This window comes from Pelobates fuscus, chromosome 11 (genome assembly GCF_036172605.1).
Source record: "Pelobates fuscus isolate aPelFus1 chromosome 11, aPelFus1.pri, whole genome shotgun sequence".
Taxonomy (NCBI): domain Eukaryota; kingdom Metazoa; phylum Chordata; class Amphibia; order Anura; family Pelobatidae; genus Pelobates; species Pelobates fuscus.
The window spans coordinates 25,963,899-26,108,077 of record NC_086327.1 but is presented as its reverse complement, the minus strand read 5'-3'; the positions used below and the strand labels follow the sequence as shown (position 1 = coordinate 26,108,077).

Here is a 144,179-nt window from a genome sequence, read left to right as displayed (position 1 = left end):
TTTCACCTAAATTGGAAAAGGCACGAACAGACTGTTATATCCCTGGGTGGCCGCCATTCAGCATGGAAACACGTGGCAGCGGCCATCTTAGCATTCGAACGCTCAGCGGTGTTTGGTCATTTAGTGTCTGGAACTCAAATCGGACACTCGACTATGCGAACACCGCTAAGACCTCCAGAGTTTCATAACTGCCGAACGAAACATCCGAACAACCCGCCGTTTGGCTAAATGAATCTCCCTGGATGGCAAGGATTTTTGTGTCTTTTAACTCATGAATGAAGACTGACCGCAAGGCCAAAATGTATGGAACTGATTTCGGCTATTGCCTCGTGTGCGATCGGTCACATGAACACTTCCACCTAACTCCCGAACCCCTGGTCCGATCTGGGTGATTTTTGAATATGTCGCTCACCCAGATCAGGGCTATCTGGGGTGTATCTGGTATATTTGGGGTACATCCAAAAACAGGGGAAAAGTATGTACTGTATAAGTGAATTATCTGTTAAGCTGAGGGGAGGAGATGTGTTGGAGGTAACGTGTAAATGATTGGTTACTGTACTAATTACTGTGGGTGTCTCCCTTGCATGGGAGAGATGCATAAAAGCAGGGTATGTGGAATAAAAGATCAGTTCTGCTCCTGATACTGTGTGTTGTCCAGTCATTGGGAAAGGTGATGGGATATTCCTGGATTATTTTATTTATTACGTTCTGATTAATTGGTGTGAATGTTCTAATGGGGCACTGGGGAAGTCCTCGTTTGGGAAACGAACGAGTCGGGAAACAATACACCAATGCTCCCCCTGGTTGGCGTTCGTCTGCACGAATAACAGCCAGCCAGCAGAGTGCTCATTAATTGTTTCCCTTGCAGTTTGTGGTTTGCCACCATGTTGCGAGGTGTGAAGGTTCTAAACTAACATTCTAAATGGGGTGTCGGAGTGGTCCCCATTCGGAAGGCGAATTAATTCCCTTCATGGAAGCACTCCCAAACGAGGAGCGGGCAGAAGACACGAAAAGATGGGGAAACACACATTATATCAGACAAGCAATTCACGGACAGGCAGCGGTCCCACCACACAGCTCCCCCTTAACAGGGGATTCACAGTCTGATCCTAGCAGATTGGATTGGGGATGTCCGGGGGAGTGCTCACGGATCACTTTTCGAGAGCTGTCTGTCTGGACAACCCGTTGGCATTCACGTTTTGCTTACCGGCTCTGTAATGGATAGTGAAGTCGAAGGGCTGTAGCCTGGCATTGTCTCCAGAGACCCAGTGAAGCCACACCAATGGGTTGTGATCCATGAGCAAGGTGCATTGCTGTTCATAGAGGTAGGGCTGCAGCTTCCTGAGTGCCCACACCACCACCAGGCACTACTTCTCAATGGCGGTGTAGCTCACCTCCCGGGGTAATAGCTTCCAGCTGAGGTAAGCCACGGGGTGTTCAACACCATCGTCCCCACCTGGCAAAGCACTACTCCTAATCCAAACATGGAGGCATCTGTGTGAACAAGAAAGCGTTTTTTTGGACTAGGAGCAGCCAGGACAGGGGCATTTACCAAGGCATCCTTAAGGGCTTGGAACGCCTGCTCCCACTCTGGGGTCCAGGCTACCTGTCTGGGCAAGTTTTTCTGGGTCAGGTCTGTGAGGGGCTTGGCTAGGGGACAAACTTTCTGTAGTAGCCAGCGGTCCATAGGAAGGCCATTATCTGGGTCTTAGTGCAGGGACAGTGCCAACTAGCTACTGCCTCAACCTTGGCTGTCTCAGGCCTCTGCTTCCCACTCCCTAGGTGGCACTTGCTGGGCTTTAGGGTTAATCCTGCCTCCCTAATCCTATGTACATGTACCAGATGCTCCTCCCAAGTGTCGCTGTATATGGCGATGTTGTCCATGTAGCACAGGCATAGTCCTAGAGGCTATCCAACAGACGATCCACCATTCTTTGAAAAGTGCCTGGGGCATTCTTCATCCCAAATGGCATTACCTTAAATTGGTACAGGCCAAATGGGGTGACGAAGACCGACTTGGGAACAGCATCTGTCGCTAGGATAATCTGCCAGTATCCCTTGCACAGATCTATGGTAATGAGGTACTGGCACCTAGACATCTGATCTAGCAGCTCCTCTATGCGGGGTATGGGGTAAGCATTGGATACTGTCTTGTCATTAAGCCTCCGGTAGTTCACACCGGATCTCGTGGCTCCATCTCGTTTTGGGACTGGTACTACCGGGAAGGCCCAAGGACTCTTGGACGGCTGGATGACCCCCAGTCGGAGCATCTCTTGAATCTCCCGACTCATACTCTCCTGAACTGCCCCTGGAACCCTGTATGGGGTTTGCCTCAGAGGTTGTTGGTCGGGGGTATCCACCCGGTGTGTCGCTATGGAGGTATACCCGGGCAGGTTGGAGAACTTGGCAGACAGAACTAGGCAGACAGTATCTGCTGTGCCTGTTGGCGTTCCTCCTCAGTTAGTCGGTCCCCTAAGGGAACCTCATCTATAGACCCGGCCTGAGCTCCATCCTCCAGGAGGTCAAGCAGGGGAAGATTATCAAAATCTTCAGAGGCTGGAGCACATATAGCTGCTACATCCTCTCTCCGCTCGTGGTAGGGCCTCAGCATGTTAACATGCAACAGGCGTCTAACCCCGGAACCCGAGCAAGGACCGATCACATAGGTAGTGTCACACTTCCGTTCCACTACCCGGTATGGGCCCTGCCAGGCAGCCTGTAGCCTATCGTGTCGGACGGGTTTTCAAACCAAAACTTTCAAACCAACTTGAAAGCTATGGTTCCTGGCTCCCCTATCATACCATGTGTGCTGGTGCCTCTGAGCCACCTGGAGGTTCCCACACACCAGGTGAGTGAGCTCCTCCAGTCGGTTCCTAAACTCCAGCACATATGGAATGATGGGGTTCCTTCCTGTTCCCCAGCATCCTCTCAGTGCTCCTGGACAAGGTCTAGGGGCCCTCTAACCATTAGTTCAAATGGGGAGAATCCTGTGAATTCCTGGGGCACCTCCCGATAGGCGAACAGGAGATGCGGCAGTAACCTCTACCAGTCTTTGTGAGTCTCTGCAAAGGTACAGAGCATTTGCTTCAACTTGCCATTGAAGCGCTCGCACAGACCGTTAGTTTGGGGTGATATGGGAATCTTAAGATTGGTTTAATGCCGCATAACTTCCACAGCTGGTTGGTCATCTCAGCAGTAAACTGGGTGCCCTGGTCCTAGATGATCTCCCGCGGAAAACCCATCCGGGAGAACACTGGCATCAGGACTTTGGCTACAGTCTCCGCCTGAATGTTACTCAGGGCGACTGCCTCAGGGTATCAAGTCATATAGTCCATGATGTTCAGAATGAACTTCTTCCCAGAGGGACTAGGCTTAGCCAGGTGACCTATGATATCGACAGCTACTCTGCCGAAGGGGTCTTCGAGATGCTGGAGCTTGGCCTTGTGCTGATCACCCCGCTTCCCTACTCTCTGGCAGACATCACAGGTTTGGCAGTACTGCCTCAGATCCTTCGAGATGCCGAGCCAGAAAAAGCTGTCGATCACTGTCGCGATCGCTGTCATGGGATCTCCGGCAAGCGGGTAAGTAAATAGGACAGCCACCCACCAGCGTTTAGAGCCGGGTCCCCAAGGACAGCATAGCACACCTGCCATCCTTAAGGGGTTAATGAATTGATATTTATATCATGAAACGCGTTGGGTGAATAGTGTTAATTAAATGAACTGTCACTTCAGAAGCAATGGCACATTTTAATTGCTAATTAAAATATAGCTGTTAGCCAAGGCATAGCCTGGCATCCGATGCAAATTATTTTTTTTACAGAAGATGCTGTATGAGCATGTGTGCATGTGCAAACCTTCATGAGAAGATGTGCCTGCCAATTATCAGAAAGTGTTTAATGCTTACGTCCCCTGCACACCCAACTCCAATAAAACATCCAGTGGTGTTTACTGGATTGAAGTAAAATGTCATTGTCCCTTACCTAGAGGTCATAGTTACTCTTCGAAGTCTTCCAACCAATTAAAGCTGTATTGTAGATATTTGACGGTTTTTCATCTTAATTTTTTTTTCTTTATTACTTTTAGCTGTACTTTTGCCTTCAAAAATTACCTTTCAGAACAACTTTAACTAACAGACAGTGTAAGTAAATAGAAATGGACTTACATTAGAATTGCTGGAATTGCTACATTGGCTTAAATCAAATAGGTCATTTGCAAAGGTTGTAGTTGGGATTACATCTTGGCAGAGATTGTAGAACCTCAGCATAACTGCTTGTCCTTATATACCAAGTTCTAGCTATTTATACTTTGACCCTTAGCTATGTCTTAGGGGTGTAGAGTAGGAAAGTGAACACTTTGCAGTTTCTCAATGGCTTGGTTAAAAAAGGCCTAAGTGCTCATTATTCATTGACTACAGTGCTATAACAAACAATTTCAGCATTTTTCAAATTGCTCATTTCTTAAAGGATTATTCCAAGTACCATAACCACTTCAGCATTGGAATTTGTATGTGCAGTGTTTACTATGAAATGTACAGAGTTAAACCCCTTTGCAGCCAGAGCTGTACTTCCACCTCCGGGAGCGTCATTGAGACATCATCAGCCAGCCCTGAATAACACTTCCAGGATGGTTAATGTCAATTACGTGCATATTTTGTTTTGCACAGAGCGCTCAGCTAACACTCTCGGCCAATAAAAAGCCAAATAGGGCCTCAATGAATTTTTTTTGGCTTGTTCTGTTTTTTGGTAGCCTTTTAAAATTCACAAGTTTTATGGTAAAATTGCATATAAAGTATTTAGGTGAAGACTGGTTGATAGCGATAGAAATTACTTATGTTGACATTTTAAGAGTTAAAAATTCTGCAGCGTCTTCTACTTCTTAAGATGCAAAGAGTAATTGGGATTAAGAAACTGCTTGGTGTTTTTGAAACTTGTTAGTAAACTTTCTAAAAAAAAAAGATTAAAAAAAAAGATGAAAATTAGGAGAGTTGGGAATAAAAAATAAAATTTTCAGACACCATTTAATAATAAGGGTGTTCATGTGATAATATCCCAAGTTAGATATACAGGTCAGGTTATTTACAGAGATTCCTTTTCCATTAAAATTATGTTATTTGAATAATTACTTCCTCCACTTTGCAGCCATAAGCATTTAACATGTGACATAGACAGCCTGGGAGAATCTGCCTGGGTTTTTCAGCTTGAATCTTTGCTAATATATGGGACACATCTTGAGCAGTCAGCTGCTGAAAAGTGACATCTGACCTACTTTGCCAGCTTTATATCACTAAATCCTCTTTCAAGAATCGTTCCAGCTGTGAGATGTACAAAATCCCTAATATGGAAACAGGATGGTTTTAGGACCAAAGCACAGAGGGCTTGGAGTGAAGGAACGTGCTTAGAGGTGGATGGGAACCGTAAACCCATTTACAAATATATAAATAAATGGAGCTGTTTTTTTTCCATGTTTGTGCACAACAAGGTTAAACATAGGAATTATGGGATCAGGAGATATTACCAAACAGGTACACCCTCACAGCCGGTTTAGAGCCTGCACCTAAACCCCATGTATTGCCGAAAAAAAACACTAAATAGTTGAGTGCATGCTTTTTGCTTGCAAAATGGTACTTGTGTCACAGAATATCCACAAAAAAATATGACTACAATTCACTCCATTCTAAAACGGAGTGTTCCTTTAATTATCTTGTCTACATAAAATAAAGACAGACAAACAGAGGATACACAGACAGACACACGACAGTCAGACAGATAGATTGATTGATGTATACATAAAGAGAGGAGAAACAGAAATACAGGAAGTTGGATAGATATATTCCTCTACATGCCTGATAATTATTCTGTGGTCTAGGGAAAGGACAGGCAACCTTCAGCACTTTAGATGTTGTGGACTATGTCTCCCATAATGCTCTCACAGGCAGGATCGGCCTTAGATCTTTACGTGCGGAAATTCTTCACAGCGCCCACCCTTCATCCATGTATAGTGTGTGAATGGGGGTGTACAGCTTTCTTAGATTAATAATTATTAAAACAAATATTAATTCAGTCTTCCCTGTTGTTACCTTGCAGTGAGGGTGGCAAGCGGACTTCCGGTGTGCTGTGAACCTGGTCTGCACCTCTGTGTGTGATATTTCTTATAGGTGTATTGACTGTGTGTGAAATATGTGTATATTGACTGTTTGTGATATTTGTGATGGGTATTTAATTCAGCATTTAAATAATGCATGTAGGCCAATGTGTGAATGCAGGTGTGTTTTTTTGAAGTGTTACGTTCACAAAGTCACACAATCAGACACACAGCCATATGCACACAGTTATACACATATATTGTCAAATACAGTCACATGCACAAAGTCCCAGGCACATAATCACTCACACACAGTTACAGTCAGATAGTCACACACAAACAGTTACAGGCAGTCACACACAGGGCCGGCGCTAACATAATGTCAGGGTACCTGAAGTCTCTACCTCTGAGAGAGGTAGAGACTTAGAAGTTTATCCGTCCAGAAGGGCTGTTTCCTCCGTCCCTCGCGGTCCTTCCGGTCATTTACACGCCGGCCGCGAGGGATCCACTTCCTTTTGTAACACGACGCTCAACAGTCGACGTCATGACGCCAACCCGGACGACCTGTCACACAGTTGTCTGGAAACTAATCAGGACTCGTCGGAGGCGTGTCTACTCTCCTGAGCCAGGGTATTTAACAGTGCTTCTTCCATTTGCTCATTGCCCTGTCGTGGTTCTAGCCTGTCTAGTCACTCAGTGCTCTTGTATTCCAGTTATCCTTTTGGTTCCGACCCGGCTTGTTTGTATTCCTCTGCTTATCTCTGTTACCCTTTGACTCGGCTTGTTCCTCGCTTACCTGTCTTCTCGTTCCCTCGACCTCGGCTTGCCTTTGACCATTCTCTCTATCTCCGTACGTTAGTCCGGCCATTCTAAGGTCCGGTATACGTACCTCTCTACTGTCTGTACTCTGCGTGTTGGATCCCTGTCCCGATCCTGACATTACGACAGGGCCAATGGATCCTGCAAGTACAAACAGTCAGCTTGGTCCTTCCGATCCTAGGTTTGAAGCCATGGAACACAGAATGGATCAGATGGCCCTAGCACTACAGGCGTTATTATCTCGTGCTAATAACCCACCAGAGGAGACGCGTACTACTTCTATTTCCCCTGTGAGTCCAGGCCTAGAGGTAGCCACTGTAGGTGCCTCTTCCCGTATTACCCCACCAGTACGTTATGGTGGTTCACCTGAGAAGTGTCGTGGTTTTTTAAACCAGATCAGTATCCACTTTGAATTACAACCTCGCTCCTATCCTACAGATAGGGCGAAGGTTGGATTTATTATCACCTTACTCATTGAGAGAGCTCTGAGATGGGCCAACCCATTATGGGAGAATGATAACCCGTTAGTATATAATTATAATGCCTTTGTAGCTGCCTTTAGAAGAACTTTCGACCCTCCTGGTAGAAGGGTTAATGCAGCTAGATTACTTTTGCGCCTGAGACAAGAGAACCGAACACTTGTGGATTATGCACTAGAGTTCAGGTCTTTGGCGGCAGAAGTTAAATGGAATGAGCAGGCTTATATAGATGTCTTTTTGAACGGGCTATCAGATGTAATCCTTGACGAGGTTGCTACTAGAGAGCTTCCTGAAAGTTTGGAGGATTTAATTTCGTTCATTTCTCGTATTGATGAGCGTCTAAGAGAGAGACAGAACACTCGAGAGAGGAACTTTAGACCTTCCTTTAAATTAGCTCCCGCATTTCAAAGTCCTGATTCCACTAACTCACTGTTTCCTGAACCTATGCAGATAGGCAATACTCGCCTCTCAGAAGAGGAAAGACAGTACAGGAGAAGGGAGGGATTGTGTATGTATTGTGGAGTCAGAGGTCACTTACGCCTGAATTGTCCTAATCGCTCGGGAAACGCCCGCACCTAAGTTTCTTTAGAGGACAGGCCTTGGGTGTTTCTATTTTGTCCTCTACTCATAATTATAAAGATCACAGGCTTCTGCTACCAGTTTCTTTAACTTGGGAGAAGGGAGTACTAAAGACCATGGCTTTGATAGATTCCGGAGCTGCTGAGAATATTATCGACCAGGCCTTTGCTACTAAACACACTATCCCATCCCAGTTAAGGGACACACCCTTGGCCGTTGAGGCCATAGATGGTAGACCTTTACTTGAGCCTGTTATCTTTCGTGAAACCATACCCGTTAACTTAACTGTTGGTATCTTACATGAGGAAAACTTATCGCTTATGCTTATTTCGTCCCCTTCTGTTCCCATAGTCCTGGGTTACCCATGGTTAAAGAGATATAACCCTATTATTGATTGGGAGTTAGGGGAGATACTCTCATGGGGCCAGGGTTGCCAGGAGAAGTGTTTACGGAGGGTTTCTCCATTGGGTGTAATTAACACACCAGGTAGTTCTACCCAGTCTACAGATATACGGATACCGCCTCTGTACCTGGATTTAAAAGCAGTATTCGACAAAAGGAATGCTGATACTCTACCTCCACACAGGACTTTTGATTGTAAAATTAATCTACTACCTGGTACCATGCCTCCGAGGGGCAATGTATATCCTCTATCCACCAAAGAGAATTCAGTTCTAGAGGAATATATTCGGGAGAATCTAGACAAAGGATTCATTAGGAGATCTTCTTCTCCTGCTGGGGCTGGTTTTTTTTTTGTTAAAAAGAAGGATGGTTCCCTAAGACCTTGCATTGATTACCGAGGTTTGAATAAAATAACCATCAGAAATGCCTATCCTATCCCCTTGATTACCGAGCTGTTTGATCGCCTAAAGGGCTCTAAAATTTTCACCAAGTTGGATCTCAGAGGGGCATATAACTTGGTGAGAATCCAGCAAGGACACGAGTGGATGACAGCGTTCAATACCCGTTATGGGCATTATGAATACACGGTCATGCCTTTTGGTCTTTGTAACGCACCGGCAGTATTTCAGGATTTGATTAATGAAGTTCTTAGGGAATTTCAACATGATTGTGTTATTGTGTACCTGGACGACATACTTATACACTCTAGAGAGATTGAGACCCACCACAGACAAGTCAGAAAGGTATTACACAAACTTCGTCAACATGGCTTATACTGCAAATTGGAAAAATGTAGTTTTGACCAGTCTCAGATAGACTTTCTTGGTTACGTGATTTCTGGGGAAGGCTTTAAGATGGACCCTGACAAACTCCAGTCTATTTTAGATTGGCCATTGCCTAAGGGACTCAAGGCTATTCAGAGGTTTATTGGTTTCTCCAATTATTATAGGCGCTTCATTAAGGGATACTCTTCTATTATTGCGCCTATTACCAATATGACCAGACAGGGGGCTGACACTAAGACTTGGTCTACTGAAGCTCTCCTTGCTTTCAAGACTCTCAAAGAACTTTTTGCTTCTGCTCCAATTTTAGTCCATCCTGATACGACTCTGCCGTTCCTACTCGAGGTCGATGCCTCTGAGACAGGCGTAGGTGCTATTCTGTCACAAAGGTTAGGGGTGGACAAACCACTACACCCTTGTGGTTTTTTTTCCAAGAAACTGTCTGGACCTGAGAGCAGATATGACATCGGTGACAGGGAATTATTAGCGGTCATTATGGCTTTAAAGGAGTGGAGACATTTATTGGAAGGGACCTTACATCCTGTTACCATTTTAACGGATCACAAGAACTTGTCCTATATTGGGGAGGCTAAGCGACTTGTCCTATATTGTGGAGACAAGCTCGTTGGTCCTTGTTCCTGACCCACTTCAATTATGTGCTTACTTATAGACCTGGTTCTAAGAACTCTAAAGCCGATGCTTTGTCTCGCCAATATGAACCTTCTACTATATCTGAACCTGTTCTTTCCTCTATAGTTCCGAAATGCAATATTATCGCTAACACGAATCTCAGGATTCACTCTCCGTTACTTGCCGAGATCTTAAAGCTGCAACATCTAGCCCCTAAACAGACTCCCGGGGGTCGACATTTCGTTCCTCCTGCTCTTCAACTGGAACTGTTACGATGTTTCCACAACAGCAAGGTGGCTGGACATCCTGGCATTCGCAAGACGTGTGCTTTGATCTCTAAAGACTTCTGGTGGCCTGCTTTACGTAGGGATATTAAAGTCACAGTTACAGGCAGACAGTCACACACAGTTAAAAGCAGACAGTTATAGGCAGTCACACACATGCAGTTACTGTAACGTTTATACCAAGCACACAGAATGAAAATCCACCAAAAGAATAGAGACAGAAAAAAGGTCTCTAAACCGGTCAGTACGTCAGAACAAGCCAAGGTCCGAGAAAGTTAATATACAGTTTAGTCCCATGGGACTCTAACTGGACCCATTGAAGAGCATGCATGGATAAATGCATCTAAACTAACCTAACCTAATAGTTTTTGGTAAAAATAAGATTTATTACCAAACTCTATAAGTAAATACAGAAAATGGAAATAAAACAGTGGCATAGTCACAATGCGTTTCACCAATAAGGCTTTTTCAAGTGACAAAGTAAACAGTACAGACCTGCATATGGCCCTATTTTTACGGTATCTACATACAAACAATGAAAAGGACTTATTAGTGAAACGCGTTGTGACTATACCACTGTTTAATTCTCACTTTATGTATTTACTGTTAGAGTTTGGTAATAAATTTTATTTTTACCAACAACTATTAGACCCGCTTTTATTAAAACATTTTTATCCATTTTCATCCTGGCTACCCTGTTTATATAGAGGAGCTACAGCAGCATTGCAACACATCATATATCCCAGGTGGGGATTGTACCACCCACACTGTCTTCATTGAGCATTCTGGTGCTCCAAAGAATGTAAGTGCATTTCTTTAAATCTACCTTAATATATACTACTGCATTTACTGAGAGCAATATTTTCCTTTTGCTGTATTTGCATATACTACAACAGATACCCATAAAGAAAAAAAGCAGGTATATCCCTTGAGCGGGGATTGTAACTAGGAGCCGGTTTGAAGGCTCTTTATTTGTGAGTGTGTTTCTTATATTTTTATACACTACCAGTTTGATCTATTTGATTGCACTATAAGTGCTTCCTGTTTATTCCTTTTATATCATCACTGAGAATACCTGCATCAAGTCACCATCTGTGCTGGTTCTATCAATTACTATCCTCCATATATCCCAGACAAGGATTATATTGTCAGAGGCTGTTATAAGTGAGCTTATTGGTAGCTCTACCCTTGTGAGTGTATTTCTTGTTTTTTATCAACATTTTTCTGGTTATACAATATCACACCATTTGGTCTTTTTGTGTGTTTTGTGTGGATTTGAAGGAAAACTGGACTTTGTTTCTGAATGTTCTGCTGTTAACAAGACTTTTTTTGCACATCCCAAAAAATTTTTACAGTAACATATTGCCCTTTCTGTGATTTCTTAAAACTGAATCGTGTGGGTCTTGAACATAAATCTGTTTTATATCTATGTATAATACATTTAATTATTTTTATTTTTGCTGTGCAAAGGATACATACAAGAAGGCATTGCCATGATAGCAAATGTGAGCACATCAAAATATACGATGTCATGGGATACAATTAAACTGCACATTTTTCGTTTATTTTTTTCTGTGCATTTGTTACATTGTAGGAAACCAACTAGGTCGACATAAGCAAAGGGTACAATAAAAATAAGGCCTTTATCAACATTATATAAGATTAGGTGCTGCACAGTTTAATTTGAGAGAAGACAGGGTTTTTTGTTGATTTTATGATCTCACCTTACATTGTTTGTGGGTTGTTGATTTTCATTCTTTTTTTTGTATATGATTTTTTATTTCTTGCCCTTGTGTCATGCTGCCGAGCAGTCAGGGCCGGATTAAGAGCACACTGGGCCTGGTGCTGACAATTATGATGGTCCTAATTACGGAATCTTATTGACCAAAAACACTAAAACAGTCATACCTCCCAAGCGTCATGTATCTGATAGAGATGGTGCTGGAGGGAAACTCATAGGATGCGGCTATAAGAAAACACATACTCTATTCTAATCTCTCTCTAATTTTTGCTTTCATCTTTCAAGTAAATCCATAACCCCTAACAGCAGTGTCCAGTGAAGCAGGAAGTCAATGGGCGGGGTAAAAGGTGGGCCACTGGTGCGAATCACGTGACCAGACCTGCCAAAAGGGGAGAACATGCCCAAAAAGGGGGCATGTCTGTCCAAAGAATTTGAAGGACAGCCTGGCATGAATGCATGTCAGGCTGCCCGCCAATCCTGCAGGCTGTCCAACTAAGGGCATACTATGCAGGCAGCACCCTAAGCTTGACATAAATCCGTCTAATGTTGCGCTCACTCCATGCTTTCTAAGGACTGTCCCCTAGCACTCACATGTCCACTTGTCTCCTTACCTTCTTACTAGCAGGCAGAAGTTCCTGGTATATAGTCTGAAACAGAGAAAAGGTGTATGTAGTGAGTGTAGAAGAAAGGGGACATGCCACAGTGTTAGAGAGACCAGCGTCTGCATTACCTAAACTAATTTTATTGTCAGCCAGTCCACACAAGTTTTGTTCCCATACATCCCTCTTAAGCTTTCAAACTTAAAGGAACACTATAGTCACCATAACAACTACAGCTTATTGTATTTGTTCTGGTAAGTAGAATAATTCCATTCGGGCCTTTTGCAGTAAACACTGTCTTTTCAGAGAAAATAACTCCACTGGCCACTCCTTAGATGGCTGCTAGAGGTGCTTCCTGGGGCAGTACTGCCTAGTGTGCAGCACTGCCATTCAGTGTCTCCATCCTCTGCATGCAGACACTGAACTTTCCTCATACAGATGCATTGATTCAATTTATCTTTATGAGGAGATGCTGATTGGAATTGTGCTGGCTCTGCCCCTGATCTTCCTAGTTGACAGTCTCAGCCAATCCTATGGGGAAGTATTGTAATTTGCTCAGACCATCACTTCTGATGATGTCAGCAGACAGTCAGTTCAGAGGCAGAGCCAGCAGCTGCAGACTTGAATACAAGTTATATTTTACTATACTTAGGCAGGCAAGAAGGGGCCAAGGTGGTGGTTTTAACATAATAGGGTCAGAAATACATGATTGTGTTCCTAACCCTATAGTGCTCCTTTAAGCAAGAGTATGTGAAGAGTAGTTAGGGTTGCCACCTTTCTTGGAAAAAAATACCAGTCTTAATCATTTGTTTAATCACAAGGAGTGACATCAGAGAAAATTCTGTAAAATCACCAACAAACTACTCACAGTTTGATTCTGCTGTATAGATGGATTGCTCCCAGTGTCTCAGTCTCGCAAGTCACCCAGTGTCTCAGTGTCCCTATGTATAACAGTGTCAGTGTCCCCATGTCGCCCAGTCCCCTAGTCTCTGTGTCCCCATTTCTCCCAGTGTCCCAATGTCTCAGTGTGTCCCCATGTCACTAGGATACTGGGGACACTGAGAGACATGGGGACACCGAGAGACATGGGGACACTGAGAGACCCAGGGACATAGAGACATGGGGACACTGGGAGACATGGGGACACTGGGAGACATGGGGACACTGAAACATTTAGGGAAACTGGGAGAAATGGGGACACTGAGACACTAGGGACACAGACACTGGGAGACATGGGGACACTGAAACATTTGGGGACACTAAGACACTAGGGACACAGAGACATGGGAACAGACACTGGGAGACTAGGGGACACTGGGAGACTAGGGGACACTGGGACACTGGCTGGGAGACAGACACTTGGGGACACTGGGAGACATGGGGACAGTTGTGGACATAGACATGGGGACACTGGGACATATAGGGACACTGGGAGACATGGGGACACTAGGCACACTGAGACACTAGGGACACAGACACTGGGAGACATGGGGACACCGAAACATTTAGGGACACTAAGACACTAGGGACACAGACATAGGGACACTGGGAGACATAGGGACACTGGGAGACATAGGGGGACACTGGCTGGGAGACAGACACTTGGAGACACTGGGAGACATGGGGACAGTTCTGGACATAGACATGGGGACACTGGGACATATAGGGACATTGGGACACATGGGGACACTAGGAACACTGAGAGACATGGGACACTGGATGGGGGACATGGGGACACAGGGAGAAATGGGGACATATTGTCTCCGTGTCCCAATGTCTCAGTGTCTCCCAATGTCCCTATGTCTCACAGCATCCCCATGTGTCCCCTAGTGTCTCAGTGTCCCCATGTCTTCCAGTGTCCCCAAGTGTCTCAGTGTTTCCAGGTCTCCCAGTGTCTGTGTCCCCATGTGTCCTAGTGTCTCAGTGTCCCCTAGTGTCTGTGTCCCCATTTGTCCCCTAGTGTCTGTGTCCCCTAGTGTCTCAGTGTCCATATATGTCCCCTAGTGTCTCAGTGTCCCATAGTGTCTCAGTGTCCCCATGTGTCCCTGCTGCCTTTCCCCCCCATCCCTCTCTTACCTGAGCTGTAGAGCTGCTGTCTGGACTCTGTGCTGTGTTGCTGCTCCCCCACGGATCAGTGAGTAGTAGAGAGAGGCAGGAATATGCTGTAACTTCCTATCCCTGCCTCTCTCCACATACAGTGACCCCTACTGGCCGCTGCTGGTATTGCAGAGTAATCTCCATTTATTCTGAGAAAAATATATTTATACCTGTAATTTGTATTGCCAGTATTACTGCAATACTGGCACGGCCAGGCAGCCTCAAATACCAGTCAGATGGCAAACCTAAGAGTAGTGTGTGTAAAAAAAAAAAAAAAAAAAAGTTTTTTTTTTTTTTTTTAAATGGGCCTATTCCATGGGCCTGGGCCTGGAGCTGCAGCTCCATCAGCCCCTATGTTAATCCGGCCCTGCGAGCAGTACTTACCTGTCCCCAGGCAAGTACTATGTACATTGTGGCCATGGCCTCCACTGCATCCTCTCACTGCACCACTGTTATTCCGGTGAGGCTCGCTGGCAGGGGTCGGCTGCCACAACCACAGATAGTTCCAAGATGGTGGCTGCCATGCAGGCCCCAGAACAGCAGTGCACACGATTGAGGATCAGAGCAGGGACATCCAAGATGGCATTCAGAAACTGGGCTTTATGTGACATCACTTATACGCCACCTACATGTAAGAATTAGTCACTTGACCCTACTTGCCTAGAAAGCCCCAGTGCACACCTCAGCAGTTGCGTGGTTGTTTTACAGTTTGCTGTGAATCCTGGCTTTACTTGCTAGTGTCCTGCTCTCATTTTATCATTTTGTTCTGACTTATGGACCTCCTGGCCATGCCTTTGTCACGCCCCTTGTCGGATACCTTGCTCTACAATAAAACCCCTGTACCACCCCGGACCTATCAGAACCGTGTCTCCACCTCCAGGCCTCTCCTAAAGGTCCTGCTAGTAATCATGTGCTATTCCCTACATCTGATTTCCACCACTCCAACCAGACCTGGACGAGTCTCCACACCTGGTGCCTCGTGTGTGTATCACGAATATTGGTTCCCTTACTTTTAATAATTTGAGCCCTTGCCTTCGGGCATGCATTCGTGTATAATGTATATTGCTAACTTAGTAGAAAAAAACAAATCTGTGGAGGCAGGATAAGCCTGACCCCACAGTCTCGTGGGACAAAATGGGTAATATGGGCTTAACCCAGAGAGAACATATATTAGGAAAAAGAAAACTAATTTTGAGAAAGGATCCCAGGTTAGAAGGACCTGGAGTCAAATCTCAAAAAAGATTACCCATATATGGGATTCATACAAAACGATATTAAACACCAAAAAATACATCTTTATTTAGAAAAATATATATACAGAAAAAATAGTACATAAATGAACAATAGATAGTGAAACATTCAGTGACTGTGTAAAGTGCATTTAACCCCTTAAGGATCAAACTTCTGGAATAAAAGGGAATCATGACATGTCACACATGTCATGTGTTCTTAAGGGGTTAAAAGGGGAAAATCTCCTAAGTAACCTGCCAGCTTCCTTTTATGAGTGTAAATGCAACCTAATATATTGTTAAAGGATTACTATAGTGTCAGGAAAACTAAGCGGTTTTCCTGACACTATAGTGCCCTGAGGGTGCCCCCACCCTCAGGGTCCCCCTCCCGTGGGGTTAAAACCCCTTCAGCAGCTTACCTTTTTCCAGCACCGGGCTCCCTCGGCGCTGGTGACCTCTCCTCCCCCGCCGACGTCAGCTCCCTCTGCCGACGTCAGCGGAGCCAAATGCGCATGCGCTGCAAGTGCCGCGCGCGCATTCAAGCTATCAATAGGAAAGCATTTTTTAATGCTTTCCTATGGACGCTCTGCGTGATGGAGGCATAATATGCCTCCAGCGTCGCAGATGCGCGTCTAGTGGCTGTAGTGGCTGCTATGTTTGCATCTGCAGGGTTAAAACCTGAGGGACATTGCACCCAGACCACTTCATTGAGCTGAAGTGGTCTGGGTGACTATAGTGTCCCTTTAACTTGTCAATCCCTAACCTGACCAAAGCATGATAATGCACACTGCTTTCTGGTGGAATTGCTGAAAAATGTGGAAGACGTAACAATATATCATAGTTCTTTTTTGCAGTACCCCCTGATTGTGGCTCTGAGAGAGCTCTGTTCTCTCTAATACTATAGCATCAGGAAACCATTCACAAAGTGCATACAAACATAAACTGATCAGCCACAACATTAAAACCACTGACAGGTGAAGTGAATAACAATATATTGTTACAATGGCACCTGTCAAGGGGTGGGTTATATTAGGCAGTAAGTGAACAGTCAGTTCTTGAATTTCCTGTGTTTGGAGCAGAAACAATGGGCAAGTGAAAAGATCTGAGGGACTTTGACAAGGCCAAATAGTGACCGCTAGATGACCAGGTCAGAGCATCTCCATAACAGCAAGTCTTACAGGGTGTTCCTGGTATCAGATGGTTAGTGCCTACCAAGACTGGTACAAAGAAGGACCACCGGTGAACTGGTGTCATGGTTCAGGGTACCCAAGGCTCATTGATGAATGTGGGAGCAAAGGCTTGTCCATCTGGTTCAATCACACCAAAGAGCTACTGTAGCTCAAATTGTTGAAAAACGTAAAAGGACACTGTAAGCATCCAGACCACTTCATCTCATTGAGGTGGTCTGTGTGCAGTGTCCCCTTAACCCAGCAATGTAAAACATTGCAGTTTTAAGAGAACCCCTGCAGTTTAACCACTCTTTGGTTGGGGACATTAAGTGTCTTCAAAATTTCCACACGAAAGCATTGAGTCATTGCTTTCCTAGGGGGAAGGCCTAATGCGCTCACCGTGCATGAGCATTAGGTTACCATCGCGATGACGTCGGTGGAGGCGCAGAGGGAGCTAGCACCGAGGGATCACAGTGGTGTAATGAGGTAAGTAAAAATACCCTTTAATCATTGCTGGGGGGAACTGGGGGCAGAGGAACCCTTTAGTGTTAGCAATACAGTTTTGTATGCCTGACACTATAGTGTTCCTTTAATGCTGGCCATGGTAGAAATGGATTCAGAGTTCTTGTGGAGTCGACGCCTCGAAACATCACAGCTGTTTTGACGGCACAAGGGGGACCTATATGATTTTAGGCAGGTGGGTTTAATGTTGTGTCTGATCAGTGAGTATACTTCCTCTTTTAAAAGTGGTCTCATAAAATGCATACTGCAGAACAATTCTGTTGTACATGCAGCTCTGCAGTATTGATGTTGTTGTAAAGAGAGGCAACAGAATAATCCGACATATACACAGCTAACAAGCATGCTATTCTGCAAAGAAAGCAACATGGGTCATTTGGAATGCTACCAGTTAGCCATCCAAGAAAGTAAAATAAAAGAAAACGAGATTGGTTTTCCAAAAGCAGGTGTTAAAAATCTCCTGCCTTATTCTATAAAAAAATCCATCTTCTATTTTGTTCCTTTCTGGCACTTAGTGAGTTAATATTGCTGCAGACCTGTAACTGTTTCTTTGTTAGCCATCGCTAAAGCTCCTGTGCTTTGTACACGCAGATCTGCATTCCCACCCACCCCCCTCGCCGCTCTGCGCACCTCTTGTTAACATTCTGACACGTGTTTGCCTTGTAGTCCTAATGCCAATTTTTTTTATTATTTTTTCCCAGTGCTGATATTTTTTTTATTTATTTGTTTATTTGTGGAGAGTCTTCGTTGGAGAGACAAACAATTCATTTTTTTGGTACTTTGTTTTTTCCTTCTCGCAGCTGCATGAGAAGACCGTAATTGTGACATACACTAAACAAATAGTATATTTATGTGTACATTCAAATCTGGATGAGATATGATTGTCCTATTTTTATTTATTTATTTAATATTATTTTTTTTAGGTTTAAAAAAATGAAAGAGTCCTTAAGGACCAAACTTCTGGAATAAAAGGGAATCATGACATGTCACACATGTCATGTGTAGGGGTTAAAAAATGCGACAGAGATGTTTGGCTTTTAAGGAGTTATTCCTAAAACCTTCCACCGCAAATTATAGCAGTTAATGCAAAATTCAGGCAAAAATAGCTGAATTGGGAAAATTATCGGTCTCGGCTGTAATAACATGGAATATTTTTAGTCAAAATTTGGCATTTTAATGGTCAATTCCTTGTTTAGCGAATAATCCATTTGCATTTGTCTAATTTCTCTTTTTACAAGAAATACTGATCTTCCGTATCACTGTAATCCTGTTTATGTATCCATTGTCCTCACTAGCAAAACTATAATTATAAAGCAAGATTTTATTGGCCTCCCTCTATATAATTTATTCAAAAATAATTGACATTTTTACAGTGAAGTTGTGTAACAATATCTTGCTGTACCACATATTATTTGCTCTGTTTTATACTGCGATTCCTTTTTTCTTTGTCTACTCCTTAGATTGCTAGCTTTTTGGTTCAGGCTGTTCTTTTGTAATGTTTTAATGAACTGTTTTTGATAAGTCGATGATCTGTACCCCTAGTAAACCCCTCTGCAGCACCGTTGCAGTATTTGTCTTACGGTGCCAGAAGGTTGGACAAGGCATTGTTTTTTTTCCCCCCATTTTGCTGCACTGCTTCCTAGGAATTAAGAAATGCTGACTCTCTCTAACGCTATAATCCATGTCTTCTCATTTGGTCCATTACCACCTCCCACCACCCAATGGCCTGCTGCTTTCTTATTGTTCATGCATCACACGATTTGTATTCCAGAGGCTTCCTCTCTGTTCTCTCCCTACCCCTTGGATTTCACTCCCCAGAGCATTTGTAGAATTCCTGTTTATCTGCAGCCTTGCTAGCGCAGAAACCGTACGGTCAGAGCTGCATGCGGAAGAAATGAGAGAGGTACGTTTGCCTGCTTCGCCATGTTTCATAATGCTCAGCTCTCGTACAGAATGATGAATGAACCTGCCCGATCCATAGAGATGAGTGGCAAATTGAATTTTGCAAAGCTTGGAGGGGAGGGAGAGAGGGGAGCGTGAGAGCCAGTGAAAGCCAAGAGGGGAGGGTGCACTAAGGTGCACAGTCTTCACAAAATTCTCTGTAGAAGGGAGATCTGCTCTACAGAATGGTTGCTGTACTGCAATGACCACACTCACGGAATTCTAAACCCGATCACTCTTTTAGAGAAATTAGGCCCCTATACATGGAGGGAACCATTAAATTATTTAATAGTAAAAATATATGAATCGGCGGCTGACTCAGTTATATCAGAGAGCGCCCGCTAAACGTTTTGAGTCTCTTTGGAGGAATCTCTTTTAAACGGCAAGTTAAAAATGTAGAGTGTCATTACTATGACATTGTAACGGCCGGCATTTATTAGAGTGCTGCATTATCGCAGTGTCAACCGTAATGGTATGCATTACTGCAGCAGTGTACAGTGTGCTGCAGCCGTGCAGCCACAGAGTGCAGGCGGGTCCCTAACCTAATGTGTACATTGCAGGTGCCTGAAAATAATGGGAGTAACAGTGAGCTGCATGATTATTGCAGGTGTACAAATAACTATTGTCAGCTGCCACTTTAAAAAAGTTACAAATATTAAAAAACACAAACACAACAAAAAACAATGGGGATGAGGCTTGTTAAATAAAAGGGGAATATAGTCCCCCTCATGCAGTCACCTGAGGGCATCGGAGAAAGACATTAAAAAATGATGATGGGTTCACAGATCACGGTTTACCCCCTGCTCCACCCATGCCCATAGAAGGTGACTATTATAAAGTAATAAACAGCAGTACCCTCTCCAACCCCCTACCCAATAGGACTCGCATGGCGGCCTTGATGATATTAATATGCAAATAACTTAATATCCTTCCCTTCTGCCCCTACCTAATGGGGGTCCTAATTAATACATTCATGTGGAATATTAGTGGAATATCCAACGCTTCCCGCCCCACGATGGCTAGAGGTTTCCAAACCTCTAGCCACATCCTGTTATACCATAATCACACCCACTCACCCAAATAATAGTGAGGGGGGGCAATAAAACTAACATCTTTAAAATGTGTATATATATACTTACTATCTGAAGTCTTGTTTCTTCTCATTCTTATTTTCCTCAGCCCACCAAAAGTGCCAAATTAAAATCCATTATAACGATACAAATAATTAAAATAAAAAAACACAATTGCAAAAAAATTATAAAAACTTATAAATTATAAAATTATAAAAACAACAAAAATATCCTAAAACCCAACACAATAAAATAAATCCATCTTCGCCCCACGAGAGATCGCCACAGACTGAGCTCTCACAGTGGGGAAATCCCATATAGAGGCCACATGTCATCTACTGCACTCCATGAGAACATTTACCACGCTGTGTGATATGAGTAAGACCACTCGTTTCAGTTGACTAGTAAGCCAACCAATCAGAGCACTCCGACTGCCAAGTATCGAGAAATGTGAGGCTTGTGAGCGAAAACCCTGATAATCTTTATGAAATACTTTATGATACAATCTTCATGAAATAGCAATGCTGACTCAATCCAAAGATACCATAAGAGAAAGTAGGGATCACTTTTTTTTATGGGCAAGACTGATGTTGAGCTCAGCCGTCAACATTTGTCCAATCCCAGCATCCTTTGCAAGTGATGGCTGTGGGATTCAAGCATTGATCTATGAACGTTCCAGCAGCCTCGCGGGATCCATCATTGACCTCAGTGTTGTACTCTCGTGCATGTGCAAGAGTACAGCACTGATGCAGCTCCTGATAAAGTTAATGGAGCTGAAGAGGTTCCTATGGAAGGAGATGGTGGCAGCCACGAGGGACAGCTTCAGGTAAGTAACACTACATTCCTATGCACCTTTTGGCCACAGGACCGTAACTTGTCCTCCATAACTGGAAATGTCATCGTCAAGGTTCTCGGCAAAGTATTCAAAGACCCCCAAAAGTAACAGGTCTGTTTTAAATATCTCAGCACTACTTAGTTGTACTGTAAAACATATAAATTGTCTTTTATTTACAATGGTGGATGACATGTGAGTTTAGCATGAATTGAATAGAGTATTAATTTATTAGATAGCATACATAATTAAACACCATACAGTCTTACGCAGTAAAATTAAACTTTGAACAGAAATCCAGGTGAGGGCAAGAATGTAAATTTTTAATACGAGAGAAGATTGGAAAAATTTCAAAAAAATGCTTTATGAAATATTTTACCAAAAAAATACATTAGAAATAAATAATAATTATAGTGTGAAATTCTCAGAAGTGAAGACGGCGTATAAATTCCATTTATTGCTGTGTATAGCATTTCCCTTCTTTATGGATGTAAAAAGATAAAAATAGAACAAGCAGAGCATCTATTGCCAGCAGATTGGTTGGGACGTGACAATGTGTCAGGCTATTTTCTTGTTTATTTTCATCTTGGGTATAAAGATTAAACTGTCAAGTGATACATATCTGTGACAAATGGTTGGAAAACGATAGTCAGTATATCCTCGGACTACTGACAATTTAAAGTTAAGGCTTAAGAAGGTTAGGCTAGCATCAGTGATACAGGATGCTTGGCGAGTGTACAATAAAGTGAATTTGCAGGTTGTGGGGAGTGCAGGACCATCTCTTTAGGTTTGCACCTGTAACTTTATAAAAAAAATATATATATTAAAATGGAGTACTTTTTTGGTCAATATTAAAGCACAAATACGAATTAACATAAGTGTGATTTTCTGTATTTTGTGTGAGCATAAGTAATTCTCTATATCACTCTCAAGACGAGGGTTTCCTCCTGCCCATGGCGGCCATAAATTGCTATTAATGAAATTAGTACGATGAAAACTGGTTTGGGGGCCTTAGGCTTTAGCGGCTCAATTGCAGAAGATAAGCTTTCAAGAATATCCTAATGTGGTGGTTTTGGTGCATGTATTACTGTCCCTTTACTCAAATAACATGACATATCCAGATTGCTGGGATGCATAAAAGTTGAAGAATGGTTGGGCAGTCCACAAGAGTGAGCTAGTTATGCAACTTGTGTCCCCGGCGATAATCAAAATGGGTGGTCGAAAAGTGGGCAGAGAGGCTCAGAGTAGTAGAATGTCAGCTTGATATGTTGGTTTATTCAAATGGTAAAAAAATTCCAATACAATCTATTTTAAACACTACGTAACAAGGAGGAGGATATATGATATATGTAAGATGTTAGTTAAGGATCTAAATAAATAAAATACAATTATTTGATTTTGATATTGTTTGTTCCTGTATTGGGACAAGCTGGACTCAAATCACCCCAGTATTGGAGATTTTACTCACTCGTTCCTATTTCTGTGATTTGTTTGCATATAACGGTAATGACTTAAGGTAGCAGCCCTCATCATTATTCTCTATAACATCCCTATGGGCTACTTACTAATATTTAGTTTAAGTGAGATTTACTGCATTGTAACACACAGGCACACTGGATATTGGCACAAAGTGTAAGGTAATATAGATACCGGATTGAATAGCAGGTACGTTTAAAGACAGAATAACCAATGTATAAAAAAAAAAACACGATAAATAGCTCGAAGGAGAAAGGTGGATCAGCAGAAAGATGGGAGTATGCATTGAACAAGCCAGGCTTGTTTCTCTCCCCAGCATCCTATAACTAATTAATGCAAGGATATTGATCCCCCCCAAAGCCCACGGTGCCTGGATGGGTTTGGGCTGAGAGAGCATTTTTACAGAGCTCTGTGAGCAGGGGCAATGTGCTTAGTGTTCATACTACAACTCCTATTATAGCCACCAAGCCGCTCCAGTGAAGATTCAGCTAAAATAGACCAAAATTAGGATTTTGCAAAACAATGCAGTTTTTTTTTTTTTTAATGCAGTGTCCTGATTGGTGGTGCCTCTTCCTGGTATGGGAGGGGTTTCTGTTTGCAGTATATAATTAGTAGCTGTACAATTAAACATAGGCAGTAGAAAGGGAGGTAACTTTTGGCTATTAGTATAGAAAATGTTCTGCCAAAGGTAGAACTATTAAGTCGTGCTAGAGAGACTTACATAAGGGGGTAACTCATTTGCAAGAACACCCAAATTACAATATTACAAATTACAATAGTGTCTGACAGGTGACAATAGGCATGTCACACACAAATAAGTCCCTCCCAAAAAATATATGAAAAATAATAAATCTTTAATAGGGTAACAGTAGGTAAAACAGCAAAAATCCACCACACCAGTTAAAAAAGGGTGAGCAGCAGAGGGGAACTTAAATGTAGCAAATTGTATAAGCAATTATATACAATATGCAACAGATTGATTGTTTCCTAGTGTGTACTGTTGCCAAGACTCAGATGCAAATTGAATAAATGAGAAAAAAATATATAAGAAAAAAAAAAAAAGAATTGCAAGGAAGCAGCCCTAGACGAAGGTGCATCTTTAGCGCCAGAGTGCGCGTTGGTCAGTTTACTATGTGTGGTTTTTCACTTTTTTATTTGAGCACCTGAACTCCAGTTCTCTATCAGATGTAGCATAGAAGGGGACCAACACCTGGCGAATCCCAAGTGAAAAGTTAAACCCTTCTAAAACAGTTTGACTACTTAAAATGGAAGGGGGGCATTCCTGGCACCATAACCACTACATTGTGCTGCAGTGGCTAAGGTGCTTGGAATGTTCCTTTTATGAAAAGTTAAATGAACCACAGCATCTTTTTTTTTTTGGTGAAACATAAAACTTTTTCTATAACAGATTCAGTTTGTGGTCATTTATTTTCCGACTATCAAATCATCCTGGCTGGATGTTTGAAAAAACCCACAAATTCTGGCTTTATCAGAATTATTTACGAAAAATGTGAATTCTCAGAAATTTCAAAGAGAATTAAAAATTTTGTGTCAAAATGCCTAGTCTGAAAATATATCTGACTTGACTTATTTTCGCAGTCTGGCTATTGTGGCCTATAATTTTCAATTTAATTTGCATTAAAATTTAATATCTGGGAATTCATACATTTTTAAATAACCCCTTATAACCCTGAACCTTACACTTTTAATATTCTCTTTAATTTCGATGAACCTTGATTTTCAGCATCTCGCAGCGAGGTTTAAGGAAACTAAATTCTATATAAGCTGCACCGGCCAATCTTTAATTTTGTAAAGTGGTAAGGATCCATTGGGTGCTGTGTATGAAAGGAACATGTGGGGCAACTCTTTTTAAAAAGTTTCCTATAAGTAGTCACTGAAACATTCTAGTTTCCACTACAGCTATTAGAACATTGTCCCAAAAATGTGTTTCACATATATCCCTGGCATGTGTTTTATGATCTTCATACAGATAGAGTAGTATAAATATGGACGTACTTTGCATTATATCACAAAGATGTTAATACAATGTTCACACAGTCCAACCATACTCCCCTTTACGCCAAGTGCAGAGATGGTCCTGTGGTCACTACCTGCAATACTTACTATGATGTATTTAATTAACTCGTCTCTTGATGTTGGAAGTCGTCTCCTTTTACAGGACATGTGTCATTATTGGTGGCCCTCGTTTCAAATCTACAGCAAGGGTCCTCTAAAACCAACTGCTCTCCTGGTCTTCTACAGAAAAAAAGATAAAACGCTCTTCATCAACAGAAACAACTGTAGTGTCTGAGATTATTGACTTGTCCTGTGCATCATCAATCTTGTTTTACAAACACAGATAAAGTGTTATCACCTCGAACAAGCATAGGAACAATTGGGAAGGGAGCCTGCAGCGTGGCAGAACTCTCATCAGTCATCGTAGGAAGGCAGCTGAAGAATTTGGAAGCCAGAGAAAAGACTAGGCGCACCTGTTTGTTTTTTTGTTTTTTGTTTTAGAATATTCTTCTGTTTCACACAGATGAATAGACAGATAAAAATCAGATGTATTGGCCAGTCTCACCACTGTGAATTTAAAAAGGTACAAACGTTATTCTTATTTTTTATGTTTTTTAAGCAGCCAAGTTTATTTGCCTTTACATGCTCCATACATATTTAGGGTGTAGAAAACGAAAAAGCATATATATCAGGAGACAGCTAGTTAGGTAATTTATATAAACGTTCAGAATCCAGCACACTCACTCAATTACTAAAGATCAGCTTCAAAGCTCACAAAATTAAATTTTCCTTAAAAAGCACCTAAAGTAGGGGAGTTTGATATAGTATATAAACAAACATTCCATAAGCCTGCTCTTGTGAGATTAAAGGGACACTGTAGTCACTATAACCATTTCATCCCTTTGAATTGGTTACAGTGCTTAGAGTAGCCTGACACTTTAGAGCAGTTTAACACTAAATAAGGGTCCTTGGCCACCCACAGTCCGGCCCCTTCTGGAGGTGAAGCTTAGGCAGAGATTATACACTTCCTTGTTGTCATACCCATTCACACCATCAGCTGGAGCTCTGATAGGCTAAAAGCAGTCAGTTGACATTCTCAGCCAATCACAGCTGCCCATTGCTGCTCAGGCTAATACTTCCTCATTAGCCAAAGCAGCACAGAGGGGATGGGCTGGCGGGGACTCTCGTTTAGCATTAAAACATTAACAACTGTTTAATGTTCAATGTAATGATGGCACCAGGGGACTCCAGACATTATAACCAGTTTAATGAGATGAAGCACACACAGTCTCTTTAATCAACTTGGGAAATCCTTCCTTATGGGGCTCTCTGCAGTGCAAGGATAAATAGGCCCTGTAATAAGGCACATGTGACAGGGAGGGATGCAAAGACAGGTGAGTTGGCCTGAACTTTCAAATATGGCTATACATATCTCCAACTTCATCTTCTGGCATTTCAACTCATTCCGTCCTGATCATCTCTCTTCTTTTCGCTATCCTGCGCCCACACTTATATTGTCTGAACAACATTGTTGTTTATCTTAGGTGGGTCAGTGAGTCAATACCCCACTCGCTCTTGGCATACAGCTTGATGTTGTCCATGTAGAGGATGTGGTTGATGGTATATCCACTCTTGAACCTGTACCTGTATCTACATTTCAGTGGGCAGTGTGTTTGTAGTGGTTATGGTGCCACTAGTGCCATAGCACCCTCCCAAATTAAGTAGTAAAACAGTTTTACAACTTACCTGGGATCTGCCAGGATAGGGGCTGTAGAAGGGGATAGAGGCAGTAGTGTGTGAGGGGTGCAGTGTGCGTGTGTGTGTTGGGTGCAGTGTGCAGTGTGCGTGAGGGTGCAGTGTGCGTGTGTGTGGGGCAGCTTGTGCGTGAGGGGTACAGTGTGTGTGTGGGGGGCAGGTTGTTTAAGGTGTACAGTGTGTGGGGGCAGGTTGTGTGAGGGGTACAATGTGTGTGAGGGATACAGGGGTACAGTTTGTGTGTATGGAGGGGCTGTGTGTGTGTATGTATGGGGGGCAGTGTGTGTGTGTGTGTGTGTGTATGGGCGGGCAATTGTGTGTATGTGAAGGTAATTGTATATAGGGGTTTATTGTATGTATGGAGGGGTAATTGAGTTTATGGGAGGGAAATGTGTGTATATGGGGGGTAGTGGGTTGTGTATGGGGAGTAGTGTGTTTGTGTATGGGGGCAGTGTGTGTGTGTGGGGATAACAGTGTGTGTGTGTGTGTGGGGGTAGTGCAGTGTGCGTGTGTATGAGGGTCAGCTTGTGCGTGAGGGGTACAGTGTGTTTGGGGGGCAGGTTGTATGAGGGGTACAGTGTGTGGGGGGAGCAGATTGTGTGATGGGTACACTGTGTGTGGGGCAGTGTGTGAGGGGTACAGTTTGTGTGTATGGAGGGGCAGTGTGTGTGTGGGGGGGCAATTGTGTGTATGGGTGGCAAGTGAGTGTATGGGGGTAATTGGGTGTATGTGGGAATAATTGTAATTATGTAATTATGTATGGGGGAAATTGTATGTATGAGGAGTATAAGTGTGTATGGGGGGGGCAATGTGTGTGTATAAGGTGGAAGTGTGTGTGTATGGGGAGCAGTGTGTGTATGGGGGAGCAGTGTGTGTATGGGGGGAGTTATTGTGTGATGTGTGGGGGTGGGAGGGCAAATTAATGAATACATAATTATTGTTTTTAAATTAAAAATAATAATTTTCATATCCCCCCTCCCTGCTTACCTGTGCCTGTGAGGGGGACATTTCCTGCAAACCCTGGTGGTCCGGTGGGAAAGCCCTTGTGGTCCCAGTGGTGACAGTGAACTTTAGCAGCCTCAGGAGCTGATAGAGTTCACTCTCACGAGATTTGAAGCATTGCCATGGTAACCACGGCAACGCTTTGAGCTTGCGAGAGGAGAACTCGGCGGAGCTGCAGCTTAGAGCTCCCCGGGTCCTCTCTCCCTCCCCTGCCGGCTGCCAGCAGACAGCCTGGAGAGGGAGATCTCTGATCTCCCCTCTGGTCCTGCAGAGCCGGTAAGAGAGAGGGAAGCACAGTTCCTCGTGCTATGATCATAGCACCGGGAAAATATCTTGCGGCTCCCCTGTGGATGCCACGGCACACAGTTTGGGAACCTCTGATTTAGACCATATACAAGTAGATCACAAGCAAAATCCAAGTAGATCACAACACCCTCTAACACCCCGATCTATTTTTCTACTTACTTCTTTGTAGAATGCAATTAGGTTAGTTTGACATTACCTATGTTTCATAAAACCATGCTGATTAATGACTTCCTGAATATTATCCCTTAATAACACTTCAAATACTTTCCCAGTCACAGAAGTTAAGCTCACATGTCTATATTTTCCAGACAAGGATTTTAAACCTTTTTTAAATATAGGTTCACTTATTTTCTCACTGAGCTCCTTAAGTAATCGTGGGTGAATACCGTCAGGCCCCAAAGCTTTATTTACATTAATTTTCCTTAACTGCTGTAGCACCTTGTCTTGAGTCATCCAATGGTGGTTAGGATTGAAGATACTGCTTTTTAACCACTGCTAGCATACTGTCAGGTGGTATATTCTCAGTGATTTTTGGTAGTCTTGTCCTGCGGTCAAGGATTGGTAACATTTATATCTGCAGCTATGCCATTTTGGGGCCCAGGTGCAGGTTGTCAACTCTTTATAAGTATAAGTATAGGAGTGCATATGGGAGTCTCTTCCTCATCATGGCTCATGCATGTCCATCTAATTCCAGTTGTGACCCAAGATTCCTCTTGACTATGTTCAAATTTTGTGTTACTAGCTGTTTTGGTGTCGATGTATTGTAATATGGTGTCAATGTATATGTAATGATAGTCTCTTATTCATCCATAGTTCCCACATCTATTTTATGTATCTCTTCTTATTGGGTCTGCTGTTATAGTAACAGTCAAGCAGATCTAGGTTCTCAGGTCTGGTTTGTTCCAGTCGCACACTTGTCATCAAATTGCCCTGGTTCTTTAGCATCTGAAGTGGACCTTGTTAATACGGGTGATGTCTAAGCATGCATGACTCTCTTGGTTCATGTTATGCTCATATTGTTGAAGTAGGCAGATATATATCACCAGGTATCTTGCCCAGTGACATATACTTGTGAGGTGGTCTGACCAGAATTCAAACCTGGGTGGTTTACAAGTTCCAAAGCAGTGACATATCCAAATGAACGTAAAAGTCCACATGTTTTTAAAAATGTCTGATTTGGAGTTGCCTTTTTACACTTTTTGCATCATAGGAAATAAGAACAATTAAAAAAAATGATACTATCTGATCAGTTATATTCACATCCCCAAAGATACTGCACATGTTTGGCTGTAGAAATACATGCAGAGTCAACCATTTAAAGATTTATTCCACGCACCATGACCACTTCAGTGATTCGAATGGTTATGGTGCCTGGAGTCTGTATGTGCAGCATTTTGCTGTAAAACGCTGCACATCCCGAGTTTAACGAGGTGTAACTCCACATCTGGTAGCATCATGGCCGAAAAAAGCTGGCTAACGTCTGCTCTGTGCCAATTTCTTTGCACAGACACTCATTCATTGGCTGATAGCGGTAATATGACGCTCTCAGCCAATGAGAGTTAGGATCAACATCCAGCATCAGCAGCTCTGTAGAAGCCGGATGTCATAAACCTGCCTACATCAGACACCAGTGCCCAGCAAGACCAGGTAAAAGTCAAACCATTGTAAAACGGCATCAGGAAATGGCATCAGGTTATTCATACCACCATAACCACTACAGAGGGTCTTTCATGCCAGTGATGGCTCCCTTGGAATCTCATATACTTGTAAACTACATTTCCCATGACACTTAGCAGGCTTACATAAAATTAAGTAGTCTTCTATCACCACGTATCAAAATTAGATAACTACAATGTTGCATCTATCACAAGAGTACAGCAATCAAACTGTTTAAACAACAAATAAGAAGGAAAGACAAAACTAAGAAAACAAGAGAAGAATAAACAGGATTACATTTAACAGTGATAAAGCACAAAGTATCTTTACTTACAAACATTCTCTGTGATAATTTTTCATCTTGGCATAATACACAGTGCTCTGGTTTTTAACTGGATCAAAATAAATCACTAAGGTACAAGTGTTGCAATAATCACATTGTAGAATAAAAATCACCCTAAACTCCCTTACTATTTCTATTGTTATTTTTTATCTATTTATATGCACATCTGTGAGGTTCTCAGTACAATGTGGGAGTTGGAAAAAAAACTGTTATATTTTGGGAATCAGGAAACATTCCATTCTAGATACAATCCTATAGTGCTCAAGGGGTGTACAAAGTGTGCCCAAGCACACCCGAATGCAAAATTGTTCTCCCTTCCCCCGATTTAGGTCTGTGACAGTAGTATTCATCAAGTTGGTTTACATTATTAACCCCCTAAGGACACATGACATGTGTGACATGACATGATTCCCTTTTATTCCAGAGGTTTGGTCCTTAAGGGGTTAAGGACACATGACATGTGTGACATGTCATGATTCCCTTTTATTCCAGAAGTTTGGTCCTTAAGCGGTTAAGGACACATGACATGTGTGACATGTCATGATTCCCTTTTATTCCAGAGGTTTGGTCCTTAAGGGGTTAAGGACACATGACATGTGTGACAGGTCATGATTCCCTTTTATTCCAGAGGTTTGGTCCTTAAGGGGTTAAGGACCCATGACATGTGTGACAGGTCATGATTCCCTTTTATTCCAGAAGTTTGGACCTTAAGGGGTTAAGAGGATGAAGATCTTAATAAATGTTCTAGCATAGTCTGATTATGATTAGCACTAGATTGATTCAATGAAAAAGACTCTACAGGTAAATCCAGGGTGAATCGATTAGTTCAGGAGTGGATTAAAGAGATTTTGACTTGGATAAACTTCCTCGAACAAACTTTTGCACAAGTCACAATCACTGTGGAAACCAATTGAACGGTTTTCATCTTTCAGCAACTTTTAGCACCCAGACGAGCAAGTTTTTTCCTTGATAAATTGTACAGACCTATGGAATTTGCTGGCGCTATATAAATAAAATAATACAAATAATAATAATAAATCTGCGCCACGTGTAATTTTGAAAAATGTAAAAAAAAAATTATCATTTTGATTAAAAATATATTTTTATCTTGGCTTAATTAATACGTATAAAAAAAATGAAATATTAAGCTAAAATTGTATTTCCTGTGTGAATACCCTAATGAGGTGTGGTGTGGTGAGGTGAGGTGTGGTGTGTGCATCTGCTCATGGTACTCTATCAGTGATATGGCAATCCAATTTAGCCTGCTCATGATAACTGGAAGACATCCTCACACTTTTCAAGCAGGTTATAAATCCCATATCTTAAACATGTAATCATCTCTCTCTCTCTCTCTCTGCATCATGAGGTTTCCAGAGGCACGTGGTTACAGGCATGTGACACGGAAAAATAAAATGCTGATGCTGAGGATCACTCTAATTAGGCACAAATTTTGAATAAACCTAATTTCAGATAAAAATGGGTGCTTAGACAAAGCACCCATTTCCATGTGATGGAAATACTTCTATACAAGCATCCATGTCAATGTTATGTGGAATGTTACTGTAGAATACTTTATTCCTTTGGTTAAAAAGATAGAATTCTACATTGTCTACCTTGTCTACAGCCTGTCTGCTATTTCTATCTTTTTAACCATAGGTATAAAGTATTCTACAGTAACATTCCACATAGCAATGACTTGTATAGAAGTCTTTCCATCACATGTCCACAACTGGAAGTGAAGGTTTCAAACCATCATCAAACTCGGTAAGGCATTCTCCATACTTTCTTCATTATCTAAGAAGAACTGTACATAGCAATAAAAGCAACTATAATGAACACCAAGATGAAGATGGCACCAGAACGTGTCAATATATTTTCGTCAGATATATAGACTTTTATTTTGATATTTTGTTACGCTGGCCCCAATATTCCTGATTCCAGGATAAATTTCACAATTTCTATTGTCCATGTACCTGACCCCATTTTGCAAATTTCTATAGATTTCACAGGCCTGATTAATTCACTATGACTGCGTGTGATAGAACGGGAAGGAACTGATAGGTTTCAATGGTATATTATAATAGTAGCCAAAAAACATACATTTTACTTACCTCAAATCATTTTTTTCTTAGTAAAAGTGCCATGTACGTTAGAGATATTCAAGATCAATGGGGACAAGTAGCCTCCTAAAAAAACAAAGAGAGATTCCACCCTCTTAAGGTATAAATACCTTTGCCACGAGACCCACATCAGTCATACAGAAGAATACACCACTAACAAAAATCCTGCAAAAATATAAAGATATATTCAAGAAGGGAGGGTATATTTGTACTGTCCCTGATTCTATAGAAAAAATAATTTACGGTAAGTAAAGTTTTCTTTTTTCCCTGCGTACAGCGGCAGTAAGATACCAAGAAAACTCCCTGAAGGGTGGAAATCAGGATACAACTGCTTGCAACACCATGCGCCCAAAAGACACTTCCGCTGAGGCTGTGAATTCTAGCCTGTAGCGTTTGATGAAACTATACTAAGAGGACCAGGCGGCAGCCTTGTAGATATCCTCAGGAGTGGACAATGCTCATAATTGCACAAACTAAAGGCAAAGATTTGAACTTTCAGAGTGAAGGGAGAAGGATCTAACTTGAAACTTTCCTGAAGAAATTAAAAAAATTCTAAGATTACTGGAACAGGAGGATCGAAGGAGTCAATGTTTTGCAGACACCATACCAGAAATCGATTCCGTATACGCAAGTATATTTTTAGAGTAGATCGACTGCTAGTTGATCTTCTGGACCTTTTATGTGGACAGCTAAAATAGCTGAGAGGTACCTTTCGGCCCATTTGAAAATGAAAATACATAAATCTTCCAGGCATTGGCCTCTTGTCTCTTCTTGTTTGTTAGTAAATTACAGTAGTGAGGTTGTCTGATTGAATTTGCAAGGCTCGTTTATTTATGTGTTTGTGGAAATATAGGAGTTGTTTCCAGATACCTTTCATTTCTTAGAAGTAGGATGATTTTCGGATACCTTTTGCCAGGGCCAGATTAAGAGCCCAGTGGGCCTGGTGCTGACAATTATGACGGGCCTAATTACAGAATCATATCGACCAAAAACACTAAAACACTCCCAAGCGTCATGTATCTGATGGAGATGGTGGTGGAGAGAGAAAAAAAGCAGCTATAAGAAAACACATACCCTATGCTAATCTCCCTCTAATTTATGTTTTCATCTTTCAAGTAAATCCAAAACCCTAACAGCAGTGTCCAGTCAAGCAGGAAGTCAATGGGCACGGTAAAATGGCTTAATTGTTTCAATCGCGATATCTTCAAAACCTCCAAAAACCTTAATTGCTTCCAACAATCTTTCAGCATATTCATGGGGGCATATTCATGGGGGCATATTCATGGGGGTTTTCTCCTTTCTTTTGCACTATGCTATGCATTTTGGTCCAGTCAATAGGCTGGGTAAATATAGTTTTTACTTTAATGCTGAGGAATGCATACCAATTCTTAAGGACAATTTCACTCCTCTCATCAGGGCAATTTTCCCATATGTGTGCAACTGCCTGTCCCCCCACCCCTGCAGGCCATGAGAAAGGTGATTCATTATATCCTGCCACCCATTTAGTATGTTCTGTAGGGGTTAATACTGTCTCCATTGGGGCGGAGCCAGCAGCCATACCGAGAGGACGCACATGCACGGAGCTCCGTGCAAATAGGTCCTAAAAACAGCAAAATACAACGGAAAAATCATATTGAGAGCACTCTTGGACACAGCAAAGCCTCCTGAGAGCATGGGGCGACGCAATAAAAAATCCAAGCCGGATAGACCCCCGGCTACCGCTGATATCGGTGATCTCTTGCGGAGGCCCCAGACCACGCAGAGGCCTACAATGGCGTTGCAGATGGAGGACAGGTACAACTCATTCAGCGAGGCATCCGGGTCGGAGGAGGAGGAATATGGAGCCCAGGCACTGACCCCATTGACCCACGTACCTGCTAAGCCACCGGTCACGGAAGAGGCTCTGAGAAACATGCTGGGGGAGCTGCGCCGCAACATTGCAGCTGACATCGGCACGTTCCGCGAGGAAATTAGCGGAGTGTCGGCCCGATTACAAAATACAGAGCTAAACACGGCCGCACATGAGACCAGGCTCACGGCAGTGGAACAACAACTGATAACCCTGCAGAAAGCCCACCAACTACAGCAAGATAAACTAACAGGGCTGGAAGACAAGCGACGTTGGAAAAATGTCAAAGTCCGCGGCCTACCCGACGCGGTGGAAACCACAGAGCTACCACACCTGTTCCGCAGGCTGTTTAACACTCTCTTCACGGCTAAGCAGGCCAAATCTATGCCTCTGGATAGCTGGCATCGGATCCCCAGACCAACGACAAACACCCCAGGGGGTGGAAATTATGTGATCATTCGCTTCCAACAAGGCAGGGATCGCCTTGCCCTCATGGCAGCCACGCGCAACAAATCTCCCCTCCATTTTGAGGGCTATTCTCTGTCCTTCTACCCTGATCTCTCCAAAGCCACCATGGACTGGAGGAGATCCCTGCGCCCTCTTACCAAAGAGCTCTTATCTCACAATATTCCATACCGTTGGGGAATGCCCAAAAGCCTGATAATACCCGGGGACACTGGGGCCATTAAGGTACAAGAGGAAGCAGAGATTCCAGCCACGCTGCAGAAGCTCAAATTGGATAAACGACTACCAGAGCAAGCAGATTCAGCGACACCAACAACCTCTATAACCTGGAATCCAGCGACGGTGCGCCCATTCATCCCGGCGGCACAGCGGAATGAAGCGGCATCCACTTCAGTACCCTGAACTGTATCCACGGGATATTGCCTGTTGCCAAGTTATCCCTCCTGTGTATAGACTTTACAAGTTTTTTTTTTTGCCTTTACAAGTTTTTTGAATTTACAAGTATACCGCTATAACTCTCTATTTGCAATGCTCATCATATACGTTAATGATTTTAAGCCTCTCATTATATCCATCTATGAACCAACCCAGATAGCCTCCCCCCCCCCCCTTTTTTCCCTCATGTCGAACCACTACAGTTCTCACCCTACGAGTTAAGTAAGGGGGATCCTTCCTCTCTAACACGTACCTAGTACGTTAATCCTACTATAGCCTTCTGGTTTCTGAGGCATCTAATGCTCCCTTGTACACACGCAGCCTTGTACACACGCAGATACTTTACATACCCACAGCGGGAGCAGTATTCTCACAAACTACCGGTTTTACTCGTTACCTGTAATAGTTAAGTAATATATATATAAACAGTGCCACATTACCAAAGCCACTAACTGTTAAACTATGCTAACTTACTTATGCTGTCGCGACAATGCAAGCTCTTCTGTATTAATCTAGCACTGTTAAAACGTACCATTTTGTTATGACATAACTTTTCCAGCCTGTTATTATTATTTTAAAAATGTGCTGTCTATCGCATGCCATGTCAAACCTTATGTGTATAATTCACTTGCTAATGCTGTTGTGGCTTCGCAAGAAAATGTTATCCTTATTTACGTGCACAAGAAAAATAAAGAATTTAAAATAAAATACTGTCTCCATTAACTCATTAAGATCTTATGTTGTGGGGAAATAGCTGGCACACATTATTTTTAAATGTTTTACAAACCCATTTGGATCTTTAGAGGGGGCAGGAAATAACACCTGTACAGATGCTATGTCTTGTGGGCTCCAAGGTTGCCAAATCCTCCTTGGTCTCCCATCATTATCTATCTGTCCCACTTCTCTAATGGGTAAAATCATAGCCTCACTCCCATCACTCTCAGGCAACACATTGCTACATCCTGATAAACCTGTAGTTACCACAGCATGATCAACAAATCTTTTAGGCAGTCTAATATCCCTCTCAGGTCTACCACCTCGATGCAGCATGGCCCGGGCCCCAGCTAAATTTTGGGGTACAAGCTGTGGTGCATCAACCATCTGCTGAGGGGGGGTGACCCAAAGAGGGATTCATAATCTCAAGATTAATCAAAAAATCCTCATCATTATAAGGCGGAGGATTTTTAACATTTCTTTTTAAATTGTCCAGTGAGGGAAATAAACAGGCAACACCAGTACCCTCTCCTTTACATGCCCCTCCTGTTGCACCTAACTGGGGGGAACATTCTTGCTTTTTCTTTTCAATTTCCTCATGTCATAACATATATGCAGACCATTCCAGTTTTGAAAGACTTTTTCCATTTAACAACATTGTTCTTATTCTTAACACCCAAGGGTCTAATGACCCCACCACTGGCCATGGATTTACATTATTCTTAGTTAACTATGCCCATTTCTTTGAATACATAATACTTGAAGGGCCATATTTCTGTTTCATTAAATAAACTGGGAAATCACTGGGTATACTATCCCCATGATCAAGCTGCTTGCCATGATTCAACCCCATTTCTGTTACTTGTACTTGGACACACCACTCACTGTATCACCTTTTGAGGGATGGAAAGGTCACAATTTTCAGTCTGTATACTGACTGACAACTGGAGTTTACACAAAAATCTCTTCTCAAATGATGTTACAGTTTATCAAAATTTAAACCATATACACACAGTTATACAATTTTAACACAATACACCTTACTCAAATGCTATATTGAACTTATGAGTTTAAACAATTAATACAAGACAACTTAATTTCACCTTGCTACGTTTAGACTGGGTGAAATTAAGACACTAAAACAAAATAATCTAATCTCATTTTGCTACGTTTAGACTTGGGAGATAAGATGACAAGACAACTTAACTTCACCTTGCTACGTTTAGACTGGGTGAAATTAAGACACTAAAACAAAATAATCTAATCTCGCTTTGCTACGTTTAGATTTGGGAGATTAGATTCACGTGGTTAACCTCAACATTTAGCCACTATCACATGACAGGGATACATCATATCAAAGAGACTCACCAACAGAGCTACGTTTAGACTTCTGAAGGCCCACCAAACCCCTATTGGGTCTGCGAAGTTTAGTCACTTAGTCTTCCTAGGGGACTACCTGTCAGTGCTACCACTGATTCTAGAATCACTCAGACATAGACACTAATACTGCAGTATATTTTACAATATAGACATAAATAGTAACGTTACAAATGGTCAATAAAAGGCTAAGAAATCAGGTCACACAGACTAGCATTTACCTGCACCGTTCTTTGTTTCATGGACACTCAAAAATTACACTAATGCCATGTTTTATAAATGGTATGGCTTACATATGACCGGTCTGTTTGAGTGCCCATGAAATGGTTGGCAGGTGCAGGTGTTCCGCTGGTGTCTGTGGTATTCTGATCCCGGACAAAGAGCCCCCAACTGTGGAAGTAGAAAATAAATATTACCAGGTTCAATAAAAGCGTTTTAATTGACCATTACAATACACAGAGATATCTCATGGAGATTGGCAAGAAGCAATCTAACATCATATTACAATTCCTCATATTTTATACATATGATCCGGAACCGGCCTTTCGTTTAGCTTCAATCAGAACTCAAAATATGGTCTTATTTGCTATTGGCTAAATTCTAGCATAACTGACAAATTTAAGGTTCAAAAGTTTAAGCATCCCATGATCTTTCTAACAGATGACTTGACCACAGTAATGTGTCTTACTTCCCTAAAATATCGCTTGTCTATGATAAAAGTTAACACATATAAGCCTGACTTCCTCTTTCACAACTTAAGTTTCACAACTTAAGCACGCATTTCCCCTCCCCCCCCCCCCCCGGCAACATTTGACAGGACACATTTTCAAAATAACTTTTCCTTTTACAATCCAAAAAACAGTCCAGACATCCAGAAATGAATCTGTAGAAATATTCTGCTTTTGATCATACTTTAAGATGATGGATAAACAGCAAAATGGCTGACAGCATGTCAGTAGCAGGTTACATATGTTCACACTATGTATCAGTGTCTCAGTGCCCCATGTCTCCCAGTGTCCCCTAGTGTCGTGTCCCCAGGTCTCCCAGTGATCCTATGTATCATAGTGTATCAATGCCCCATGTCTCCCTGTGTACCCATGTATCCCAGGGTCCCCATGTCACTAGGACACTAGGAAGACGGGGAGACCTGGGGACACGGGGAGACCTAGGGACACTGGGACACATGGGGACACTGGGAAAATAGGGGACACTTAAAGACATGGGGACACAGACACCAGGGACACAGACACTAGAGACAATGGCTGGGAGACATGGGGACATTGAGACATGGGGCACTGGGAGACATGGGGACACTGAGACCCCAGGGCCACAGACACTAGGGACACTAGCTTGGAGACATGGGGACATTGTGACACTTGAGGCACTAGGAGACATGGGGACAGTGAGACACTGGCAGACTGGGTGCACTGAGACACCAGGGACACTAGCTTGGAGACATTGAGACACTTGAGGCACTGGGAGACATGGAGGCACAAGGAGACATGTGGACAGTGAGACACTGGGAGACTAGGGTCACTGGGAGACTGGGGTCACTGGGAGACTGGGATCACTGGGAGACTAGGGGTCACTGGGAGACTAGGGACACTGTTTCCCCATGTGTCTGTATCATAATGTCTCCCAATGTCCCTTAGCGTCTCAGTGTCTGCCATAATGTCTCCCAGTGTCCCTTATTGCCTCAGTGTATGTCTCATTGCAGCCTTTCCCCCATCCCTTACTTCCCTGAGCTGTAGGCTGTCTCTGCAGGGTGGGAGTTGCTGTCTGGACTGATTAGAGAGAGGCAGGGAGGGATATGCTGGAACTTCCTATCCCTGCCTGTCTCCACATACAGCTACCCCTACTGGCCAGTGCTGGTATTGCAGAGTAATCTCTTGTTTATACTGAGAAAAATACCAGCATTTGTATTGCCAGTTTCACGGCAATATTGGCACCAGCCAGGCAGCCTCAAATACTGGCTGTGCCAATAAAATAAAAAAGGTGGAATCCCTAAGAGTAGTGTGTGTGTGGAAAAAAAAGTGTAAAAAAAAAAAATATATATATATATATATATATTTTTTTTTTTTTTTAAATCAATGGGCCTATTCCATGGGCCTGGGCGTGGGCCTGGAGCTGCAGCTCCATCAGCCCCTATGTTAATCCGGCCCTGCCTTTTGCAGACCAACTTCCTCAAACCATTAAGGAACTCATGTTTGCACCCCATCCAGTTCAAGAGGTGTCTGTAGTTATTCTTACCCAGACTGTTTGTGTGAAAGACAGGCCTTGATGAGTGAATACTAACTTTTTCCACCAATTTAGCTCTTGTGAGGGATGTACTCCTAGACAAAACTCTGTATCTAAATCTGGACTCCTGCTCCAGTGATGTAATATTTCTCCTTGAGAGGCCTGATGTGAGCTTTTGCCGACTTTACTTCTGGAATAGTGGAAGTGAGCAAATCCAACAGACTCATTGCCAAAGAGGGTTCTTTTAAAGGCAGGTAATAACTTTGCTGATCCTGAGCCTATTGTGAGCCAGAAGCAGGGTGTGTAAACTTTTTGAGTCTATGTTTAGAGCAAGAAAGGAAACTGCTTTTAAAGGGTGAAGCGCTGATTGTGCACAGTTTATGAGCTAACCATGCTCTTATAGCGTAGTGTAGTAATGAGAAAATGTTTCTGCCTTAAGGAACCAATCCTCTATATATTGACCTATAAAGATTCCCTTAGGATCTTTGTGAAAATCCTTGGTGTGGTAGTGAGGCCTGTGAGGGTATTTATATCGGCAGACATTTTGTGCTATGATAGAAATTAAAAGTGTATATTGTCAGAGTCACTCTGAACAGAGCCGACTCCATTTTGTTATCTTCAAGCTAACAAAAGACACAAGATTCTATCCTTTCTGTAAAACTAACCACTTTGCCAGAGCTAAAGGAATGCTTAGTATATACAAACTAGTGATGTCGCGAACACGAAATTTTCGGTTCGCGAACGGCGAACGGGAACTTCCGCAAACGTTCGTGAACCGGGCGAACCGCCATTGACTTCAATGGGCAGGCGAATTTTAAAACCCACAGGGACTCTTTCTGGCCACAAAAGTGATGGAAAAGTTGTTTCAAGGGGACTAACACCTGGACTGTGGCATGCCAGAGGGGGATCCATGGCAAAACTCCCATGGAAAATTACACAGTTGATGCAGAGTCTGGTTTTAATCCATAAAGGGCAGAAATCACCTAACATTCCTAAATCACAATGGATATGGATTGACACCTGACATATGACATATTGACACCTTGACATATGGATTGACACCTGTCCTCAGAGCCCCTGATACACACTGACACAGAGCAGAATAGGGACTGTTCCCCCTACATAGGGCCACTTGGCAGATATGGATTGACACCTGTCCTCAGAGCCCCTGATACACACTGACACAGAGCAGAATAGGGACTGTTCCCCCTACATAGGGCCACTTGGCAGATATGGATTGACACCTATCCTAAGGATCCCTGATACACACTGACACAGAGCAGAATAGGGACTGTTCCCCCTACATAGGGTCACTTGGCAGATATGGATTGACACCTATCCTAAGGATCCCTGATACACACTGACACAGAGCAAAATAGAGACTGTTCCCCCTACATAGGGTCACTTGGCAGATATGGATTGACACTTGTCCTCAGAGACCATGATACACACTGACACAGAGCAGAATAGAGACTGTTCCCCCTACATAGGGTCACTTGGCAGATATTGATTGAAACCTGTCCTCAGAGACCATGATACAAACTGACACAGAGCAGAATAGAGACTGTTCCCCCTACATAGGGTCACTTGGCAGATATGGATTGACACCTGTCCTCAGAGACCATGATACACACTGACACAGAGTAGAATAGGGACTGTTCCCCCTACAAAGGGTCACTTGGCAGATATGGATTGACACCTATCCTAAGGATCCCTGATACACACTGACACAGAGAAGAATAGAGACTGTTCCCCCTACATAGGGTCACTTGGCAGATATGGATTGACACCTGTCCTCAGAGACCATGATACACACTGACACAGAGCAGAATAGAGACTGCTCCCCCTACATAGGGTCACTTGGCAGATATGGATTGACACTTGTCCTCAGAGACCCTGATACACACTGACACAGAGCAGAATAGGGACTGTTCCCCCTACATAGGGTCCCTTGGCAGATATGGATTGACACCTGTCCTCAGAGACCATGATACACACTGACACAGAGCAGAATAGAGACTGTTCCCCCTACATAGGGTCACTTGGCAGATATGGATTGACACCTGTCCTCAGAGCCCCTGATACACACTGACACAGAGCAAAATAGAGACTGTTCCCCCTACATAGGTCACTTGGCAGATATGGATTGACACCTGTCCTCAGAGACCATGATACACACTGACACAGAGTAGAATAGAGACTGTTCCCCCTACATAGGGTCACATGGCAGATATGGATTGACACCTATCCTAATGATCCCTGATACACACTGACACAGAGCAGAATAGGGACTGTTCCCCCTACATAGGGTCACTTGGCAGATATGGATTGACACCTGTCCTCAAAAACCTAATTGTGTAATAATGGTAATACTATTACCTATTATATAATATTGGCAGGGGCAAGGAAATTCCCTCTAAATAGATGGGTATAGGCAGAGAGTATGGAGACCGGAGTGATAAAGTGTCAATAAGGTGATATAAACTTAAATGTAAAAGGATGGCGGCTTTGAGTTTGTGTGCTGCTTGTACTCATGTGTTGATCCCATAGGCGTTTGTGATGTGCGATCATGTGCCTACGTAAAGCAGTTGCACCTAGGTGGGTGTCTTCTTGCAACTCAGTTTCTTTTGGCACAGGTTGCAAATGGCATCGCTGTTGTCAGAGGCAGACACACAAAAAAAATTCCACACTGCTGAGCTCTGCAATGACGGCATTCTGGTGGTGGACACAGCATGCGTTGATTGGCGTGCTGTCGGGCTGACCCTGGGTGCCGATGCATGCTGTCTGACTGTGCCACTAGCTCCTTGCGACGACCTCCCCCTGCTTCCAACTCGTCTCCTCCTCCTCCTCTCTGTCTCCCCATCTGAACTTTCGTCCTGTTCTTCTTCTTGCCGAGCGGGCAGCCACGTGACATCCATGGACGCATCGTCATCATCAACCGCTTCACTTGTATCTGACAACTCAGCAAAGGAAGCAGCAGCGGGTACAACATCATCATCATCACACCGTACGTCCATGTGTGTAATGCTGCCTAACTGAGACATATCCCTGTTATCTACATCCTCTGGCAATAATGGTTGCGCATCACTCATTTCTTCAAACGGATGTGTGAATAACTCCTCTGACATACCAAGTGAAGCGGCTGTGGTGCTAGTGTTGGTGGTGGCGGCAGGCGGGTGAGTGGTATCTTGAGAGGTGCCCGAAGCTAAGCTGGAGGAGGATGGTGCGTCAAGGTTCTGAGCGGAAGCTGTACAAGATTGGGTGTCCTGTGTTAGCCAGTCAACTATGTCCTCAGAACTTTTCAAGTTCAGGGTACGTGGCCTCTGAAAACTGGGCATTACTCTAGGGCCAAAGGGAATCACAGCACCACGACCACAATGGCCCCTGCGGAGTGGCCTGCCTCTGCCTGTCATTTTTTTTTGGATTAGTGGTACTATGCGTGCAAGCTACTGTGAGACCAGATATGAGTGGCACTGTGCAGTTGCAGAGGTTGGCAGAGTACATGCTGTAGGCCTGACACACCCGCTTGAAGACAACTAACTGCTATTCAATCTATAACAGTGAAAAAAGTTTTTTGTTTTTAAATACAGTTTTTAAACAAAGTTTAAACAAAGTTTTTGTTGTTAAATACAGTTTTTTGTTTTTAAATACAGTGAAAAACGTTTTTGCTTTTTAAAGGCACGCTATAGTCACACCAGATATGAGTGGCAAAGTGCACTTGCAGAGGTTGGCAGAGTACACGCTGAAGGCCTGACACCCGCTTTAAGGACACTGACTGCTATTAGCTTACAGTGAAAAACGTTTTTTCTTTTTAAAGGCACGCTATTGTCACACTTTATATGAGTGGCAAAGTGGACTGGCAGAGGTTGGCAGAGTACACGCTGAAGGCCTGACACCCAGACGCTTGCAGACAACTAACTGCTATTCAATCTATTACAGTGAAATTTTTTTATTTGTTTTTAAATGCAAGCTTAAGCTATTGTGACACCAGATATGAGTGGTGGCACTGGGCAAGTGGGCACAGTATCCACTGTGAGCCTGACACAGAAGCTGGCAGACAACTAACTGCTATTCAATCTATCACAGTGAAAAAAAAAATGTTGTTTTTAAATGTCAAGCTTAAGCTATTGTGACACCAGATATGAGTGGTGGCACTGGGCAAGTGGGCACAGTATCCACTGTGAGCCTGACACAGAAGCTGGCAGACAACTAACTATGATTCAATCTATTACAGAGAACAAAAATGTTTTGTTTTTAAATGTCAAGATTAAGCTATTGTGACACCAGATATGAGTGGTGGCACTGGGCAAGTGGGCACAGTATCCACTGTGAGCCTGGCACAGAAGCTGGCAGACAACTAACTGTTATTCAATCTATTACAGTGAACAAAAATGTTTTGTTTTTAAATGTCAAGATTAAGCTATTGTGACACCAGATATGAGTGGTGGCACTGGGCAAGTGGGCACAGTATCCACTGTGAGCCTGACACAGAAGCTGACAGGCAGGCAACTGCAATTACATTACACACAAAAAAAAAAAGCAGACTGATGTTCTGTTTTTGGGGTGCTGTCCTTACAGTAGAGATCAGATGAGTCCTTCAGGACTATAGTGGACACTGAATACCCTAGCCTAGCTATCAATTTCCCTATCAAATGAGCAGCAGCTACACTCTCCCTCCTCTATCTAAGAATGCAGCTTCAGAATGAATCTAAAATGGATGCTGTCCTGTAGGTGGGAGGGTCTGGAAGGGAGGGTCTGCTGCTAATTTGCTGGAATGTGTCTGCTGACCATGAGGCACAGGGTCAAAGTTTACTCAATGATGACCAATAGGGGGCGGATCGAACCGCGCATGTGTTTGCCCGCCGTGGCGAACACGCTATGTTCACCGGGAACTATTCGCCAGCGAACCGTTCGGTACATCACTAATACAAACCTGTTGATAAGAAATGAGAACGGGGGACGGACAGACTGTCTAAATGCTAATGGAATATAATTAATTCTAAAACCAGACATTTATGACAGAGAAGATTAAATAATTTAATTTTACTTTCGATATTGTATAACGTCCCATTGTAATCTAGAGGTGAAACTTAGTTTACGAACTGTCATATTAGAAATTACAGCAGGAATTGGAGACACATAGTCTGAAGAAAGCCCAAAGAAACTCTTTGAACTGACAGTAAACTTAAATTATAAATAACCATAAAGATAAGGTAAATAACGTCAGAATAGCCACCAGGAAAAGTTAACTCTTTCCTGGATAGGTATGTTTAGTAGGACGAGACTGCCCTCTATAGACCAAATACTTAAATTGCTATCTGGAAGGTAACCACACCTCCAGTTTTCTATTGGTCTATCACCTAGTGAATTTTCCCTTTAAAAAGTTAAGACAAAGGGAAGAGAGGGGTATGCAGAGGTATGCAAAGGAAGCAAAGAAGCAAAGAGGTGAGCAGTCGGGGGCAATGCAGAGAAATCCATGACAGATACCCACTCCAGGGCACTCAGAAGTTCTTACACACCATCACACATCCATTCAGTTCCTGAGACTACCTACTCATATGATGAGAAAATCTACCTAACTGGTAATTATACTGGTTTCATTTAATTAATCTAAATTAATTCAAATTTTCTATAGCATGATATATGACTGGATAAATCACAATCAGTTTTTGATATTTAGAAATCTTAGTTACTAAAGAATATATAGTTATAATATTCTATTCTGCAGATGGAAAGGAATAATTATATATATTAATGTGACATATCACATGTTAGCATATCGTGATATTTATCCAGGTGTATTGATTTGCTCTAAAATAAGATAAAATATCTATTTAGGGGGGGCGGGGCCGGACCGCCGAGCTGGCTGGTCGCATGCAAGACCAGCTCCTGCAACCTAACATGAAACCATACACTGACCTTAAGATTATCGTCTCGAAACAGACCGGCAACGGCGGCCCCCACCGGGCGGAGTATCCTGGACCCAGGGTGAGGCTGGCCTGATAGGCTTCAGTCCCCTGGGAGAGAAAGCCGATCTGACTCCATTGCGGCCTACCCCGGAGGCAGGCGGGGCGGACGGCCGCCGCCCTGCAGCACGCCGTCCAGCACTCAGAGTCAGACCCATGGGGACACCGGCCCCGTACCCCCCCCCTATGGACCGGGGGGGTGATCCCGGTCTACACATCCTCGAGACCCGATCGTTACAACCGATCAGCAGGGAGCCCAGCATGAGACCGCATGGGACGCAAAATGGCCGCCGCGCCTAACACACACCGGAGAAACAGGGGGCATGACAGGCACGAATGGCGAAACCGGCAATCCAGCCACAGATACCAAGCTGGCGGAGGCCAAGTGGTAAGGAGTCCTGGTCAGAGCCCTCTTGGGCTGCTCACCCACAACGGCAGCGCATAATGGTCCAGGCCGTAATCCCACACCTGCTAGCACCCCTGAAACCAAGCATGCCGCCTGCCCCAGACTTCACCAACCGGCCGGACCCATGTGGCTGCCACATAAATCAAGGACATTGTCCTGAGCTTACCAGCTCTAAGCGCTGCAGAATATGTTTGCGCTACCCTACCTCACCACTCGACCGGAATACAGACCTCGGAGCACAAGTTCAGCACAGTCCTCAATGCGACAGGGCTGCTGCCCGGCGAACTACACCGGCATAGAGCCCATCCACAACCAACGAGGGAAGATACCCTGCAGTGCTCTGGACCCAGCAGCATATCCTCCAGAGCTGGTGTGGGCTGACCGAGGCGGACTGACCCGGAGACCATCTGCGGCCCTGCAGGCCCTACAACAGAGACACTGCAAAATCTCACTGCACAGTATGTCTTACAGTATGGCCCTGGCAATGCGCAGCAGAGACTTTTCGTTCCAAGTAGCAGCAGTGGAGCAAACCATACCATATACTTACCGCAGGCAACTAGCTCGTTAACCACAGATCACATAGCAGTTATTTACCCAATGCAATCGTACTCTCATGCATATCAGCACTGTATTTAACAATGTGTGGACTCTGCTAACTGCTCTCAAATGTTATACCTACTGACCCAATCGAGTTTCTCTAAGCGTCCCACCCTAGATTTTATGCAGGGCATCTTTATGCTTAGAGAGTATAGAACATGACCACACATCTTAGGCTGCCTCTAGCATTGATTACTGCCGTCTGGCGCTCCTTACCTCAGCTTTTTGGTTTAACTTTATATGTATTCTAGTTAGTTACTGCTAACTCAACTGCATAGGCTTCGTTAGGCTGTATACAGTTTTGCATAGTCATAGACATATCCATGTCAGAGAAGCGCCGCCAGCCATAATACTAAATGCATGTTTCGTTACCTGTTGTACCGTTTTCTGCTGTCATACTGCATTTAAGTTTAAAGGTGTTCAAACCTAGACTCCTAATGAAAATGTGCATCGGTATAACCCATAGGCCACCACTGACCAGCTGACAGTTAGACGACAAGTCATGGCTGGGGCTCCCTGCTCCAACACCTATGTCACGACGTGATAGGGCTAGAGTGATGTTAAAACTATGTTTTAAACATGTTTGTTCAACCGTTTCAAAACCAAACGTGAACATAAACTCGTTAACCAACATAAAAAATAAAAAATTAGGCATTGTTTAGCAGGAAATGTAATTAACGCTGTATTAACCCTTATCCGTATATCACTATTGCATTTCCCCTCTTTTTGGTTCTGTACCCTATTGCACGTGCCTTAATAAAAGAAAGATTGACAAAAAAAATATCTATTTAGACAAGTAAAAATTCTGCTTACAGAACATGGTAGATTACTCTTATTGGATGGTTCCAGGAAATGATTAATGAGCTGGTTTAAATGTTATTTTATTCACAAATACATGAGAATAGATCTTAATTACCTACGAGGTCTAGCCAGCATTGAAAGGGTTATTCTAACTGTCAGCTAAAGTTTTATGGCCTTAAGCTGCAAGCTCTGTGTGTGTAAGTTTCACTTTCGTTTCTCTGTGAAGTACCGTCATAAATCTTCTCTTGACAGCTAATGTTGTAGATTCTAAGCTGTGTTAACCATTGGTGTGTATTGCCATTTGTATTGCATACTATGTTATACTGAATATTCATTGATTATTATCACGCATGTTACATATTATTAATTTTTAATTTGTCACAATAAATTGTATCTATTTTAATAACAAATTGTGATTTTATTTATATGGAATACATTTCACTTACACGATAACGATCTTTGGGATCTGAGAGTTGAAATAGTGGGCAATTCTCAACTGTTTGCTATTATTGTCCCATGGGTATCCCCACAGGCCGAAGGGCAGAGCCACAAACTGAAAATGTATGATGGCCTGGGCCATAGGAATATAGAGCCTGGCATCTTTTAGATCCAGTGTTACCATGAAATCTTCTGCTTGTAACAAATGTGTTACTGACAGGCAGAGGCATAACTAGAAACCATAGGGCCACCGGTGCGAAAATTGCCCTGGGGCCACCCCATATATCTCACTAGCCCTCGCCCACACCCCTCAATGTGTCTCATTCATACAAACACACACTGACATTCATGCAGATACACACCATATAACACATACAGATACATACACGGACACACATGCTGATACACAGACACACATACACACACGCAAATGCAGACACATGTATACACACAGACACACAGAATTACACACTTTGAGATTCACAGAATGACACTCCTATAGATACAAACACTGACACAAATACAGATACACAGGGCATGCACTGACATACAGATATGCAGACAAACAGATACACATGCAGACACACAAACACATACAGAGACACACACAAACACAGAGACACACACACACACATAGAGACACACACACATACAGAGACACATACATGCACACACACAAATACATACATACATACAGAGATACACACAAACACACATACAGAGAAACACATAAACAAACACACACACACATGCAAAATAGTTTAGTCACCCTCCTGTTTCCTACCTTTTAGATGCAGAAGGGTGACTTCCCTGGGGTCCAGTGGTGGCTCAAGCTGGTGGGAGTCAGAGTTCTCACTCTCACTCCCTCCTCTCTGCGACCCCTGCGACCACGGTAGTCTCCATTTTGAAGGTTTGGTGCCGAATACAATGTTGAGGTTTTTAAAATCTAGAATGGGTCTGAAAGACTTTTCTGGCTTCTCTACAAGGAATACTCTGGAATATGCACCTTGGAACTTTTGAGCATTTGGGACGTTTTCTATGACCCCTTCCTGAAATAACTTGATCATTTCTGAAAGCAAAGCATCTTCTTTCTTTTAGTCTGCATAATTGGAGCAAAAGAGTTGAGTCCTTTGTCTTGTGACAACAGACAAAATACAAAGAGAAAGGTTGCGTAGTAACAAACTATGTAAATGGTTAATAGAAAAAGATTGCAAATGTATAAAAATATATATGAATAAATATGTATGTAAAGAGTCCAAAACCAGTGATGATAGTCAAATATCACAATAAAATAGCAGAGAAGAAAGAGTCAATGCAAAACTTGCCAGGAAGATAATCAACAGTCTGTGAAGAAGAATGTTCTTAAGAGGAGCCGGATGCAGGTATGTGTCTACCGCGAGGCAAACAAGGCATTTGTCTTGTGCGACAATTTCCAGGGGGCGGCAAAAAATGCTTCCCCCTAAATGCCCAGGCAAAAACCTTGTTTGCCTCGTTTTATGGGAGCCCAAGAGCTGGCCGGCTGGCCACCTTTGGGCTCCCCCGGGGCAGGCGGGCGGCCAGTTGTTTCCCGGGTGGGCAGTAATGCGGCGCGCGAGGGAGCTGAGCAGAGAGCTCAGGGGAAAGTGCTCCCTCGCTGACAACTTAGTGTGGCCGCCCACCTGCACGTCTGGCCACCTACCTGCCCAGCAGCCCCACTGGACCCCAGGTGAAAAATCCACCCAGCTATCCCAAAAGTAGGGAGGCTGGGTGGATTTAAATTTAAAAAAATAATAATAATAATAATTGTGAGTGGGGGAAATGTGTGTGTGTGTGTCATTGAATGTGAGTGTGTGTCAGTGAATGTGAGTGAGTGTGTGTGTTTCAGTGAGTGTGTGCGTCAGTGAATGTGAGTGAGTGTGTGTCAGTGAATTTGAGTGAGTGTGTGTGTTTCAGTGAGTGTGTGTGTCAGTGAATTTGAGTGAGTGTGTGTCTGTCAGTGAATGTGTGTCTGTGTGTCGGTCAGTTAATGTGTTTGTCGGTCAGTGAGTGCGTGGGTCTGTCAATGTGAGGCCTTGACAGGAAGGGGTGGGGAAATTTAAATTAGGGGGGGTGGCCGAGCACCGTCCTGCCTAAGGCAACACAAATTCTAAATACAGCACTGGCCGGATGGGAACAACTTTTCGGGATCCGTATGCGGAAACAGAAAAAGGATACTAGTGCAATAAGTCCTATAAAAATCAGTATATAAAAGTATAGGATCTGATGTGGTCCTACTCACATGTAGTAGAGCTTATAACCAGCTCTAGTATGAATGGCACAATGAAGTGGTACAATCCCCACTTGTAAGATACGTGAAGAGATGTAAATATCACAGCAGTGTACATTAGAGATATGCATGTACGTTAGAGCTATTCATAAAAGGGTTAAAAAAAAGAGACAACAAATAGTGCTCACTGTATTAAAGAAAAATAGGAGGGGGGCGGAGCAAAGCAGCCAAGCAGCCCAGACGTGTCCTGCTTGAGCTCCCACATCTGGGGACAAAAATAAGAGGGTTAAACCCGACAATAGGCAATCATGGACCCCAGGAGCCATCGCTCCCACCAGGAAGAGATGGCTGCTTCTGATGGTACCACTCACAAGCTTCCACGCAGCTGGACTGACACACCGAGGCTTGCGGCCTACACAAGACCGAGTCACGTGGAGGCGCGGCCGCTCTCCAGGCTCTTAAGAAAAACCCTGTGAAGCCAGCTCTCCCCCCTCCAGGAACAGTGGGGGTCATCCCGATCTGCATAAAGCAGCTCTACATACCGTGCTGACAGCGGGCAATAGTTCTTGCAGATAAACGAGACCCGGCACTCCTTATCAAAATGGTGGACGCGCCATCTCCAAGCGACATGCGGCAAAAGTCGGCCGAACACGACAGGTGCACCACGCTGGATCGTATGCTGCAGCACCTAGATGAGGTATTTGCCCAGTTCTGGGAGCAGTTGGAGGTGCGTGCAGCTAAGGCAGCAGGGGGACAGAGGAGCAAACGGAGGCAAACGGGAGATGGGGTGCAGGAGGCCCCATCGGGCACAACCTCCTACCAAGCAACCAGACCACACAGGCCTAGCCCACCTGGGCAGAGAGCCAAAAGGGATTCCCTCCCTAAGCATCCCCCAAAGAGGCAGAAGCAAAGACCCCACAAGAGACGACCGACTACCCAGGACTTCTGTACCCTCCCAGAGAGGAAGGACTTGGACTCAGAGGTGAGACCCCAGGTCCAGGGCACAGAGATGCAGGCCCTCAGCAATGCCCAGGGAAAGCAGGAGAGCAACCCCAGCCCACACTTGTCAGACTTGGACTCAGAGGTGAGACCCCAGGTCCAGGGCACAGAGATGCAGGCCCTCAGCAATGCCCAGGGAAAGCAGAAGAAGTGCAACCCCAGCCCACACTTGTCAGACTTGGACTCAGAGGTGAGACCCCAGGTCCAGGGCACAGAGATGCAGGCCCTCAGCAATGCCCAGGGAAAGCAGGAGAAGTGCAACCCCAGCCCAGACTTGTCACGGGTGAGCCCCCTGGGAACAGAACTCCGCTCCAGACCAGCAACCAAGGCCTCCAGAATAGTCATCGGCTAGGGCATGTGGACTGTCTAACCAAACTGCTTCCAGCCATAGCCCACACCATGAGAACTTTGTATTTGCCCAGATGTTACCTTACCTATGAGCTGAATTCTGGTGCTAGGTAGCACTCTATGCACAGTTGGCAGAATTTCTCACCCATTAAACATGGTCTCAGATATCGATGATACCACAATCCTGAATGTTTAATCATAAATCCTGTTTGTAGGCTTGAAGCAGCAGTTCAGCATAAATTTGTTTTTTTATATAGTTGCAAGCAGACAGCACCAGCGAGTTACATGCTACCTACCTAAGAACGTAATTGTATATCACTAAGAGACTAGTCAGCACAGCCTGTTACCCCTTGTTCCACGTTCTTCACATGATGACATACTTACCTATGCATGATTCCCTTGTGATACATACTTAACATTCTTCCTAATTATACTGAAACATCACCAAGCAGCCTAGCAAGTACTAAAGAGTTTACCCCTTTTTTACACCCTCTGACAGTCGGTCAGCATTGCCAGATACTTATGTTATGCCGCTTTGTCTCTCCACTGATTACTTTTCCTACACTGGTACATTTCATAATATAAAAATTGTGCAAGCCTTATCGTATACTATGCTAAGCCTGAGGATTGCCTTTGGGGTACCTCAGGCCTGACTGTAAAATCCTATTGCACTGCAAAAATATTAAATTAAAAAAAATGTAAATAAGAAAAATAGGAGTATAAATAAGATGTTTACTCACATTTGATTGGGCAGGCAGACTGCTCAATGAATCAGGCGTGAGTGGTATAATCCCCACCTAGGATTTCTTTGGAGTAAATATTCAACTGGAATAGTAAAATCTGGATACCAGGCAGTAAAAGTAATACAAGTATAAAATAATAATAAAGTAAAATGGCACAATCTAATAGTTTAAAAGTACTCAAAATACCGTAATTCAACACAATAATAAAATATCCCCATGCTTTTCGCCTATAAGGCTTTTTCAAGTGGAGATAAAAAAAAAAACATGCCTGGTAGGGTAGGATATATAAAGGGCACTAATAGTAACACAATTTCACATTTTGGCGCCCAAATAACATCACAGCTAGAACTTTAACATATTCTAATTATAAAGAGGGTTATATATAAAGATAGTGTAGATTATGTGGGACTTGTGGTTAATTTTTGACATAAAAAATGGGTTTTAACAGTGTTAAAATTGATGTTGAATTACATCACGTGATTGGCGGCCATATTGGAGATCGGGCTGTGCCGCTGAGAAGTATGGGATATGTAGTTAAAATGATGTGATTTTCGGCCGTTTTATTAATAGTGTATAAGATTATAAGGAATGAAATCCTGAAGGATACTTATATAAGAGATATATAGCTAGCCGACGGGAGCGTGGCCTGTGGGCGAAGTTAAAATGATAGACAGAAGGGGAGAGGAATGAGCATACATGATTATATAGTGAACAGTATAGGGAGGTACAATACATCATAATATCTTTAACAAATGTATAAATATATATCAATGGTGAAACAAGTAAATGCAGATTAAAATGTACATTTAGTTATAGAAAATTAAAAAGTCTGCGTTTATACCTTCTGGGGCAAGGGTTTTTAGTAGGAACATCCAGTACTTTTCTTTTTGACCTAAAGGTGTTTTGATATCTCCACCTCTCCAAGGGAGTTTACATTTTTGGATCCCACTACACTTTTTTAAAAAATGTTTAGATCACGGAGTGATTAGGGTATTCTTTTACAATATTACGTTAGTGCTCCGCCAGTCTACTTTTTAAGCATCTTGAAGTCATGCCTACATACTGTAGGCCGCATGGGCACTCAAAGTAAATATATCACATTTTTAGTGTTACAGCATATGAGGTCTTTTATAGGGTAAGATTTTTCAGTATAGTGACAAACCTGATTTTGTATGGTGTTGAAAATCCAATGCTTGTCTGTAGTCTGACTCCATATTTCTGCAAAATGCCTCAGCTGTCCACCTACTTTGATTATGGCGTCAGAACTTTCTGGCTTGTAAGCATTGGGTTTAAGAAACAATCGTTTTTTTTCCTCTCTGTATTTATATCTCCTTTGGAAGCGAGACTGAAAACATTTATTCCATTTTCTTGAGGGACAGCTTTTTTAGTAACTGAAATGGATTTATTAGATCATCCAGTGCAGAACAAAACCATTTTTAAGTTCACAGCATGCCGACTTGGTGGCAGTATCAGCATACCCATGTTTATTGCCGCTAATTTAAATGATTAATCTGTCACCACGCACTGCTATTCATTAGCCAGTCTTTTAAATATTTTTAAATACGTTTTGGAGGATATTCATTGCTTTGGCCTGTGAGACACCCTTACAGTTCTTGGTAGCATACACTGTGGCAAAAGTTAAGCCTGAAATTGTGGGAAAGGGGAATGATTGACAAATGTGCCTTAAGGACATTTCAACCCTTTTATCCATTGGATCATTTAATCTGGTGACTTCTCCAATGGGTAGAGTGGTCTTTTTAGATAGCTGTGCAACTGAAACATCTACTTTTGGAAGTGTTTTCCAAGCATCAGTTACTTGCAGCTTGAACAGTTGCTTACATTTAATTGGCCTCAAGGTTATGTGGGGGGGGGGGGGGGGCTGGTGTACACTGGTGTACATGACTTTCCGGTTATGACCAGGTCTTCTAGCTCTTTAAATAACCTGGACTTTTAAATTTTGGCATGGGAAGCAGATGTTCCATTTGCGAATGCTGCGTGTCACATTCAGAATGTTATGGAATGCATCACCCCTGACATTAGACAAATGTCTAAAGCGGCAGACATGCTTCAAAGTGTTAAAAAAAAGTGCAGATAACTGTAAAGTGGATTGCTCTTATTCAGCGCCACCTCGGTAGATGCACAGTCATGAATTCAAGGTCAGAATTCTATTGCCATCTTGTGGTAAGATGTGAGCATTCCAGAAACCTATTCAAATTCCATCTCGTCATTAATAAAACAGACAACATTGGTATAGAGTTGTACTAGTTCCAAATCTTGTCTTGGTGACACAGTCTTTAAAGGTTATGCCCCAGGGTTCATTCAACCCCATCAATTATTCATTATAGAGATGAATTAAAATGAATACATTTAAAATAAAGCTATTCTCTATTGAATGTCTGTAGTTTGCAGTATAATTGTTATCAATTGCACCATACTCGGTCAAATGGAAATTCATAGTTATGGTTATTGGCCTGTTATCTGTTTATTGCAAACACTCCAACGCTACATGGAAAACCGATAGACGCAGAATGATGAAGTCAGTGGTTTGGCCAATCTAAAACCGCTTGCCCCAGCTTGGTTGCCCCTTAATGCTTTGCTTTATCCAATAGTGCATCTATAGTTCCAGTGACCCATTTAGTTTTTTTCTTCTGCTTTTTCCTACATTCACACAGTCCTCTGCAATCCCAACATAGGCTTCCATACCTTTACTTTAAATTCCCAATTTAGTGAATAACTTTGTGTGCTTTTAATTTGGTTTTGTGCAGGGGTAGGCAACCTTTCGCGCTCCAGATCAATGCTTTCCTATGGGATTTTAAATGACACTGAATGTTTTCATGCAGAGCGTGAAGACGTCCAACTTCAGGCGTCCAAAATTCGCCTAACCACCCAGATGTGTCTCTAGTGGCTGTCTGGTAGAGAAGAGGTAGAGCTAACCCTGCAATGTAATTATTGCAGTTTATCAATAACTGCAATAATTACAATTGCAGGGTTAAAGGAACACTATAGGGTCAGGAAAACAAACATATATTCCTGCTATAGTGTTAAAACCACCATTTATCTGCCTTGGCCCACCTAAAATCTTGATTCTATTCAAGTCTGCAGCTGCTGTCTCTGCCTCTGACCTGCCTGCTGTCTGCTGACATCATCAGAAGTGGTGGTCTGAGCCAATCACAATGCTTTCCCATAGGAGACTGTCAAGGAGGCAGAACAGGTGCAGAGCCAGCACAAGTCAAACACAGCCCTTGCCAATCAGCATCTCCTCATAGAGATTAATTGAATCAATGCATCTTTATGGGAAAAGTTCAGTGTCTCCATGCAGACAGTGGAGACACTGAATGGCAGTACTGCACAGTGTGCACCAATGTCCCATGAAGCATCTTTAGTAGCCATCTGAGGGGTGGCCAGTGGAGTGATCACTAGGCTGTAATGTAAACACTGCATTTTCTCTGAAAACACAGTGTTGACTGCAAAAAGCCCGAAGGTAATGATTCTACTCGCCAAAACAAATACAATAATCTGTAGTTGTTCTTGTGACTATAGTGTCCCTTTAAGGGGACTGAGACACTGCACGCAGACCACTTCAATGAGCTGAAGTGGTCTGAGTGCCTACAGTGACCCTTTAAAAGCTAAAGTTGTTTTGCTGTCTATAATGTCTCTTTAAATTTAGCATGTATAAACAAACTCATGAATGGTGGTACCATCAGCACGAGACAGACATAACAATTAAAGCTAAAACCTTTAACTATACAATGATTAAATACTCCAACTTTTTTTTTTTTTTTTATTCTTTATGAGCAATAGGTTATTTATTTCGATCTCCTTTTTCTGTGGACAGGAAATACTTACAAATCATATTAAAGTGTTCGGCAAGATCAAAAAGCATTTCTGATATTCTGCATTGAACTCGGAGCTGCAGTAAATGTCCTGTTTGATAGAATCAGGAAATACAATTTAAACTCAAGGGGACAGAAGTTTAATTTCTTCACATTTACCTGCAATGATTACTCAGCAGAATGTCCAAATACCTTGCAGTACTTTGCAGCCTATATTTTAATGCAGGGCAAGGAACCAATGCAGTAATTTTAAATATAAAGCTGAGATTTTAATCAAATTAGTAGTATATTTACACTTATCACATAAACCAAACTTTCACAGATCAAAGAACGAAGAATCTAAACCCAAAGGTTACTTACATGCAACGTGTGTACATGGACATTTTTAAGGATCCATTTTGCTGTTGAGACTGTTGAGCCTTCATGGCGGTACATTGAACACTGGTGTGGTGGGGTTATTGTTGAACTGCAGTTGGGGACAGGAGACCACCATCCCAAGCTAGTGAAATATAATATTATTTATAAAACGACAACAAATTCCGCAGCACTGTACAATGGGTACAATGGGTGGACTAACAGACACGAGTTAGACACACAGGAGAACAGAGGGATTAAGGGCCCTGCTCAATTAGTTTATATGCTAAAGGGAGTGGGGTATAGTGACACAAATGGTAAGGGTAAGGAAAAGGTAGGTTGCTAGGATAGTATTCATTAAGGGCTTAGGGTTTTATTTTGGTGACAGTTGCAGGAGAAGAATCAGTGTGCGGGGAGAGAAAGCTGTTGACAGTTTAATTGATATGCTGCCCTGAAGAAGTACGTTTTCAAATATATTTTAGAAGGAGTGGAGACTGGGTGAAAGTCTAACAGAGAGGGGAAGGGCGTTCAATAGGAACGGTGCAGCCCTAGAGAAGTCTTTAAGGTGAGCCTCAGAGATGGGAGTACAAACAGAGGTTAGACATAGTTCTTCGGCAGAGCGTAGGGGCCTAGACGGGACATTTGTGTATTACTGAGGACAGATAGGTTGGAGCAGCATTGTTTAGATATTTGTAAGCAGGCACCAGGATCTTAAATTGAGCCCTATATCTTACGGGAAGCCAATGTAGGGACTGACAGAAAGAAAAAAGTCCTCTTTGATGAAAAATAATGGCTTTATTTATTCTTTTACAGCTTTCCCACCGTTCTTAAATTTATATAAAAAATGCTAGCAAAATGATGTATTAATTAGCAGCATAATTAGTACCCAAGACTATTTTCACCTATATTTTGTAATTGATTTGTACTTCTTTGCCCTTGAGTCAGTATGAACAACTAAAGGAATAAGACAAACGTCCAGATGGAGCTGTACATCTGGTGGAAGAGAACATTCTATAATTGGAAGATGGAACTTAAATTTAATGGGTGAATCCTTACCTGGCACAATGCGAAAATAACTACTAAATGTTCTAATATGTGTTCTGGGTGACATATTATGGCACAGCCGCAAAACTTCTACTAAATAAAATGTCCCTTAAAAAATACAGGGAAATAACCAAATACTAACAATGCCAGTATGAATAGAAAGATGTTTGATATCTTGACGGGTTTTGTTGTTTGTTTTTAATTTGTTGTGTTCTTTATTGTTAAAGCACAACTGTGCTTCTGTTCGAATGATAATCCTAAATTAAAGTTGTGGTCAAGGTGAAAATGCTCTACATGTGATCAATGCAGCAAAGCACTGTTTTATGTATTTCCCATGTTTAACAAGCTAATACAGAGTTATGGGAATCATTGCACTTTGACTAAACTGCCCAAAGAGAGACAGTGATTGTGCATTCTCAACTCATGGACTAGAGAGGAGCAAAGGTTGAATAGCCTGCCAATGTGTAGGGACAAAAATATATTTTATAATAAACAAAGTGACAAACCACGCACAAAAGAGTGTAAACATGTACAACACCCTTGGGTTAATATAAATACATATATTTACATATACTTCTATGAGATCAATGTATATGGGTATTGAGCAACTTTTGGTAACCTCAAAGAAAGAAAAAAAGACAACAAATAGTGCAAAATGTAACAATATTTGTAATATTTTATATAAAGTGTATAGAGGGCCAACTCACACTTTACTGAGCTACTAAGAGCTCTGCTGTAGATCGCCTGGACGGTACAATCCCCGTCTACAGATATATGGAGCACTGTTGTATGTACTGTATATATATATATATATATAAATAAAATATCCAGAACAATGACTTGCTTTGGTTTGGAGAGCGTTGGTAGTATTATCCCCACTTGTGATATGCAGGATGAACCAGGAAATACTATGACCGGTATGAGATGATAAAATAATAAAAATGAACTCAAATATAAATGAAAAATACTTTATTAATATATAGTAAAAAGGTATAATATGTGTGTGTATATATATAAATATATATATCCAAGAAAAGAGTAGAGCACTCCAGAGGACTTGTTTCAAGCAATTTATTCCGTGAAGAAAATCGACGTTTCGACCCGCAGGTCTTTATCAAGATACAAAACAAAGTACAACCGTGTCCTTATATACCCTAAAAAATTAAAGAGTAATCACTTACCCTGAACAAGCTGTGCGCCCGAAAGCCATGTGTGCTCACTGAACTGTGATTGCCAAACCCGCGATGGCGATCCCGTCGGTGTGTGATGACGTCACCAATAGTGCGACGGGGCGAAAAAAGACGTGATCGTGCGTCTAGGTAACCCAGGGAACCAAGTGTGGGCAAAAACTTCCGTGATATATGTGAATATATAAATATATATATATATAGCAATTGAAATAAGCTGAATTCTTCCAGTACCACACTTAAAGCGTTTCACCTGGCTGGGCTTCCTCAGAACTGTGGATAATCCTGTCCTGTTCTGGTTTATATAGGCTGTATATCGGTAATCAGTACGATCTGGTGTGTTTAAAGGACCACTCTAGGCACCCAGACCACTTCAGCTTAATGAAGTGGTCTGGGTGCCAGGTCCAGCTAGGGTTAACCCATTTTTTATAAATGGGTTAAGCCTTCCCCCAAATCCTCTAGTGGCTGTCTCACTGACAGCCGCTAGAGGCGCTTGCGTGATTCTCACTGTGAAAATCACAGTGAGAGCACGCAAGCGTCCATAGGAAAGCATTGTAAATGCTTTCCTATGCGACCGGCTGAATGCGCGCGCAGCTCTTGCCGCGCGTGCGCATTCAGCCGACGGGGCGGAACGGAGGCAGAGAGGAGGAGGAGAGCTCCCCGCCCAGCGCTGGAAAAAGGTACGTTTTACCCCTTTTCCCCTTTCCAAATCCGGGCGGGAGGGGGACCCTGAGGGTGGGGGCACACTCAGGGCACTCTAGTGCCAGGAAAACGAGTATGTTTTCCTGGCACTAGAGTGGTCCTTTAATGCATTTCCTGGTTGTGCTTCCATCGTGCGTGTCACCCGGAAGTGACGCATCGCAATCATTACCTTGCATGGGTTCATGGTGTATGTAGTCTTGCATCTGCAGGTATACAAAGATAATACGTATTTCATGGGGGTGTAGCGTCTGTCCATCTTTGTGTAGCTCCGTCCTTTGTGTCATGTCAGCATATAGTGACGTATCGGCAGCTAATTACAAAATATATCAAAAAGTCCCAAGAGTTCCATCAGCCATATTGAATGAGGGCAAAGTGTGGGAAACAAGACGGTGCATTAGTATAAATGGACTAATTGATATTAAACAATCCTTAATAAGGTCCATAAAGAGTAACAATCATCAAACATTATGTATGGCAGTGAACATTATTTAAAAAAAGAGAGAGGTAACCTGAACCTATTTTAAAAGGGGAGATAGTCTGAGCATATTTAAAAATATACCAATTGAATAAAACTACTAGTGGAGGTGAATGGGCCAAGGAGAGGTATAGATACATAAGAGAGGGATAATATATATATATATATATATATATATATATATATATATATATATATATGTAAATATATTAAATTAAATAAAAGGTTGAATGCCAAAACCCATAAAAATAGTAAGGATTACAAGAAATTAAACAAATAAAAATCGGCATTCAGACCATACACTTGGTACACAAAGACCATCACAGACCACCCAAACAAAGTGTCACTAATTCAATGCAGAATTATTGGCATGTAAAAGGGAGATGGAGCAAAGAAAGGCAATAAATAACTGTCCATAACCCATTTGTGGCAAATGTGAAAAGTACTGTTGGTTGTGGACCAAATTATTCCACATGAGCAAAGTCAAGATTGAAGGAACAATATAGGGTCAGGAATTTAAACATGTATTCCTGACCCTATAGTGTTAAAAACACAATCTAGCCCCCCTGGCACTCTTATATGCACCAATATCCTACCTTTATTCCAGTCTGCAGGCGCTGGCTCCACCCCTGATCTGTCTCCTTGGCTGACATAATCAGCAGTGGTGATCTCAGCCAATCACAAAGATCACCAAAGAGGTGTGGGGGTGGAGCCAAACGCCACCCTGGCCAGTCAGCATCTCCTCATAGTGATGCATTTAATCAATGCATGTCTATGCAGAAAGCTCAGTGTCTCCATGCAGAGAGTGGAGATGCTGAACATCAGTGTTGCACACTGTACACCACTTCCCCAAGAAGCATCTCCAGGTGCCATCTAAGGAGTGGCCCCTAAGGTGTCCCTCGGCTGTAATGTAAACACTGTCTTTTCTCTAAAAAGACAATGTTTACAGCAAAATGCCTGCAGAGACAAGCTATACTCCCCAAAACAACCACATTATGCTATAGTTATTCTGGTGACTACAGTGTTCCTTTAAGGAAGGAGGAGCCGAGTACCTGCATACCCCCCCCCCCCTTGATAGTACATAGTGACACTAACCTGTGCACCATCAAACTTGGAAATAAATGTTTGTATGCAAAGTTTGTTCAGCCTTCTAATAGTTCCCTTTGAAGCTGTGCTAGTACAACATAAAAATGAAGCTGTTGAATAATGTGTCAAAGTCATATCTAGAATAAAGGACACGCTGGTGAGATAGTTTTGTGGACACTACTGTAGAACCTGTTAAAATCCTCTGGATTGTACGTTCTACCCCCGTCAGAGACAAGGATCACAAAGTATGTTGATGATATATTCTTATCTATCATGATTCAGTTAGGCCAGAAAGCAGGTGCCAATAACTCTAAACCCCTTATGGAGAAAATTGCCTATATGAATAAATGTTATTAGTTTATCAGCCCGGGGGCCTTCACATTAGGCTTTGGAAACTCTGCCCATGCTATCGGCAATGGCTGCTAAATTTGCTGTAGCTTTTAACTTTGTAAAGTGAATCTAAACAAACATCTCTGTCCTTGTCTGGAATCAAGCACAGCAATAATGTTTGTTAAATATTGCTTTTCTTTTCCATGCATTTTAAGAAGGAAAGCCATTATCCAAAGAGGTAGGCACCGTGCCAAATAAAGTGATATATGTCATTACACAAGGGTATTCATAGCTGTAATTTTATTTTGAAATTCACAAGGTTAGGGAACTTGGCATGTAGCGAGGCAGAGAAGCTACACTGAAAATTAAATGTCTGAATCCAGTGCTAGCTTGAATTCCGTTTTTAATATAACAACAAACAAGGGTGGAAAAAGATGTAACTTCCCGGTGATTGGTGAGAAAGCTCCCATCACAGTCATCCGATAATGCCCGATGGCAATTGCAATCCAACCACCCACTGGCAACAGTCTCTAGCGAATCACCCGCTGTCCAAGTGTTATATGGTAAATTACATTAGCGTTAACAAAAATACAGTCTTTTACGCCAACTCTCTTATTGACATTACCCACTCTATGCATATATATATATATTACGTATGCAAAGTATACACAGAATACAAATACAGTTGGATATGATACACATAGAAAGTATATAAAAAGTGCAAGAGTTTAACAAACACACTTTTTAGATTATATTAGCATCGAACAGACAAGTCATTTTGTGTATCCTGTATTATAGGCCTACAATGATAATGGTGATTCCCATTGGAAATCACTGCACTATCTAGCACTTGGTGTATTTATTAAATGTACCAACTTGGAAAAAAATGAATATATTGTAAAATCAACTGTAATTGTTAGGTCCCCAATATAATACTAGAAAAATGCTGTGGCTTTATTTTATTCTTATTTTTTTGCCTGTGTGTCAGTGGTAATATAAATTTCTTATATATATATATATATATATATATATATATATATATATATATATATCTTCATTTTTTGGAGATGAACGGAATTTACTTCTTCTAACAAAGATTGCCTATTGGTATGGGGTGATCCCCTATTAGGATTTTCTATCGGAATAATTTGTCAAATTAATGATCACACCATAAACAGATAACCTACCTAATGATTTTGAGATGCAGTGACCTCATCTTTTGTACGATCTCCTACCAATTACCGTATTTATCGGCGTATAACACGCACCGGCGTATAACACGCACCTCATTTTTAGAAAGAAATTCCCGGAAATTCCCCCCCCTCCCATAGTATTCCCCCCCTCATCCCATAGTGTTCCCCCCTCATCCCATAGTGCCCCCCCCCTTTCCATAGTATTCTCCCCCCCTTTCCATAGTATTCCCCCCCTCCCATAGTATTCTCCCCCTCCCATAGTATTCTCCCCCCCTCCCCTCCCATGGTATTCTCCCCCCCTCCCCTCCCATGGTATTCTCCCCCCTCCCCTCCCATGGTATTCTCCCCCCTCCCCTCCCATGGTATTCTCCCCCCTCCCCTCCCATGGTATTCTCCCCCCTCCCCTCCCATGGTATTCTCCCCCCTCCCCTCCCATGGTATTCTCCCCCCTCCCCTCCCATGGTATTCTCCCCCTTCCCCTCCCATGGTATTCTCCCCCTTCCCCTCCCATGGTATTCTCCCCCCTCCCCTCCCATGGTATTCTCCCCCCTACCCTCCCATGGTATTCTCCCCCCTACCCTCCCATGGTATTCTCCCCCTTCCCCTCCCATGGTATTCTCCCCCCTCCCCTCCCATGGTATTCTCCCCCCTCCCCTCCCATGGTATTCTCCCCCCCTCCCCTCCCATGGTATTCTCCCCCCCTCCCCTCCCATGGTATTCTCCCCCCCTCCCCTCCCATGGTATTCGCCCCCCCTCCCCTCCCATGGTATTCTCCCCCCCTCCCCTCCCATGTATTCTCCCCCCCTCCCCTCCCATGGTATTCTCCCCCCCTCCCCTCCCATGGTATTCTCCCCCCTCCCCTCCCATGGTATTCTCCCCCCCTCCCCTCCCATGGTATTCTCCCCCCCTCCCCTCCCCTGGTATTCTTCCCCCCCTCCCCTCCCCTGGTATTCTTCCCCCCCTCCCCTCCCCTGGTATTCTCCCCCCCCTCCCCTCCCCTCCCATGGTATTCTCCCCACCTCCCCTCCCATGGTATTCTCCCCCCTCCCCTCCCATGGTATTCTCCCCCCTCCCCTCCCATAGTGTACTTTCCCCCCCTCCCCTCCCATAGTGTACTTTCCCCCCCTCCCCTCCCATAGTGTACTTTCCCCCCCTCCCCTCCCATAGTGTACTTCCCCCCCCCCTCCCCTCCCATAGTGTACTTTCCCTTGTCCCATAATTACTTACCTGTCCTGAAGCGTGGGCCGGCTTCTCAGCGCGCACCGCGGTACAGGAACTTTAATTTCAGGTTCCGGTTTCCGGCGGGACTGAAAGGAAGTGTGCACACTATTGTGCACACTTCCTTTCAGTCCCGCCGGAAACCGGAACCTGAAATTAAAGTTCCTGTACCGCGGTACGCGCTGTGAAGCCGGCCCACGCTTCAGGACAGGTAAGTAATTATGGGATATCGGCGTATAACACGCACCCACGATTTTTCCCCTATTTTCAGGGGAAAAAAGTGCGTGTTATACGCCGATAAATACGGTATCAATTACTATTAATAATTTAAGGCAAAGTAATTTTTTCGGTCACCTAAAAATAAAATGTTCTTCCAAGGTGATTTGAAAGGAGATCACCTACTCTAGCTATTACAAGGAGAGCACTAAAAGGTAAAAATCACCCCTTCCTATAAGGTCAGGTCACCTGACGTGATGACGTTTTGTAAAGATCAATTAGTTAAAGAGTCACCATATGTAGCAGAGAGTTGCCTGGCTGTAGGCCACCAGGGATACACATTCAATGTTAACCGAAAACACCAAATGGTTCCAGGGGACTCCAAGTCGCCATAACTAATCATAAGAAGTGGTTATGGTGTCTAGTGTCCCTTTAAGCGCTTTCAACTGGTTAATAAAGATCACCAAGTAAAATGGTTTGAGATGAAGCCACTCATTTTACAGATCCACTAAAGCAATCTGGAGTGAGATCAGCAGAAATGATAGAAAAGATGAAATAACGGAAAAATCACTGCTCAAAGTGCATGTCAATATAAGATTAAAGGGACACTATAGTCACCTGAACAACTTTAGCTTAATGAAGCAGTTTTGGTGTATAGAACATGCCCCTGCAGCCTCACTGCTCAATCCTCTGCCATTTAGGAGTTAAATCCCTTTGTTTATGAACCCTAGTCACACCTCCCTGCATGTGACTTGCACAGCCTTCCATAAACACTTCCTGTAAAGAGAGCCCTCTTTAGGCTTTCTTTATTGCAAGTTCTGTTTAATTAAGATTTTCTTATCCCCTGCTATGTTAATAGCTTGCTAGACCCTGCAAGAGCCTCCTGTATGTGATTAAAGTTCAATTTAGAGATTGAGATACAATTATTTAAGGTAAATTACATCTGTTTGAAAGTGAAACCAGTTGTTTTTTCATGCAGGCTCTGTCAATCATAGCCAGGGGAGGTGTGGCTAGGGCTGCATAAACAGAAACAAAATGATTTAACTCCTAAATGACAGTGAATTGAGCAGTGAAATTGCAGGGGGTGATCTATACACTAAAACTGCTTTATTTAGCTAAAGCAATTTAGATGACTATAGTGTTCCTTTAACCCCTTAAGGACACATGACATGTGTGACATGTCATGATTCCCTTTTATTCCAGAAGTTTGGTCCTTAAGGGGTTAAACTGAAGCCTTTTAAGACTGTCATCTGTCAGGCAGCGGAGTGCTAAGCATAAACAGAAAAAAGCCATAGTTTAAAAGCAGTTTTTTTAGGTATACTTAAAATAATTACTGTACTAAATGAGTTAAGCCCTTTTTTTTACTCTTTAGTACGCCTTTATATGCTTCAATGACTGCATAACGACATACTTCAGTTGCATGTATTGTGGAGTCTTTTCAGTGACACACAAAAGTTGCTAAATCATTTCTATACTTTCAGCTGGAGTCACAAACTAAGCATACTACAAAGGGTTTCACTGTGGCAAATGCAAACAGCCAGTCAATGATATAATTTGCCTCTGTCTAGTAACTTTCTATATGTAACCATAATATATCATAACAGTAGATGTAAAAAGGATAGCATTGATTGGTTTTTCTACGATTTCAATAGCAACAGCAAACGGTGCAGTTAAGTATTTTACTTTCAAATCTCACAGCATTATTCAGTAAAGTTATTTCCACATTTAAGGTCAAAATCTGAATTAAAAATATTCTCCAAGTCAGTTTTAGTTCCAATTTGGCTATTTCGGCCCAAAACATGAAAGTCGCTCAGCAATTCAGTATTTAGTGAATAACATGAGTAGTGTTATTTGCAATGAATATATTCATAATCCAATCAAGCAAACGGGACCTGATTCAACTGTACAGAGCAGGGGTGCCCAAAAGAGAGATCCCAGATGCTGAAAAACTGCATCTTCCATGATGCTTTATCATTCTAAAAGGCATGCAAAGCATCATGGGAGTTGTAGTTCAACATCTGGGGATCTACCTTTCGGACACCCGATATATATAGAGAGACATCTCGTTTATGCATTTCACCAACGAGATTGCAAGCAAATGTATAGATTAAATAATACCTTTATGTCACGTTTTTAACATACATCTATATGACTACTTTAGAGCCGAGTGGAAGCACACCAGCTGAATTAAGAAACGGTAATAAGTGCACGTGAGAATTCTATATAGCGAGTTCATGAGGAAGCTGGAAAACGTCAGGATTTGATTGAGCTATTTATTTAGTTAACAAAAATGTAAGCCAGAAAAAAGACGAACGGAACCAAATACCAGCTTTGCTAGTTTGGCAAACCTTTTGCAAGTAAGTGGTCAGCTCACATAAACATGACGTTTGGTAAATATACATTTGCAAAAAAAAAAAAAAAAAAGGATTAAAATGTCCTAATTAAATCTGACCTTAATCTGCACGTTTGATCTTTTAAAGCCAAAAAACATGAATAATGTTTTTTTAAAATTAACTCTTCATCTGCTGTGTTCTGGAGCGGTACCTGCAACATGCCCTGGTATTCTCACACTAAAAGGTTTGCTGTCAATTCTGAAAGTCAGAACATTTTGCTTTTATATAAAGAAGAGACTGATAATCAATCTTGCTGGCAGATCCTACTGCTGACATTATAGGATTTTTGCTGCTCCCTAATGATTACAATGATGGCCGTAGTAAAAGCTTGCACTTACCGTATAAAGTTTGAAAAATAACTTACCAATACACTCTACTCTACCTTGTGCCATCTTAATTCACATCGAGATTTCAGAATGTATTCTCTAAACAGCAGTATGTAACAGCCTGACATCGGAAAGTGGCAACGTTTAAGGAAAAAATAAAAAGTTGTGGGAGAAACACCCCAACTAAATTTCACAACTCTGCTTATCGTCACAGAAACCCGGAGACTGCGCTGTGACCCTTCGAAAATCATACTGGCTAGGGAACATTTTTTTGTAACTTATTGCGGCGCGGAGACTTTCAGTCAATGAGCATTTTTCGTTGACAAATTTTGTAATGTGCAAAAACCAAGTCAGCGAGGAGATAAAAATGATAGTCCAAACAGTCACACATGAGTTATGATCGTAACGTTATTGCTTCTGCCCGTTCCTAATGAAGAAGAAAAAGGAAAAAATACAGGGCAGTGACTATGTACAAGACAGAGTTAGGAGTGCAGAAGCCTTTGTGCGTTACTTAAGTAACAAGTCTTATAACAGCATCAGTTAATGTAAGTGCACATGGAGCGGATATGTTAAGGTGCCTGGACAAGGGAGTTTGGTGTAAAAGCCAACTGGTCAAGGTGACAGACTTTGCGAGGTTGTAGTATCCTCTGTGGGCAGGATTTCAATACTGCTGTCAGGCTGGCTGGGCGACACGCTGTCAGTGAGATCCAGTTCGTGGACCTGGCTCGGTGAGAGGGGCTGGGGAGGGCTGGCCGTGTCTGTGCTGGGGGCTGGACTCTTGATTTCTACCAGGCCAAGAAGCTCTTTAACATTAAGAGGTAATTCCTGTGAGTGAGAGAAAAAAAAATTATGAAAAATAACAAACACAATGAAAGTATGCATTCGTGACCTCTCGATGTATTTAAAACCCAAATAAGAGGTATAAGAACTAGCGAATGGTCTAGTTTCGGCCAACAGCGATGTTTTGGCCTTTTGGCCCTGTTTATTACTCTGCTGGCAATTAATTACAAGCCACAGAGTTATTCACTAAAGTGTGAACATATGGGGAATACAAAGAGAATCAAACTGCATTTTACATTTTAGAAAACAGCTGAAATGAAACCATGGCAGACTTGTAAAAACTTTCCATTTCCGTTTTTGTGTCCTAAATATAAAAAAAACACCCTATCATGGTTATGTGAAAAACCTTTTGTAGACATTTGTCTCTAGATCTTCATATAAACAAAAGACAGCCAATAACTCAGGAATATTAGGAGAGCGAGAGAATATGCTGCCCTCGGATTGAATAGCTAGCCAAACACTGAGTTCTCAATCTATGTTTAGGACAAATTTCCCTGCACTGCATTTTCCATTGCTGTGCCCTTGAATATCAGAACTAATTCATTATCTTTCTAAGAGGCTTAAAATGTGTCTGCAATTGAGCTGGTGTAGCTAAGCTCAAAACAGAACAGAAATAGCAGAGCAGAAGACTTGGAATTATTGGCAAAAGGAAAGAAAATCATGATTTTCTTTATTTCCCAATATTATTGATTTAGTAAGAAAAGCTATGGATGAACCTGTAGTTTAATAAGGTAGTGGGAGGAACCCTTTACTGAGCATTTTTGGGGGATTCCATCACTGCTCAGTCTGCACTTACTGTCAAACCTGGGGAGAAGAGATGGCAGCCCTTGGCGATCTGGTGGGGATAATGCATTTACTGGGGCCAGCATAAATTCTACTACTTGTTTTCTGCATATACTCACTATTAGAAACCAGCAAAAAAGATAACAATATGAAATCCAGGGAAGGCTCCATATGAACCCTGTCCTTAACAACCAAGAGACAGCAAGGTGTTACAGAGACCCCTGGGCCAAAAACTGAGCTCATCTTTCCTCTTTTGAAAACCAACCCTCCAGTGTTGCGCCATAGTCATTAACCTAACCCTGCAATCTTCCTGCCTTGGTATGGTCTCACTCCCCACATTCAGTCAGTCTTTCACCTCAACCATAAGACTCATAAGCTTCCCTTTCTAACTTTGATTGAACTAAAGTACATGTCCATGCGCTAATTCCCTGTCTCAATAACTGCACATGACTCACTATGGTCTCCCAGAATCCACAATGTCCGATTACAATATACAACGAATGCTGGTACCAGATTTAACTTCCCTTACTGCTGATAATCTCACATCTCTCCGCTTCCTGTACCATTTATTATGCAATTTAATATGCTGCCACTAACCTAAAGCTTCCAGCAACTCTACCCCTCATTACATTTCTTCTCTTACTCACAAGTACTCAGAACTTCTCAATGACTGCATCATTCTATCATGCCTTCCCCTAGTCAATAGTGTTTTAAGAATACCTTCAACATTCTGTCCTCCCCTATTAAAAGCTGTTCTTTGTCTACTGTTCTTATACTTCTCAAATGTTAGAACAAATTCATTAGAGCATGGACCTCTTTATTTGTTTCTCAATTATTTGCTAATTTTATATCGTCATTGTAAAGCACTGTGGGACATATTGGTATTATATCTAATAATAACGATAATAATAATAACACAGTAACCCAAATCCACTCATGATCCTAACCTAAACTAAATTGCAGGAGTCACTCACTGCATTAACTTAATTCCAAACCCAGTAACCAATCATAGCGTTCACACACAATCCTGATGGCTGATCACTGCGTAACTCAAAAGTCATCCCCAATGGTCAGTCACTCCGTTAACTGAGAACCAATTCAAGTGCTCAGTCACTCAATTAACAAAAATGCAAATCTAGAGCTGACTTGCTTTTGCAGAGGTCAAACATGTTATTAACTCATTTACTACAATATCATAGATCAACCTTTACAGTGATGTCACTAATCTAAATTAAATATTTTCCAGATGATCAGTCACTATGCTAACCAAATCCTTCTTACGTAGTCTGTCACCACACTAGCCAAAATTATTTCAATACACAAACACAAATAGTTCCCCGGTGGTCATTTACGCAATACTTTTCAGATTGGCAGCCTTTACACTAACTTAAATCATTTCTAAATAATCAGTAATCCAAATACAACCTCGAGGGTCAAGTGCACACTTTAAATGCCACTGTCACCCACTGAAATCCAGTGCATGTTTAAAATGATATATTTCACGGTATTAAAATCTCTTACTTTAAGCTCTTTATTCAGAATCTATGAATGAAGCAGCAAACAATACCGGCCCAGGGGCAGCTGGCGAAATGTCAGAAGATGGACAGGTCACAGACTCCTAACAGTTCTGCGGCACTAGCAGCAGTAACCTCGGTGCTCACCTGACAGTGTGCCAACTGCTGATGCAGCGCTTCAGCCCGACACAGAATGTCCTCCACGCTCATCTTCATGGTCAGCTCGTTAATGTGCTGAACAGAAACAAAAAGACAGATAAATAAAGGTCTGGAGGATCACGAGGAGGGCAAAAAATGTTGGAGTGAGAAACAAAAAAAAAGAACAAACAAGCAGAAACAATATTAGTATTATGTAAATTTGCATTTGGAATTTAATATATTTTTATGTATATTTTTATATAGAAGAATCCAATTCTTCTGTTCACAAAGGTCTACTGCATTGAACATTACAGCAATATGGTCTAATCTGCACCTGAAGACAGAACTGTAGATATGTGCTATAACAGGAAGTCATGGGCAAGAGACCATGAGAGGCAGTATAATATAAAAAAAATTAAGAATCTCTCGACATTGCTAAAGCAATATCTACAGTGGCAGCAGCCCTCTCAATAGACACTTTAGAATTATTTTTAGAAATAGCTAGACTTCTTACATTTAGATATTTAAGCATTGTGTGCACACAATACAAAACTACATGCATTTTTCTTTTTTTTTCACCATTATTTTGCTGCAAACAACTTTTGCGTCCAATAAAAGGGGTTCTTTCTAAAACTTTTTACATCTTAATTAAATCATCTGATATGATGAGCTTAAAGTCAATAGATCTAAAGTAAAATGGAAATGTCTCTTTAGCTGATGGAGATCTGGACTAACCTAGCACTAGACAACATAAATATTAACCATAAGCTATTGCCGACAGTAAAATGATTGAAGATCGCACAAGACAGCCTAACATACCTTAAGGATCTCATTGAAGCCGTAGTCAGAATGCATGAGTGCTTCCCTTTCTAGATCCAGAATCCCACAGCCAATGAGGAGGTGAAAGTTCGGGCATGGAAGACCAGTCCAAAGAACCTTAATTGTGGAGAAAGAAAAAAATACATCACTGCATGTGCTTACACTACGGGATTCCAATCACACAGACTATTGGCTTCTCCTTTAAGATCTGTGTAGGTTTTCACATAAGAACATCTGATATGTGGGAGTCTGGAATCTTTTCAATACAAAAGAGATATGTAGAGCCCAGGGCGGATTAACTATATCTGTGTTCAGCATTAAACTGCGTGCCATGAGATTATTCTGCATAATACATGCCTTAACAGCACAGCAAAGTAAAATTTTAAAATATGATCATTTTCACTTTGTCGTTAATTTGTTGCTAATTTCTACAATGTCCCGCTCTCAGCTGGTAATATATGTAAAAAAATATCCCTGGGAGAAAATAACAGATAATTCAATGTTTGCAAATACAGGAGGTTACGTGAAGCTAGATTTTCATGATGCCTGTAAGTGTCGAACTTCAGTTCCTATAGTTTCTCATTTGCCCTCAGGCAGCTGAAAACGATGCAACATTGCGTCAGGAAAGAGAGCACGTTACCAGGGAAACACATAAGATTTTTTTGATTTTGTTTTTTTTGGAGTCAACTGATAATGACGTATTGTTATTTTCTGCAGGATTACTTTGCCAAGATGTTATTTAAAGAGGAAGCATCACTTTCTAGGATTTTAAGTAGTATGTTTCTTGTCCCTTACATTTAACAAATGTTTTATGCAATCTGAAAAATGAAAATAAATGCAGAAATACACATTACTGTTTTACATCTATCCTGGAGTTTCCATCTTGGCTCCCTAGTAATCATTGGTATAAGCTATTCACTTTGCTCCTGTTCGGCAACAGAGAGAGCATAGAAAAATTAGAAGGAGACGTTGCCAACTGAGCACCAGCATAGACGCATTTCTGCAGAACTTCGATCTTGCCCCACTGTAAAGTCGACTTTATCTAGTTCACAGGCTCCAAACAGACCGACAATCTATATCGTCCCCCAGAAGACACTATGGGCTACAAGCATAAGAAGTCTCGACACCCAGAGAGCTCCAGATTGCCTGATATCAGGCTTTCCTTCGAGAGGCCCACGCTATAGATACCTCCCAAAATAGCAACCAATGCACACAGAGATGTGGAGGCCTCTGAGTAGTCACAAGAAGACGAGGAGTCACTTGTCTCACCTCGATGGGGGTGAGTTCATCAAAAGTCCGACTCAGGATTCTTCTCTCTCTACAAAGGGTGATATAAAAAAAACTGCTGTTCGATTTAAAGAAGGTCTGGAAGACCGAACTCCTAAAGACCCAGAAAAAAGTGAATGTCATCCACCAGAAAGAGGAGCAGAAACAACTGGAATCATGTATAACCAAAAACGTGAAGGCTGCTTAAATATCACTGAAAACCCCACAACTCAGACAGTGGCAATAAAACTGGTCAGAAAGTATAGTCACGCATTTGTGTCTCTTTTAATACATTATGAGAGTTGGTTGTGGATTCTTTTGTAGCTTGTACAAAAATGTACTTCTGGATCCAGGCCTTTATCCATCAGAATCTGGCATTCAGTAACCAGGCAGTGAGGAAAAATATTTGTGGAGTGTCAACGGGAACCAGGTCATATTCAAGAATATTCCCCATAACTGGTAGAATCCAGATATTCCAGACAGGTTCATGAGAGTTGAGAACTAAGTCCTTGTTGGCCAATAAGGTAGAATTAACATATTCAGTGATTTGTCTTTCTTGATTTTCTGCAAAAATGTTTAAATTAGTGGCAATACTGGAAATATGTAGGCTATATGGAAATTCCAAGACATGGATAGGTCTTGCATTTTCTGTTTTGCCTGATAGCCAGCAGGTCTATTAAAAGAGTTCCAAACCTTATTAGATGAAAAATTCATGGAGAAAGGGACCAATCTGGTCTTAGATCTCTGTTGACTGCATCTGCCAAGGTATTTGTCATTCTTCTGATGAACATTGCTGAATTAGATAATTTTCTGCCTAATGCAATATTTGAGAACATAGAAGAGCAAGGGAGGGGCACGGGTGCAGCAGTTGTTGTTTAGGTAGTCTACTGCGACTATGTTGTCCGATCTTATTAGCAAGTCTTTCTTTCAAATTAGGTTTCCAAAACTCCTGAGAGCCAGAAGAACAGCCTTTAACTCTCTGAAACTTGAGAATTTCCTTCTGTTTTGCGTTTTCCATATACCTCAGCTCGATGATCCATATGGGCGCACCATCTGGACATTGAAGCATCCATCGCAACTATTTTCCATTCTTTTAGTTTAAAAGACAGACCTTCAGACATGAACAGAATCTTGATCCACCAACTGAAAGTCTTGATAGTCAACTCCCAAATGTTATCTAGTGAAGAATCAGGATTCCACTCTGTCAGAATATTGGTTTGCAAGGACCTCATTCTGGCTTTTGCCCACTTGACCGCTGGGATTGTTGATGTCAATAGGCCAAGTGCCCTCATTGCCCCTCTTACACTGCAATTTTTCTTTCTGGACAGTGACTTCAGAATCTGGATCAGTTTTTTATTTTTCCAATGGAAGAATTATCTTCATGAGTGTAGAATCTACGAATAACCCCAGGAATTGGATTCTTTTGACAGGATTCAACTGAGATTTGTCCCAATTTAGGATCTATCCATATTCTTTGAGGCATTCAATTGTAGTGTTGATATCTCGTAGAAACCTGTCTCTGGAGGGTGCTAGTATTATCCAGTCATCTAAATAAGGAATGAGGGTTAGACCTCTTTTCCTTAAGTGTGAAGCAAGTAGACCCAAAATTTTAGTAAATACTCTTGGAGCCAAAGTGACCCCAAATGGCAAAGCTCGTACAATACAAAAGCAGAGAAACTTTATGCATGGAGAAAATTGGTATGTGTAGGTAGCCATCTTATAAATCCAGTGATGTCATTCAATCTCCTGGGTTTAGTATTTGTCCACATGAAAATACTTTTTTTTAAGTATCTAAAAATTGGTCTGAAAGAGTTGTATGTTTTGTTTATTTAACCAGAAAAATTGCTTTGTGCTGCTCCGACAGAAAACACTTTTCTTAGGTTGTTTTTTTTCCTTAAAACTTGCCACATAACATAACGTTAGTGTGATCTTCTTACCTAATTGGGCTATAGGCAGATTCTTTGACAGTGAAGACTGTTTAAAATGGTTCGTTATAAATGGACACTTGGCAGGGGCCAGACATTCCCTGGGCATAAATTTATTGAAATTAGGATGAAATGGAAAAGATCTACTTATGTGCTTCCTTTGAGAATCTCCTTGGTATTACATAATGCTTGAAAATATGAAAGTTTTCTTTTGGGAAAACTAAAGATTCATCCAATGAGTCAAAGGATTCAAAAGAAGAGCTGTGTGAACCATCAGAGATAGACTTTTAAATCTAAAAAGGTCTGTTGAAGATTAGATTAAAACCAGCTAGATAATGATGACAGATGTTTAGTCTTGGCAATGGTCTAGCCTTTTTCCACTGGTTTATCACTTGTTTCAGAATTGGGCATACTGAAATGAAATAAAACCAAGGCAAAATGAACTAAGTAAGTATCATAGAAGGACACTATAGGCACCCAGACTACTTCAACTCATTGTTTTAGAGAAACTGCAATAATTACATTGCAGAACTAAGACTGCCTCTAGTGGCTGTCAATCAGACAGCTAGGCAACTTTTGGTCACCTGACGCTGGACGTCCTCACGTTATGCATGAGAAAATCCAGCACCAGTCGTATTTCCTATGAGGAGGGCCTAATGCGATCACCACGCATGCACATGAGTGCCCCCCACCCCAACCGAGCGCCAGACTAGATCAGCGCTAGAATTGGGTGAGTAGAGTAAGATTTTTTTTTGTAACCATTTCAATGTTTGTATTCTTTACACTATAGAATCCCTTTAGGTAAATAAAAATAGAAAATGTTCCTGCTTAATAAGCCTCATAGTGTCCTGGAGGACACGTGAGAGCACATCAACAACATTCTGAATGAACACCCAGCTGTCAGAAGCTGTAGATGGATTTAGATAGTGGCATTTAAGGTTTCTCAATAAAATTTTTGGTGCCAAGCACTCAGGTCACTTTGCACATTGTGATCTGCAGTGGAACGCAACATCACCCAGATGTACATTCCACTCGGGAATACCTCCCAGCCGCATGTGAACACTAGTGTGCTTTCATAATTTCCTACTCCTGGCTATGATAGATGGTATTATAAAGAGGATGCACTCACCCAGCAAACGTCTTATAAGCAGAGGGATCAACCTCAACAAGTCTGACAAGACGACAAGAAGACCTAAATGGAGCCCTCCAGGAGCTTAAGACCCCCTCTCTCTGTGCTGTTCAGTGATAGGGACTACCTGCTCTGCTGAGCACAGGCAGAAAACTTGGGAACTAGAGGTAATCAGGAGCTTTATGGGCAGATGAGAGGGATTTAATTTTTTATTTCCCTCCAAAATAGATGGTCTGTCCTGGGCAAGATGGCTAAAGATCCCTAAGGTCTATACTGCCTCTAACCACAGGGGGGCGAAAACAGAAATTTTTACTTACCGTAAATTCTTTTTTTCTTAATATGGTGGCAGTCACATATGGGTTTTGCTCCTCCCTGTGGACAAGACTTTTAACAAGCTTATTAAAAAAGGATCCTCCCCCTTTGGGTATAAAGGCTCAGACCGCAAAACCTACCCCAGTACGTGACAAGTAAAGAAACCAGACAAATCCAATATCCAATGCAAAATTACTTTAATAAAGAGGGAGGGTTATAATACTGCCACCATATTAAGAAAAAAAGAATTTACGGTAAGTAAAAATTTCTGTTTTTTCTGTCATATGGTGGCAGTCACATATGGGATATAGCAAGAATCCCTCTGGGCGGGACCTATGCCACGACGGCTTGTAACACCTTACGCCCAAAGGCAGCTTCAGAGGCAGAGAAAATGTCTAACCGGTAGTGCTTGATAAAGGTGTTGTAGGATGACCAGCATGCTGCCTTGCAAATGATTTCTGGAGATGCAAGTGCTCTTTCTGCCCATGAGGTAGCCATAGCTCGAGTAGAATGGGCCTTGATTGCAGCAGGCGACTGAAGACCTGAGGAAGAATATGCCAAATCGATAGCCTGAATAAGCCAACGAGATAAAGTACCACGGGAAGATACCTTACCCTTTAAGTGACCCTGAAAATTAACAAACAGGTGATCCGACACTCTGAATTCCTTTGTTCTGTTTAAATATATACGTAACGCTCTTCTTACGTCCAACTTTTGCCATCTGTGTTCTTGAAGGGATGAGGGCGCACTAAAAAAAGAAGGTAAAATAATAGGTTGATTCACATTCTTTGAAGATAAAACCTTAGGAAGAAAAGATGGTCTCGGGTAAAGAACCACCTTGTCCTCATGGAAAATAGTGAATTCGTCTGAGGAGGATAGGGCGTGAAGTTCTCCCACTCTTTTGGCTGAGGTGATGGCCACCAAAAACAAAACCTTAAGAGATAAAATTTTTAAAGGAACTTCCTCCAAAGGTTCAAACGGGGTAGCACTAAAGGCTTGAAGGACTAGGGCTAAGTCCCATGATGGAAACACTGATCGTTTAGGAGGCCTCCTGAGGCTGATAGACCTAAAAAACCTTCTGACAAAAACATTTGCTGCCAGATCCTTTAGAAGAAAAAAATTCAAAGCTGATATTTGGACCTTGAGAGTTGAGACTCCCAGGCCAGCGTCAAAGCCCTCTTGCAAAAACTGAAGAATGTTATCAATTGATGGTTGTAAGATCGGGAACCGGTGATCCCTACACCAGTGCAGAAACTTGGACCAAATTCTAAAGTATATCCTAGAAGTCGATACTCTAGTGGCGCGGAGTAAGACAGCTATTCTCTCATCCTGCAATCCCTTGTTTCGAAGAATCAGCCTTGCAGTAGCCAAGCCGTCAATCTGAACATCTCTAGTACTTTCAAGGGTAGGTTCCTGTTCACAATGAGATGAGCTGACATGGGAAGTTCCCAAAAGCTGATGGTCATCTCTTTTAGGGCGGCAAACCAGACTCTGTTTGGCCAATAAGGGATTATTGCCAATATCCTTGCCCTGTCCGTTCGTATCTTGAGGAGAACCTTTGGGATCAGGGGCAGAGGTGGGAAGACGTAAGCCAGCTGAAAATCCCACCTTATTGATAGAGCGTCTATCCAACTGGGTTGATCCGTTCTGAATAGGGAGGCGAAGTGGTAAACCTTCTTGTTTGATCTTCTTGCCATCAAATCTACTTCTGGTACGTCGAATTTCCCAGTTAGGATTCTGAATACGTCCGGGTTTAGAGACCATTCCTTTTGGTCCCACTTTCCCCTGCTCAAATCGTCGGCTATAACATTGTCGCTGCCTCTTATGTAGACTGCCGCAATGTCTTCCAGATTTCTCTGCGCCCATTCCATAACGGCTGTACAAAGACTGTAAAGCCTTCTCGCTCTGGTTCCTCCCTGTCGATTGATATAAGAGACTACCGTACGATTGTCTGACTGTATCTTGACCGCTCTTTGAAGTAACCAAGGTCTGAGGTGATGAAGAGCATAAAGAACCGCCAACAATTCTTTGAAATTTGTGGATTCCTCTGCTTCTTTGGAAGACCATTTTCCTTGGAACATGGTGGAGCCCAAGTGGGCTCCCCAACCTGAGTTTGAAGCGTCTGTGGTGACTATCAGCCAGACCCTTGGTAGAAAGGACAAGCCTTTTAACAGGCACTCTGAGGTTATCCACCAATCTAGCTGTGTTTTCACCTGAGGGGACAGTAGGAATCTTTCGTCTAGATCTTCCTTCTTCTTTGACCAAGACGTCAGGATGTTCCACTGTAAAGGTCTGACCTTTGATCTTGCCCATTTGACTGCGGGAAAAGTGGCCGTAAGAAGCCCTAACACACTCATGGCCTCTCTGAATGAACAACTTTTCATTCTCTGGAGGTTGGAAATCGATCTTCGGATCTTTATTCTCTTCCGTCTGGGCAGAAAAATTGACATGGTGGTTGAATCGATCTTGAACCCGAGAAACTATTACTCTTGTTGGAATGCAAACTGATTATTTAGATTCAAAATCCAACCATGGTCCTGAAGACACTTTATAGTGATCCGCAGATCCTCGTGCAGTTGACCTTCGGTATGTGCCACCAGAAGCCAGTCGTCTAAATATGGGACAATTGAAACACCCTTTTCCCTTAAATGAGCAGTTAGAGAAGACAGGATTTTGGTAAAGATCCTTGGAGCGGAGGACAGACCAAAAGGTAGAGCCCTGAACTGGAAATGAACGGTGTGACTTCTTCTTCTTATTGCAAATCTTAGATATTTCCTTGAAGTAGTGGCTATCGGAACATGTAGATAGGCATCCTTTAAGTCGATTTTTACCATAACGTCTCCGTTTTGTAATAGGGGAAAAATTGATGCGATTGATTCCATACGGAATCTGTGATAAGGGATAAACTGATTTATCCTCTTCAGATCCAGAATGGGCCGAAATGAGTGGTCCGGTTTTGGAACGAGAAACAGTCTTGAATAGACTCCTCGAAATTCCTGTTTCTGTGGCACTCTTTCTATTACCCTTTTGTGAAGAAGCAGCCTGGTCTGACAATCTAGAGCTCGAGATTTCTTTCTGGACTGGTAGGATGATAGTAGAAACCTTGATCTTGGCTTTTCCAGAAAAACAATCCTGTGTCCCTTTCGGATAATCTTTAGAACCCAAGGATCCTTTGTGGTCTGTTCCCATGTCGGTAAAAAATATTGGAGTCGTCCTCCTACACCTCTGGCGTCAAAAACGCTTCCCTTTGTCTCTGAAGCTTCTCTTGACTTCGTTACTCTGTTCAAATTTTCGGTTCTTTTCCTTTCTTTGAAAATAGTGTGGTCTTTCCTGAAAGGGTCGTCTACCCCTGGATTGATAATTCCTGTAGCCTGCTCTCCAGGAAAATTTTCGATCCTGAGGAAGTGTCTTCTTGGTTTCAGACATCTGACGTATGATTTCCTCTAAGGGAGCGCCGAACAATTTAGCTTTTTCCAGAGGAAGTTCACAAAGGACTGCCTTGGACGCCGTATCTGCCGACCAAGACCTCAACCATAGGGCACGTCTTGCCACCGAAGTCAAACCCATGATCCTGGAGGCCAATTTCATCACTTCTACTGACATATCCAAAAGGAATTCATTCGCTAAATGCATGTTCTGAAACATGTGACTAAGATCAACAACCTGGCCAGATGAAAAATTTTCTTGTACTAGATTTAGCCAAACTTCATTCGCTCTGGCTGCTGCTGCCCCTGCCAGAAGGGCTTTACATTGGAAACCGGCTGTCTGATAAGCTCGCCTACACGAGGTTTCGGCTCTCTTATCCATGGGATTTTTTAATGCTGCAGTTTCTCCAATAGGGATCGTGGTTCTTTTCCGGGTTTTTCCATTCCCTAAAAATAGAATCAACTAGGCTCTGTTGTACAAAAAAACCTCTCTTAGGATTTTCTGCTCCCTGAGGTAGGATGGTCAGATTCACTTCTTTAACAAATTTACGGATTGCCTCTGATGGAAAACCCACTGGTTCACTGGATGAGGAACCTGAATCCTCTGATTCGACAGAAGAAGAACATTCCCCTGAAGATGATCCAGATGAGGAATCTCTTTTTCTTTTATTGATCTTTCGTTGACTGGGGGCTTCTACCCTCTTAGAATCCTTAATCGTGTCCAAGGTCTGGGACAAACTCTCCTGGAACCAGGATAGGAAAGATTGCATATCCTTTTGCTTCTCTCTTTCCAACGAGTTTGCAGTACACAGACTGCATATTTTCTTCCTAGACCCGTCTGGGAGGGGAGTTGCACATTCGCTGCAAACAATATGTTTGGACTTCACCGTAGCCTTTCTAGGCGTGGGAGTTAGTTTCTCTTTATCCATCTCAGGTGGACTAGACATATCTGTAAAAATTAAACGGATACTCCTTAGAAAGTATTTTCTCCTTCAGCAAGTATTTCAAAGTAAAGATCTATTTTCTGTAAATCTTACCTCAAAATACCTCTGAGCCGTGTGGGGGGGCAGGTGACACGGCGTACCTCTTCTGATCTGCATCATGCTGTCAGTGGGTACTAGCACAGCTTTTAAATTCAAATTTTCGCGTTTTTTTTTTTTTTTTGCAATATCTCTTTAAGCTTCCGTTTGCGCATGTGTCTTTGCGCACCCGGAAGCTTAGGTGGAACGCAAACACCACCCGGGCGTGCGTTCCACCGCTGTGCGCTTGCTCAGAGCGAGCTCCGCCTCCCGGAAGTATTTGCCGGAAACTTTCTCGGCATAAATTACAGACCTCAGTATGCTCCGTAACGATTGAGAAAACGGAGCATGGGCCACTCAGCTTACCACCCGGGCAGCTCTCGGACCGGATCCCCCAGACAGCAACCTGTGTGTCTCACCAAACGACGAAGTCCTGTCCATCCCTATCGGGACAAGAAAGAAGACTGGGGTAGGTTTTGCGGTCTGAGCCTTTATACCCAAAGGGGGAGGATCCTTTTTTAATAAGCTTGTTAAAAGTCTTGTCCACAGGGAGGAGCAAAACCCATATGTGACTGCCACCATATGACAGAAAAAAATATATTTAAAACTAGGATCAGGGGTACAATTATGGTTACTCCAAATATGATTCTAACCTGAAACCAACTCTAGCTCTCACAAATATTTTTTCGACTCTCAACACAAATTACATCCATATTCCTAGCCCTAAATATCATTTAATATTATTTTGCAAAAATACTGTCCCCAAACTTAATGGACAGCCTAAGTCTAACTCTGCTTCTTCTTGGTCTCACAAAAGGACAGGAGGAAGGTCTGTAACATGGGCAGACTCGCAGTGGCTCTGTCATGTTCAACGTCTTGGCATATTTTAGATGTCAAAAGGTGACATTCCCATCTGATGTGTAGAGAAGCTAAAATATATATTTACCTGAAACTCGCCCTCACCGGCACCACCTTCTTTCTTTCGAAGAATTAACCAATTCTTGGTGTTTAATCCGCTAGGAGCTCTGTTACCCTTGAGCTCCTTCACTTTTGTAAGAGTTCAACAGAGATCTACAGAAGATCCCAATAGACTGCCATGTCCTCTATAGAACTTGGTGTGTCTTTTACCATAGCCATCACTAGCAACAGCAAATAGAAATGACAAAGTTGGCGGCGGAAGTTCTGCCTTTTGTCATGTATTGCCAACATTTATATTTTCTAAAGATATGGTGTTTACACTGGTAGCAAAAAAAATAAAATAAAATAAAAATAATGCTCTGACCTCCCAAAGAAGAAGGATGTCTTGGAAAGCAAATTCACGTTTAAACCAGATAAGAAGCCATCGAAAGCAGCAGCTTAAATTCCCTGATTCCTTGGAATCTGATAAGAAAACAAACCAACAAATTAGACTTACAGCCATACCTCAATTCTTTATATAGACTTTTCTCATCATTTTAAAAAAATTGCCAATAAAACACAAGATTATCGTATCCGATTATATTTTCGGATATATTATCATTCTATGTATTAGGATATTATTATTATTATGTGACTTATAGAAGTTGCTTATCACTGTTCACTAAAACAAGAATAAACAAACAATATAATAGTTTTGCTATAATGTGACATTTGTATCTATTTATATGAAAAATAAATGCACATCTTACTTTTCAGAATACCAAAAAAAAATAAAAAAAATACTAGGATTTGGGTGCTGATGTGTACGAATAGTTTGCAGTAGTGAAGGGTTAAATAAATAAAAGAATACACTGTATTGATGCAACCAGTCATATATTTGTCCTTTTTCAAAACAGCAACTCCTGTTAGACAGACCTAAGAGAAGGGATAACAGCTGCATAAAAACAGACAGGTGTCATTTTCTAAACTCCAAATGGCTCCACACTGAACAGGGCAAAAACATTTTGTTATGTATGGGGCCATGCCGACAACAATACACATTGTTCACAGTATTTAACAAAGGATTATGTCTGGATTTCCGCAGGACCGAACACTGCTAAAAATCAAGGTCCAGATTTTAAATTTCCAACTGTTTATCAGCTGAACATGCTAACTGCTATTTGATTGAAAACTTGGGTTTGTCATATATACAAATTAAAATATTTTGATCTGAAATAACCCATATAATGTTTTTTTTCTGTTGCTGATTCGAGTAGTTATGTAGAGATTGGCCCCAGGGCCAGATTAACATAGGGGATGATGGAGCTGCAGCTCCAGGCCCATGGAATAGACCCATTGATTTAAAAAAAAATATATATATATATAGAAGGCGTATGCCTGAAGTTGTGGGAGGGATTTTATGACTATTTAAACCCAGCTAATCCCCTTACTCACCTGTCTGCGACGATTTCGGAAATTCGCCTTCATTTCCGTTTTCACAGACCTCTGACGTCATTCTCCCGCGACGCTCGTACACTGCCCGCCGGTTTGTGAGTAGTTTCGTACGCTTCGGAAGCCATCCGTCGATTCGAACTGTAAGTCCTTAGCGATGATTTTCGTTACATACATCCTCTTCGTACGCTTATTCACTTGTCGGTATTCCATTCTCTGTACAGCCGGTTCGTCTCGGCATGCAATAATGTATAGAGTGTTGGTGTAATTACGTCAGTCTATGCTTCACGCACGCTGGTCCATGCTTGTATTTGGACTTTCGACTTTCACATGCTTGTTTCGCTCTCATGGGGGTCGGCACATTCCGGGTTAATGCGAGCGCACGACTTTTACTCCATGAGCGGAGGGGGATTTCTGGTGGTGGGTGGAGAGGGTTACTTTGAATTCTCCATCCCCCGAGTGCCACAGATCGAGTTTAATTGCCATTCTCCAGCCGTGACTCAGTACATGCTTGCTATATACGTATATCTTAGACGTGACACGCACACAGGTGAGGCAAGTACATGCACTGCATCTTACACACCTATATCTGACATACCTTTCCTAGCACAGCGGACTTCAAATTCCTTTATGTATATAATTGATTTTGGCGGTATTCTGCATTCGAATTATTTTACAGAAGTTAAATGCTTGCCCTAATTATTTATGTAAACCATACAATATTTGCTCCTCATACTGCAGGCAGCGCTTGAAGACTGCCATCTCCAGCTGTTGTTCGACTACATTTCCCAGAGTTCTCTGTCTCATAATTTTGGGATACAGTCCGATAATACATCGAGTTTGAAAGTTTAATGCCCCGTCTTTAAATTCTACTGGCAAAATGCCTGGTTCATTTTTCTCTGTGTCCGTTAACACTGCTCAGGTGCAGAATTCGTCACATGATGGATTGTGCAATTGATCTGCAGTCTTGCCGCTTTTCATTAATTCAACAGTGGTTTAGACAAAGAGGACAAGATGATACCCACTCATGGGCGTTTATTCACTAAATAGTGAGCAGACAACTTCGACATCAGGGGATTCGGTACGTTACGCACTTTAAATCGTTCTAGACGATTAAAGTTCCAAACTGAGTCATTATTGCATTAAAGAGCTCAGTCATCTGCCCTCACATGTGAACTCGAATTCCACTAATACTGAACTGAAGAAAGGCTTAAATTTAACGGACATGTCTGCGTATATGTCATGGTTCGGCACACCTGTTAGATCGCTAACTCTCCAGCCTTAGAATACTATTACGCTCCTCCTGCGCTACCCGCAACGCACAGACTCGGTGCCGCTCACACGCCGCATGCGGATAGTCTTTGTATACAGTGTCTTGTCTACATTACACTGTCTGTATACTGGGTGGGAAGGTGATCCCCCTCTCCTCCCCACTCCCCCCTCTCCCATTGTCTGTGCACGGTTGCACATTCATGACGAGTTACAACGGAGTGAAGGCTTCCTCCGCACGGTTAGTTCCTTCATACGTAAACATAATCCCCACAGAGGGCTTAATTGACATGCTGGTGGCATTGCAGGACGTCATACGGGCATCCGATTAGGAGCACCGATCATGGGTAGTTTGCAGCGAACGCCGCACTGGCTTTCCTTCAACCGCTCACCATTGCGAGGGTCTTTGGTTCACGGCATTTACGCTACAAGCAAAGCATTATCCGTACCAGTCCTCATTCATCCTCAGTCGGTGTAGCATATGCGTTAAGTGACAACCCGGCGTATTCCTACGCAGTCAAGCACATATGTTCCGGGCAAGTGCATCTCATTTCACACCGCAGTTCTAGTGAGCAGGCCTCGGCTACGGCTAGCACGTGTTTTAACTATTCTATGTACAAGGTCTGCATATATTTTTATATATATGTACTTATTACAAAAATAAATAAATAAAAATTTCGCAGTACATTTTCGAATCAAGGCCACGGTCTGGCACCACGAGCCCCGAGGGCCGTACATACGATCATACACGCATTCCAGTTCATACGTCCCAACCATCTGGACCCCACATGCTCGCTGGGCACTCCAGTTTTGCTCAGAACGTACGATCCTACCTCATTGCTACCCACGTTTCGCTCTGTAGCATGTCCTCTCTCACTACCCGACCTTCCATCTTAGTTAGCAACTGCTGGCTGTTAGGTTCCTAGGTGTCCACTAGTTGTTATTCCCCCTGGCTTCTTCGCCATAGGTTAGTGGTCGCGCGAGGCCAACACCCATCCTCATACTCGGAGGTACTATGCCCCTCGGGCCAAATCATAGTTAGTCGCCTCGCATTGTGGCATAGAGAGGGCCTCATCTGTCACTCCCAGTCTATCTTATGTTAACTGTCACCGAGAGGCCGACACCCCGCCACCTCATTCAGTGGCCACGCTGCCCCCTCACGCCAACGCATAGATAGAGCCTCTCAAGCCGCTTGGCAACTAGCAGGGCCTCACCTGTCACCAACCTAGTGTAATCATTTCGCCGCATCGCGGCACTAGCTAGTCGGCCAGCACACACGCACTCACGCTCGCGCTCCTAGTAAGCTGGGGGGGGGGGGGCGGCACACCCCAGACCCGTCAAGCAAAATCGCTCTGTTTTAGATCCCATAACCGCTTCAGGTATCCTAGCGCTTTATTTCCCGCCTTTGTTTCGATCGTGCGTTACATACTCCTACATTGGTGCAAAACAGTATTTCAGAACTATCGTACTCGGCTACTCCGGTGCTTTCAATACGTTGTCTCTTACGGGCAATGGGTCTGCTAGATGCTTAGTTCTAGCAGTACGAGGATACCTATATATATATATATATATATATATATTTATACATATATATATATATATATATTACCCCAACCTGTCGCTCACTGGCGATCCTTAGATACCACGTACACTACGTGCCCAGACCAAGCTAGTAGACACCAGGACCTGCGGTTCCTCCAACAACTTGTTTCAGGCATTTCTTACTTATATTCAGTCATATTGGTATGTTGGGTCTCACGTTGCCCTCCACATTGCACGTTGTACAGTTTTGGCCTCGTTTTGGACCATCGTCGGGTCCTCCGGGCGCTGCAGTGACGCACAGTGACTGCTTCCGGACTCATGTATTACGGATTTACCGTTTATTTCTTCGCGACGTTTTGGGGGCACTTTGGTACATTGAGTTCTAAATTACCGTTTATCGACTCATACTATCACTCAATTTTCACGTCGGCGTCGCTTATACAAGCAATGCAGGATAAGCTTTAGCGATCTGATGGGACCGGGTGAACAGTATTCCCACTTGTTTCATATCGAACATCGAGGCATCACTCCGCCTCCATTTTGGCCAAACAAATACCATTCGAATCCTTAATCTTCTAATTAGGGACTTGTCTGCACGCCTGACATTCACAGGGTCCTCCATGCGCAGTCATTCATTCGTCACGCATTTGTCGTTGTTCACGCTTCTCTTTATGTGAGCTTAAGTAGTCCATCGGGAGTTACTTTCGGTCATGCTGGATGTTTTAATTTAAGGCGTAACACCTTATGCATCCCGTTGTACAATCTTTCACGATCTCATAGGGTACTTGCTATACGAACTACATATCGTCTTCAAATTTTGTCAAAGCTTCTTTTCAGGTTCCTCTCTCGTGCAAACATTTCCCTACGGTGGGTCACGGCTTCGCATTCTGTTCTTCGATTCACATCACGGCAGTTTCATCAGGCGCCTGTTTCAGTCCTTTTTCGCTATGGTTTAATGCAGGTAATCGCACGTGTGCGGTCAGGTTGACGCTCTTCCACAAGAAGTTAATACCCTGCCGCGCATAGATGATACATGTCCACATGACCCAAATCGTAGGTAGGGCTTCTCTCAAACACAGGGCTACTAGCACGGCCTCAACTCTTACGGGATAGTCCTTATCTTCACCTATTGGTACCCATTAGCTAGCAGCTCTACTTCACGAGAAAGCTCTATGGGCTTCTGAATTTTGCATAATTTAAACTTATTTCGTTCCCTTCCTCCTCACAGCATGCTACAAGAACTAGCTCTAGTCCCCTGCAGTATCCTCCGCTTTAGCCACTTCCGAAGTCCTGAAGTAGGACCTTGCTTAAACATAACGGTTGAGATAAAATAACACGCAGTCCAGATTTCCTCTGCAGGTCAAAAAAGGTATCGATCACGCCTGAAATTAGAGTCTACGCAGGTAAGATTTGCCTACTAATACTAAGCAAACGTACTCCACGGCCTACGATATGTGTAAGTATTATAGGTGGTTCAAGATACTAAATGCGTTCCGATTATAACGGTTGCTCGTACAATTTTTGCCACATCTCTCAAACAGTTCATGCTATACATTCGCTCCTTGCTTGTTAGTCTTGGCCTCAATCTGAATTCCTTCTCGGGACATTCATTCCGTGTTAGGGCCGCCACAGCAGCCTCAAGTCGTCCAGTTCCAACTCGTCTTGTAGAGAAGATGGGTCGCTGGAAGTCCTCGGCATACAACCGGTACATTCCAAATCCAGAAAGAAATCAGGCTCGCTTTCTATAATATGTCTAAATGATTTGTTATGTTTAATAAATGTCACACACTTTTTGGCCCTCTTTTGCAGGCCTAACCTCACGTCGGTTTCGGCACACCTCAACCGACTCTCATATATTAAAATTACACACAGTTTAATGTGCGCCCCTTCCATAATCCCGTACACAAATAGAAGGCGTATGCCTGAAGTTGTGGGAGGGATTTTATGACTATTTAAACCCAGCTAATCCCCTTACTCACCTGTCTGCGACGATTTCGGAAATTCCCTCCCACCACACCCTCTTCATATATCATTATACCTGGGTGGGCCCTCTTTTGCAGGCCTAACCTCACGTCGGTTTCGGCACACCTCAACCGACTCTCATATATTAAAATTACACACAGTTTAATGTGCGCCCCTTCCATAATCCCGTACACAAATATATATATATATATATATATATATATATATTATTATTATTTTATTACCACACTACTCTTAGGGTGGCCACCTGGACAGTATTTATTTGAGGCTCCTGGCCAGTGCCGATATTGCAGTAATACCGGCAATACAAACAGAACCGGCCAGTAGGGGTGCTGTGTGTGTGGAGAGAGGCAGGGATAGGAAGTTACAGCATATACCTGCATCTCTCTACTCACTGATCCACGGGGGAGCAGCTAACAGCACAGAGAGTCCAGACAGCAGCTCCCAGCCTGCAGAGACAGCCTACACCTCAGAAAAGTGAGGGATAGGGTAAAGGCTGCAGGGAGACATAGGGACACTGAGACACTAGGGGACACTGTGAGACATGGGGACACAGGGAGACCTCTGGGGACACTGAGACATGGGGACACAGACACACATAGGGACACTTGAGGACACTAAAACATGGGAACGCTGGGAGACATGGGGACACAGACACTTGGGAAAACAGACACACCTGGGAACACTTAGGGACACTGAGATATGGGGACACAGACACTAGGGGACGCTGGGAGAAATGGAGACACAGACACATGGGGCACAGACATGGAGAAACAGACACACATGGGGACACTGAGCCATGGGGACCCAGACACTTGGGTCTCAGAGTCTCAGTGTCCCCATGTCTCCCAGCCAGTGTCCCTGGTGTCTGTGTGCCCATGTCTCCTAGTGTCTCAATGTCCTCATGAATCTCAGAGTCCCCATGACACTCAGTGTCCCCTAGTGACATGGGGACACTGGGAGACATGGGGACACAGACACTAGGGGACACTGGGCAACATGGGGACACAGAGACATGGGGCACTGATTCCCAGTGTCCCCATGACACTGTGATACATAGGGACACTGTGATACATACTCTCAGTGTCCCCAAGTGTCTCAGTGTCCCAATGTCTCACAGTCTTCAGAGTTTACGTTCAAGCAATTGCAGAGAAACAGGAAGAACAAGAACTGAAGAATAAGGAGAAGGAAGGAAAATCAGGAGAGTTCTACACCTCTCCAGCTAGGTCTTTGCAGGGGCTCCTTGTACATTCACCATCAAATGAGAAAGCATAATAACATTAATATTCCAGGCATTAAAGGAAGGGCAGAATTACTGAAATGGTAGAACTTCGAACCACATATGTATAACCTAGACGTTAAATAAATAGTTTAGCATTAGGCCAACCCAACTGGACTCCAAAAAAAACAGTCAAGGGAATTCCCTACAATGAAAATCATCAGGAATTCAATAAAGGTTATTCAATACAGTGAGAATTGTTGGGCATTGAAAGATATTTTAAATTATAGGCCAAAGCTGAACTAGTGGAAAACAGACATGGATATTGTTTCCAGTTCAGCAACTATCAAGTTAAATTTGAAATTCACTTTGAATTCTTGACCATTCTTACTTATGCGAATAACCCTGAACATGAATGCAAAGTAAATTTCAAATTTAAAGGGTACCTATCATGACAAATACAACTTAATATTAAATGATAGAGAAACAAATTCTAGATTTCTCTAAAATCAGAATAAACAGCCCTTTCTCTTTCCTGTCAGTCAGTTCTGCCTGTATCGAACCTGTGCCAATCAGCACAGAGATAAGAAGGCTGAGCTCTTTTATGTCTGTCATCAGGGAAACTTTCCCCTGGGCATCTCTCATTATTAAATTCAGCATAAGTGAAAGCAATGCCTGCTAGTGGAAGTAGAGAGGAGGGGCAAGCACTGTGTGAGCACCCCCCCCCCCCCTTAGTGACCCCCCCCCCCCCTCCACCGCCCTCCCCCCCTCAGTGGTCTCTTCCCCCCCCCCAGTGCTCTCTCCTCCCGTTCTCCTCACCCGCCTCCCCCCTGTTCTCCTCACCCCCCTCCCCTAGCTCTGTTGTAGCGTGGCCGAGCTCCGGTCCGGTACGCAGTACAGGAGCTTCTGTTTCCTGTACCCGGCCGGACTGACAGGAGGGGTGCTCACACTGTGACTGCCTAAGTCGCCTATAGGAAACGCCGGCCCTGTATGTGAAAGCAGCAGGAAGAGAGGAGAGAAACCACCAGAACGATTTATTGCAGCAGCTTTGGACAGGCAATCGACAAATGGATAAGTTTTATTTACACAAAGCCAACAAAGTGTTGAGGACTTTTAAGGGAAGCAAGTTTGTGTTTCCCAAACTGGGTTATGCAGGAGAGGTGTATCTCACAGCATGTACAACACCAACTGAAAACATGATTGTTGGGCTCTGCAGGAGACAAGGTGAATGGAAAGAAAACAAAATATCAGTTTTTAATAGTATTAAGGAAAGAAACACTTAATTGTTGCCAAACTAGAAAATTTCTCCAAGTCAGCTACGCATCAAGTTTTGGCTAATTTGTCTTCCGATTTTAGTTTTTTTTTGAGTTCACTTTGAAAACCCAACAATTCCCACTTCGGTGAATAACCCTTATTATGTTTCTGATTAGTGTGATTTAAGCTAAATCCCTTTCGGAACATGATAAAGATATGCTTTACCCAGGAAATCACAGAGTGCGGGATCCAGAACACGCAAAAGGAGGTTCAGCTGGGCTAACTGCTTCTTCATACTCTCCTGGCTTTCCTCAAAGTTGTGGTGCTGAAATGAAAATGAAATGCTTCTATGTACTTATATTTCTTATTGTTATTACTAACAGACATTTGAAATACAGCTTCAAGGATAATACATTAATTATATATATTTTTGCAACAATCTTAAAGGATCACTATAGTGTCAGGAAAACAAAGCGGTTTTCCTGACACTACAGTGCCCTGAGGGTGCCCCACCCTCATGGTCCCCCTACCGTGGTGCTGAAGGGGTTAAAACCCCTTCAGCAGCTTACCTTATTCCAGTGCTGGGCTCCCTCAGTGCTGCCGACCTCTCCTCCCACGCCGACGTCAGCTCCCCCACCAGACTTCAGCGGAGCCGAATGCACACGCGAGGCAAGACATTCAAAGTGTCCATAGGAAAGCATTTCTCAATGCTTTCCTATGGACGCTCTGCGATATGGAGGCGAAATGTGCCTCCAGTGTCGCAGATGCGCCTCTAGTGGCTGTCCGGAAGACATCCACTAGAGGCTGGATTAACCCCAAAGGTAAACATAACAGTTTCTCTGAAACTGCTATGTTTACATCTGAAGGGTTAAAACCTGAGGGACCTGGCACCCAGACCACTTCATTGAGCTGAAGTGGTCTGGGTGACTATAGTGTCCCTTTAAGCTATTACAATTATTAGTTACAGATTATATTATTTTAGAACTTGGGTTCAGTACACTCACCACCAGCTCCATGAATCCTGTGAAACACCAGAATGCATCTACCTCGTTCTGAATAACATACAGGATAGGAGATATCAGGTCACTCATTCCTTGCACGTAACCTAAAAGAGAAAAGCAGCCAGTAAGATTAGTAAGTTAAAGTATAAAGGGGGAAAGATTCCAGAGTAAAAGAACAGTGGATAGCGATATTAGAAAGGAAGAAGAAGAAATAAAAAGAACAAAGACAGACTAATAGGAGACAAAAAAAAAAAAAGGGACAGTGATTAGGGAGATTAGATACTAATACAAGACAGTGGCTAGTCAGGATAGCATGGAACAGAGTATTGGGATTCCAGTCATATGTGCCACGTACCCAAATCAAAGTTAAACATACAGTAGGTCATTAACACATCGTTGAGAAGAACTAGCCCTGGATTGTCATTTCCTTCATAGAATTTGTTGTTACGATCAGTCCGGCTGACATCTCTTTCTGCAACAAACAGACGTGAAGCTTTAATGGAATAATTAATACAAACTGTGAACAATGCTAGAAAAGTCATTTAAAGGACCACTATAGGCACCCAGACCACTTCAGCTCAATGAAGTGGTCTGGGTGCCAGGTCCATCTAGGGTTAACCCTGCCTGCTGTATACATAGCAGTTTCAGAGAAACTGCTATGTTTACAATAGGGTTAATCCAGCCTCTAGTGGCTGTCTCACTGACAGCCGCTAGAGGTGCTTCTGCGATTCTCACTGTGAAAATCACAGTGAGAAGACGTTGACGTCCATAGGAAAGCATTGAGAATGCTTTCCTATGGACTGACTGAATGTGCGCGCGGCTCTTGCCGTGCATGCGCATTCAGCCAATGACGTCGGAAGGAAGAGGAGAGTCCCCAGCGCCAAAGAAGCCCGGCGTCTGAAGAAAGATAAGTGATTTAACCCCTTCCTCCAACTTCAGCCAGGCGGGAGGGGGGCCATGAGGGTGGGGGCACTATAGTGCCAGGAAAACGAGCACTTTAGTGTTCCTTTAAATATCCAAGAGGCTACATGAAGTGTTAAATATGAAGTGGGAAGCACACAGTAAGAACCACTGTCTATATTACTGTATTAGCTGTAGTGGCTATGGTCCTTAGAGTGTCCTTTAAAGATCACCTGTCAGCAAAAATGACTTCACAGAGCACAACATTCCCCCAAAATATGGTGCTAGCAAAGGTATTAATGAAATGTTTTACTTTAAGATGTCCGCATTGTGGGTGTTCATTTCAGATGTGATGTACTCACAGAACGGCTTCCTTTGTAAGGACTCAATTAAGGAAAAAGTCACCGTAAGACAGAACCAAGGGAGCAATATTTATGGGCTATTAGGTTTTTATCTATTCTAGGTACATGCTCCTGATTTATATGTACAGCGTGCAGATGACCTGAGGTTAATAATTTCAAGAATTTTCATCTAGCAGAATTTAAAAACTAAATACAACATCAAGTTGGCTCAAATTAGAGAAAAATCTCCTGAAATCTTGGACCCCTTAAATTCAATTCTTCATGGATTCAAAGCTTCCTCATGGAAACTCGATAATAATGGTCACGGTTATTCACTAAACTGAGAACTTAAAGTGAATTTCAAATTTTAGGCCAAAGTAGCCGAACTTGAAATATAGCTGGCTTACAGATTGTTTCCAATTTGGCTATTTTAGTCTTAAATTCGAAAGTTACTTTGAATTCATACTTCGGTAAATATCTGTGTGTTTTGCAACTTTATTCCAAATCTTACAATCCATGGTAGTTAACCTTGCTCATCTCTGATTTGTTCAGTAAACCGTGGGTTAATCAGTGTCTCCTTAAAGGGACTGTGGGTTTCCTGTGGCAGCCCCAAGATTAACTGAATCTAAAACGCATAGCCTGACAAATAATCCCTGTTATTACAAATCTTTGTACAACAGGTTATTTTTCAGAATGCTATCCCTTTAATGTCACAGCAAGTGTCTTTTTTTTTTTTAAACCAACCTATGAGACTGCGGTAACCTCTCAGCAATGAGTTCCTCTTCTCCTGATCCTCCGTCACAGATTTCCACTGCAGCTTCATGCGGAAATACTCATCTCTGGTAAAAGCGAGAGAAACATAGAGCCATGTGTTAAGCAGTATCCCATGGAGATGGCATTTAGCCCATGCTATCACTCTGTTTTGTTTAGCTGCAGTTTACAACTTGTCACATGTGTGGGAGAGGGAGCGTGTTAACTAGACTTTTACAAGGAAAGCAAGTAGCAGATTGGTTTGTGTTGTGTCGCAGGATCCTAAGGGACTGAAGGGGTTAATTGGCACGCAAACCCTGACTGTGGTCTATTTGGAAAGGAACAAAGTTTAATGACAGCAGGTAAAATGTCTAACCGGTTCTATCGCCATATTACACGGAATCTGCTCACAATTCCCATCCAAATATCCAGATCTGTGTGCTGCAGTAGAAATATGATCTTAAATGAGGAAACTGGAATATTGAATAAATAGGAAAATCTATATATGTGATAATATATAGATGCTTTAAAAAGGAATGGATTCAAGGCAAAAAAAAAAAAACAGATATGTGAGTAAAATATTTACAGCTCAATACGAATAGATAAAAAGAAAACAGATATGCAAAATAAATAAAACTATACATTTCATTTTCCCTATGCAGTTTATTGGTTGTATATGTAAAATTAATCTTAAACCTGTCCTTCTGGTGGATTTATGGAGAAAGCCAACTGAGCTTGCATATTTCACGCAAAATGTCTTTTAAGAGCACGACATATAAAGTCTGTAAGATATTGCGCTAGCAAATGTTTTAATAAAATGTTGCTTTAGGATCTCTGCATTTTAGGTGCCAATGAAAGAGTGCAGAGACCCACATTCAAATGATGAGAAGTATCATAGTTAATTCATGCAATAAAGAGAATTATGCCAGCATAAAAAATAAAAAAAAAAGATGTAATTCGTTCACAATAAACTGGAGATCACAGGGCCACAACAGTGAACATGGAGTCTTACGTCTTTTTCTTAACCAAACTCTTGCGCTCTTCAGTTGTGCTGTCCCATGGATAATACCCAAGGAGAAATTTCCAGGCTTCTTTTCTCAGCCCTAGACTAAGGCCCTGGAATCAATAATAAAAAAATAAAAAAAAAAAGCGCTATCAACAACAATCATTCTTGAACTTAGCAAACATGGTAGATTCATAATAAGAAAGGATAACAGTTTAGGTTGGCCAATCTTGATTTGTGTAAATATCCCAAAATTCTGACTCATTTAGCAGTAACAAGACCACGCAAGGGAGCAATAACCAGTGTTCCGTATCAGCAGAAAAGATGTCAGAGACCGAATACATCTTTCAATATTTGACTGTTAGGCTCAACGGTCACTTGAGGGTTTGTTTGTTTTTGCAAAAACACTGCAGCATTGACATGTCAGGTTCCATAAGGACATCTGAGGTGGGGGGAGAAGCAGAAGGTAGATATTCTTTCTTAAAAGTGATAGTTTTACTGAGTGATAGCCAAGACACAACCCAGTGTAAGGTGGAGCGCTTAAAGGAATTCTTTCTTAAAACACCTCAGAATACCAAGATTTATTTTTAGGTCCCCCCCCCCCATAGCTCCTGGTACTAAATAGGGGATCTATATTGCACAAAACTGAAGGATCTTCCATGAATGACACATATTAGCAATAAAACTCCATAGACATTAAATGGCCATTGCCATCAGCCGTTGCTTGCAACAGCTGATGGGTAATGGAAGTTGTTCGAAGCACCACCCGTTGTCACATTTTACCAGTGAGGCAATATATGTTACTACTTTGTCTCATATATACTTTCTTGTTGTGTTAGAATTTCAATGATGGTCAAAAACAATCTGAGTTTACACAGGAAAAATAAGACATTCAATGTTAAATAGTAACAAAAAAACAAACAAAAAAATTCATAGTCCCCCAAGTATTTACAAGCTAACTAACGACTCTTAACTAGGTTGAAGCCAATTCTGTTCCTTCACACTTACTCCAGAAAAGATACGCTTCTTCAAGACATCTTCATTGATCACTCTGCCTTCAGGGTCAAAGCAACACTCCCACTCCTGCTCACTGACCGGTACCTGGCGCTGTATGACGGGGCGTTCTCCCAGCTCCACTTGCTGCAATGGGTGGATGATAATTAAACACACCAAGCAACCATCTTATCCATGTTAATATTTCTATGTTCCCAGCCTTTAATCACTAGCATGCTGCCGTTTACTTGAACATCAAGCGGGAGCACACACTGACCCAAACGAAGATAGCTTTGATTGCAAATCCGTATTGAGGTATTCTGAAAATGTGTCACCTTGCACAGCAGTGAGATCTTTGGTCTGGTCTGTATGTGCCCTCAACCAATGGTCAAGTAGATCTCAGAGAGAATGTGTTGAAAAGCTCAGAACCTGACAATGTTCTTATCATTTGTCTGCAGTTCTCAAGCCCATGACTGGAAAAGCAATGTATTCACAAATTTTATTTAAGGTTTTATTTCTCTGGAGATTTAAGTGAAAATAAAGACCTATACTAAATAGGCCTAGCAGTTAGGGCATGTTTAGAATAATATAATAAAAATCTAGCATTTTTTTTTTAACAGAGCTCAAATTTCTAAAAATGTTTTGTTTGTTTTTTTATAAAAAGCTTCCACTTTTACATAGTTATTTACTAACGTGAGAATTCCAGGGAATTCGAAGTAAATTTTAAATTTAAGGTTAAAATAGCTAAACTGGAAAAACAATGCTTTCCGTTGGGCTACTCTAGCCTTCACTTAGAAATTCACTTTGAATTCCCTGCAATTCTCACATTCATGAAAAACCCCTTTTATGGTCTGTTTTGGTCCTCATCGCTGGGTTTTTCTTCAGACTTAAAAAAACCCACTCTTTCTGCATGTTCAACAGTTTCAGAGATTTCTGATATTCTCCGCCTTCCCTTAATTTAAAATAAAAAAAAATAAAAGAATCAGAAAAATAAGGCTACAAAGGCTGTCATCATCATGTTTAACAAAAGTCTATAGATAATATATGTGTGTATAAAAAATTGTGGTCAGATGGAAAAGTGGTAAAACCCTACTGATTAAAGGAAAGTTGTTTTGTTCATTCTCTACATTTGTCAAAGGCAAACCTTCCAAAAAGCTTGCTTCACACACAGCGGCACTGAAAGACATTGTCCCTGCTATTTTCCCAGAATGCCGAGCAGTACAAGTTTACAAGCACAGAATTAAATCACTTTTTTCGTTTCTACAGGCTCCCTTTGCAACGCTAGACATAAGGTAAAATACAACACGACTTTCTGAGAGAAATGCAGGAAAGAAAAGGTCTTTTGGTTCGAATTTCAATCTGTCCCTCAGCTTCAATAGATTATAAACTAATTTTGTGATACTTACACAAGTGATCACCTCAAAGCCTGGCTCGTCCTCTAGCCCAACGGCCATTTCTGATAAGGGCCTTTGGTATGTCCCATCATGTGGTCGCAGTGCTCCACGGAAAAAGTTGGTAACCTTAGAAAATCCTCCAAATGTGGCAGAGTAGGGATCCTGAAAAAATCTCTAAACAGATTAAAAATAAATTGTTTAAGATGGCATCCTTCTCGAGAGCACATCTTGGTGGCAGTTTACAATTAAAACAGTTTAATTTAGTTTAGTTACAATGTCATTTTACCATGGCTCAAATTATCACTTGCCCTCGAGCTTGCCTAGTAATAACACAGGACTTGACATTTCTAGCCCGGATTACACATTAAATTCCACAAATACCTATTAGTGGGTGGGCTTAAGGGGCTGCATTACAACTACAAGCATGGATGCAATTAAAGTATCACAAGACTGAGTCGGCTCTATTCTGGTAGCACACAGAAGTGTAAAAAAAAACAAAACACAACTTTCATAATGTGAACTAGCAGAATCGCAAAAAAATAAATACAATAAATAGTAAGAGTGTGTGTGTGTCTGTCAGTAAGTATGTGTGTGTGTCTGTCTGTCTGTCAGTGAGTGTGTGTGTCTGTGTGTGTGTCTGTCAGTGGGTGTGTGTGTGTGTCGTTTAGTGTTGCAATGGCCGCGGTTGGACAGTGGAGGACCTGGAGATGCACGGAGGCATGCAACACCACGTCACATTCCAACGTGACGTCGACGTGCTCCACCTTCACAGGGTGTCAAGAAGTAGCGGAAGGATCCGCTTTGGTACAGGGTGCGGACGGCACCATTTGGGATATACCAGAGGCCGGGCTCCAGATTCGCATACTGGCAGTGGCAATGTGAGTGGAGTCTGCTTGTTGGCTAGAGGGGTGATACTGGGATTTAGTAGAGGAGAGGACTGTGATTGTAAATGGGGGGTGCTGTGGTTTAGTAGAGGGGGATGCGTTTTTTTTTTTATACTGTACGTTTCAAAATAAACCTATGTTTCTATGAAAATTTACGTTTTATGGGTTTTTTTGCGGCCCACAAACTTAAACCTTGTTTATTTGGCCCTTGCTAGACTGAGTTTTACATGCTTGATCTAGTATATAACAGAGAACTGATGGGTTATACTGTAAGTGCAGTCGTCGTTGGAGGCGGACAAAGGGAAACAATAACTTTAGCTTGTCCAGCTGTATAAACCCATGGACCAAAAGGATGTCACTTCAGCTAGCAGTGTGCAAATATAGGAGGGAAAAAAATGGAAAGAATGTCGCGGAGCACAAAATATGGCATGTGGAATAAATAATATGCTTATGACATGGTATTCAAACTATATAAGATTAAGAACCTAATGAAAGACTTCTGAGACTTTATGTCTTCATGCAAGTTCTCTCACCTGAAGACCAGCAATCCTGGAATACAATTTAAATACTGAGAATGCAATTCTAAAATAAGAGCAATATGCATGTCTGTCTTTAGGGGCGCTGCAGGAAAAAAGGTTTCAGTTTAGTTTGATTGTGGCCGGGCACCATCTTGTTGGTATGCAAAAGTTGATTGTTGGTATAAAGTAGTTGATTGTATCTGTCCTCTCAGGCCACTCCAATGAAGCTTAAATATTGAGGTGGTCCTTACACCCCCAACGCCATGTGTCCAAATCCTACTGGCACAAATAATGCCAGTTACCTACCTTTTTATTTGCAATTGGTGCTAAGGTGCAAATCAGTTTGGACAATTGTGATCAGAGCTCTCAGTAAAATTCCTGAAGGAAGAGTTTTTGGTTGTCTTTTTTATGTTGATGGTTTCTTCATTTTTGTTGCTTTTGAGTAAAAGAGAAGGGAGGATACCTGTACTTATGTACAGTTTAAATGTCCTTAACCCCTTAAGGACACATGACATGTGTGACATGTCATGATTCCCTTTTATTCCAGAAGTTTGGTCCTTAAGGGGTTAAAGGGACACTATAGTCATCAGAACAACTGCAGCTTATTGTATTTGTTCTGGTGAGTAGAATCACTACCTTCAGGCTTTTTGCTGTAAACACTGTCTTTTCAGAGAAAATGCAGTGTTTGCATTACAGCCTAGTGATAACTTCACTGGCCACTCCTCAGATGGCTGTTAGAGATCCTTCCTGGGTCATGGCTGCCTAAAATGCATCAAAACATTCAGTATCTCCTCCCTCTGCATGCAGACAGTGAACTTTCCTCATAGAGATGCATTGATTCAATACATCTATATGAGGAGATACTGATCTGATCTGCCTCCTTGACAGTCTCAGCCAATCCTATGGGAAGCATTGTGATTGGCTCACATAATCACTTCTGATGAGGTCAGTCAAGCAGGCAGATCAGGGGCAGAGGCAGTAGCTGCAGTATTAAATAAAAGTAAGACTTTACTATATTTAGGGAGGCAAGCGGTACCAGAGGGGCTACATGGTGTTTTTAACACTATAGGGTCAGCAATACATGTTTTGTTCCTGACCCTAGAGTGTTCCTTTAAATTATACAGACCTTGTTGTTCCATTTGTAACAAAAAAGTTTCAAAAAGTAAATTCAGTTTATTATTTGCTGAATAAGCTGTACTTCTATTTCAAGCATAATACTTTAATAAACACTGCATATCATGTTCCCATTGTAACAAAATGATTTTCAATTTGTAAAAAAACTACTCCACTATACTTTTTTTTTTTTCTTTTTTCAAAAATGACAATTTTTTTTCCCAGCTTTTCATTTCTATTTTTCATGGCTTCAAAATGTCCAGAAATTTTACACTTCTAGTTGGTCCACAAGTTGCGGACTGGTCTGATATCCGAGAACCTTGAATATCTGAGGTTGAAGCAAGAACCCTAGACAAACAAGCACAACTTGGGCGCCACCCACAGGACAATTAACCGTGGTACAACATGCAAACATGACAGAGCAAACAATTGTTCCAAAGTGTAACGCTAAGACCAACCAGCCACAAATATCCTATAAAAGTGAATAAGGCAGCAGGGAGACCAAGATTTGATGATAAGCATCTAATGGAGATTCATAACATAAGTATAAGGAACAACAAAAATAAGCACTGTCAAATGCAGAGACATTTTCAACAATTTGTGGTGCAATGAAGATCATCTAACAATGATTTAACGTGAGAAAGGAAGGGACTGCGTAACTCATTACAAAGATAAAAAAAGGAACCAAAATATAGAAGATGCCACCTACAGTTTCTGAAGCAACACAATGCACCCAGCTGTTACAAGAACTGGGGGGCAAAGATACACAGGCATCAGCAGATATACGGCAAAACGGGAAGCAATGCCCTGAAAACTTTTTTTTTCCTTTGATTTAAATGAAGCCTAAGACTGACAATGCCTGTACATATTATGACGCTTTTCCCCCATGGAAAACGGTCTGCAGATACTGCTGCAAGGATGCAGTTTTCACAGTTATAAGAATCTGATGTGCCAGTCTGAAAGCATTCAGTGTAGGAGATTGCTAAGCGCAGCACCTGCAATGTTCAGAGGTGAGGGGGGATCAGAAATGCTGCAATGGACGGGTACAAAACATTGAAAGAGACAAAGAATTTGCTAATGAGAAACAGCATAGATCAGAAAAAAAATTAAAAAAAAAATCCTGGTCTCAGAAGTCAGACACCAAACAGAAGATAATCGTTATAAAAAGAGGTGTATACGGCATCGTTCTGCAGAGACTTAGACCAAAACACACACTGTAACTGTAATAATAAAAATAGGCAATCTGCAGAGACTAGCATTGAAATAGCCAATGCAGCTGCAATAAGAACTGGATAGTATGCAGAACACAGCACCAACAGCGGTGTATCTACCGTGAGGCTGACAAGGCATTTGCCTTGGGCTGCACTTTCAAGGGGGCGGCAAAAAAAAGCCACCCCCCAAATGCCCTGCCTGCCTCTTGTCCTGGGGGCCCTAGAGCTTGCCGGCTAGCCACCTTATAGTCCCCCCGAGGCTGGCATCTACCTTATGTGGGAGGTGGGTGGCGAGGGAGCACTCTCCCCTGAGTTCTCAGTGATGCCAGAGCCGGAAAATGACGTGACTCCGGCCCCGGCATCACTAAGAGGCGCATGAGGGAGCTGAGCAGGATGATCAGAGCTCCCTCGCCACCCGCCTCCACTCTGCGTCGGCCAGCCAGACTGCCTGTCGAGCTGCAGCCAGCCCCTCTGGACCACAGGTAAAAATCCACTCCAGCACTCCCAAAGGTAGGGAGGCTGGGTGGATTAAACTTGAGTTTTTACATTTTAAATTGTGAGTGTGTGTCTGTCTGTTAGTGAGTGTGTTAGTGTGTGTCTGTTACTGAGTGTTAGTGTGTGTGTGTCTGTTACTGAGTGTTAGTGTGTGTGTCTGTTACTGAGTGTTAGTGTGTGTGTGTCTGTTACTGAGTGTTAGTGTGTGTGTGTCTGTTAGTGAGTGTTAGTGTGTGTGTGTCTGTAAGTGAGTGTGTTAGGTTGTGTCTGTTAGTGAGTGTGTTAGGTTGTGTCTGTTAGTGAGTGTGTTAGGTTGTGTCTGTTAGTGAGTGTGTTAGGTTGTGTCTGTTACTGAGTGTGTTAGGTTGTGTCTGTTACTGAGTGTGTTAGTGTGTGTATGTTAGTAAGTGTGTTAGTGAATGTTAGTGTTTCTGTTAGTGAGAGTGTGTGTATGTGTGTGTCTGTTAGTGAGAGTGTGTGTGTGTGTCTGTTAGTGAGTGTGTGTGTGTGTGTGTCTGTTAGTGAGTGTGTTAGTGCGTGTCTGTTAGTAAGTGTTAGTGAGTGTTAGTGTGTGTATGTTAGTGAGAGTTAATGTGTGTCTGTTAGTGAGTGTGTGTATATATGTTTGTCAGAGTGTGTATGTCAGTGAGAGTGTATACGTGTTTGTCAGTGAGTGTGAATGTGTGTCTGTCAGTGTGTATATGTAACCGAGAGTGCGTGTCTGTCAGTGTATGTATGCGTGTTTCCGCGTGTCCGTGTGTGTATGCCTGTCAGTCAATGTGTGTGTCTGACACTAAGTGTATATTTGTCTGTCAGTGAGTGTTTGTCAGTGTGTATCCGTCAGTGAGTGTGTCCCAGTGTGTGTGTGTGTCTGACACTGAGTGAGTGTGTATGCATTTCTGTCGGTGAGTGAGTGTGTATGTGTGTCTGTCGGTGAGTGTGTGTGTAACTGTTAATGAGTGAGTGTTTATGTCTGTGAATGTGTATGTTTCAGTGAAAGTGTGTGTAGGTTAAACAGTGTGTGTAACAATGACTGTGTATCTGTAAGTAAGTGTATGTCAGTGCATGCATCAGTGAGGACGTGTGTCTGTCAGGAAGAGAAATTTGGAGAAGGGGGGTTCCTGAGTTTTGTCATGCCTTGGGCACCAAGAAATACAAAGCAACCAAAACTGGTTAAATATTTTCATAAACAAGAGCTAAGAATGTCATACAAATGCTCAGATGAATAATAAATGCAATAAAAACTATTTGTATATGTCACACAATGCATTGGGCAGTGTGGATATATTCAGTGTAACCAAAAAAAAGATTGCGGTCCCCGGTATGGTGCTGCAGATGTCAGACCAAATTATGTAACTGCAGCAAACACGGGGTCTTCTAAACAGCACTGTTTGTCACCACAAATGATGACACTGCAAAGACAATGGGATTTTAGATATGGGTAATAAAATTACTGCAATGCAACTGACTGAGGTCATTTGTATAGTGCTGGAGAATTCAGTAACAACATGTGTGGAACTGCAAAGAAAGAAAGGAGTGGGGGAAAAGGACATCTCATATAGTGTTGCTAGAGCCACTGCCAGCATAATGGTATTAAATGCCGACATTTTCAAGGAGTTGCAGAGAATATGAGCAAAGTGTAAATAGAACAGGGACCAGGTATTCTATAAAAGCATAGCAGAATTAAAACATGCCAAGCTCACGTGTGAATGGTAAAAATCAGGTTCCTCGGTACTGTGAAGCATAAACTAAGAGCACGGCAGCCAACGCAACGCAAAAATAAAAGAGTATTCTGCATAACAATGCACAAAGTAACCCCGAGACACAGCAACAAAATACTATGCATACAAATACCTGCGTCAATATCGGTATAATAACAGCAAAGTACATGTGTGCGAATATTATTGCACAAGCAACCACTGGGACAGTACAAACGTAATTAAAGATTTACTGCATTAAACTACTTACAATATTTAAAGGGACACAATGGACACCCTTTTAAGAAGACATTTAGGTGAGCACTCATTGAAGTGGTCTAGGTGCAGTGTCGCAGGTTCCTTAACCCTGCAATGGAAATTATTGCTGTTTTAATAAACTGAAATAATTACCTTTGAGGGTTAACTCAACCTCTAGTGGCTGTTTTCCAGACAGCCACTAGAGCAACTTCCAGGCAGTTAGGCGACTTTTGGTCGCCTAAAAACTGGCGCTGGATGTCCTCACGATATGCATCAGGATATCCAGCGTCATGTAAACCTTCATAGGAAAGCACTGTACAATGCTTTCCTACGAGGGAAGTACTAATGCGAGCGCGGCCATCGCCGCACATACGCATTTGGTCCTCCCGCCAGCTGTCGTCGATGTGGGAGGAGCCTGAACCAACGCCAAGGGATATCGTCGCTCGATTCAGGTAAGTCAGAAGGGGTTTTTAATAGAGGGGGGGGCGCTATAGGGAGTTATAGTGCCAGGAAAACAACTTTGTTGTTTCCCTTTAAGTGCAAGAGAGCAATGAAAAAAATAATATAATGCCACTGTGCAAAATAGGTACAACAGGAAATTAAAAATGTACTTCTAGGTGGAAGAAATACAAGTTTTAGTTGGAGTGTCACGCATGTGTACAGAGCATACAATACAGACAATGCAATTAGCACCCAAAAACAATACATAAAAGGGTGTAATGCCGCTAGCCTAGAAGCAAACGAGTTAAGGCCCTGCAGTGGACAAATTTTCAGCAGGAAATTACTAAATATATGCCATCTAGAAGGTTTCTAATGCTTTCCTGTCTGGAGACTGTATATAGCAACCCTTTAACAGATGGCATGTGCAAGGATTCTGGGTGTTAGAGATGCTCATTGCCTGTTTTCACATGGCACAGCAGTACGGAGTTAAAATGCCAACTTCAAGGCTCTTAGATGTTCTCCAAGAGATGTAGTATGGCATACCATGACAAGAAGTGGTGCAACCTTCCCAGTAAGGCCTGGTATAAGCCAGTATATAAGAAGGACCTTAAGCTGTGCAGCATCAAAATTCTAAAATATATCTGTCTCTGTGGTTGACTGTGGTAGTGGCAGAATTACTAAACCAGCTTGAGACAAGCTGCAGTACTATTCTCCACTTAGCCAAACGTGCAAAGAGGGAAAGGGTCCCACAGAGAGAAAGGGTCCCACATTAAATAAAATCAAAAACTGAGAATTTATTTTTAAAAAGTCGAAATATGAACATAACTGAACGGAGTACCACATCCAAGAGGAAGAGACATAATTATTTTCTTTTGCTCAGCTGCTAGTGTTGACTAAGAGTACATCAACCTGATGTGTAGAGATTACAGATTACAATTTTACAAATAATATACAGAGAATTTCTATTGTTGTCAAATCTGATACAAAGAGAGGAGAAAACCATTTTACAATCATTTTGTTTTAGAGAAACATAGAATGTGACAGCAGATAAGAACCATTCGGCCCATCTAGTCTGCCCAAGTTTCTAAATACTTTCATTAGTCCCTGGCCTTATCTTATAGTTAGGATAGCCTTATGCCTATCCCACGCATGCTTAAACTTCTTTACTGTGTTAACCTCTACCACTTCAGCTGGAAGGCTATTCCATGCATCCACTACCCTCTCAGTAAAGTAATACTTCCTGATATTATCTTTAAACCTTTGCCAATCTAATTTAAGACTAGAATGTAAGCTTGATTGAGCAGGGTCCTCTTCAACCTATTGTTCCCGTAAGTTCTTTTTAATTGTCCTATTTATAGTTAAATCCCCCTCTCATAATATTGTAAAGCGCTACGGAATCTGTTGGCGCTATATAAATGGCAATAATTATAATAATAATAATAATAATATCCTCTTGTTGTGGTAGCTTTTCTTCTTTTAAATATAGTCTCCTCCTTTACTGTGTTGATTCCCTTTATGTATTTAAATGTTTCTATCATATCCCCCCTGCCTCGTCTTTCCTCCAAGCTATACATGTTAAGATCCTTTAACCTTTCCTGGTAAGTTTTATCCTGCAATCCATGAAGCAGTTTAGCAGCCCTTCTCTGAACTCTTTCCAAAGTATCAATACGGTCTCCAGTACTGCGTACAATACTCCAAGTGAGGTCTCACCAGTGTTCTGTACAACGGCATGAGCACTTCTCTCTTTCTACTGCTAATACAGTATACAACCAAGCATTCTGCTAGGCATCAATTAATTCAGAAAAAGGCAAGGACTAATGCATATTGACAAAATATGGCCAATATATATTTAGTCTATGATCCGGAAGAAGATATAGCCTGTAGCCTGACATACCAGACGTTACCAACCAAAGAGCAGAGATCCTGCTCCAAAACCAAGGACAGAGAAGCATGGTGGGCTAAGACAGGCTATGGTCAAGAGTTTCAAGAATAAAATTAATAAAATGACCCATGTACAAAGCAAATGTGAGTGGTATACCTAATAGTGACAGGTGAAAAAATTGCTCAAAAACACCCGTGTGGTATCCCCTATACCAACACTAAAATATACATACAATACAAACATCCATTGTGTTTGTATTGTATAAAATGACCCATGTTTCCTAATTATTCCACTCTCTGTCTTGACCGTGCTTTATGTATGACTTATTGATGTAGCGCTGCCTGTCTTTAAGAAAGATATTGTAAAAAAGATCCATGCTATGTCTGCAAGGAACTGGTAAATATTATGTTCAGACTAAAATCCCAAGAAGGGTTCTACAAGAGTTTAAGGATAGTCATTATGTATTGACCTACCACTGAATGAACCATGGATGCAAAAATAAATTAGATAGAAGCTTTGCTTTAATAATTAACTTAAATGACCATAAGGGAAAGATTGCCCCAATAAGGTACCTGGTGGTTTTTGTGTTTTGTTTTTTTCTTTCCCAAAAGGACCTGAAAGACCTGGAAGAAGCAAATGCTTCCTCTCTGTACCTCCAATACCTATAAACCTGCCATACAAACCCCACTCACAGCTTACTATAGAGGAGCCTAAAATGTACAAATGTACAGTTGCAGTATTCATCTTATAGCTCCAAAACAATTGATAGAACTAGCAGTATCCTGACTACAGCTATTTTAAACTAATGCAGAAGCTCTATTCATCCTATGTGAATAGTGCTGAATTACATGCCCCATGAAGTGCTGAATTACATGCCCCATGAAGTGCTGAATTACATGCCCCATGAAGGGCAGGGGCGTTGAAGGAGGGGCCAGTGTTGGCCCCTCAAAAGCCCTGGCTTTAAAATACACCAAGTCCCATATCTTGGGGCAGGCTGGAGACTCGAAGACTAAGGGTAGAGTGAACACTATGCAGATATATAACTGAATTTCTGGCACTCCATAATCACGTGCTGTACCAGAACTTGGTTGGTCAGTGGTTGTATAGCGCATAAGGGACCGGGAGTAATAAGCCAGACACTGTGGACTACAGGAGTCGTAGTCTCATTCAGAAAACCAGCATGGCAGGCAGGGAGAACACAGCAGCCTGACAGCAGAAGTGATCAGGGAGATCAACGAACAGCAGGTCAGGCGGCACACTGCTGATACAGTGACTGGCCACCTGCCTTCCCAAACGTCCCTCCAAGTACAGGGCAAATCTTTTTTTTATTGTATATATGTATATCGATGTGTGTGTACCTGTCTGTGCATACCTATCATTTTCTGTATTTGCCTTTCTGTGTCTACCTATATGCGCTTGTGTGTCGGTGTCTGTGTGTATATCAATCGCGGTGTGCATCTGTAAGTAACTGTGAATGTGCCAAGTGTTAAGCGGTGGTATTCAGAAGGTACCAAGGAGGGGCTTTAAGAAGGAGTCACCAAATTAAATTTGGGGTCATTCTCAGGTGTTTCTTGACCTTACAAATGCCCCTGTTAGGGTTTATAGGAAATGTAGCATTGGGATCAGAGCCAAGTTCTGGTTTTGGGAGAGCTGTAGAAAATTTGGAATTAATGCAGAACTTTTAACATGGTTCTCACTAAATTCCTAATATTACAGAATTAAATTCAAATGAAAGACTGCACTTAAAATAGCTAATTTTTAATATTCTCAACACTAGTCTCAGTTTGGCTATTTCAACCTTTAAATTGCCATTCCTATTTAATACAGTGAAATTCTGTTTTAGTGAATAATAGTGCTTTTTTTCCCCCCAATTAATTTTCTCTTTGCTTATTTTGAATGCATTAATTTACATTTAATTGAAAATGGGGAAATAACTGTCCCTTTAATTATTTTGTGAACATGCAGTGCTATAAAATTCAAAAATTAGTTCAGATAATATTAGAGACAAAAAAAAAAAGGATCCGAAACTTACAGACACCACGTCAGAGGAACCGTCGTCAAAAAGCTGGAGTTCATCGAAGGAGTGAGAGAGTGCGTGAGAATCATGTGGATAAACCAAGTACAGGCGGGAATCCCTTGGAGAACTGGTAAGACACATACAAAAAAGAATGCTCTCTTAATCTATGTTCTGCTTAAATTAAAAGGTGCACACTATTTATAAATGAACTAAGATAAAAATATATATCTGACATACGGAAATTTCTTTTAAAACCGTTTACTTCAAACTCTTTTTCTGAAACAGGGTCATTCACTAAAGTTAGAATAGAAAGTGAATTTTAAATTTAAAGGGACAGTATAGAAATCAAAACAACATTAGCTTAATGAAGCAGTTTTGGTGTATAGATCATACCCCTGTACTCTCACTGCTCAATTCTCTGCCATTTAGGAGATAAGTTCTGAACCAAAAGAAAACCTAGAATTTGAGCTATATGTCTGTTACCCATAATTCACCTCTATCATATTACAAAGTTGTTGATGTCCCTCAGCGCTGGTTCAGACTCTGCCTCCGCTCCTCCCCCGCAACGTAAGCCGACGGGGAAGACCATAACGACAGCCACACTCGCATTAGGACTTCCCTCACAGGAAAGCATTGTATAATGCTTTCCAGTGGGGTTTAGGGTGAAGTTGGATGTCCAAATCGACTAACCGTCGGGAAGTCCCTCTAGTGGTTGTCTAGTAGAGTTAACCCTGGCAGGTAATTATTGCAGTTTATTGAAAACTGCATTAATTACCACTGCAGGGACCTGGGACACTGTACCCAGACCACTTCAATATGCTGAAGTGGTCTGGGTGCTTATGGTGTCCCTTTAAGCGCACCCACACTTATTATTTTGAGATATAGGACTTTCATTTCACATTAAATATTTATATATGGAAAACAATTCTATATGAATACAATTTCAAAAAGTGTGAAAGGCTAAGAAATTCTGTTATTTTCCAAGTTCTGCATAGCATTTTAACTGTGAATGTCATAATACTGTTAACTTTTACATTTGTGTTCACCAATGTCTCACAAGTACAACAGTAACCCCTATATACAGGTTTTATGGGGTTTTGAAAAATTACAGAGTCAAATATAATAATTTCCCCTTTTCAGTTTATACAGATTGAAATTTGCCAGGTTGGTTTGCTCTGCCTCTGTTGCCTTTGAGACCGTATGGCAGCCCAGGATTGAAAATGACCCCCATCATATCATACCATTTACAAAAGTAGACAACTAATGGTATTCAAAATGGGGTATGTCCAGTCTTTTCTAGTAGCCATTTAGTCACAAACCCTGGCCAAAGTTAGTTTTCATATTTTATTTTTGCAGTACAGGTTTTATGTTGTTTTGGAAAGTTACAGGGTCAAAGACATGGCTTGCAAATTAGATTCTCTGGACCTTCTGCCTGGGTTGTCAGGCAGGTCCCCCAATATATAATTAACATAATCATTAATTATGTAAAAATAATGCATAAATATACACATAGAATGAAATTATATAATTTTGTATATTTATATTAATATCAAAATGCACTTAGAATGGAATATATAACCAATTTTCTAACTTTATATTTATATATATATATATATATATATATATATATATATATATATATCCAGCCAATCTGAGATATGTGATTGCATTGTCATTGCGAACACACGACTCGGATCAGTGGGATTGGCTGCAGGGGGACTGCCTTGACTGTCATGCAGTCCCCCCATTTAGATTCAGAGAGGAGGATAAGTATACTGGCTACAAAGAGGGCCCGGTCATTAAGGCATGCTATGCCACCCTATCGGCAGGTAACATCAAGTTAGTGGGGCAGGCTGCGGCTTATGGGAGTAGGCTGTCGCTGTTCCAGACTCCCTTCTTCCCCCTTGTCCTGTTTCTACAGCCACGTGCAGCTCTCTGTGCGCCGGGTGGAAGTGAATAGAATTGTAATTACTTCCTCCCAGGGCTGAAGTCGTGCAGGAACATGGGCAGGTGGCCGACTTTGTGGAATGGGGGCGGGCAGGTAGCAGAGCTGTATTTACCTGGTGTTCTGTCACGCCAACTTGCCTTTCCCCGGCGCGGTCTTGGCACCAGGAGAAAGGAATTACAGTTCACTTCCTCTTGGCGCACAGAGAGCTGCACGGGGATTGAGACAGGAGGAGGGGGGAACGGGCTGACCAATCCCAGGTGCCAGGACAACATATTTAGTCACAATGGCGACCTGACACCTGGGATTTGTCGAGCCCTGCATTAAACATATCCACTTGTTTTACTTCCATTACTTCCTTTTTCTATTAAACATATGTTAAAAATATAGCAAATGGCATCACAATGCAGACACAGCCAGAGAGTACAATTCATGAAAATTCTTCACCGTTCAGATTGCATTGGAGAAAGAGAAACACAAATAATAAAGGGACACTATAGTCACCAGAACATTTACAACTTATTGTATTTGTTCTGGTGAATATAATCATTCCCTTTTGCAGTACACACTGTCTTTCAGAGAAAATGCAGTGTTTATATTACAGCCTAGTGATAACTCCACTGGCAACTCCTCAGATGGCTACTTGAGGTGCTTCCTGTGGCAGTGCTGCATAATGTGCAGCACGGACATTCAGTGTTTCCATCCGCTACATGGAGACACTGAACATTCCTTATAGAGATGCATTGATTCAATACATTTCTATGAGGAGATGCTGATTGACCAGGGGTGTGTTTGGCTTGTGTTGGCTCTGCCCTGATCTGCCTCCTTGACAGTCTCAGCCATTCCAATGCTTTCCTATGGGCTGCGATCATCATTTCTGATGATGCCATGGAGGCAGACCAGGGGCAGAGCCAGCACCAGCAGACTGGAACAAAGGTAAGATTTTACTATATTTAGGGGGGCAAGGGATGCCGGGGGGGGGGGCTAGATGGTGTTTTAAACACTATAGGTAAGGGATACATGTTTGTGTTCCTTACCCTATCATGTTCCTTTAAGGGAGATTTACCGAGAACGCTTTTACATGTCATTTTCTGAAAATTTACTTTATTAAGTGGTCAGGCTTTTTTTGTGCCTTGTCATTTTTTTTAATAAATGCCATTTGTCCAGCAACATAACATATTTTTCTACATTTTCCACCACTTTTCTGACAATAAAGTGGTGGAATTGTGTTCTCAGTAAATCTGGTGGTCATCTGAAATTTAAAAAAAAAAAAAAAAACATTGGAATTTACTATAAAGCAAACCATCAATTTTCAGATCGCTTAAATAAATACGATCAAAATAATGACAGAATATAACAGTCAAGTTTCAAAAGGCATTGATAAATATCCATTGTTATATATTTTTATCCTACGATCACAATTATTTTCCTGCTGACTAACAGGTGCTAAAGTCAGAGCTTATAACAATGACAAGGAGCCAAGATAATGGGCTTGGTTCCAGAATAGATCTAAATAAAGATGTATGGAATTTTCAACATTTTAATTTTATTTTTCAGAACTCAAAAACACATATTTGTTAAATATAGGGGGGAAAGTAAATTTAATATTGAAAATCCTAGGAATGGGATAGTTCCCCTTTAAGACCCAATAATTATAGCCATACAGACAAAAGATAATGTTCACCCTGCAGGAAACAGCTGAAATACAGGAATCCCAGTGATTACAGAACAGCAAATATTCTGCAAACTCAACCTTTTATTGTGTCCTTGTAATGGAAATTACACAAACTGCTGTCACCTTCTCGTCAGCAATTACAATTCAGGTTTTGTGATGACGCAGTAAACACCATCAATGTCAAACTATAAATTGTTTCACCTAGTAAGAGAGCTTATTTTAAGAAACAACCCCCACCCATCCCCTTAAAAAAAAAGTAAGTATGTAAATATATCAGTGTTTACAGCTACTGTCATCTGAAACTTGTATGCAAGTAAATATTATAAGAATCCTTGCAACATGTAAGGAAAAGATATGGCATTTTTGTAAAATGAAGAATATGTAGAAAATACCTAAAAATCTGTCCCCTACTTTTAGAGAACACTAGATCCCTCGGCCATAGTTATATACCTTCGGTTGGACTGAGGTAGAATCTGTACAAGTTTCAATATCACAGCTCTCTCACAAGTTATTTCCTGCTACGTTTAGAATCTAGTATCTTTTAAGCCTATATCGGGGCTTTTCTATACTAGTTGAGATTTGTTGTCTAATTCATTCAACGGGTCGTTACCCTCCAGGAAGTCCACGTTCATTACCAACTTGCCACTCTATCTGGAAAGTTTTTTCTGTCCATACTTATCTCAGGTATATTCAAACACTTTCGGTTGGACAGCATGTAATGAAAAGATATGGCATATGGCATTTTTGTAAAATGAAGAATATGTAAAAACTACCTTAAAATCTGACCCCTACTTTTACAGAACACTAGATCCCTCTGCCATATTTATACACCTTCGGTCGGACTGAGGTAGAATCTGACCATTTGGCTCCTCCTTCACTACTTGAAAGAGCGATGCCGTCATCAGCCATTGCCCTGTGTGGTCTGCCTGGTCTGCATTGAGAATTGCCAATGTGGTGGGAATGAACCAGGTAGATCACACAGGGCAATGGCTGATGACATCACCGCTCTGTGCAGGGAGTGAAGCAGGAGCCAAACGTTTGGTGTCTACCTCATTCCGACCGAAGGTGTAAGAATATGGCAGAGGGGTCTAGTGTTCAGTGAAAGTAGAGGCCAGATTTTCAGGTATTTTTTACACATTTAACAAAAATGCTGTAAAAACTGGTTTGGAATCGTCACAGTTAAATCTTCTTAATTTCTTCTTGTCTTCAGTTGATTGATATATTTACGTCTTTTGTATATATAGTCTTGGGCCAAATGCTCGCCATATTAATATATGTCTATATTAATAAAAGTACTAATACGCAATCTGACTTACAGTTTCTTCAGGTTTATTCTTAGTTACTGATACATAATAAAACAACAAATGATGTTACAGGATAATGGACATTCAACAGCAGATGGTAATTGCTGGACTTCTTTACATCCTTACATCTTTACATCGAGAGAGAGCCAAGAGCCAAGAGAGAGCCCAGAGCCAAGAGCCAAGAGAGAAGAGCCCTCATGTCCCTCTGTTACTATATAGAAGTGCCCATACTGACGTCAGAGCATAACTCTTGCCATATAAGGACAAGACCCCCAAATCCACATTCCAGAGCTCTCGGACAAAGAAAGCCTTGTGACTTAATGATACCATCTGTTACTTATGTCAATCCACACATCCATATATATATAATCAATAGAAACATAGAATATGCAATATTCTACAAATGCCATAACTTTTAATTACATGCTTTAAGGGTTCTTACAATATTTAAAAAAAAAATCTGGTGACAGTTGTCCTTTAAGGGAACACTTTAACATTAGGAATACAAACATGTTTCTAAAGTTAGAATGTTTCCTATCTAGTTAGATTCAATGCACCCCCTAAAAGGGTTAACTCCAACCACTATGACTACTTCTGCTTTTAGAAGTGGTCATGGTAGTAGGAGACCATATATGTAGCATTTCTGAATGAAAAGCTGCACATACAGAGAAATATTATCTTTTGTCCTGGAGAATACAAATCTTTCCAGCCTTAATTTTTGTCAATTGAGACCTCCCCACCATATGACTGGATCAAGCAAGAAGGCTGTGATGATGGAGAAGGCATGGATTCGTGTGAGGGGAGCTTCATCTGGAGCTGAATTCCAGGTACAGTATATACTCGAGTATAAGTCGAGTTTTTCGGCACATTTTTTAACTCGACTTATACTCGAGTCAATGTCTGTATTATGGCAACTTAAATTGCCATAATACAGACAGGGGGCTGTGTAGGAGGGGGGCTGGCAGAGAGCTCCTGTCAGCTCCCTCCTCCTCTGCTGCGCCGGTCCGGTCAGCTCCCTCTGCAAGTCCCAGTGTAAGTCTTGCGAGAGCCGCGGGGTCATAGCGCGGCCGCGAGACTTACACTGGGAGCTGACAGGGGAGCTGACCGGACCGGAGGAGAAGGGAGCTGACAGGAGCTGCAGGAGAGGTAAGCAAACGCTCTCTGCCAGCCCCCCTCCACTGAACTGCCAGTGCCACTGGACCACCAGGGAGTGAGAGCCCCCCTCCCTGCCATATATCAAGCAGGGAGGGGGGGACGAAAAAAATATAAATAATAATAAAATGAAATAATTTAACAAAAAAAAATTATTAAAATAATAATAAAAAATAAAAAAATGCCCACCCCCCACCAAGGCTCTGCAACACATACACACACTGCACTCATACACACACTGCACTCATACACACACACTGCATTCATACATACACACACTGAAAATAAATATTCAATTAATATAATTTTTTAGGATCTAATTTTATTTAGAAATTTACCAGTAGCTGCTGCATTTCCCACCCTAGTCTTATACTCGAGTCAATAAGTTTTCCCAGTTTTTTGGGGTAAAATTAGGGGCCTCGGCTTATATTCGGGTCGGCTTATACTCGAGTATATACGGTAAGTTTAGCTTTCCTTTTCTGGTTTATAACATAGGGTCCTAGCCAGTAATGCCCAACAGGACATTCCACATTAAAGGACCACTCTAGTGCCAGGAAAGCATACTCGTTTTCCTGGCACTAGAGTGCCCTGAGGGTGCCCCCACCCTCAGGGACCCCCTCCCACCCGGCTCTGGAAAGGGGAAAGGGGTTAAATCTTACCTTTTTCCAGCGCTGGGCGGAGAGATCTCCTCCTGCTCTCCTCCTCCGATCCTCCCCGTCGGCTGAATGCGCACGCGCGGCAAGAGCTGCGCGCGCATTCAGCCGGTCACATAGGAAAGCATTCATAATGCTTTCCTATGGACGCTTGCGTGCTCTCACTGTGATTTTCACAGTGAGAATCACGCAAGCGCCTCTAGCGGATGTCAATGAGACAGCCACTAGAGGACATAGGGGGAAGGCTTAACCCATTCATAAACATAGCAGTTTCTTATGAAAAAATGGGTTAACCCTAGAAGGACCTGGCACCCAGACCACCTCATTAAGCTGAAGTGGTCTGGGTGCCTAGAGTGGTCCTTTAAAAGCAAGGGTCCTGTAAAAAGGGTTGTAGTAACCATCTAACAAATAAATAAATTACAAATATACTCAATTTATAGTCATCTGGTGTGTCGATCTCACTGTGGCCGCTACTCCTCCCCTGGCTAAGGTCGATATAACTGATGATTTAAGCCAACTCAATGATTTTACACGTGAAGCATTGGGGGCTAGTGCCGTACTGCATCAATCAGAATCTCCTCATAGAGTTGCACTGGTTCAGTGTATCTTTATGAGTAGTGTTCAGTCCTGCGAAGATTGCCTGACCACATCGGGAAGGGCCTATAGTGGCCGTAACAAACACTAGAGGTGGCCTTAAGGTAGAAACGTAAATACTAACCATCTAAGAAAACTGCAAGGGTTGCTGTGTTGCAGTGGTTGCTATTGTGACCATGACCGGGTGTTTCACCTGTAATGGATGGGGTCCAAGCCAGTCAGGAGCCCCCCTTGCAAAATTGCAATTTTAATACATTGCCATTCTAACAATATATTAAATTATTCTTTAAGATCTTACCAAGCACCCAGCCATCCATCTAATCGGAAAGAAACAGATTTATCAGACCAGGCAACATTCTTCCATTGCTCCATGGTCGAGTTCTGGCACTCACGTCCACAATGAAGGCACTTTCGGTGGTGGACAGAGGTCATCATGGGCACTCTTACGAGTCTGCAGCTACACAGCCCTATATGCAGTAAACTGCGATGCACTGTGTATTCTGACACCTTTTTCTATCATGGCCAGCAATAAGTTTTTCAGCAAATTGAGCTACAGTAACTCTTCTGTGTGATTGGACCAGATGGGCTAGCTCCCCACGTGCATCAATTAGCCTTGGGTGCCCATTACCCTGATGCCGGTACACCGGTTGTCCTTCCTTTCACCAATTTTGGTATGCCGTTTTGGAGATGCTCTAAGACAGTCATCTAGCCGTCACTATTTGACCCTTGTCAGAGTCACTCCGATCTTTTCGTTTGCCCATTTTTCCTGCTTCCAAAACATTAAATTCAAGAACTGACTGTTCACTTGCTGCCTAATATATCCCACCCCTTGACAGGTACCAATGTAACAATAAAATCAATGTTGATTACTTTGCCAGTCAGTAGTTTTAATGTTGTGGCTAATCAGTGTTTTTAATTAAATGACTACAGAGTGTACATACTCACTATATTTATGAAATGTGTAGCGTAGGTGTAAATCCCTTGATTTATGTAATATTTAGCATCTTTGCGGTTAGAAAAATATATTACTTTCAGCATCCATGTTATTTTCTGGTGTTCTTTTTAGAATTATTTAAACATATTGTACTTTAGAGGTTTCCTCATATTTGCCTATATCTGTGAGCTATGTTACATAGGTTACATCTTCTAAAAATAATTTTACACCAACATTGCTTTTAAATGTGAGTTTAATAGTAAATCTATATTTCCAATGTATTTCAAATAACTGTTTATAAATACATTGTTTCCAAACTGCTATTATAAAAGCAGTGTTTCTCCAGAATAGTGTTCCATTAAGGATGCTTTTATATGATGTATAGAAAAAAGTAAATATTCACAAACAGTGTACCTGATCATAAAATGCTCTCTTTTGTCTGCACTTGTTGGACACGAACCAGCACTCAGCAATATAATGGTTTGTGAAATAGCTGTACTACAAAACAGCGAATGGAACTACAGTACAGCTTAATTAGGACAAATTTAATCTTATAAATAATAAATACTGAAACCAATAGGACTACTCAATAATTATTTTAAAAAGGAAGGCTTTTAGCCTTTTTGCTGTGTACTTTCTTTCAGCACTGATGGACTTGCTTACAAGACAATACATCGAAGAGTCATCAAAACATCATCAATGTATCCGTTACCAAATACAAAATATCTGATGATGACTTACAAAGACTACATTACTCCACTGATTATTTCCTAGCTTCTTGTTGTTATTGACAATTTCATAGTAGAATAATAATAAATATAATAATAATAATAACAGAATAATAGGAATAGTAGATTTATAACAATATCCTTGACCTTTTCCACCCAATGGCATTTGATCGACAACACAACTTATTTTATTCCTTCTCTTTATTCTTGATACTTTATATAAGAGATAAATATTGTATACATATTGTGTCCAGTACTTAACTGGAGAAAAAGGAGAAATATCGAGTACTTACGTTGCAAGTATGACATATTTCTGCAGAGCTTTTAATAGAGCTTTTGAACCCCCTTGATGAAAATGTAATGCCTGAAAGGACACCCCTTCCTTGGTTATGAATATGAGGTAGGACCAGCCTAAGCCGGGCTTGCCTTTGCGGATGGACTTGAGATCTGATAGACTGAGTGAGAAGGCCCATTTCCCACGATGACCAGGTTTCTGGGCTAAGGAAGTAAATGAAGAAGAAAAACAAACAGTCAGCAGGTTCTTGGGGTTCACCTCCTGTCAATAACATGATTGGCTGCCAACTTAACCACCATGGCAGCTTCAATATGGCTTAACAACAATGCAAGGGAATGTTCCTTCCCAAAGAAAATAAATCCGAAGGTTGTACATGAAGTACTGGCAATAAATAGCCACAGAATAACAAAACGTCAGGAAAGCACACATTTAGTTGTGGTAAGTGAAAGCAGAGTGGTGCTAAAAAAAAAACGTATATCTTGGTGTTTATCATTTTTCAACAGGAACTTCAATTCAATGGAAAATGTTTAATGCTTTAGACTTGATAAAGAAACAAACTCCCAAAAGCTCACCATTACAAATTTCTGTTGATTGAATAAAAAAAGGTATTAAAAGAAACTGCAATTCATCATTATTTCACATCCACTCTTGTCAAAATGTACTTCCCAAATATTGTTCTTAAAGTTCTAGTGTAACATTTGAAATAACTATGCAAGTCTATATCAAATTCAAAACACATGAATTGTACCTGACAGATCATCTTGGGCACGAGTCCTGGTACCCACAGTGCTGATAACAGCCCAATCTGGCTCATAGCCTGGATCAAACAAATCTTCCTCTGCTCGACATGAGGTGCTGTCTGGGGAATCCTGTTAAATAGAATGTAATATATGACTAGAAATGATGTAACGGATAAAGGGTGTTCGGTTCAACAGTAGCTGTTGGGACAAGGTTGAAATTACAATTGAGAAATTACAGTTTAATGTTGGACACCTTCATAATAGATAGTTTGTTAATAATTCTAAACATAAGTTACGTAGATTTCATATAACTTTTTTTCTTTGTTTTTATTATTATTTCTAAAAATTATTTAGAATTGTACAGAGAATTATCATGGCTTTTAAGACTATACTGAGCATTAGTCTAGTCGAGCATTTAAATTAACACTTGAATCTTTAAAACAAATATAGAACATAATTAAAGGTTCTTAGCATCATCATAAAATCTTTTTGACACAGCACTGCAAAAAATCCTGCAGTTTCAGCTAAACAGCACAAGGTGCTTCCTTCTGGATATATCACAAACATTTTTAAACGCCCAACATCCAGGAAAAAGCCAGGTCAATCAAAGTGTTCATTGATCAATTCATTAAACACAAGATTTTGCCTGTATGGACAAAACTTCGTAAAATTTTCAGGATCGGCAATTCTCATATTTACTAAAGCCGGATACTGTTGAAATTATGACTAAATCTACACCATCTGGTGGATGCGTTCTGTGTCAACCTTAAAAATACTTGCTTTTCGCATTCAAATCCGGACTTTACAAAGCCATCAATTTAAGTATAATTGTGACCAAATGCATTTGGTGGGGTGCATATTTGATCATTATAATTCACTTGCCTATTTGCCTAGCAACAGCAATAGCAGTTAGCAGGCAAACCCTAGGGTTAACCATGTGGCATCTGGCCAATGTTTGCAAGCCAGCCACCACTTTATAGTTTATCCTCTGCCTGTTGCTATCATGTACTGAGTTTTCTTAATTGACAAATAAAAGTGAAGTTCTTTTGAAGAGGATAAACGTGGGCTTTTTTTGAGAGCTGCAATCTTCCTAAATCATTACAAGTTTAAAATCACATGATAATCTGCAAATCACATATCTCATCGCACTTAATTTTTGTTTGTTTTTAGAACAGGTGCACTTTAAGAGCTCAGCATCCGTTCACAATATACTGTGCCGTTCTCTGCAGTGACACCTGCTGGTGGGTAATGAGTATTGGTATGATTTTCACAGAACTAACTATTGTGCTCTCCTATGTGCGCTGCATCTAGTCTGTTTAATTCTGTGTCTCAGGCCCCAAAATTCAACATCAACTAGTAGTTCACAAATTGAGACAGGTGTAGCAAACACACAACGACTGGAAACCTAAGCACTGCTTATATTTGTGAACTGCACTTCGAAAGCCTTTCTGTAGTGTCACAGGGGGGTAAGGGATGCCCCAAGAATATTAATAAATAGGGCACCCATTCCTTTATACAGATCTACTACTAAGTAATGTCTTAATCATGGTGTATAAATGTATTTACTATCAACTCAGTTAGCCTTGAAAACGTTTACATCATTTATTTGATTCATTTACAATAGAAATACATTGATTCCATGCTAGAAACATACAAATGCATTTCCAGGTGTCTTTAATACTTTAATATGTTCAGGACACATGCAGCTGTGCACAGACCATTCTTTTTTTCCACAAAATGGAAGATTGCATTTACAATTATGTCAAATCCACCAGGATAGATCTCAATCCATTATTCAGAAAGATATGCTTATCATAGCTTCTCTGTACAAGAATATACAGCACCAGCAACTCTCTGGTGACCTGTTCTTTAACAGAACTGTACAAATGAGAAAAGGGCTTATAGTTACCGCAAGGGAAAGAGGCTTTTTACATAACAATAGGAATGAAGTTACAGCAGGGGCAAGGGGCTTTTTACATAGTAAGAATGAAGTCACAGCAGGGGCAAGGGGCTTTTTACACAGTAAGAATGAAGTTGTAGAGGTTTCTGTCCTAATTGCTATACCTGTTTTGTTAAAGGGACACTATAGTCACCTGAACAACTTTAGCTTAATGAAGCAGTCTTGGTGTATAGAACATGCCCCTGCAGCCTCACTGCTCAATCCTCTGCCATTTAGGAGTTACATCCCTTTGTTTATGAACCCTAGTCACACCTCCCTGCATGTGACTTGCACAGCCTTCCATAAACACTTCCTGTAAAGAGAGCCCTATTTAGGCTTTCTTTATTGCAAGTTCTGTTTAATTAAGATTTTCTTATCCCCTGCTATGTTAATAGCTTGCTAGACCCTGCAAGAGCCTCCTGTATGTGATTAAAGTTCAATTTAGAGATTGAGATACAATTATTTAAGGTAAATTACATCTGTTTGAAAGTGAAACCAGTTTTTTTTTCCCATGCAGGCTCTGTCAATCATAGCCAGGGGAGGTGTGGCTAGGGCTGCATAAACATAAACAAAGTGATTTAACTCCTAAATGACAGTGAATTGAGCAGTGAAATTGCAGGGGAATGATCTATACACTAAAACTGCTTTATTTAGCTAAAGTAATTTAGGGGACTATAGTGTTCCTTTAAAATAAAATTACAAAAAAAAGCACACAGGCCTATTTTAGAGTTATAACAGCTAATATGCAGTGTATTAATAGATTGTTGCTCCAAGGAGAAATGTGACACTTTGGAACCAACATTTTGTTTCAACTTTTTGCAACAAAACTTTAAACTTGTTTTTCATCTTTCTGCCTCTGCATTCTCGGGTTATTTAACAGGCTTTTGCATTCCACTAATGGCTGCTTGACGATATATACATATTAATCTGCAATTATATGGAACATAATTAGCTAACAAACAAATTCCAGGGATCGACTTACTGGTAGGCACACAGAGCACATTATGACATTATTAAGCCTGCTACTGAGCACACGTATTTTCAGAAATTGAGCACTGTCGGATCGGTTTACACATTCTTTAAATTATTTCTTTTCTCTTGTTTTTGCAGCTCCTGCATGCAAGCAGTATTGCTTCTCTGAAACTCATGCAAGGTATGCCCGTGGCAGAATATCACTGCAAAAGATTACCATAGGAAAGGACAGGGTGTTCCAGGATACTGCTCAGCCGTGCTTAAAGGACCACTATAGCGGAGGGGGGCTGGGTTTGCCCCATCTCTATAACTACTACCTAGCGGCCCAACTGGCACAGGTGGCCATGTGGCATTCGACACCGGGCGACCGCAGATGGGCAGACCTAGAAGCTGGCTTAACGGGAGCCGACCTATCCCAATTCTACATCTGGCTACCCAGAGAACACAGGGCTATCCTGCGCACAGATTGCCCAGCCATACTAAACTCCCTACGGGTGTGGGACTCCGCAGCCCTAAAACATAAACTAACCTCGGCACCCTCCCCAATGATGCCCCTGTTGAGAAACAGAGCTTTTTTACCGGGAATGAGGGCCCGAGATTTCAAAAATATGGAGGAGGCGGGACTGCAGAGGGCAATACACCTATATGAAGGGAATCAAATAGTGCCATTTGAAAAGTTGACAGAGAGGACCAGGTTAGGCCCCTCAGACTTCTCTAGATATGTCCAGATTCGAGACTTCGCACAACACAAACAAGCAAAAACGGCAGCAACAACTACACCTACAGGTTTCGAACGAATTTGCCTCAAAGAAAATCCCCCAAAGGGACTTATCACAAACCTATACGCTCACCTATGCACTAACAGCACCGATTGGGGCGACCTACACTACACCACACAATGGGAAACCGACCTCAATGAGACCCTAGAGGGCACAGACTGGAGAGAAATTTGGGATGCGAACAGGGCTATCTCAGTATGTGTCACCCAACAAGAGCAGGCCTACAAAACCATTCTGCGATGGTATACAACCCCGGTAAAACTTTACCGCATGCAAAAAAAAACAGACGACCTGTGCTGGAGAGGGTGTGGACATAAAGGGACTTACATCCACATGTGGTGGTAATGCCCAACAGCACAGGCCTTCTGGAGGGATATTGGGAGCCTACTGGAACAAGCTTTCCATAGGCAAATAAAAGTAGACCCATGGGTGTTCCTGCTCTCGAGGACGCTAGACGATTGGCCGAGGAGGGAACAAAAACTCTTACATAAAATTACACTGGCGGCCAGACTTACCATGGCACAGGCATGGCTTAAACCAGAGATCCCCCAGGTAAACGCAGTAATTCATAAAATTAAAGACGTACAGGTTATGGACAACCTCACAGCACGAGTGAGAGGCAATATTAAAACCTACGAAAAAATCTGGGAATTGTGGATGGCTGGCGACTGGGGGACGTAAAGGAGACCATGTCAGGGCCACCTTGCAGACCCACGCCCCAAGATGACACAGACACCAACCTGACACCAAGGGAGCCCCCTCCTACACGGCGCTCCGACCTTCACCATGAGGTAACCTCCCCCCCCCATACTATCCTCCCCCTGTTTCACCACAACTAAGAGGTTGAGGGACAGACCACGTCCACTCATCCACAATCACGAGAGATCATGGTCATGTTCCTTATGTATCCGGCCAATTCGCACTGTTTTAAGGTGTATAATCCGGTACACTAAACCCGGAGTACAAATCTAAGCCACTAGGCTTGACACTCCTAGCAGGATACTAATACGTTTAACTTTGTTTCATTTTACTGTGCTCTTTTTAATGTGTTTTTACTATGTACAATCTCCGAAATGTATAAATATGACACCAATAAGCGACTGCATGCAAACCTGAGAGACTAAGCCCGAACTGCAGACGCGGTATGTTCCAATGCAAATTGTATCCAAACCAATGTAATCGAATGCACGTGCTAAGTCACTTAGGTTGTAATGCATATATGTATAACAATGTCATACCAAAAATAAAGAATTTTTTTTTTTAAAAGGACCACTATAGGCACCCAGACCACTTCAGCTTAATGAAGTGGTCTGGGTGCCAGGTCCATATAGGATTAACCCTTTCTGCTGTAAACATAGCAGTTCCAGAGAAACTGCTATGTTTACCTATGGGTTAATCCAGTCTCTAGTGGCTGTCTCATTGACAGCTGCTAGAGCAGCTTCCATGCTTCTCACTGTGATTTTCACAGTGAGTAGATGCCAGCGTCCATAGGAAAGCATTGAGAGCCCGGCGGTGGAGAAAAGGTATGTGTTTAACCCCTTCCTCACCCTAGAGCCTGGCGGGAGGGGGACCCTAAGGGTGGGGAGGACCTAGAGAGTATGTTTTCCTGGCACTATAGTGGTCCTTTAATGGACAAAAACATTCAATGCCACTGAACTCCATATACATGTCAGTCAAGTCAGGTTGTCTCCGGCTGGCTCATGCTTGTACACATGGAGATCAATCTGCAGCCACAGGACCCCAGTTTATAACAGATTCCCCCCACCCCGACTTCTTAGTCCACCTCTGTAAGTTAGAGCGTATGTAGCTCCTGTATTATCTGTGTAGAGAACTCCTGCCAAGACAGTTTGCTGCTGAATTCTATTACACTTACCGTACATTTTGTGTTGTCTCAGCGTGATACTCATTCAGCACTCAGGTTATTATAGCTGCAAGTGAAATTTATTTCACTTTTAAAATGAAACAAAATTGAGAATTTCTCCTACAAGGAATGTCCCAGATAAACATAATAAATGTCACTTACTTTCTTGTAGTGAATCTGTGTTGAATCTCCATCTTCTTCTACAGGCACCCACTGCAGGATCACATCTGACCTCTGAAAAAAGCAGCAAGCAAAACAGTAAGGAGAGGTTATTCACTAAACAATGAACGGCGAAGGACTGAAAACGAAATCGCAAATAAGACACAACAAGCTGTAGTGGACATGGTGTGTAGAGTGTTTGTGAATAGTTTGACCACTTTTCCTGGGAGGGAACCAGGACACCCCTGCCACTATACAACCACTGCAGCAGGACCCACAACCATGGACCCCCCCTACTGGGGTCGTGTATATAAAAGTGTGCCTTGTTCTCAATAAACTAGTTCTTATTCACTATTTACTAAGTCTCATCTGGTTTTAGGTGAGACAGTTATAACAGCTGTAATCTGTCAGGGTATTTATATTGGCAGACATTTTTGTGCTATGATAGAAATTAAAATGTATATTGTCAGAGTCACTCTGAACAGAGCAGACTCCATTTTGTTATTTTCAAGCTAACAAAAGACACAAGATTTCTATCCTTTTTGTAACGCTAACTACTGAGCTGGGAGCTTAGGAATGTTTGTATATACAAATCAAATGATAAGAAATGAGAACGGGGATGGACAGACTGTCTAAATGCTAATGATATAGAATAAATTCTAAACCCAGACATTTGTGACAGAAAAGATTAAATAATTAATTTTACTTTTGATATTGTATAAGGTCCCATTGTAATTTAGAGGTGAAACTTAGTTTACGAACTGTCATATTAGAAATTACAGCAGAATTTGCCAGACACATAATCTGAAGAAAGCCCAAAGAAACTCTTTGAACTGACAGAAAACTTAAGTTATAGATAACCATAAAGATAAGCTAAATTACGTCAAAATAGCCACCAGGAAAGGTTAACTCTTTCCTGGATAGGAATGTTTAGTGGGACGAGACTGCCCTCTATAGACCAAATACTTAAATTGCTATCTGGAAGATAACCACACCTCCAGTTTTCTATTGTTCTATCACCTAGTGACGAACAGAGAATTTTTCCCTTTAAAAAAAGTTAAGACAAAGGGAAGAGAGAGAGAAGAGAAGGAAGCAACAAAGGAAACAAAGGAGTGAGGGGGGGGGGGAAGTCAAAGAGTCGGAAGCAAGCTAAGAAAGAAAAGCAGAGTCAGAGCGAGAAAGAAACATTATTGACACTTAGCTACCTGAGAACATCTGATGGGAACATCTACCTAACTGGTAATTATACTGGTTTCATTTAATTAATCTAAATTAATTACAATTTTTCTAATAGCATGATATATGACTGGATAGATCACGATCAGATTTCGATATTTAGAAATCTTAGTTAACTAAGAAGTATATAGTTATAACCATTCCATTCTGCAGATGGAATTAGAATAATTATGTATTTATGTGATTTATCGTGATATTTATCCAGGTGTATTGATTGGCTCTAAAATAAGATAAAATATCTGTTTAGGCAAGTTAAAATTCTGCTTATAGAACATGGTAGATTACTCTTATTTGATGGTTCCAGGAAATGACTAATGAGCTGGTTTAAATATTATTTTATTTAAAATTACCGTATATACTCGAGTATAAGCCGACCCGAATATAAGCCGAGGCCCCTAATTTTACCCAAAAAAACTGGGAAAACGTATTGACTCGAGTATAAGACTAGGGTGAGAAATGCAGCAGCTACTGGTAAATTTCTAAATAAAATTAGATCCTAAAAAAAATATATTAATTGAATATTTATTTACAGTGTGTGTATAATGAATGCAGTGTGTGTATAATGAATGCAGTGTGTGTATAATGAATGCAGTGTGTGTATGAGTGCAGTGTGTGTATGAGTGCAGTGTGTATGAGTGCAGTGTGTGTGTATGAATGCAGTGTGTGTGTATGAATGCAGTGTGTGCGTATGAATGCAGTGTGTGTGCGTATGAATGCAGTGTGTGTGCGTATGAATGCAGTGTGTGTGCGTATGAATGCAGTGTGTGTGCGTATGAGTGCAGTGTGTGTGTGTATGAGTGCAGTGTGTGTGTGTATGTGTATGAGTGCAGTGTGTGTGTATGAGTACAGTGTGTGTGTGTATGAGTGCATTGTGTGTATGAGTGCATTGTGTGTATGAGTGCAGTGTGTGTGTATGAGTGCAGTGTGTGTGTATGAGTGCAGTGTGTGTGTATGAGTGCAGTGTGTGTGTATGAGTGCAGTGTGCTTATGAGTGCAGTGTGTGTGTGTGTGTGTTGCAGAGCCTTGGTGGGGGGTGGGCAATGCTTTTTTTATTTTTTTTATTATTTACATTTTTTTTATTATTTATTATTTTTTTATTTAATTTAATTATTATTATTTTAGTATTATTATTTATTATTTTTTATTTAAATTTAATTATTATTTTAGTATTATTATTTATTTAATTATTATTATTATTATTCTTTTATTATTATTAATTATTATTTTTTTCGTCCCCCCTCCCTGCTTGATACATAGCAGGGAGGGGGGCTCCTTCCCTGGTGGTCCAGCATTGGCAGTTCAGTGGGGGGGAAGGGGGGGCTGGCAGATCTGTACTTACCTTTCCTGCAGCTCCTGTCAGCTCTCTCCTCCTCCGCGCCGTCCGTGCAGCTCCCTCTGTCAGCAACCAGTGTAAGTCTCGCGAGAGCCGCGGCTCTCGCGAGATTTACACTGGGAGCTGACCGAGGTGCTGAACGGACGGCGCGGAGGAGGAGAGAGCTGACAGGAGCTGCAGGAAAGGTAAGTACAGCTCTGCCAGCCCCCCTCTCCCCCCAGTCTGTATTATGGCAATGCAAATTGCCATAATACAGACTCTGACTCGAGTATAAGCCGAGTTGGGGTTTTTTAGCACAAAAAATGTGCTAAAAAACTCGGCTTATACTCGAGTATATACAGTACATGAGAATAGGTCTTAATTATCCAGAAAGGTCTAACCAGCATTGAAAGGGTTATTCTAACTGTTAGCTAAGTTTTATGGCCTTATGCTGCAAGCTCTGTGAAACACCGTTATAAATCTTGTTTGACAATTGCTATGTTAACCATTGGACTGTATTGCCATTTGTATTGCATACTCATGTTATACAGAATATTCATTGATTATTATCACGCATGTTACATATTATTATTATTTAAATTGTCACAATAAATTGTATCTATTTTTATAACAAATTGTGATTTTATTTATATGGAATACATTTCACTTACACGATAACGATCTTTGGGATCTGAGAATTGAAATAGTCGGCAATTCTCAACTGTTTACTATTATTATCCCATAAATATCCCCACAAATCACTCCAGGTATCCAGTACGGACAGAGAGGGACCATTGGCAGAGACACTCAAGCGGAGTGCTGGCCTCTGTCACAAAGTAGTCAAAAGAAGAAGGAACATTTTTTTAAGTGCTTGATATTTCTTGCTTCCTATTACTAAAAACAAACAATCATCTTGGAGGAGAAGGCAGAATAATGCACACACAGTCACATGCCATGCACTTGAAAGTATGGAACATTTGAAATTTGAATTGGAAGCCAGATGTCCTTTTCATTATTCAATGCATTTTTACTGTATACAGTATATTGTAGCTTGAAAACAAAATAATAAAAACTATTTTGGAAAACAAATGGAGTAGTTGTCTACTAGAGCACATCTTTGAATACTGGAAGTTCATTTTTTAACACTTTAAAGGCCAATTGCTACACTTTGCCATCTTTGCAATGTGGTCTTTGTGGAAACTATGCAAATTGAATGGTCCACTTATAAAGACTGGGCAGCTTTATATAGCCATGCGAAAAATTGGGAATAGAACCTATAAAGTACAGATTATTTTTGTAATCTTTTATTTTTCCTTAAAAATAAGGAGATAGGCAGACCAGACAGATGCCAAAATGAAAAGACCTACAGATACATACCACACCAGTTAAACTGCTGAAAACAGATTTGTTTTTATTGTTTAGATAGTGTCATGGGAGATTGGACTCCTCGTACGTGTTCCCTTATTTTTACTTTTTTGTCTAACATCCCCCTGTATTCGAATAGAGTCACAAACCCCGCGGAAACTTGTACCACTGCCCGTCCAACTTCCCAACCAGTTAGCAGAACGGCGTACTGGAGTAAGGAACTACCGAACAAGGGACGCATTAATTCATTAATTCCTTAAAAGCCAGGGGGAGCGTTCGTCAGTGTACGCACAGAAACCCCCGAAAGTCGACCAAAATACTCATGTTGACTGTGATGGAATGTAATTTAATTTCCAACATAGCATAGCAGGACTATGTTATCTTACAGGGAATGCCAAGGTTGACTTAAGAAGGATCTGTCACTAGCAATGGTTGTGGCATAGGTCATGTCATACTAACTTCATTGCATTCTATGAAGAAGTAGAAGTATAGATGTGGGTGTATCAGTGGATGTGATCTATTTGGATTTTGTTATGGCATTTGATACAGTTCCACACAATAGATTAGTGTTCAAACTCAAAGAAGTTGGTATAGATGAAAGTTCTTGTTCTTGGGTAGAGCATTGGCTTAAAAATAGAGTACAGAGAGTTCTCATTAATGGTACATTTTCAAGCTGGACGGAGTTGGCATGTGGTGTCCCTCAGGGTTCTGGTCTGGGACCCCTTCTATTTAACATGATAAATGATCTTGAAAAAAACATTGAAAGTCATGTTTCAGTGTTTGTATTACTTTACTAAGTTTTGTGTCATCTGCAATGTGAGCAAGATATTACTTTGCTGCAGATGGATTTAGATAGACTGGGCACTCAAATGGCAGATGAAATTTAAAGGATCACTATAGTGTCAGGAAAACTAAGCGGTTTTCCTGACACTATAGTGCCCGGAGGGTGCCACCACCCTCAGGGTCCCCCTCCCGTGGCGCTGAACGGGTTAAAACCCCTTCAGCTCCCTCTGCCGACGTCAGCGGAGCCGAATGCGCATGTGCGGCAAGTGCCGCGTGCGCATTCAAGCTGTCAATAGGAAGGCATTTTTCAATCCTTTCCTATGGACGCTCTGCGTGATGGAGGCATAATATGCCTCCAGCGTTGCGGATGCGCCTCTAGTGGCTGTCCAGAAGACAGCCAGTAGAGACTGGCTTAACCCCAAATGTAAACATAGCAGTTTTGTTCAAACTGTTATGTTTTCAGCTACAGGGTTAAAACATGAGGGACCTGGCACCCAGACCACTTCATTGAGCTGAAGTGGTCTGGGTGACTATAGTGTCCCTTTAATGCTGAAAAATGCAAAGTTATGCACTCCAGCGTAAAGAATGCACAAGCATCCCTCAGAGGGGATATGATAGCATTGTACAAATCTATTTGGGGCCAATACAAACCACTGTGTGGAAATCTATTCACAAACAGGATTATACATAGGACACAAGGTCATGCGTTTAGACTGGAAGAAAGAAGATTTAGTCTAAGGCAAAGAAAAGGTTGGGTTTTTTTGCTGTAAGAACAATAAGGATGTGGAATTCTCTGCCTGACTAAGTGGTTTTATCAGAGTCTGTACAGATGTTTAAACAGCAACTAGATGCATACTTGCAAAAACATAATATTCAATTATATAATTTTTCAACAGTAAAGTAATAGCTTGTTGATCCAAGGATAAATCTGACTGCCATTCTGGGGTCAAGATTTTTTTCCTAGTTTGTTGCAAAATTGGAAGCACTTCCAACTCTATTTTTTATTTTATTTTTGCTTTCTTTTGTGTCAACAGCACAAAACAGATGTAAGGAAGGTTGCATTTGATAGACATATGTCTCTTTTCAGCGTATGTAACTATGATCCTATAGTGAACTGATCCCTTTTCACAGGAGCTCTGAATTTTGGTACATAAGAGTATATAATAGAGGTCCACATGAGTAAAACGTATACAGGAATTGGCCATTAAATCTTGGGGGTTATTCACTAAACACCAATTGAAAATCCAATTGCAAAGATTCTGATTTGACTTTGCTATAGTCACAGCTTGGGTATTTAAGAATACATTTTGCTATTTGATTTTCTGTCCATTACAATTTGGTATTTAAATCTCCGGTAAATGTGTTTAAATAAAATCCTTCTTTCTTACTGAAAATTACTTTTTCAGTTCCATAAACCGGTTATGAAATTACCTAAAATGCTTGTGAATTTCTTCTCTCTAGCCACACAAGTTAAAATGAAAGTGTCCCTCTTTGGACAATTTAAATGTTGGGAGGAATGGAAACTCCTAGAAAAGAGAAAACGTTACACAAATTGACAACTATGATAGTTCTATTTTAAATACATCATGCAGCTTCTCACAGCTGTAGTTGTTCTGGTGAGTATAGTCAGTCCCTGCAGGCTTTTTACTTTCTGCTTCAGAGAAAATGCAGTGTTTACATTACAGCCTAGGGACACCTGCAGTGGCCAGTCCTCAGATGGCTACAGTGTGCAGCACTGTCATTCACCTTCTGCATGGAGACACCAAACTTTCCTCATAGGGATGCATTGATTCAATGCATCTCTATGAGGAGATTCTTATTGGCCAGGGCTGTTTTTAGGCTCTGCCCACGGCCCGCATCCTTGGCTGAGATCATCAGAATTGACAATCTAAGCCAATCCAATGATTACCTGAGATCATCACTTCTGATCATGTCAACCAAGGAGGCAGATGGGAGATGAAGTATCATTTGCTGGACGATAATACAAATAAAATAAATGCAATAAGAGTCCAAATAAAACAGCTTTATCGTCATGAAGTGACTTCCTCAGGGATATGGAGTTCATCAAAGACCCCCCCTTTTTTGGACCCCAGATGTATTTGCCCATTTTTATAATTTTTTCCCATTCCCTATTTTTTTTTAATTTGTGTATATTTATTTTTATTATATTTTATCATATTTCCTATTCACTATTGCTCCTTTTTTTCTATTCTCATTTTTATTGTCTCCCATATGACCATGTTGTATATTTTTTCCTTATTATATAGTACATATAACTTCTGCCTATGGTATTCTAGTCATCCCATCAGCATATATTTCAATTTACCTAGGAACTATGCGCCTGTAGTATTGTTTGTGCATGGTGAGATTCAGTGTTACACTGCTCGTGTGGAGACACTGAATCATCATTATCTTCTCACATTTAAGCTGGAACATGAAGTTCCAGCTTGCGCTCCACAGAGGAACGCATAAGACTGTCCTTACGCTGGATCCGGATATTGCGTTCCTCAGTGGAATGCATACAATCAACAAGCAACACCTGGAAGCCCCAGGCGGACCGCCATTTAAACCGGGAGGTCTTTGATGAACTCCATAACCCTGAGGAAGTCACTTCATGATGAAACGCATTGAAACGCATATAGCGGTTTTATTTGGACTTTTATTGCATTTGTTTTATGTTCATTTTTATTTGTATTACCGTCCAGCAAACTATACTTCATCTCCCAGGATCGAAGGATTTCCTATTGATCCGCTTGCTGTCCTTGTTTGTTTTTAAGTGCAACTTTGAATTAAATTTGGTACATTTTATACAATATTGCACCACTTGCATTTTTCGGTTCTTTGAGTATCCGCCTATGTTGGGAAGATTTTCCCCATCTCAGTATACTCCTGAAGGGAGACAGGCACATACTTTCCACCTTCTTGTAAGTTATCTACTTCCTGGAGCCATTGTTCTATCCATACTTATTTCACCATATTCAGTTTTTAACTTCTAGATCCAAGACCATCTCCATATTATCCTGATTCTCAGGTTGTATTACTCCTGTTTTCACTTTGTTACAGTGTATATATATATCTTAAAATTGGAATAAAGGTAAGATTTTACTATATTTAGAGGGTAAGGGATAGCAGGGGGGTCGAGGGGGAAGATAGAGGTTTTTAACAGAATAGGGTCAGGAATACATTTGTGTTCCTGACCCTATAGTGTTCCTTTAATTCTATTCACCTTTTCAATGATACGGAGAATTCCAGGGATCATGGAGTCCTGATCATTATGCCGCTTTGCACTGGTGTGAAGAAAGACGCCATGTTTTTCAAATATAACCTATGAATGGACAGAAGAAATTAGGTATAATTTAGTCAATATACATTAAAACTGTCCCACAAGTCAATCAACCACAACATACTTATGTTCCAATAAAGGAATGAAAAAGACAGCCCAAAAATGCTTTGTCCCAGCGTGATCTGTGTGTACAACTATGCACCATTGTTTGCTGCCGTGTAAAGAACTATACACTTTTCCTTTTTCTACTCTGATAATTCCTAGATGAAATGAAGTCGTGCAGTGGATTTTGAACCCTGTACTTTAGGGTGTAACCCTAATGCTGTTACATATGAGAAGGAAACTCAGAAGAACTTATGGGACAAACTCAAGTAACATTTATATATAATATAATATATAATACAGGGCCATTAGATAAGCATTCTGAGCGCCATAACTACTACAACCAGCTGCAATGGGTATGGTGCCAGCAAGCTCCCTGTTCTGTGTCAAACTGTTTTCGAGCCCTATGACAGACTCAGGGTCCTCCAATGTCGCAGTCCCACACTCCGCTATTGGTACTGTAGCAGTTACACTTCTGCATTAGCAATATCATTTTCCATCCCTATTTGGACTGTATACACTGAATAAGTGTCAGCCAATGACCAACCAAATTTAGACAAAACTGTGTATTGTTAATGTGGAGGGCAGTGCCACGGGCGTGCTAGCACCGTAACAAGTACAGCAGGCTGCTTAATTACTTAACGGCCCTCTAATTTATTATATTATCAATGAATTTCCAATCAAAATTCATGATTTCTGTTCCAGGTTTCACTCTATTTCACTGAAAACCAGAACACAAATTTGATATAGTCCAAATGATTTTGTGTTTTGTTTTGTTTTTTGCTTCTATTGTCTCTAACTGAATATTCATTGTGTCGTTAAAATGAAAGCTTTAAAATAAAAACAAAACTAAAATGGCAGGAAAATCCCCAAACTTTTGCCCACTCCATCAGACTTTTATTTGTGTAAAGAATGAAGAAACTAATTCTAATTACTAATTATTTAAAAATGTAAATTTTTGCTTCAGGACAAAGTATTAGACCAGTGATGGCTAACCTTGACACCGTAAATTTTTCTGGACTACATTTTCCATGATGCTCATCTAGCTTTTAGAGTCTAAAAGTTAGCTGAGTATCATGGGAAATGTAGTCCAGAAACAATTTATGGTGTCAAGGTTAGCCATCACTGTATTAGACCATACTACTGTTACCTTGTGATATAATTATTATACACCAGGTCTTAGACAGATCTTTTATTATCTTTTCACAGTTTGAAACCACACACACACATAGATGACACTCTTGGGTTGAATTTTCCATTTTATGTATGCATTTTACCCACAACATATATGAAAACGGTACTAGAATTTATATATATATATATAGGGATTGAGCTTGTTTGTTGGTTTAAAGGTGTGTAATGTGGGTGTTGTAAGTGTTATGGGTGTAATTTGAAAGATAAGTTGTGTCAGCGACGTGGCTCTCATCGGTTTTATATCATATTGGTATGGAAAGGGTGATGGACTCTGTGAAAGGTGTGGTTAGATTTTTGGACAAGCTCCTAAAACCAGGCTACATATTTCAAGTCCTTAGTAAATCAATAGTGTTATTCCAGTTGATGCCCTATACAAAAAAATAAAAAACAGATCTAGACTGCCCATGAAGACATATTCATCACTAAAATACTAACTGCACACCTTTTGCATAGAAGTACCGTATATAATTCAAAAAATGGAAATAAATCACAGTACATTTGAGGAATCTAAAGGCCTGCACAAGGCTCAATACCACATTTGAGAATCTAAATGCATTAACTGGACAATACAAAACCACATCATTACTCTATTTTATCAGGTATACAAGAGACACTGTAATCTACGCTAGTAAACCCAATCTTCAAAACCAATTCACAGATGTAGAAAAGTGAACAAACTCTTCCTAAACACTGACAAAACTGTAACAATGATTTTGGAACTGTACCTCAATTACGTAAACTACAAAATCAACAACTGTGTCTCAGAACAAATTCAAATAGCACACTGACCTTTCAAATATCTAGGTATGTTGCTAGACCCCAATCAATCCTTTGGCCTTGACATTGAAAAACTCTCTTCAAAACGTTATCCAAAACTAGGTGCCTTGTACAGAAACAAATCCTGCCTAAGTCCTACAATAAGGAAACAGATAGTGCAACAAATGCTAATGCCTGTCATTGATTATGTGGATGTAGTGAATGCAAACCCACCTTAATAAACTTAATACGTTTTATAATTCATTCTGCCCCTTTGTTCAAGAATGTAATTACTTTATCCACCATTGTGACATGTTAAAAGAGCTAAACCAACTATTGCTGGAATCCCGACGCACTCTTCATCTTTCCAGCCTTGTGCATAAGAGCTTTTCTGGGAAGCTCCCACCCTACCTGAGTAGAATGCTCTCACCAGCTGTCCCCACCTCCTATAATCTCCGATCCAGTACAAGCACGATATTTAACAAACCGCAATAAAAAAAATAAAGTGGCTCAATCCTACAAAGCACGACAATTATGGAATAACCTCAGGGTCACAGTCAAATCTTCATTCAATCTAAAATCTTTTAATATGGCAATATACCTCAATACAGAATGCACCTGTCATTGTTGAATATATTTATTACCCATTATGTGTTAAATGTATATATTTGTGTATGTGTATATATATATATATATATATATATATATATATATTGTTTGTACATTGTATTTGTTTGTAATATTGTATCTTATTGTAACAATGCAATGTTTTGTGGACCCAGGACATACTTGAAAACGAGAGAAATCTCATTGTACCCTTCCTGGTAAAACATTTTATAAATAAATGCGTTTTATCCATGTAAATCACAAGCAAAAGAACAACAAAAAGCTTGGTAAAAGTGTATTTTGGCATATTTTATTATTTAGAGTTCGTAATTTTGCTTATTGTGCCACTTAATCACGAAACGGCAAATAATAAAATACGCTAAAATACACTTTTACCAAAATCGGAATAATATTCGAAGCAGAGTTCTTCAATCCATTCACCGGGGAGTTGTTTTTTTCCTTTTTATGGGGGAGTGAGGGGAGGATGAGATTGTTTTGGTTTTAATATAAATTTAAAGCACATACAACAGCATACACAGTGAAAATGGTTTCTTCATTTGTATCAATATAAAATTGCCAATATTATTTTACTATCTGAAATTTTACAAATCCAACTTATGATTTCTCCTTGCATTAAAAACCACATAATGAATTCAGGGCAACAAAATACAAGTTCACATGAGAAGATAACACTATTAAAAGATGAAGTAGAATATAAGGGGATTTCCAGAACTATTGACCATTTCTAATCCCATGAGAAGTCACACAGTAAATATTAAGATACTGAAGTCAAAATACATACATAACTTGCCAGATAAAAAAAAACAAAAAACTATTTTTTGAAACAAAGTTAGTGGTCGGAATTACTTGCAGCAATGGATAATCTTTGGCACTAACAGCCTTATTCACTTAAGTGCAAATTGATGGTGACTCAAATGCAAATTTAAAATGTTATGGCATTATAGCCAAATTAAATACATAGTGAACTTCTAGATTTTTTTTTCCAAACTAGCTATTATGTCCATACTAAAAAATTGGTGTTCAATAACTGATACATGACTGGACTATATTTTGCATAATGCTATGCCATTTAACCACTGATTTGTCAGACATACCTTTGCAAAACTAGGCCAACTGTTGGGTTTCCTGTGGTATTTGGGAGTGTCAGTCTACAATAGTGATGGCTAACATTCAGCATTTCAACGATTCTGGACAGTGTTACCCATGACACTTTATAATCAAGTACTGTAAGCTCGTTTGAGCAGGGTCCACATCAACCTATCGTTCCTGTAATATTTTGTAATTGTCTCATTTATTTTATTTTTTTCAATTCTTTATTTTTGATGTGCTGGTAGGAACATTGCAATAATCAACGCCATAACAGCGTACACGTTGCATACAGAGTAAACAGTGGCCTAAATACGAGCACAATTTTTCTTTTGATATCTTATATACAATCTTTTCTCAAGCTATGAGTATACATGAAAGAACCTTATACACAGGTTAAATGTTTAGCGAGCATCTGGGAGTTACATTCGGTAACCCTTGCTTGGTGTAAACTAAAAACGAAGAACACAATTGAATTGAGTAACCGTGAGAGTGGGTAATAGTGGTATATCGGTTTGTCGTGCTTTGCTGAAGGTTAAACAAACCGCTATTCGGGCAGGTATACCTCTGCAACATTTCTCGCAGATCTAACTCATGTGGTGCCCTGTGATAGCATAACATGTGATTAAACAGTTGCATGCGTCCAAGGGGACTTTAGAAAATAAGCGATGTACAAGCAGCGCTCATAGATTGTAATAACATAAAATAAAATAGGTTAAGTTAGCCAGCGCAATGTCATTTAAATAAAATATATATATGCCTGTGTCATAGCCACAAAATGACCAGAGTTATCTGGAAATACGTTCCTGTCAGTGGCTGTAGCGGGCCCTGGGGCACCTGTATGGCATGATATGGCATTTGGGTCTCGGGCGTATCTCATCACTGTCTGGCTGCTAATCGTGACAGTGTGACGCCTAGTTGACTGCCAGGGCGGTGATAAAAATAATAAGCATAATAGTAAGCATAATAAGCAAGGGGGTGGGGGATCCAGCCTGGAGTGTAGCGTTCCCGTGTGTCAGACAGGCAATTTGCTAGTAAACATGAGTAGGTAAAAGTTAAGAAACATAAAAATAAACAATGAAAAGTATAGTCTTAATCAGCAGGTAAACATAGTGAGTCAGTGAGATATAGAAACACCAGTTCCAGAGTAGTGAGGTCTTACAGTCTCATTAATTCTTTCATTGCGGTGTGGACACGGCTTTGGGCTTTCACGCCGGGCTGTTGGTATGGGTGCCGTTTCCGGGCTGTCTCGGAACGAAATTCTTCACCATGTCTGGGTTCCATCTATGTTGCGGTTTGGTGGCCTCGGAGGTTGTCCTGGACTGTACGGCGTCGGAAGGTATTCCCAGTGTGGGCAGCAAGTCCTGAGCTCCCTGCAGGTTGTATATCTCGTGGGTGTTCCCGCTATGGGACACTTGCAGTGAGCGGTTGAAGCGCCACCGGTACGGTATGTTGTGTCGTTGGAGTAGCGTCGTGATGGGCTTGAGCGACCGTCTCCATGCCAGGGTACTGCCAGACAGGTCCGTGAAAAAGGAGAGAGACATATTTTCGAAGGAGTACTGGGGTAGATTTTTGACCGCTGCCATGGTTGTGGCTCTATCTGCTTTACGTTGGAAGCGGAGTATAACGTCCCTGGAGGCCGTTGGTGGGGCTTTGGCCGATTTGGGGACTCTGTGGACCCCCTCAAGGTTTATTGCTTTGACCTGTCGCACGGGCATGAGTGCTGTTAGGAGCCTCCGCGCGAAATGTGGAAGTTCTTCAGTTGGCAGGTCGTCAGGTACACCCCTTACTTTTATGTTGGACGCCCTCCTAGTATCCTCCATCATGGCGAACCGCCGCTGAAAAGCCTCTGTTGTGGCCCGCAAGCTCGATATCTCCTGTTGCATGGCCGTGATAGCTGTGGCATTATTGGTGGATGTGTTCTCCAGTGTGCTCAGTCTACCGCTTATTCCCTGGAGATCCGTTCGGAGGCCTGCCATTTCAGCCTGGATCGTGGTCTGCAGGCCCGCCAGCAATGCCTTGAGCACCGCGGTCGTGACTGGTGCATTCTCAGGGTCTATTAGTGTGGCTTTGGCTGCCGGTAGACTGGGAGAGGGATTTGTGTCTTCCTCCTGGGAGAGGTCGTCCGATAAGTCGGAATAAGTCTCCGGGTAGTCGGCCATCTTGGGCCTAGTTGCTCCGCGGGCTTGGCGCCACATGGCTCCGATGTCGAGGCCTAGTCTGGGCTCGTCGGGCTTCGTTTTTTTATTTTTGCGGCCCATGTCGATTCCCCGGTTGTTGCCGTAAGGTTTGTGGCTATTTTGCCCGGTTTTGCTGTTAAATTGGGTGCTTTGTAGGCTTGAAGTCGCGGGAGCTACAGTGCCGTGCGACCTCTCTGTTCTGCAGCTTGGCTCCGCCCCCCGTAATTGTCTCATTTATTGTTAAACGTTCCCCTTTTACACTATTGTACAGCGTCAACGTATTCCGCAGCTCTTTACAGGTGCCAAAAATAATATTAGTACACGTACATGCCACACTGATTACGTAACGTTGTTTATAAATGAGAAATCAGGTGTACAGCAATCACTGCCCCACACAGTAACTTGATAGATATGTTTAAAGCTTTATAATGTATATCTGTGACTATAACTCAAACAAGGTTATGAAGGATATGGCTGATGTGGTCAGGGTTGCCAGACCCACCACATCTTCCAGGACACACATATCACAAACATGTGGTGGGAAGGACTTATTAAACAGATGCTGTATGTGTAAATTAAGACTCTGCAGGTAAAATATCTACTTGTGAATTAAAAGGACTACTATAGGCACCCAGACCACTTCAGCTTAATGAAGTGGTCTGGGTGCCAGGTCCATCTAGGATTAACCCTTTCTGCGTTAAACATAGCAGTTCCAGAGAAACTGCTATGTTTACCTATGGGTTAATCCAGCCTCTAGTGGCTGTCTCATTTTCACAGTGAGAAGACGCCAGCGTCCATAGGAAAGCATTGAGAATGCTTTCCTATGAGACTGGCTGAATGCGCGCGCGGCTCTCTCTTGCCACGCATGTGCATCCAGCCGATGACGGGTGACAAGAGTCCCCTCCGCCGAGGGAGCCCGGCGCTGGAAAAAGGTGAGTGTTTAACCCCTTCCTCACCCTATAGCCCGGCGGGAGGGGGACCCTAATGGTGGAGGGGACCTTGAGACCCTATAGTGCCAGGAAAACGAGTTTGTTTTCCTGGCACTATAGTGGTCCTTGAAGAAGGGATTCTGCTCCATCCCTATTCGCTTTACAGGGGGGGGGGCAGCTCTTTTCATGTGCAGCTCATCATCATAGAAAGCAAGCTAGGGGTCCAGGTAACCATGGTGGGTCTGGCAGCCCTGCCTGTAGTACATCACGAGACTCCTGGTCAGCTGCTGGCTGGTGTTTATTAATAAGGCTATGGCTGTCACAGGCCTTCACAGCCCCCTCTGCTGGACACCGTGTAACCTGCCACACTGAGAGTCAGCTCTGCGACAACAGACAAAGCCCACACTCCCCTCACTGCCCTCACTGCCTCGGCCGGGACGGGAAGGTGACCGATATCGCCCTATAGTAACTACCCCGGGGACAGCGAACTCACCTTGTGCTCCTCGGACTCCATGGCCAAATAAGCAGAGCAAAACTTCCGTGTTCAAACGTCACTTCCGCTCAGCTGATGGCTGGGCCACCAGCCAGGCTAACGTTGCCATGGCAACAGGCGAGCCTCTCCCCTATGTTTAGTCTCTTGGTAGAGACTGATGGGGGTTACTGCCTGTCTGAATGACATGTGACTAAAATCTCCGCATGTGGTGTATACAGAGCAGTGATGGGTCTGGGCTATGGGATACAGGCCCTGTTTTACACATCATGCTCAGCCAGCCACATTCCTGGCTATGATAGCTAGGAGTGTAATCATGTTGAAAGATGGCTAGGTAAAAATAATTTACAAAAAAAGGACGTAGACAGAGGGGGAGAGTATACTATGCTGAACAAAGTGTGATGTCAGGGGTTGGCAGCTTTCCAAAAATAAAATATTACACACTTATTTGTATATGATTATTATTATTATTACCATTAAATGTAAAAGAATACTAATAAAGATTAAAAAAATAAATAAAACAGCAACCAAAGTTTAAAGAATTGTTAAAGCAGTGATTTGCGATGGCTAACTGAAACTTGCACATGGCTTGTGATTTCTTTTTACTTGTTTTTCTACATTCCAATTGTTTTTTATTTATTTTTTTAATTTGCAGGATGTTTTAAATTTGCAGTAATTTTACAATATTCATGGTTCTCCTGCCACATATTATACATCTCTATAGATGCTCCAACTACCTCCGAGACTTTGAATTCCTCTCTTACGACCGCCTCAATGGGACTCAGTGGTCCAATTCCCCTACCCATCAAGCTGGCAACACTTTAGACCTTATCTTTTTGAACTTTGTTCTATCACTAACTACACTAACACACATCTCTCTCTCTCTGATCACCACCTTCTGAGCTGCAATCTTATCTTTCTCCGCAACCAACCATTTTCAACATTGCCCAATCATTCTTACGTGCCACACTTAGACTACATATACAGAAAGCTGAAATACTATCATCAGCAGCAGCTTTTCATTGATATCCAACCTCTCCTTTCACAAATATGAACTACCACATGTCCTTCAATGGCAACTACCCTCTACAACTTTACGCTATCAAGATAAGCTATGTCCAATCATTCATGAACATTTTTTCCAGCTGAGGAAGCCAATTTGGTGAAACGCGTCCTGGATGAACAGTGAGCAGACAGAATTGTCTTTTGGACTATAGCCACAAGTGTTATTTTATTGATATATTATTTTTATATTAATGTTATATTAAAAATATTTTTTATACAATAAATTATATATTATATATTTTTTTTACACTTACGGCTTTTATTTCTACCTGCTATTACAAAGAAGGAATGTGGTCCTTAACCACATACGTCTGATGAAGCGAGCCGATATATTGGCTCAGGGTTTGTGAGTATATTGGTATTACCTACTACATACACCCTAGATACGCAAACTGTACTACGCTATATTTTTCCCTCCTATACCTATTACCTAGGAAACTGCACCTGGAGAACATTTGGACGAGAAGGAGGGTGAGGGTCGCCTTTACGGACCCTAAGGCGCATATACCTGAGCTAGTACATTAGCTCAGAAAAGTGTGAGTTAGTTACCTATGCACTTTATTTTCAATTTATATTCTGTATACAGGTTACACTATGTTTTGTATATTTGTGTTCTCTGTTTAAGGTCAGTCTGAAAACATTGGGACTATTCATAAGTATATATATCCATTAAGGTACAGCAAGGTTTCCCTTCAGTTTTTTTCCTATATATCTACCACTATAGAGCGCTACACCGATATTTCTTCCTGTTCCACTATTTTCTGATAGAAAGATAAGCACGGTGACACAGCAGCTCACATCAATCTGCTTGGTATAACCTAGAGTTAAAACTATACATATAAGCGCTTGTACTTTCCATTTTATACTCTCTGCCTAATGGTTCAAAAGTAAGTTTAAATTCCGTAAGGAATTCATGGTAATTGTGTGCAGCGCTCCTATTACTCTTCCATAACGGATTGGCCCAAGCTAAAGCTTTACCTTTAAGTTGGTTCATCAGGTAACCAATTTTAGCTCTGTCTGTGGGAAAAGATCCCGGTGAGGCCTCAAAATGATACTCTATTTGATTAAGCAATCCCCGGCATTCTTGAATATTACAATCGAAATGCAGGGTAGAAGATAGGGAGATAGTAGGTGCCTTGTGTGCTATAGGTGGAGGTACACTAGGCGGAGGTGATACAGTCGGAGAAGCCGCAGGTTGCAGATGCGCTATTCGAGTGAGAAGCGTACTGAAGGCCTGGGCAAATTGATCCATGCTCACCATTTTCCTCTAACTTCCTTGAACAAGCAGCTATGTGCTAACACAATTCTACAGGATCTATGGCCATGTTGTAATGTCAGGATTACTACTTGATCCAGCACGTAGAATTGTGTCACACAGATGACTAATAGGTAATGTATTACCGGGCCTTAGAATGGCTGGACTCACGTACCAAAGAATAGTCAGGATACTACCCGAGGTCATGGAACACAGAAAGGGACACAACGATAAAGTAAAGCCAGAGGTCAGGGATACCAGTATACAGGGAAGTCAAATACAAAGTCAAAAACCAGAAATACAACTGTTCAGGAACGCACTCTTGGACAACCACTAGGGAAACCACGACAGGGCAATGAGGAAAGGTAATTTTGAGTTTAAGTGCTTTACCTTTCTGATTGGTCGAGATCGATCTTTGACCCCAAAATGTTCACGCAGCACGTGGGTGACGTCACTTGCATGCTGACGCCCTCAATCAAGTGAGCGGACATGGGGGTATAAATTGCCGTGGATCCGCAGAGGCCGGCGTCCTTTAACATGCTGCAAGCGTCAGTCATGCAGACGCACAGACGCTGGGTGCAGAGACCACATGTTGAGGAAGAATATGTTACATATACACAATATACCACAAGCTGTGTGTGTGTACTTCCGCCCGGGTATCCCTGCACCCACTACAGTCTGGCTTCCGCTCAGAACTTTCCAGAGATTGCCCTAACCAAAGTGACTAATGACAGCTAAATTCAAAGGCCATTATTCACTACTAATTCTTAAACTTTCTGAAGCTTTCAACACTGTTGACCACTGCTTCTCCACCTCACCCTTTGCAACCTTGGCCTCGGTGACACAGTTTATTCTGGTTCTCTCCATGTCTCAGTTCCTTCCCTGCCTTCTTCCCTGGTTCATCAATCCCTTCTGTACCTCTCCTGGAGTTCTTTGAGGCCCTTTACTGGAACTTTAGTCTACGTCTCTTGGTGACCTAATTTATTTCTATGGCTTTCAATATCACCTGCATGCTGATAATACCCTGATAAATGTCTATTTACATCCATAATGAACGTCCCAGAGTCATCTACCTAACTTCCAGCAACTCTCACACCTCACCCCTCTGTAAATATCTACACTGATTTACTGTTTCATTTAGGATTTGGTTCTAATTTCTCCTCCATACCTACAAAGCTCTGTAACCATGCTCCTGCTTACATCTCCTCCAACAGCCTGTTACTCACACCCACACTTTAGGCTCTTACCTGCTGGGTTTCTCCAGGGCTGCCCCTCATTATGGAATGCTCTCCCATGGCACATTTGACTCTCCCAGTCCTTAAAAAATCCCTAAAAAGACACTTTTTTTTTATAGAAGCCAATCAGCTCATCCCTTAATTCCTCCTTTCAACCTGTGTGTATTTGTCCGTCATCCCTTTATGTGTTTGTACAGGGCCCTCTTTACCTACTGTTACCATATGTCAGATATGTTTTGTTAGAATTAAAAAAAGACCAAAAAGGCAAGAAATGCAAGAAATGTGATATTCTGCTAAGTAGAAGAACAAGTATATTTACTAAAAGCAAGTCACCTTACTGAATGGCTTTATGTGTGATGAGTATGTTCTTTTAATATATTTTTTTATAATTTTACAGAAAGTGCCAATTTCTCTAGAAATTTGCAGTTTTATAAAATAACCAATCAGACAAGCGGCCCTGTTATTTCCTGGTTTGTTTAGCTCAATGGAGCTAAACGTAAGAGGCAGCAATTGCCCTGGGCAACTACCTTGCAAAGACTTCTCATTGAGATGCATTGGGAAATCTGTGATTGGACAGCCACATAAAGTCTGAGCTGGATTAGAAGGGGAGGGCTTGCAAAGGCTTCAGATAAGAGAACTGCAGCATTTGCAAACTGTTTTTAGAGCTACCTCCAAGGAAAACAATGCACATTTAAATGCATGCATGTTTTCATTGTGGGTATATCTACAAAACAGTGATTTCTTTTTAAAAATATATATTTTGTATTTGAGCAGTTGAGTGTCCCTTTAAGTATAAAGTAACTGTTAATCTTAATCTTCATCTCAATGACGTGGTCTGGGTGCAGTGGCCCTGTCCTTGTAACCCTGAAATGCAAAACACTGCAGATTTTAAGAAATAGCAATGTTTAGATTGCAATTTTAAATCCTCCTCTAGTGGCTGTCATGGTGACATACGCGGCACCTGACAAAGTAAAGCTCAGTCACATGATGAGAAAGCCTCCATAGGAAAGCATTGATTCAGTGATTTTTCATGGGGTAGCTTAAATGTGCAGGGCACTTCCTGTACATGCACATCAGGTCCCCAATGCTCCTCTATGAGGCGTATTGGATTGGACATTGGCAAAGGAGGCCATGCATGCTCTGTGACGTTGCAGGAGATGGATAGGTCAGCAGCCCCAGGGTAGCCTCAGCCTGGACAAAGGTGAGTAAAATAATGTATTTTATTATATTATATGGCTAACGAGAGGGATAAGGCTGGTCTTAAATAGGTACAGGGACACGGAATTGTTAGGAATAGAGTTTTGTATTCCTAACATTTTAATATTCCTTTAAATATGTTTTGCAATTCTATCTCTGTAGAATGTATTTTGGGGATTGCCACATTGCAATTATTTTTAAGGATTCTTAGAAATTCTTCATATTTCCCAAATGCCCCTATTTAGGAGGTACTGTCCCTATTTTGGGCTAACATCTTTTCTATCCTAATGTCCTTTTATTCAAGGAGCTTAGTGTTCTTGCTGTGTCTGAATGAATTTTGGCAATAATACTCACTGTTATGTGTCTACCATAAACTACCATAAATGTGTCTGTACAAATTAGATACTGTACATTGTTCCTGTTCTAAATTACATTTTTGTTGCATACATTGTTATGGCTAAGTACTCTTGTGCACAAATTTGTTTCAGGTGGTACAAACAAATCAAATGCCTTTTAATTTGCTCCCGAATCAAATCAATCCATCCATGATTTAAATCAATCCATCCATGATTTAACTTTGCAGTCTTATTTAATGGATAATAATAGCCTGTTCGCTGCAGCCACTCTGCCTCTTCTGTCCTCAGTTGCTAAATCCAATATTTCTCATAAAGAACAGTTAAATCGGATACTTCTCCATCTGGGTTGTCTACTAAATTGTCATGAATTTCAAAAAGGGGGTGGGGACCTTTACTGTGTAGAACAGGGCTGTCCAACCTGCCCCCCCCCCCCAGATGTTGCTGAACTACAACACCCATGATTCTTTCAATGAAACAGATAGCCAGGGAATCATGGGAGTTGTAGTTCAGCAACATCTGGGGGGCCGCAGGTTGGACAGCTCTGGTGTACAATGTCCTATTGGGCACTATGGAGAAGGAAACACCCCCTAGACTGCAGTATACCTGTACCTACTTACAAAAAAAGTTTACTTACCTGAGATCCAGAGCCTGTGATTGGACCAATTTGCCGGCTCAAAGTGCATGCGCGCGCTTCGTGCCAGCGAGGGGATCGAAGGGGATGTGAAGAAGAAGTGAGGGTTTCTTACAGTTTTAGAACAGAGGAAGGCGGGAGGGAACACCAACATGGAGGGAGGGGAGAGCTCTCTTCCACTGCATGGGGAAGAGTTTTACTTATTTCGGCAGTGTGCTGTGCTCACTGACAAGAGACGTAAACTATGCACAGAATTGACATTGAGCTACTAGTGCTTCTAGCCCCCAAAAAACAATTAACAATAACGCAGTATGTGCAGTGTGTTTCAAACTGAAACACTTCACAAACATAATCCTACTACCAGGACCACTTTAAATCACTTAAGTGCTCATAGTGATTGGAGTAACCCTTTAAGGCCAACATAGCCAAACTGGAAAAAATGTCCAAGTCAGCTATGTTTCCAGTTCAGCTACTTTGGCTTTAATTTTGAAATTCATATTGGATTCACAACAATTCTCACTTTAGTAGGTAACCTGGTATGAGATGTTAACAGTGTTTGTTGCCATTGTGTTGGACACGATTACTCCAAATATGAAGACCTTCAATTCTTGAAGGTCTTCATGGGGAAGTGATTCTAGCGGCTGCCAGTCTGATAACCACTAGAGGTGTGTTCTCTAACAGATGTAAACATGGTCATTTAAAGAGGTAGTTGTTATGGGGCTTAGAGTGTCTTAATTTAGTTTTACTTTAATGGTTTTAAAAGGCAGGCCCATCATCTAGATCAATAAAAGAATATGCTTACATTAGAAATAAATATATTTTTAACCTTCAAATCTTACTTTAATTTTGCAAAGTGTATTTAATTTCACTACAATTCAGATTTTAGGGAACAACTGTCTGAATTCCTAACATTTACACTTTAGAGAATAACCCTTGGTTGATGCTATATAAATAAATGGTAATATTAAAGTGACACTACAGGCACCAAAACAGATTTATCTAAATAAATTTATGTTATGGTGCTAGAAGGCCCCTGGAGGCACTCTTACCTCAAGGGGTTAAACCGTTCTCGATGGTTTAACTCCAATGTTGCCACTAGCGGCATTGTATACGCCCACCCTGGCGGCATCTGGCTTCTGAATTTTCTGACCTTTTCCAAGTCAGGACTGTGAGAGGGTAGGGGGGGACTGAGAGAGGGTAGTGGGGATAAGAGAGGGTGGTGGGGGCTGAGAGAGGGTAGTGAGGGCTGAGAGAGGGTAGTGGGGGCTGAGAGAGGGTAGGGGGGCTGAGAGAGGCCCATCATCTAGAGGGTAGGGGGGACTGAGAGATGGTAGTGGGGGCTGGAAGGGGATAGTGGGGGCTGAGAGAGGGTGGTGGGGGCTGAGAGAGGATGGGGGGCTGAGAGAGGGTAGGGGGGCTGAGAGAGGGTAGGGGGGCTAAGAAAGAGTAGTGGGGGCTGAGAGAGGGTGGATGTGGGGGTGAAAGGTTGTGGGGGGGGGGCTCATAAATAAATTTTTTCCCTTTAACTATTCCCTGGTGCTCCAGCGGGCAGGTTCTCTGGTCTGCAGCTCCACCAGACGCAGAGCTGCAGACCACATGGTAAGTCTTGCGATCTCCAAAAGTATGAGAGCATTGACATGGTAATCCGCGGCAATGCTCTGATACACTGGAGAACACGAGACAGTTCAGTCTGCAGCTCTGCGCCCGATGGAGCTGCACACTGACTGCAGTGCTGGGCCGCTCTCGATCAGCGCAGACTTACTGGAGGGGCCTCGC

General features: G+C 41.8%; 1 protein-coding gene across 1 annotated transcript; it reads right to left on the bottom strand.

Annotated features, from left to right (window-relative positions):
• Positions 1-64,562: 64,562 nt before the first annotated feature.
• Positions 64,563-136,729, bottom strand: TBC1D17 (TBC1 domain family member 17). Its single transcript, XM_063436730.1, has 17 exons — positions 136,668-136,729; positions 129,244-129,342; positions 121,325-121,396; positions 115,620-115,740; positions 114,870-115,074; positions 105,607-105,718; positions 95,088-95,249; positions 93,697-93,828; positions 92,698-92,801; positions 91,680-91,774; positions 90,050-90,166; positions 89,698-89,798; positions 88,919-89,018; positions 80,360-80,457; positions 70,002-70,118; positions 69,192-69,278; positions 64,563-66,732 (listed from the first exon to the last, which is right to left on the bottom strand). The coding sequence occupies exons 1-17, from the start codon at positions 136,686-136,688 to the stop codon at positions 66,520-66,522; spliced, it is 1,956 nt and encodes a 651-aa protein (XP_063292800.1). The 5' UTR covers positions 136,689-136,729; the 3' UTR covers positions 64,563-66,519.
• Between the last annotated feature and the right edge of the window lie 7,450 nt (positions 136,730-144,179).

What these genes read in the sequence shown, in the direction of transcription:
- TBC1D17 (XM_063436730.1), bottom strand. Translation starts at nt 136,688, where the DNA reads ATGGAGTCCGAGGAGCACAAG. An exon ending in CACAGATTCACTACAAGAAA is followed by an intron (nt 115,741 to 121,324) that starts GTAAGTGACATT and finishes TCTATTTAACAG; the next exon opens with GATTCCCCAGACAGCACCTC. An exon ending in AGTTTGGTTAAGAAAAAGAC is followed by an intron (nt 91,775 to 92,697) that starts GTAAGACTCCAT and finishes CGCTTTTACCAG; the next exon opens with AGATGAGTATTTCCGCATGA.